The sequence below is a fragment of the Pongo abelii genome, chromosome 6 (genome assembly GCF_028885655.2).
Source record: "Pongo abelii isolate AG06213 chromosome 6, NHGRI_mPonAbe1-v2.0_pri, whole genome shotgun sequence".
In the NCBI taxonomy this organism is placed as follows: domain Eukaryota; kingdom Metazoa; phylum Chordata; class Mammalia; order Primates; family Hominidae; genus Pongo; species Pongo abelii.
The window spans coordinates 79,630,136-79,756,054 of NC_071991.2; the positions used below are offsets into that span (position 1 = coordinate 79,630,136).

The following is a 125,919-nucleotide window of genomic DNA, read 5'->3' on the forward strand; positions in this document are numbered from 1 at the left end:
CTTTTAGCTCTTTGTTACCTTAACAAGCTTGATGTTGGGAGACCTGTTACACAATAAAGATAATTCCCTTCTCTCGATTATCTTCTCCCCGTTTAGAGACGACTCCTGAGAAGCTGTCCTGGGCCTCTTAGGGCTGTGAAGCACTGTCATCCTTTTCCCAGTCTTCATTTTGATCTGCTAAAGTACCATTGCGCTGGCCCTCTGCTGAGTGCTGTTGACCTTGTTCCCTGATTGCTTTTAGTGATTCCCTTCGGTGATTGATGGAACTGACTGGACAGTAATAAAAACAGGGCTGATTTGCTTTATCTTAGCAGGATTAAAGCCTGAAAACAAATCTAATTTTCTTTTATGGGGAATGGAAGTAGGAACAAAAGATTTTGATCAGTGTCTTAAAGTAACATGAAAGGAAGACTGGAGGATTTAATATGGTAAAAGGAAACTCTGTAAAGGAAAAGAAGCATAACTGTTAGATTCCTAATGGAAGGTGTGGTGACTCTCTAATTTCCTTCTTAACAATAAATGCTGTTCACATGCTAGGCATGGTATATACTAGCCCATAGATCCTCTGTATAAATTTGTGATGTAAAATGAGAGAAAAAGATATGGGAAATGTAAAACAGTCGTGGGAAAATTGAAGAGGTTGGAATAGAACATTGTACAGCAAAATTTGTCATCTTTACCGTTCCATGATCTCTCGCAATAAAATTGGCAGAAATGTAGCTTGTAGGAAATTAATGGAAAGTTCTTGAGTCCTTTACTTGTTTTTCTGCCATTGTTAATGAATGTAAAGGGTTAACTATTAAAAACTGTAGCGTAGCACAGAGTATTAAATATTTATACATATATTTTACATTTAAATTTCAACCCTTTTAATAATTGTGGGTAAATAATAGGTAACAGACTGTGGTCATCCTTATCATAGGAGGATGAATTGTTGCAGGAACATTCCTTCTTTCACATTTTCCTGGCAGGAATAAAGAGGTTGTTCAATCATTCAACCTATATATAGGTAGAGAGAAAGGCAGCAGAAGAGCCCAGTGCAATGTCATTGCATTACTGTAATCATAAAAGTGTCAATGACTTAATCTCTAGGTCTTTATTTCACAACTGGAAAATGGGGATGTATGGGTCAAGGGCAGGGCCACTGCCAGCCTAAACAATGCCTCTATGTAAACAGGAAAATTTCACCCCTTCCTGCAGGATAATTTAGCCTCATGAATTTGGCAAATGGAGCTCAGGCTAGATTTCAGCCTCTGGTTTCTTTTGCTGGATTCTCTTGTATAGAGTACAACCTACATAGCTGTATATAACAGCCCTGGTGTGAGTTCTTGGTTGCCTGCAACAGAATCCACCCCTAAATATGTTATGCCAAATGAGAAGTTACTGGCAGAATATTGGAGTTCACAGATCAAGAGGAACCTGAGAAAGTAACAGAAGCTAGGACATCTCTGGCATCAGGACCTTAAAGTCGATTGAGGCTTTAACCCAGTAGCTGGACCCCAGGTGCTGCTGCAAAGGATTTGGCATCTGTCCATGTCCTCTTCCTTTGCATCACTCACTTAGGATTTACAGTCCCAAGAGTGATATTTGATTGCCTGGCCCCCTGGCTATAACAGGGAGCTGGTGGAGGAAGGAGCAGGCTCCTCAGCTTCTGAAGTAGGAAATGACAGTGAGAGCTGGCACTTAGTGTCCTCCCACTAAGACCAAACGCCATTTGAGTTATCCCCAAGGAGAGACTGGGGTGTTATTAGGAAGCTGTGTATGTGTGGAGAGAATTGGGTGCTGGATAACTATAAAATGGTAAATGTCTGTTATATACTTAGCTGTTAATATCACCTAAAGGTATCTAGTTGTAGCTGCCATGCAAAACTGCTCCAAAGATAGGGACATTAAGTGTTAGAACTAACAGCATTTAAGTGACCAGTTTCCTGACCCAGTGTTTTAGTGCATGTCCTTTTCTCTATACATAGAAGTGACGGCAGAAACTGATGGCCTGAAAAGGAAAGAATATCAAGTGACAGTTCATAGTGAAATACTCAAGATGCAATTCTATGAATTCATTATTCCTCTTGATTCTCTGTAGTTTGCCCCATACTGTGTGCAGAAGACAGTTTTCTCCAGAGAAAGGAGAAAAGGCCTCAAATTTTATCATCTTTTCTCTCCAAGATAGAAATGCAACTATATTTTCCACCTTTTCCTTTTTTGCTTTTTATTTATTTTTGGGGGCTGGGGTGGGGTTCAGGATGATGGCCATGTCCATGAATAACAGAGAAGTGGTCCTGACAATCAATGATACTGCCTGGTGGGTGGGCTGAGGTACTGTGTCCCCAGGCTCCTAAAAGATCCAAAGCCTTCCATGTCACCCATCCCTGTTCCTTCTTCCTCCATGGAGGACCCTGGTGCTTGTGCACAGCTTTCCAGGATGGAAGAGAGCATAACAGGGATTCCATTTGTTGGCTCTTGCTCAAGAGTCTGCTGATTTTTCTCTTAGATGTGATTTTTCAATGTCTATGAGTTTCCTCTGTGCACAAAATTTCTGGCCCAGCACAGGGTTCAGTGGAATTTATCCTTCCCCTGATTCATCATTCCTATTATGAAACCACAAATTTCCTGCCATTGTACGCATTGTATGTGTACTTTTATTTTTTTTATTTTGAGACAGGGTCTTGCTCTGTTGCCCAGGCCAGAGTACAGTGGCTCAATCATGGCTCATGGCTGTCTTGACCTCCCAAGCCCAAACCATCCTCCCACATCAGCTTCCCAACCAAGTATCTTCTGGGACCACAGGCATGCACCACCATGCTCAGCTAATTTTTTTTTTTTTTTTTTTTTTTTAGAGAAAGAGTCTCCTTATGTTTTCTGACTCCTAGGTTCAAGTGATCCCCCTCTTGCCTAGGCCTCTTAAAGCACTGGGATTACAGGTGTGAGCCACTGCACCCAGCCTGTATACTTCTTTTGATGGACCGATGTTCATTCATTAAAATATATGTATAAACACTGCTCTATAAGCCCTAGTAATATTCTAAGCCCTGGTTGATTTACCTATTTTGTTGGTAAGTAAAGCCTAGATGACCATAATTATAGATCTCTGGTGGATCTTAACAGTCTAGTGGTGGAGACAAGGAAGACAAGTGGACAAATGTGTAAATATGTAATTACAAATAATGAGGAAAATAATTTTAAAGAAAGAACAGGACTCTGTAATAGAGAATAGCAAGAGTGGGACCTACCTAGAAAGAATGACCATTAGGCCTATCTGAGGAACATATAAGTCATGATCTAAAAATTTGGCTAGCGGGAGTCAGGGAGAGGGGAGGTAGAGATGGGGATGGGACTGGGACTGGGGCATAAGGGGTATACATTTTCAGGATGGGCCAGGCTTATGCTGTGGTCAAGCAGCCCACAGATCACAGTGGCTTGATACTTAAAAATTTGCTTACACAAAGTCTGTTTTCCAGGGCAACCATACTCTTGATGATATTGGTCTGTGAAACCCCATATGGCTGCTATGTTCTCCACCAAAAAGGAAGGATGTGCAGTGCTTTCCTCTGCTGTTAACAGATCATCAACCTGTATGTGTTCATGGCCTCACCTAAATGTAAAGAGCTGGGATGCACAAGAGTGGAGAGCTATTATTGAGCACTAGTCATGTGGATATGTGCATGGAGTCAGTAAGGAGGGAGTGGAGTGGTGCTACAGCATTTCAGGCAAAGAGAGCAGCTTGGGTAAAGGTCCAGCCTGGGCAAGGTAGGATTATGGTTAGCATACTGCAGTATTGTTGGGTAGTAAGAGATTATGATACTTCCTGTAGCTACATAACAGGGGCTTACTTGAAGGGTGACCCTATTTATTGTTTCAGTCACCAGAGTTCAGTGGAAAGTCATGTCTTTCATATAAAAAGGAGGTCAGGCACAGTGGCTCATGCCTGTAATCCCAGCACATTGGGAGGCCAAGGCAGGTGGATCACCTGAGGTCAAGAGTTCAAGACCAGCCTGGCCAACAGGGTGAAACCTGTCTCTACTAAAAATATAAAAATTAGCCAGGCATGGTGGTACACGCCTGTAATCCCAGCTACTCGGGAGGCTGAGGCAGGAAAATTGCTTGAACCTGGGAGGTGGAGGTTGTCGTGAGCCGAGATTGCGCCACTGCATCCCAGCCTGGGTGACAGAACAAGACTCTGTCTCAAAGAAAATGAATAAAAATAAAAAATAAAAATAAAAATTAGAAGAAATGACATCCATGTTTTATTAGTTTATTAATTATCTGCCTCCTAAAAGACAGAAACTATTAATAATAATTAATTTTATATACTATGTGTGATAAATATAACATATGCATTTTTTCACTTAATTCTAAGCAGTATCATTATCCCCATTTTACAGATGATAAAATAGAGAAAAACAGACTAAGTGATTTGCTTAAGGTCACACCTCTGGTAAGTGATACCCAGGCAGCCTGACTCAGGTGGTTTTTGGCCACTATACTACTCCCATACAGCTGAAAAATGTTTTCTTTGTGTTGGCCAGGAAGGACCCTGGTGACCAGGTGCCTGACCCTGTAGAAGAGGAAGTGTTATTGCATCTTGCAGGGGCAGGACAGAGGACAGGGAAAAGGTATGCATATAGTATGCTAATGAGGTTATATTTCCTTTTGGAGTTAGTGTTTATCTTAAGAATCAGATTTGGGATGGTGAGAAACCACTATTTTGTTAGCTTAACTAGAGAGTGTCTTTCCAGTGGTGTTATTGTTGTTCTTTCATACTAAGTGTTTTTAGACACTTCAGACTGTTGCAGTTGGAGAACAAAAGGTACCCCTTCTCCAGTGCCCAAGTCATAGAGACAGCATCCAGGAAGTGATGGTACTCAAAATCAAAGCGTAAAAAACTAGAGTGAGGAAAAACTCAGCAGGGATGAAGCTGGAGTTGTTGGACGGCTGCCTTCTCCTACCTACAACGTCTTCCCTCAAGGCTAATACTTAGGTGGGCCTGCATTTATTGTAATAATGGAGGCTGTTTCCATCAAACTTTTGGGTAGCTACCTGCAACCTTCTACAGCTCAGTGGCCAGCAGTGACCTTGGGGCAGAACAGGCACAACTCTTGGTTTCCTGCCCACCACTGTTCATTCTTTCCTTGTAAAAGAAAAGGGATAGAAGTGCAAAGTACTACACAGAAGTCCTGGGAAGAATCACTGGGTGTGCAGAATGTTCAGTAAATAATTTTCAGGTGATTATACATGAGAGGCCATTGAGCTTCTCTTTGTCTTACTTGGAGTTACCACAGACTTTCACCCAATGAGGACACTGACCTAAGAGCAGGCACAGGCCGTGTCATCAGCCAGGGAGTACTATATTTGGTTTTCTAAAATTAAACCTATCTTTATAAGAGATATTTCTAGGATCAGATTTTCTATCCCGATATGGGCATTCTGTAATAACAACAGGTTTCCCCAATTACTGTTTACACCGTGAATCTAAAGCCCTTAATAATATTGTCCAGATACGTAGTTTTTCCATTTAGGAATAGCCATAAATTGGAGTTTTTTTACATGAGTAATTCTGCTGTCTGAGGAGCATCCTCTCCAGGCATGCTCCGCAATGTCTTATACCTCTCAACTTTGCTCATTTAGTTTCTCCAGTGTAGGATGCTTTTTCCTCCCTTCTCTTCAATTGGTTAAATGTTCATTACCTTTTTCATTTTTTGCATTATCCTCTTTTAGAAGCCTTTTTTGAACTCCCAGGTTGAGCTCTGTGCCTCTCTTTCAGTTTTCCATCATGCTCAATATCTTTATCTTGTTCTTTAGGCTCATTCAAATAAAATTATCTATTCTGAAGTTTCTTTTGTGGGTTTTTCCCCCTCATTAGATTCTAAAGTCCTCATGGGTTGGGATTGTCTTTACTCAGCATTTTTACCTCTAGATCTAGTAAAGTTCTTCATAAATGTAAGTTAAACCAAATTAAATGGGTAAAAGCTGGTTTTCAATAAGATGTAGTGAGAGTTCCATAAATCTATTGTAGCTTTGGAAGTAAGAATTGTTTCTGCTAAAGTATAACTGAAACAATGTCACCAAAAATTAAACCCCATAATGCAGCTGCCCCAGGAAAGGGATAGATTTAGTCTTATTGCTGATTTCTGATTCTAATTTGTTTTGAAACAGGTTGTTTTTTCAAGGTGTCTTAATTTGTCTAGCTGCAAAATAGCTGTGGACATTGTGTTCATTGAAATCTGTGGGGCTTGCTATTCTCACTGAGTCAGCATATTATGAATGCAGTTTATTATTTCCAAAATGTCGTGCATGCAGCTTAATCAGTGCAGAAGTGAAGACCAACAGCCTTGGAGCAGTTGTACTGATTTGACATTTTCCTGGAATCAACAAAGAGGATATATCTCCATGAGACAAGCTACTGGATTTCTCTCCCTCCCTATATTTCAAGTTATAAACACAGTTTCCCCATTGACATTTATTAGAAAGTAACACAAAGCAGATTGCTGGGTTTGTACTCTGCAGACATTTTTATATCAGGCACATTGCATGCTCTCTGTAAATCAGGCATGATGGCATCCTTGCAGGTTAAGCTCTCAAACCCTGTTCTACCATTTTAATAATTTCACTGACTTAACCTTTATGTGAATGAAGTATATAATTTCCTCAAACAATGCTTTGCTCCTCTGTGTTTGCCAAAAGAATGCTTCAGTTCAGAAATTTGGTCTGTGATCTGTCAGATGAGGATACAAAAAGTTTAACTTAAACACAAACACTAGGTCGCACAGGGACAGGATCCAGATGGTTTTGTATTTGATTACACCACCCTCCATCTCCCTGGCATCTATATCCTTTCTTCTATTTTCTGCCATCTGTCAATAAACCTGAGCGAAGAACTTAATCACATATGCTATCAACAGGTCAGTTTGATTTTTTTTTCTACCTTCTCTGTCACTGGGTGGTTAAAAAAGAGTATCTTATAAAGCAGTATCTAGTTTTACATCATAATTTATGTTTTTCCCAAGGCTAAGTAAGCCTTAAGATTAAGGCTGGGCCATTTGCTCATGTAATTCCAATATTTGAGACAAATCAAATGTTATATTTGATCTATTTTAATGAGTTAGAATGAAGTACGTTTTTCTTCCATTATTTGCTGTTAACATGAATAATAGATTTTGTTATTTATTAGTAATAAAATTGTAGATTTTATTATTACTTGATTAACATTGGAAATTTAGAATCAACCATAACAAGAAATTAACAATAGTATTTAAAGTGGTTTCAATGATATACCTTGAAGTCAGAATCACCTGATTTACTCCTGGCTCAGTTATGTACTAGTCATGTTGCCTCAGGCATGTTACTTAGCCTCATCTGTAAAGGAGGTAAAGGACTATGTAACTTGCAGGATTATTGTAGGATTAATGAGATAATTTTGTACAGCATTTAGCACAGTGCCAAATGAAGCCCTGTGTCAACAAATAGTGATCATTTTCATTATTAATATTTGTGCTACTATTAAAATATCTTTGAATACTAAAGAAAAGAGATAATGTAATAAAATGGAGTTTTAAAAAAACACTACATTATCATGCATTTTGAAATGTGATTCTCAGGTGGGTTCATAAAAATGTTTTTATTATAGACAGATATCACTCCATGAATACAATTCTCATTCACAAGTCAGGCCACTTATCTTATGTATCCTAAGTAAAAGAATGCATATTGCTTTTCTGTCATGCTTTTGACCAAGTGGGTCAAATTTATGTTATCAGCCTGGAACAAGGTTCAACAAGTTGCATCTGCAGACAAAATCTAACCTCCGCCCCCCGCCTGTTTTTGTGTGGCCTAAGAGCTAATAATCACGTGTGTATTTTTAAGTAGTGGGGAATTTTTTTCTATACCATTTTCTGATTCAGGAAAATTATATGAAATTCAAATTTCAGTGTCTATAAATAAAGTTTGATGGAACATAACCACACTCATTGATTTACATATTATCTATGGCAGCTTTTAATCAGCAGAATTGAGTATGACAGAGACTACATAACTTGCAAAGCCTGTCATCTGTCCCTTTACAGGAAAAGCTTACAGAAAAATTGACTCCTGACTTAGAAAAATAAAAATATATTTCTGGATGAGGCTTTCGGAGTTCAGCACTCTCAATTTAAAGATTAGCATTTTAGTTTCCTAGGGCTGCCATAACAAAGTACCACAGACTGGGTGACTCAAAGCAACAGAAATTTATTGCTGCATGCTTCTGGAGGCTAGAAGTCTGAAATCCTAGAAGTCTGAAATTAAGGTGTCAGCAGGGCCATGCTCCCTCTGAAACCTGTGAGAAAGAATCCTTCCTTGTCTCTTCCTAATTTCTGGTGGTTTGCATGTTCCCTGGCTTGCAGCTGTATAACTTCAGTCTCTGCCTTTCTTGTCCCATGGCATCCTCCCTGTGTGCCTCTGTCTTCAGGGGGCCATCTTCTTTTAGGGACACTAGTCTTATAGGATAATGGACCTGTCTACTCCAGTAGGACCATCTTATTCATTACATCTGCAAGAACCCTTTTCCAGGTAAGGTCACATTCTGAAGTACTAGAGGTTAAGATTTCAACATGTCTTTTTTTGGTAGAGGGGAAAGGAACACAAATGAACCTGTTACAATCAGGAAATTGGAGCCCTGACATATGAAGGAACTTATTCAAAGTCACAAAGAGAGTTAGTGGAAGAACCAAGACAAACCTGGGAAGCTGAATCTGTAGCTGATTGATGAATAATCTTTACACTACACCACATGCATCAAAGTGAATTAATCTGTTATATCTAATGTATATGCAATACTTAAGTTCATTGGGTCCTTTTTAGAATATATCTATTTAAGCATTAATAATGAAACACACTATTTAAAGTTGAGGACTGTAATTGGCTAAAATCCCCAGTACTATAATTTTTATTTATTTTATAGCAGAGAATAATAATTGTGATGAGGTGTATTTGTTCTATTTCAATTGTCAGCTAACCATTCTAAAAAACAGGGATGTGTTCATAATCTACATTATGTGGCAACAGTAATATTCTACTAAATTGTCAAAATTTATACTCTTATTCAGAAGTGACAGCCATACAAAACAATACTAAAGAGGAAAACCCAGCAATATAAATAGTAATTTAAGCACTTAAAAATAATATGATATACACCTACTATGTATGCACAAAAATTAAAATGTCTGATAACTCTACAATTTCATTTCTTTTCTCAATGGCTATCACTTTTATCAGCTATAGGAATTCAACTTTCAAGTTGTTTCTTTCTCAAAGTTGCTCTAAAAGTAGTATTCGTGGGTGGGTTTCCACCTCCACAGGTCTGTCACTGGTTGTATACAAGGAGGTAATAGAATTTTTCAGTGTTAAAATATGGATTGTGAAAAAGGATCCCTTCAAAACTAAAAGTGATAGAGACATGGCAGATAAAGAACGATATTGGTGTTACAGAAACAGGAAGAGGAGATGGGAAATTTTAACCAGGTCATATTTACTTGTAAATACCAAACTATATTCTTTACAGTATTTTTCAAGTGGTATTAGGTGTGTATATTATGGGGAAGCTCAGGCAGTTGGGACTAAAGAAAGCCACCCATGTGATTTAGCAATGTGGTTCTCTTCAGCTGAATCCAGGCTTTTTGGTTTAATGTTTTGGAAGATTCTTCTGCTTCCATCTGCCAGCACTAAGGCAATTGAGTATGTGGCTCAGTAACCCTAGAGAAAAAACATCCCTGAATGAACCTCCAGCAGTGACATTCATATATCCAAAAGCTAAAATAATCCCAAGATTCAGGGATCATGCTTTGAAGGAAAAAGCTGACAATAGCTTTGTTACTGCACAGAAAGTTCCAAGTTTACTGTGGCCAATAGGTAATTAATTGTCATAACCTACGCCTTTGAAGTAAATGAAGGAAGGAAAAATTACCCCATTTGACTGATAGAAAAACTGAGACAAGGGCAGCTAACTTGCTTGTGGTTACCCAGGGAATAGTTGGCTGAGACTCCAGGATTCTTGACTCCAAATTCATTGCCGTAACCACCAGACTGAAACCGGCCGCCAAAGGCTGTAATTTGGTCTTGAGGCTGTGGCTATAGTTTAGAACCACAATAGTGAGGGAAACACACTTTAAGGAGGACCTTGAAAATCTCTCAAAAGAATTATGCCTCTTTATCTATGTTTATGCAACGATTGGAATAAATGAGAGTTCCGTCCCAACCACATTTGTGGTTTTGGGTTAGGCTGGAATCCCTCTGAGGAAACTGGGAAGGTTTGTCTCATCCTTCAGCCCAAACTTTAAAACCAATGGTGTTGAATTTTTGATACACAAATCAATGCATTAACATCATGCTTTTACTTGGCAGAAGTCATATCATGGATTGCCATGGATATAGCAAGTTGGCCCAAAGAGGAGAGGACTGGAGACTTGGAAGCTAGGGGAGCATATTTTTTGGGGTCACATGGGTGATCTGGAACAGCTTGGAGGTGGGTGCTCTTCAGGGATCCGAACGAACATAGGCCTTGCATCAAGAACATCTTCAGTATCTCTAGGACACAGGCAGGAGAAGCATGGTAAGAGAGAGTGGTAGAAGTAGGGTCTGACTGTGGGTACCAGGTTGAAGTCCTACAGGGCAAGCCTCAGGCATCACAGAGATTGAGCTGTACATCTTTATGGTTGAGGCAAAAAAAAAATAAAAAAAAAATTGGATTCAGTAGCAGCATTCAAGCAATTCTTGGAAAGGTAAAGCAACAGTCTTACTCCATTGAAACAAGGGTACCAAGTAATAATCATTATATTTATTATAATATCATACTACAGCTACACTTTATTGAGTACCTGCTATGAGCTGGATGTTATACTATCTCTTTATATAGATCTCATTTACTCCTTACTACAATCCAACAATGTAGGTTTTAATTTTCACATTTTATAGATGTGGAAATTGAGACTCAGAGAAGTTGGCTGACTTACCTAAAGTCACAGTGATATATCAAATGGAGACACGATTTGAACCCAGGACTCTAGTTCTGTTGTCCATGCTTTATGCTTATCCTTCCTGGGCTAGGGGAGACCACAGGGCCTCGGTTCATAGGCATAAGACAAGAGCCCAGTTTCCAGATCTGGGGTACAAGGATGATGCATACACTGGGAAAACTTTTAAGATTTCTTTCAAGAACAAGGGTCCTAGAGATTCGGCCTTGGCTGTGTCTGTAAGTAAGAATGTAATGGCTCTAGAGTGGGAAATTAAAGTTGCTAAGCAGGTCCTTATCCACATTTAATTTCACCCTTCCTCACAATGACAGCTTTTTTCTCACTTGCTAGTGGTTAAGTGCATGGACCTGAAGTCATATGAACTTGGTTGGAAATGCTGTTTCATACCCTTACTAGCTGTGTGGTCATAGGTAAGTTACTTAACCTCTCTGAGCCCTAGCTTTCTCATTTGCAGGGCTGGTATCTCACAGGATTGTTGTGAAGAGTCAGTGAGGACCTGTGTTGACATGTTTATCCTAGGGACAGGTTGTCAGCTCAACCTTAGTTGTACATTGGAATCACTTGGAGACCTTAAAAACCCTTGCTGCCAGGCACATTCCAGATCAATTTATTCAGAATCCCTAGGAATGGGACCCAGACCTCAGTATTTGTTTAAAGTTCCCTTTGTCATCTGATGTACAGTCAAGGCTGGAGATCAACACTTAAGTGCTATGAATAATATTTTTCTCTTGTTTAGGTGAAAGGTAATTTTCTTCCTCAGTCCAGCAAAGAATTGGTGAAATTCCTGAGTAAAAATAACTATTGCCAAGCCTTAACCATAAAAAGAGTATTTTTCTATTTATAAATAGTGAACTAGCTTTTCATATTTACTCTCTCAGAAGTTTAGAGTTTCTACATTTCCTTTGCTTTTTAAGTTTTCAACTTAGCTGTTGAGTTCAACAGTGAACAGGAATGAGAAACCAAGGCCATATTTTTAGGCGGGGAATATACCTTCAAAATAGATCATCTTCTATCTCTTCCCTCCCCTGAAATCCCACTAACATGTAGGCATTTTCCCCCTTGGTGAGCTCCTGTGTTGCAGAGGGGTCTGTGACTGAGTGGTTTCTGATAGTACCTCTGGGATTTGGAAAGCTAGAGGGATGTCCAACCAGAGAGCTGGGTCAGGGGCTGGCTGGGAGTGGGAGGCTAGGATTGAGCTGCCTTTCTGGGGTAGAGGATTGTGGGGAAAGCTAGTAGGAAGATGAGAAACCAGTGCCTATGGGAGCCCTGAGAGTTCAGAACTGAGATCCCAGATGCCAATGCTGAGCCCAATGAACACGTGTGGGATTGTGAATCTGGGAGAACTAAAGGGGAAGTGGGTTGAATCTGGAGCTTGAAAACAAGTAAAGAGGATACAGAATGATTGTTTCAGAGACTGCTGTGTGTCCACCACTTAACTTTGTGAGTGTCAGCATTTTATTTCGTGTATCTGTGGTTTATTCATTATTTCACTATCGTATGGTTTTTCACTTTGTAAACATACCAGAATTTATTCAACCATCCTACCATTAATGAACACTTGGTTTGTTTCCAGTTTCTATTGTCTATGCACTATGTGGCTATGAACATTCCAAACCATGTATCCTGGTGTGTGTGTGAGTGTCTTTACAATGATGTGGTAGGCCAAATAATATCCTTCTAAAACCATTTAAGTCCTAACCCCCTGAGTCTGTGGACATATTGTTTTACATGGCCAAAAATGAATGTGCAGATGTGATTAAAGTTAAGGATCTTAAGAGAAGGAGGTTATCCTGGATTACCCAGGTGGGCCAAAACTAATCACCCAAGTACTTAAAAGCAGAAGATGGAGGCAAAAGAATTGATCAGAGAGATGCAATTCGAGAACTTCTCAACCTGTCCTTGCTGTCTTTGAAGATGGAAGAGGGGAGCCAAAAGCAGAAGAATCTGGAGGCCTCTGAAATCAAGAACAGCCCTCATGTTACGGTGAACAAACAGGGAACTCTGTCCTACAACCCCAAAGAACAGAATTGTGCCAGCAACGCAAAAGAACAGGGAACAGATTCTCTCCTAGAGCCTCCAGGAAGGAATGCAGTCTGCTAACACCTTCCTGTTGTTCCAGGGAGACCCATACAGACATATGGCCTGCAGAATTGTAAGATAATAAATTTGTGTTGTTTCAAGCCAGCAGGTTTGTGGTAATTTGTTATGGCAGCAATAGAAAGCAAACAGATATATAACTAAGAGTGGAATTACTGGGTTGTGAATTCTTGTTTTCAGCTTTATGAGCTAATGACACACTGATTTCCAAAGGCAATTAGTGCTCCCACAAGCATTCAATGGAGTGTTTCTTTTATTCCATAACTTCACAAACACTTGGTATATTCAACTCTAACATTTTTGCCAATCTTGTGGGTATGAGCTGGTTTTAATTTTTATCTTCCTTGTTACTGATGAAACTTTTCATATACCTTTGGACTATATATTTTGTTTTCAGTGAAACGCCTGCTTTGTCTTTTGCCTGTTTTTAATTCTATATTTGTTTGACTTTTATATTTTTTCTTGAAATTCTTTATAGGGTTTATAGTGTTCCAGTCTTCTGTTACTCCTTCAAGTCTGTGGTTGTTTTTTCACTTCCTTTCTGGTATGTGTGGTAACCATGGGAGTGCACTGTTCAGAGAGAACCTACTGTAAGGAAAGCAATTAGTTGACATCCTTCATTAGCCACACCTTTGGGTCACATGCTACTGGTCAAACCTGAGCATGGTGGAGGTACTGAAGCCTGCCCAGGGCTTTCTCAGTGTGGCACTGCAGGCTGAGGCTCTTCCTATCCAATCCTTCTTCTCGCCCTTCTCTTTTCCTAGGTGTCAGGCCTGAATCATATTCTCAGACTCTCCCCCACACTGCTGCTCCTTCTTGCCTTTGTTCTTTGCAGGTGCTGTCCCCAGCAAATCTCTTGCACCTTTAATTCCACCTTGTCATCTACCTCCTGGGGAACCCAGACTAGCAGAGTGTTTTTTGATAAATGTAATTCTACTCTTCCTCCTCTCTTACCTCCTCTTTCTCTCTTTATTTCTTCTTATGGAAATTTTAAAACATATACAAAAGAAAAGAGAGTTGTAAAATAACTTCCACATACTCATTGCCCAGTTTCAGTAGTTATCAACATGTTTTCCAATCTCATGTCATGTATTTCCCTCCACTTTTTTTTTTCCTGGAATATCTTAAAGCAAGTTCTGCATCATATTATTGCACTACGACATACTTCACTATGTATCTCTAATACAGTCTTTCTTAAAAAAAAACAAAATCACATAATACCATGATTTTATCTAATAAAATTAATGATTCCTTAATGTCATCTAATATTCAATATGTGTTCAAATTTCTGTGGTCGAACAGAAATGTTTTATTTTAATGTAGCTGGGAAATCAGCTTTTTCTTCTATGGCTTACACTTTCTACATCTTGTTCAGGAACATGTGTTCAACAAAATATTCTCCTATATTGCCTTCTAATTTTTTTACTCTTTTGCTTTTGCACAGTTAAGACTTGAATCATATTGAGTTAGTTTTTGTGTATGATATGAAGTAGGGTTCAGTCTTTTTCCATATGCCCAATTTTACCAGTTGTCCAAACACCATTTATTGAATAGTCACTTTTTAAAAAATTATTTTTATTTCACTTTAAGTTCTGGGATACATGTGCAGAATGTGCAGGTTTGTTATGTAGATATACATATGCCATGGTGGTTTGCTGCACCTATCAACCTGTCATCTAGGTTTTAAGACCCGCATGCATTAGGTATTTCTCCTAATGCTCTGCCTCCCCTTGCCTCCCTCCCCCTGACAGGCCCCAGTGTGTGATGTTCCCCCCCATGTGTCCATGTGATCTCATTGTTCAACTCCCACTTATGAGTGAGAGCATGCGGTGTTTGGTTTTCTGTTCCTGTATTAGTTTGCTAAGAATGATGGTTTCCAGCTTCATCCATGTCCCTACAAAAGACATGAACTCATTTTTTATGGCTCCATAGTGTTCCATGGTATATATGTCCCATGTTTTCTTTATCTAGTCTGTCATTGATGGTCATTTGGGTTGGTTCCAAGTCTTTGCTATTGTAAATAGTGCTGCAGTGAACATGTGTGTATATGTGTGTTTATAGTAGAATGATTTATAATCCTTTGGGTATATACCCAGTAATGGGATTGCTGGGTCAAATGGCATTACTGGTTCTAGATCCTTGAGGAATCGCCACAGCGTCTGCCACAATGGTTGAACTAATTTATACTCCCAGCAACAGTGTAAAAGCACTGTGATTGCTCCACAGCCTCGCCAGCATCTGTTGTTTGCTGACTTTTTTTTTTTTTTTTTTTTGAGATGGAGTTTTGCTCTTGTTGCCTAGGCTGGAGTGCAATGGCATGATCTTGGCTCACCGCAACCTCCACCTCCCGGATTCAAGCCATTCTCCTGCCTCAGCCTCCCGAGTAGCTGGGATTACAGGCATGCCCCACCACGCCCAACTAATTTTTGTATTTTTCGTAAAGATGGGGTTTCTCCATATTGGTCAGGGTAGTCTTGAACTCCCGACCTCAGGTGATCTGCCCACCTCGGCCTCCCAAAGTGCTGGGATTACAGGCATGAGGCACCGCGCCTGGCCCCCGACTTTTTAATAATCGCCATTGAATAGTCAGTTCTAGTCCCAAGATATACAATGTTACTTTTGCCATATAAAAGTCAATTGTTTTGTGGGTCTTTCTCTCTTCTCTATTTTATTCCTTTGGTCTAATTTATTTCTGGTTAGTACCACACTATCCTAGTCAATACAATGTATAACAAGTCCTTACATCTGGTAGGGCAAATCTTACCTTATCCTTTCTCTCAATTATGGTCTTATTTTTATTGAATATTTGTCATCTTATATAAAACTTAAAATCAATTTGTTGAATTCCTGGAAGCAATTTATTAATATTTTGATTGAAATTGCACTGAATTTAAGAACAACTTGGGAAAGCATTGATATCTTAACGATTTGGAGTCTTTCCAATCCTAAATATGATATAGCCATCTATTAGGTGCAAATGTCTTTCAATAAACCTTTATGGACTTCCCAGAGATCTTGCATGTCTTTTGAGAAGTAGGAAAGAATAGTGATGAGGAGTACAGGATCTGGCACCAGACTACCTGGGTGTGAATCCTGCTATTTACTGGGTGTGTAAACTTATGTAACCTCTCTGTGCCTCAATTTCTTCATCTTTAAAATGGAGATAATTATACTACTTTAAAGGGCTATTGTAAATAGTAAATAGTAAATTAATATATATGATATATTTTGAAAGAGGTCTGAGAAGTAGTTAAGAATCATGTAAATGTTTACAGCTAGTATTATTTCTTCCTAGCTTCCTTTCACTTGTTCTATTTCAAATAAGATAGGATTTTTTTTGTAATTACATTTTTCTATTTCTGATACATACATGTAACTAATTTTTATATATTGGTTTTAAACTTAATTCTGTTGTGGTCAGATTCCATTTGTTCAAAATTTCTTGAGAATTGCTGCATTTGGTCAGTTTTCATAAATATTCCATGAATTCTATTAAATAATGTGTATTCTTCAGGTATTGAATATGGATTTCCTTAGATGTTTATTAAATTGAGCTTATGAATTGTGTTGTTCAGCTCTTCTGTGGCACTATATTTAAACTGTGTGGGTTTCAGTAGATCATTGGATGAAATTGAGATAGTAAGATAGAAATCTCTAGACAATTTTAAAATTTCTAAATACACATTGGAAATTATATATACAATAACAATGTGTTTTCTTAGTTTAAATAAAGCATAAGGGGTTTTTGCTTTTTACTGGGATTGGATTAAGTTATTATATTCAGAGTGGTACTTACATACATTTTTATTTTTAAAATGCAATTATTGGACGATAACATGCCACTATATTTGTACTAATTTTTAAAAAATCTCTTTGACCTATCAAGAATTGAGAGAAATGTGTTGAAATCTCTCACTATGAGAAAGGATTTGACCATTTATGTCTGTATTCTATCAACTTTTGATTTATATCATTTGAAGCTATTTTATTAGTTATATGCAATTTTAGAATTGTTGGATCTTCCTGGGGAGTTGAAATCTTTGTCATTATGTTGGGACACACTCTAGCCACAAGAATGGATTTTGTCTCAAGGTCTATCTCATCTTCTGCTGTTATTATAGCCATCTCAGATCTATTTTTATTAGTATTTGCATGGTTAGTTTTTTTCTGTCCTTTTATTCTCAACTATCTCATGTCCTTAGATATATTTGAGGGGAACTGCTTATAATCAACAGTAGGTTTTACTTTTCATCCAGTCTGAAACTCTTATTTTTTAATTGGCAAGTTTAATATAGTCCCACTTACTGTGATGTCTGATATATTTGGCCTTTTTTTTTACCATCTTTCTTTCTTCTATTTGATTCACATTTCCTCTGATTCTTCTATGTATCATCTTGCCTTTTGGGGGGCTTGGTGGGTATTTTGTTTGTTTGTTTATTCCATTTTTCCCTCTATTAGTTTTTAAGTATTCATTTCATTTCTGTTTTAGTGATCACCCTTGAAATTTTGCAAGTGAGCTTAACAAAATTAGTAAGCAATACCAATAGTTTTTCACTGGGAAAATACACAGACCCTTAATATGCTTTAATTCTAATCACTCTTTCTTCCATCTTCAGTATTTTGTCTCTTCTAAGACATCAGGTTTGAGATTATCACTATTTTATGCAAATAATGTTGTTTAGATTTACCTCCAGTTTAGACATTTCTTTGCTCACTTTTCCTCTTGTGTCTCTCAGGTTGTCCTTCTGAAATAAGTTTCTCTCTCTCCTCTGAAAGTGCATTTAGTAAAGATCTTTTAGTTATGAACTCAACTTTTGTTTGCCAAAAATGTGTTTATATTGCCTTTGTTCTTGAAATACAGTTGTGCTGAGAGTATAAGTTGGCAGTGATTTTCTGTCAGCACTTTGACAATATTATTTCATTGTTTTCTAGTTTCCCTTATTGCTATGAAGAGCCTACCTGTGATTTATGGATCATTTTCTTTCCTGTTGCTTTCAAATTTTCCCTTTGTCTTGGGTGTTCTACGGTTTCACTAAAACCTATCCAGGTGTGGATTTCTTTTTTATTTTGCTTTTTATTTTAATGTGCTTCCTGTGTTTGTGAGTTCATGTTTTCTCAATTCTGGAAAATTCTGAGCCTTGATTTTGCACGCTGGCTTTCCCCATACTTCTGGGGTTTGCTGCGGTACACCTCTGCAGGTATGGACATCTGCCAAGTTTTCTGAGACATCCACAATAATGCAACTAATCACAACTGCAGGGCCTCTACTAGATCATATGGTACCTTTGTGCATTAGAAAAAAAGGTGCCCCCTTCAAGGATGGGAACATTTGGTTCAGTGGGCAGAAAGCATAGCTTAGAGAGCAGGGATCAGGGTTGGGTTTTAGTTTCCTGTTGCACCACTAACTGGATTCCTTTTTGGTGGGCACACCTAGCACAACCATTTGCCCCACCTCTGAAATGACAAAACCTGTGGTGGCTGTGGGACACTCAGCACTGTGTTAAGATCAGAGGCACAGGGAGTAGCCCCAAAGATTGCAGAAGTCTTCACGTTGTGCATTAGGGAAAGATCTCTTGATTACAGGCTGGTGTCTTCAACAATAGTTGTGCACAGACACTCTACCCATTATTGGGGCACCTTCCAACACTGAGACAAGTTATGGATACTGTCTCCTAGGAATTGCATGGCTCCTATGCACAGATTTAACATTTGTTTCCTTATACTTGCACTCTTTCTCAGAGAAGCTTATAGAAAAACAAATTAATTGGTCATTTTTAATATTGAAAAACACCAGTGTGACTTCAAAAATTCAGATCAGTAAAGAAATTAAAAGACCATACACCAGGGATGTTCAGCCTTTTTTCATGATATAAAATGCATTTTCCGAGCATTTCTCATCTTCCAAGTGAGTGCATAGATCAAACACAGAAAAAAGAGAGTATTGAGATTTAGTTTTAACTGAGCACTCACACTGTGCTCAGGACTGGGCTGGCACTGAGCACTCACACTGTGCTCAGGACTGGGCTGGCACTGAGTACTACACTTCAAAGGTACAAGAGGAATATTAGCAAAACACCACCCTGGCAGTCCCTGGGCCCTGCAGCCTGGAGAGTTGCAGGCCACTGAATCATGCATCCCATCCTCTAATTTCACTTGGGATTCATCGGCCTAAGTAACCTAATTGAGTGTCATAATTGATTTGGGAGACTCATTTCCTTCCCTGGAAATCATTAAAGGTGGCCGCGGCATGCTTAAAACAGCACTTTTTCTAATGGAATCCCCTGGACTCGTTCATGAGGAAGAAAGACCCTGTCAGCAGGTGGCTTCTCAGTCCTGCCGGTCCATGACCTGCCCAGACCTGCCCTCTGCACAAAGGTTGCTAGTGGCTCCTCAGGCCTCCCTACCAGGCGCCTTTCAGAGTACACAAAAAGGGCATACTGCCATTCCTAATGGAGGCAGCCACCCTGGGCAAAGGGCTGGCCACTGGCGTTGTCGTGGTCATCACCCCAATTAGCAAGACACACTCTGTGCCACTGAAGAATTTTTAGCAGGAAATTCTTTTGTGAGTGACTCAACTTCCCTGCATGAAATACCTAGATATTGTGACTTCTTTTTCGAAGCCAATGTTAAATTCCTAATTAAACTCTTACCTTTGAGGTTTTCCAACCGAGAAAACCCACTAGAGGTGGCCCTAAGGAATCTGCAATTCCTTCTGTTGGATTTCACCAGTGAGAGGTGAAACTGGGAACAGCCACACTGCTGAGAATACCTTTGGCGTCACAGGAGGTGGTTCTCTTTTCCCTTGATTTTAATCCCTCTTTTACTTAGGATGGAAATAGCCTAAACCCAAATCTGAAAGAGTGATATCAAGTGTGGATAAAAATGCTGAAGTGTAGGGTCACAAATGGAAAGCTGTCTGAGGTTTAATTTTGTGAAATTCATTGATCCCCGAAAGCACTTTATCCTTAAACATGCATCTGTGTCTACAATAGAAACTGCCACTTGAAATACACCTCCTACAAGTGTAAGCCACCCTCAATTTTGAATCATCTCCATAATCCTGAGATAGTCTCAAGTCTACAGATAGCATCTCAAAAATCATCTAACAAAAAACTGTTCTTGATGAGGTAGGAGATTCCTTTGCCTATTCCTTGGCTTAATTGTTCTCACTGTTTCAAAGTGTCCAACTTAAATTTTCTTACTGCCACTTAAATTTTTTGTCTCTATGGAAATGAATAATAGATGCTGCATATTTTAAAGGGCTTATGACAATATTTCTCAGGGTACATAATCACAATTTTATACTATAGACTGCACATTTTAACAGTCACAGTTACAGACAGATGTATAAATTGACCTAACCTATAAATAAGCCCAACTTATTTTGTATACATATATGTGTGTGTGTGTATATATATATATATATTTAACATTATATTTTTTAACATGCACTCTTCAACTGGGCTATATCAGCCCCAACAGTTGGAGAGTGTATATGCTAAAACTGCTAGCCTGTGGCATTCTTCTTCATTCTCATTTGCAGACATTTTGGGATTCAGAGATTATTTTTATCACTTCATCTTTTACCACTAAATAAATAAATGTAGATGATTTTGTTGTACCAAGACAGTTTTCCAAACACTGATTTTGAATTTAGATGGAAGAAGCCTGATATATTTTTTTTTTACTAGGTCCTAAACTGACTCTGGGGACTAAAGAAAAAAAGTATAACTTATCATGGAAGTTGCTTAAGTGCAAAATTAATTAGGTCAGGGGAGGATTGGATATGGAGATTAAACTGTCATGCTTGGATCTGGATGGTCAGTGACAAACCAGGTGGGCTGCCAAGGAGGCTGGGGTAGGGTGGGAGTTAATGTCTTCTGCATATCAGAGGCTGCAAGATGGAAGCCAGCTGAGGCAGTGATGTTCAGGCAAGGAAGTAAGCTCAAAGAGACAAGCAGTGAGGAGAGAATGCTCAGGCAGTAGGCATGAGGACTCCAACTAAGAATTTGGAGACTTGTGGGTGTGGCCAACCAAAAGCCAGAAACGGACACCAGAGAGATCAGGCAGCATCTTGTGTGTGCAGCAGATGCTGTCACCAACAGCAAAAAAACGGAATTTAATTTTGAGCTCGGAATTTGGGTGGAGGGAATCTTTACATTCCTCCTGCCCAGGGCAAGAGCCTGTTTCTGAGGTCAGACTGGACTGAGCCTATGGCGGCATGGGAACAAAAGGACATGCTCCCCATTCCTTACTGGATGATTCTATTAGATCCTGTGAAGAATCTGTTGTGGAAATCTGACCCAAAGTTTCTGTCATCAAGATTAATGGCTTCTTCCTACATAGCCAGTTCCATTTTCACTTTTCATTATTATAATAAAAGTTGTATCTCTAGTCTTTTGTTTTATAATCACTAATTATCAAAATATTCTAGTTTATAAGTTAGCTTTATATTCATTATGGAAATGACAAAATGGAAAAGAAGTAACTTGTTCAAAGCCACAGGCAACTAGTCATAAGACAAACAGGGTGAGAAAAATCAAATCAGGACCCTCAACACCTGCTGTAATAAAGGGGTATGGGGACAGTTTTGGGAGCGATGGGTTTGTTCATTATCATGATAATGGTGTGAGTTCACAAGTGTGGATAGATGTCAAAACTTTTTGGACTGTACAATTTAAGTATTTGCAATTGAGGCTGGGTGCAGTGGCTCACACGTGTAATGCCAGTACTTTGGGAGGCCGAGGCAGGCGGATCACAAGGTCAAGAGATCGAGACCTGGCCAACATGGTAAAACCCCATCTCTACTAAAAATACAAAAAAAAAAAAAAAGTATTTGCAATTGATTTTATGTCAAATATACTTTAGTAGAGCTGTTCAAAAAAAATGAAATAACTGATGGTTCCAATAGCTGATCAATGTAAGTGGAAATAAGTTGCAAAGTTTGCACAACCACACAACAATGACAATGGAAGTCTATGGTACTTGATGCCTTTCTATTTTCTCTGTCAAGACTCCTCTAACTTCTGCTTCCTTCACTACCTAGCCCAGACCCTGAGATGAAACATTTTAAACATTTTAGTCTCTGGTACCCTTAATCTCTGGTACCTCTGCTCTCACTGCGGCAGAAACTTGAATAAGCGGTAAGGGTTAACTTGTACAAAATTAACCCCCTGCTGGCTGGCCTCCCTGAAAAGAAGTTGGCTTCCTGCAAAGCTTCATGGAAACAGACTAGGCTCTAAGTGCTTAGAGCAATCAATCATTTCTGGTCAACTACTGGCCTGGAGCCTGGCCTCTCCCTATACTGCAAAGAGAGGGGACGGTGCTTCACAATAATGAACACTACTATGGTGAATGCTGCAGAGAGCTTGCAACATCGTACACCTGTGACTGCGAATTGTGGACCTCAAATCCAGATCACACTGGATTTGAAGCTGCTGACTCCCAGTCATGAGCCTTGAGTTTGCGGGAAAGTCTTGCATCGAGGTTCCATCACACTACAGATCTCAATTTATAATGGGCTTATGTCCCTACAAATATATAATAAGCTGAAAATACCTCAAATAAAAAATGCATTTAATACACCTTACCTACCAAACATCAAAGCTTAGCCTACCCTACCTTAAATGTGCACAGAACAGTTACATTAGCCTACAGATGGGCAAAAATTATCTGGTAACTCACTGGTAGAGTAGCATTGGCTCACCCTCATGATGGCATGGCTGACGGGTGCTGTGGCTCACTGCTGCTGCCCAGCATTGTAGAGAGTACTTGCTAGCTCTAGAAGAGATCAAAATTCAAAATTCAAAGTATGGTTTCTATGAATGCGTACAGCTTTCACACCATCGTAATGCTGGAAAACCCTAAGTTGAACCATAATAAGTTGGAGACCATCTGTATATGACATTTGTATCCTGGTCCTTGATTATACTAGGAGAGGGATGACACTTTCTATTGGAGAAGCTTCACAACTCCACAGCCCAAAGTTCAGCTCTTTCTACTCGAATCTGAAACTTGGCCTGGACAGGTCTCTCATGCTGTAGAATTAAGTGAAAGGTGGAGACCTATGTCTTCTGTCTCCATGAATTTTCCCTAGTGAACTCTAGTATGGGTACTTGCCCAAATGTCATCATTTGCACAACATTGAATAATTGTGAATGTGCGCTCCATTACAAATATAGGGCTTCCTTCCTTAAGTGCACTCTCATCATTGCTCAGCAAACCATTTAAACATACTCTTCTCTGTTCAGCTCCTAGCTGGATATGAATGTTTACAATTCTCTGTAAGTCTCCCCCTCAATAATATTCCCTCATTTGGGGCAGATGGCCTAGCTTCCAATTGCATAAAGAAATAGACACTATTAAGTATAATTCCCCGGCCCCCCAACAGACAAACATTTCTCTGTCGTTTGCCACTACTTCATTTTATCCTCTTTCAGAAGAAAAAGAGGGGACTGTGTTGTTAGGTGGAGGATGGCCTGCATTCCTGCCTTGTTCCAACGCTTGCTAGCAAGCTGACTTCGGGAAGATTAGGTAACTCATCTCAGTTTCCTCATCTGTAATGCAAAGGTAATAATGATATAGATTTCACAAGTTATTGGGAGGAATAAATGAGAAAGTTAATGCTTAGCATAGTACGTGGCATTGTTGGACTTAATGGACTTAATCTGTACAGGTTGTTATCAACTATCACAACTCTTCTCTAAAGTAAGTCCATTTGCCCTCCTGATGCCATTCCTGTTCCCATTGCTGAGTCCTGGCTACAACAATTACTTCTGTTCCACCTCTCTTACCACCCTTAGCTGAAATCACCGTAATTGCCTCCTGCCTGGAAAAGTAAATAATGTTTATTTGTTTATGTGTCTGGTTCCCTGTTAGAGTCTGAACTCAAGAGCTAGAAAATTATCTCTGTAGATCCCAATAAGTAGGTGAGCAATCTGTTAAATAAGTCAGATCTAGAAAACAGTCAGATTTCCTCCATTTTTTTTCTATTAGGAAACTACCTCCATTTTTTAAAAAAGCTGAATCTGATATCTGCCTTTGTTTGTTTTGTTCTGTGTTTTGACAGGCAGGGTACCACAGTTGTCTGCACATGGCTCCTGGAGCCAGTGAGGCCTGGGTGGGAATCATGGCCTTACCATTTACTATTGTGTGACTTTGGTCAAATGACTATTTACATCTCTGGTGCCTACATTTTGCACATATGTAAAATGGAGATCATAGTACCTGTCACCATAGAATTGTTGTATTAGGTCATGCATGAAAAGCATGTAGCTTAGTGCTTGGCACATTAACCCTGTCCATCATTATTGTTATTAGAATTGAGGAATCTCCAAAACCATGGTGCTGTAGCTACTAGAAAATCCAACAGATTGTGCTAGTGTGTCAACATTAATGGTTCTGTTAAAACTACAAAAAGAGTGGAAACAGAAAGAAAAGGGGGATCATTTTTATTCTGTTCACAGACTCTTCAATGCATGCTTGAGTGATTATCTGTATGAGTGTGTGTTTTAATTCACACAATTAACTTTTCATTTCACATTCAAATAATTTGAGTACAAATTGGGAAAAACTGTACTTCATTCTTTGGGAAACATAACTGAAGATGAAAAAGAAAGTTTTCCTAAAGTAGCTTAGATTTCTTTGGGATTTTAAATAGTATTATACCTAAAATCTATTATGCCTTCAAAGTTTTAAAAATTAATATTTGGTGACCATAAAAATTAAAATAATCCAAATAATGGATTGGATCATTTATGTAGCATATATCTTGATACTAGATAAATAAATTTTCCCTATTCTTTTTGTGTTGGTGATTATTTTTCTATGATTTCCCTCAATTTTTTACAAAGAAGATACTTTATCATATCCTAAATACGCCCAAACTAGTTTACCAAAATATATACAATATATATAGAATTCAAATAATTTGCATCCTTAATGTAGAATTAGCTAATAAAAATCAGTGGGAAAAACACACTCTCATTTAACAAATGGGCAACAGATATGAACAGGCAATATACAACAGAAGAAATACAAATAGCTAGTAAACACAAATAAAACAATAAAATAAAGCAATAAATATTATTTCAATATAAAATGTTCACTTGACTTGAGTGTGCATTTAATTTTATTAAATTCTTCATGATTCGATTGTATTTAAATGAATCCTGCAGATGAAGAGACATTTTTATCTTTTCAGACAACATTATTACCTCAATTTTACATGCTATCCAAAGCAATGGGAAATAAAAGTTCAAAGAAAACTTTTACACTGTTGGTGGGACTGTAAACTAGTTCAACAATTGTGGAAGTCAGTGTGGTGATTCCTCAGGGATCTAAAACTAGAAATACCGTTTGACCTAGCCATCCCATTACTGGGTATATACCCAAAGGACTATAAATCATGCTGCTATAAAGACACATGCACACGTATGTTTATAGCGGCACTATTCACAATAGCAAAGACTTGGAACCAACCTAAATGTCCAACAACGATAGACTGGATTAAGAAAATGTGGCACATATACACCATGGAATACTATGCAGCCATAAAAAAAATGATGAGTTCATGTCCTTGTAGGGACATGGATGAAACTGGAAACCATCATTCTCAGCAAACTATCGCAAGGACAAAAAACCAAACACCACATGTTCTCACTCATAGGTGGGAATTGAACAATGAGAACACATGGACACAGGAAGAGGAACATCACACACCGGGGACTGTTGTGGGGTTGGGGGAGGGGGGAGGGATAGCATTAGGAGATATACCTAATGCTAAATGACGAGTTACTGGGTGCAGCACACCAACATGGCACATGTATACATATGTAACAAACCTGCACGTTGTGCACATGTACCCTAAAACTTAAAGTATAATAATAATAAAATTAAAAAAAAAAGTTCAAAGAGATGGGAAGAGGTATGCATTGAAATGACAAGTGGCAACATGTTAAATATTCAAACTGAGGACCATCTGCTCTGCTCTAAAGCCTCTGAATAAAGTAATTTCCAGACTTGAGGCCAGTGTAATTTTTGACCCATGTTTTTTGCATCTTAAAACCGTTTTGCAGCCAGGTGTGGTGGCTCATGCCTGTGATCCCAGCACTTTGGGAGGGCAAGGCGGGCGGATCACTTGAGGTCAGGAGTTCAAGACCAGCCTGGCCAACATGGTGAATCCTCATCTCTACTAAAAAATATAAAAATTAGCTGAGCCTGGTGGTGCATGCATGTAATCCCAGCTACTTGGGAAGTTGAGGCAGGAGAATTGCTTGAACCCAGGAGGTGGAAGTTGCAGTAAGCTGAGATCATGCCACTGCACTCCAGCTTGGGTGACAGAGCAAGACTCTGTCTCAAAACAAACAAACAAACAAAATCCTTTTGCCATCTTGCTCTTTATCAGCCTTGTGGGTTGAAGCTTCTTCTTCAGTCCTGATGATCACACATGCCATTTACCCATGAATACAGATGCTTCCTTTGACTCTGTCCTGGTTCTTGACTCTGCCTTTGGATTTTTTTTTTTCTCCAGTCTACCTAACGTGAATTGCATTTGATAGTTTGGATATTCCAGAAAAACTTCCTCACATATTGTCTCCTAATTTATTTTAAGTATTAATAGTTATCTTTGAAAAATATCTTCTACAATTTTAATAAGATAAGGGAAATCATGATTTAAAAGAGTGTTTTTAATTGGAATCTTGAAGGAAGAGCCTAACACCTTTTCCAACGTGGAATTTTAAGCTCTCTTGATCCCTAATTTATTACCACTGGCCACAAGAGGTGACACTTCCTACAGAGTTTAGGGAATTTATGGCAATACTAATAAGAACCAATCCTTGACTTGCCACCCATGTGCAGTTCTTCTGGAGAACATGGAGTCTGTAGTGTCTTAGACTACTGACTTTGCTGTTATTCATCCTACCCACCCTTCATTTTTCTCCATGAGTAACTGCTTTCCTCTTAGTCCTAGTAACCCAGAGGCACAGATGTCCAAAGACAACAGTCAGATGGAAATGTAAATCACAGATCTCCACACCTGAAAACACCATTAGCAAACTGAAAACCAGACTAGCTCTGGGAAGCAATTGCTATCAAATTGCACAGATGAAATTAACCTGATACACATGAAAAAGTCACTGTCTAAAGATTAAAAATGAGAGAAATTTATATATTTTGTAAAGGATTGTTGCTGTCGGGCCACTTTTACATGGTGAGAGTTTTGGAGTTCTGAGTGTATGTGTGTGTGTGTGTGTGCGTCTGGTTTCTGTGTGTGTGTGTTTAAATTTGGAACTTGGGGGTTTTCATTTAAATTCTAAGTAATGTCTTTTAGGGACCTACAGTGTTGTTATTGTTATTTACAAATCTGTGTTTCTTCAGAATTTCTTATCTTTCTCTCCTTTCATGCTAAAGCTGTGAGAAAAAGCCTTCCGCTATCTCCCTAAATGGCTGTGTCTCCTGCAGTGGCTTGGTACCATCAAGTCAGATGAAGGACCCACTGGGTGAGGTGACTATCTACTGCCTGGAGAACATGCCCAGGGGGCTGGAACCTGTTCCCTTTCAGAGATGAAATCCTGTCTTCTCATCAACTCACAAGACAAAGAGGACTTTTCTGACATCTAGCTGAAGGAGGAGAATTGTTTCAAGTCTTGTGCAGCAGAATTTCCCATAGTTTGTTCTGTTGATCCTTAGTTTTTCAAGATGCCCATAGGAAAAAATATTTTTGTGGTCAAGTCAGTTATGGAAACCTCTGCCTTTGAGCTATTTATAGGTTCTTAAGGCATATTAGCATGAACATGTTCTGAGACTTCCTGTGTTGAAAAGAAACTCTGTTTAACTTTGTTTAGCTTAGTGATTTCCAAATTTGTTTGACCACAGAACCCTTTTTTGGGAAACATTACTAATATTTCATGGAACTAGTGGGCTACAGAAAACACATGGGATATACTGATGGACGGTGTTAGGATGATGGATCAGATGGAGAGTGGGAAGAACAATGGATTTAAAGTCACAGACCTATGTTCATGTCTAATCGGCTGTTTACCAAAAATGCAACATTTTTTAGGGAGATCTCTAAACCTCTCTCACTCTTGGTTTCCTCATCTAAAAATGGGAAATAATAATATTTATTACACAGGGTGTTTGTGGGGACGAAAGGACAAAATGTGGAAGAACATGGGACCAGGGCTTGGTTCAACTTCAATTAAATCAGACTCTCCTTGACAAATAAACACTGGGACCAGATGACAATGGGATACTGTCACAGAAGTGATCTGCAGAAGTCTTGTTGCTGTCTACATACACATATGTGTTCCATGACTTCATATATTGTTGGAAGTAGCAGCTTATTGATGGCTTGGGGTATAGTTGAAAAGGATATGGGCCCTTCTATAGCACCAAGTTGGCTGTCTTCAGTGTTGGCCAAGATTAGCTGTCTTAAAGTCCAAAGGATGGGACCGGCTAGATATTTTATTGTACCTCAGAAAAATTATCTTAATTTCCTAGATATTTTGTTGTACCTAAGAAAAATTACCTTAATTTTCTACTCTCTCCAAATTTTTTCACCACAGAATCTTTTTTTGGAGAAAAATTATCAATATGTTATGGAACTAGTGGGCTATAGAAAACACACAGGATGTACTGATAAAACACAGTAGTAAAACACATTGGTTTATGAATGATCTCTGTATTAAACCATCTGTACGTATTGGTTTAATAAAAGTTCATTGCTAGATCTATCTGCTGAATTTCCATTCACCTTCATTAATGGATGCTTTAATTTGCAGTTCTCAAAAAGCTTTACAAATGAATTAGGGTAGACACAAAGCTGTGCCACCCAGAGCATCTTCAGTGATGTGCTGCACCCAATAGCGAGAGGGACTTTTCAACAGAGTCCCCAGTCCTCAGCTCAGGGAGGCTCCATCTCTGTCGCAGAAAGCCACCTTATTGGACGTCACACCTTCTCAGGGTGGTTCACATCCAGTGACTGATCCAGGCAGGGGAAAAAAACATTGGGCCACTTTGGCCCAATGTGAGAAAGCTCAGACAGCCGATATATGCTTCAGCACCATGCCCCACCCCTAGGTGAGTGGCCGAGGCTTTGTCAGGCCTGCACTGCAGTTTGATGTGCAATCGTCTGCAAAAAAAACTGACTTGCAAAAAATTGCAGTTTGGTTTCTGCTCAGTCCTTCTTCTTTCACTTATTTTCACAAGTATCCATCCAAAATTCCTTCTGTAGAAGCCAACCTATACCCAGAGGTTGGTGCTTTGGCTCTATACCTCCTAAATACCTATTCGGTGTCTCTTGACTACAGTATTCTCTCTCTAACTTGACTGCAAGTTCCTTGTGGGCAAAAAAATATATAGCGATTTCTATATGCCACAGTTTCCATGATTGTGCCACAGATACAGAAGATAGCTGTTAAATACATTTTGAATGAAAGGATATTCCTTTTATAAGATGGATACTTCCATTTCTGTACATAGCAAGTGGTCAGAAATTAAAAGAGCCATGTTAGAACTCGGGAAATTCTGTCAGTTTTTTCAGCTTTGTTTAGTGGCTCTTTCTGTGTCCATTTACACTGTGGAAATTTCTGGTATGTATTATATTTCTCACTCCCTTCTTTTCCTCCTTTTCTTTCTATGTCCAGAACTAACATTTATGTCCAAAATTTCTCCACCTATATCCTGCTACTCCTTCTATGATAGTTGAAATGATATTTTTCTTTATGAATTGTTATTCACAGCAACCTTCTTGACTAATGTATTCAAAAATTGTGAATGACATTTTCCCCTTAAATAGGCCCCTTTAGACAAATAACTGCTAAGCATTTTTCCCTGTGAATATGTAAATAGGTTAAAAACGAAGATGCAGCCAGTGTTGTGTGAATATTATTCCAACATTACACTTAAGATCCTTTCAGCACCATTTGCTAACATTTTGTACTCCTAGCCAAAGTGCCAAAAATTGCTCTCTCCTCATGCAATTTTCAAAAATTTCACTGGCACAAAATGAAGTAAAATCTCTATCTGCAGGAGAGAGCAAACTTCATTTAGCGTGTTTTACAAAGTGCTAAATAGGTTTTCTATTTTGGGAGTGGAGTAGCAGAACGTGAGCTTCCTGCTCTCCTGATCAAACATTTGCAATTCTGTTTCTGCACAGATTGCACATTTCAGGTTGTCTTTGGCTATATTAACATAAGACTTGTTGTTTTATGCAAAATAAAAGAAATACAATTACAATGTGTTCATGGGATGTGATATCAGTACTGGAAGGTTATTTTTCCCTGTCTTTAATGTTTTTATTATTTAAGATAAAATAGTGATTAGAGTCCCTGCAAGAGGCTTTTGTATTCAACTGGTTTCAGAGTAAGAGCTCTTATTTGCTATCTTCTAGGGCACCATCCAAAAGAAAATGGCCATGTTCTTCCTGATGAGAAATGTAGGATACCGGATTGCTAGCATCCTTTCAAGTAGCCCATTATATCCATGTCTCAGAGAAACCATACATAACTATTTGCTGGATATATTTTCTAAGAGAAAAGTACTTGTCTCATAATATGATAAGAATAATAATTATAGCTAAGATTTATTGATTGCTTATATATTCCAAGCACTATATAACATGGATGATCTCATGGAATTGTTGCAACTGCCCTCTGAGTTAGCATCTATTTGATTTGACTCCAGACCCTGAGTCCTGTACCACTTGGCAATACCATCTTTCACGTAAAGAGAGCACGCAGTGCTATACCTCACCTCCCTAGTAGAATACCATTTAGTTCATAAGTAAACTTGACTGAGAGAACATGGAAACAGAGTTAGGGAGGTGGCTGCAGAGCACACCACAGACCGAAACATATTACTGCTTTGTAAAGTTTTCAATATTTGCACCATAAAACACATATGCTTAGAGTATTTACACACTTCTCCAGCTTTTCTCAATGCTTAATTTGTGGATATATTTAATATCTAACTGTAGTTTGAAAGGAGCAAACATTCCTTCAAAGCCAATGAAGGCTGGAGGATTGACCTAGGCAATTGATTTTTGAAGAGTAATGATACTGGTGAGCATTAGCCCTTTATAGATATCTGCTAATTCACCCTCTCAGAAGCTATTAACAAAGAAAGAAATAAACTCTATGACTCTTACATGGGGATCCAATTGTATCTTTATTCTCACATAGCTATCTCTCAAGTATATATCACCATTGTGTGCAAGTATCTTAAAGTTGTGTTGCACATATCACCTGGAGAGAGGATGGCAGTCGGGGATGGGAGTGGGAGTGGGCAAACAACTTCACTGAGGAATCCAGAGAACTATGCCTTGCATATTATAGACAGCCAGCATATCTGGTCCCTGTTTCCAAAAAATCTTACATGTATAGTTTGTATATTTAAAAATCTAAGCTTTTGGAAGGAAAAAAACTCAAGACAATATGTAGGATAACTAAAATAATATGTGACTCAAACAGTAATAACTACCAATTCAGAGGAAAGAGAAAGATCACTGTGGTCCCAGAACATAAGAGAAACTTTGAGCTGGACTTTTAGGAATGAGCAAGACTTGGATAAACTAAGTAGTTAAGAGGTCAGCAAAATTGTTCTGTAAATGACCAGATAGTAAATATTTCAAGCTTTGTGGGCTACATATGATCTCTTTTGAAACTACTCAACTCTACCATTGTAATAAAAAGCAGCCATAGACATATTAGGTAAGTGAATGGGCTGGGTTGTGTTCTAACAAAACCTTATTTACAAAAAAAAAAAAAAAGCCTTCAGGCTGGATTTGTCATGCAGGCTATAGTTTGCTGACCCCTGGTATAGACCATGGAGAAGTACATCTTAGGAAAGAGGTACTCTCAAAGGAATAGGGAGGGATATATATCTGGGACAATGGAGAATGGGAAAGACATGATGAATCAGTGAAACATAATGTATGAAAGAAACTATACATGACTAAATATTCACAGAATATATTTTCTTCTTGTGGAAGGTAGACACAGCATCATCTCTACCCATAAAAGGTGGCATTCTGCAAGACTGAGAAGATGCCCACCTCCATTCCCAGAGTCCAGGCCTTCATTAACTCACACGTGAACTACAGAAGCATCATCCCTAGTTCTCCTATTAGTCACTCCTCCTCACCTGCCTCTAATTCATCCATCCATCCAGCGTGGGTCATGTAAAGTTACAGCTGAGAAGGTACTCCCTCTCTTAAACTCATCAGGGCTCCATGTGGCTTCAAGACTGAAAATAAAATTTCTGTGTATGGTATATAAACTTAAGCTCTTAACAGTGTGCCCACTCCCTGTGCTCCAGTCATGGAAAATTATTTGCAGTTCTTTGAGCATGCTCCGGTCTCTCTTTCATGTTTTATATAAGCTGTCCTCTTTTATTGGAACATACTTCCTTCCCATCCTACCCCCAACACCCAACTTGTCTACCTGAGGAGCACTTAGTCATTGTTAAAGACCCAGTCCAAGATTTTCCTCCTTGGAAACACTTCCCTGACCTACTTTGTCTGGGGTTTGTGCCCGCTTTTCTGTTCCTAATGTTCCCTGAACCTACCTCTACAGTAGCAACCATATTCTATTATACAGTATTTACTTATTGACCCATCCCTCTTCCCTGCCAGACCTTGAACTCCCTGAGGGCAAAAACCTTCCCATTCTCAATCTCTGCCACCTAATGGTCTGGCAGTTTACGAACAAATGCTTAAATATTAACTTATTGATCATTGAATGAATGAATATCTAAATCCTGTTGTCTATTTTTTAAACACAGGGACAATTCTCATATAGTCTAACATTTGTATGATAAAAAGTATAAAGATGGCATTAAGAAAAACAGAAAGAATATGTACCAGAAAGGCTTAATAGTGGTTATTACATTTCTTAAAATATATTTTCTATGTTATAAATGTACTCATTTTATAATAAAAACATCAATATAAGATAAACAGTATATAAAAACTCTTGGAATCTGATTTTAAAAACTCTTGGAATCTGACTGGTGTGAAGCAGGTTCACCATGCACCTGTCACTCTACTTGAATGAGTCTGGTGAGACAGAATACTCACACAAGTTAATCAGTCTTCTTATCTATTACACACAGATGAGAAGATGGATAATAGAAACCTAGCATTAAGGTGGGCTGGTGCCCAACTTTCAGGAAAGTCGTCCAGGATGAACAGAGTCTTGTCTGTGAGTGCTCCACGTCACACTGCAACTGAGGGTCCCTGAAAGCATTCTGCCCTGGGTTTTATACCTTGGGGGAAACTGGGTGCACCGAGCTAAAGCTTTGCAGAAAATCCTGTTTAGAATAGATAGGAACAGAGCCCGGGCTGTTCTGAACAGTCCCTCCTTATTTCAGCATGTTATATTCCCAGCACATTTTACAGTTATCCTGAGCAGGAGGAGACCTGACCTCTTGCAGTTGACTGTCATGAGGTAGCCTCTTCCACCTTCCCCCTTTAATGCTATGAAGACAGAAAAATACATAAAAATAGCAAGACAGGAAACCAAACCTTACAGAAGATCTATTGCCAGAATCTGGGAGCACTCTTTGGAATCTACAAGGCTGATAGAACTTGGTCAAGATAATCCAAACTTCTGATTGTTGGCATTCCCAAACTTTGCTTCATGAAACAGCTCATAACCCAGAGAACCAGAACTTGCTCCAACAAAAAATTATGGAATCCCACCTCCACCACACTCTTGTTGCTTTTGGAGGCTTTCCGAGCATGTCTAAACTGCCTTTCATCCTCCCATGTCATTGAGAGGAGCAAATCCCAGAGAACAAGCCAGTAAAGCAAGTCCCAGAGAACAAGCCAGAACAAGCCAGTAAAGGGTTACGCCTAATGGCAAGTTACATCCTTGGAGGTAAAGTTGTTACAAAGTGATGGTGGGGACATAGACTGTGAGAAGTTGGGAATGGGCTTGGGGCAGGCTCCACTCAGGCTTCTAGATGGAGATTTAAATATTTGCAGTTAATAAGGAGAAGAAAGTGGGCAAAACAGAATCCTTTATTTTCAAATACAACCTCTTTATTATTCTTATCTTACTTAAAGATAACTACATTTAATGCTATCCCTCCCCTAGCCCCGTATCCCCTGACAGGCCCCAGTGTGTGATGTTCCTCTCCCTGTGTCCATGTGTTCTCATTGTTCAACTCCCATTTATGAGTGAGAACATGTGGTGTTTGGTTTTCTGTTCTTCTGTTAGTTTGCTGAGAATGATGGTTTCCAGCTTCATTCATGTCCCTGCAAAGGATATGAACTCATCTTTTTTTATGGCTGCATAGTATTCCATGGTGTATGTGTGTCACATTTTCTTTAGCCAGTCTATCATTAATGGACATTTGGGTTGGTTCCAAGTCTTTGCTATTGTGAATAGTGCCGCAATAAACATAAGTGTGCATGTGTCTTTATAGCATTAGGAGAAATACCTAATGTAGGTGACAGGTTGATGGGTGTAGCAAACCACCATGGCACGTATATACCTATGTAACAAAACTGCACGTTCTGTACATGTACCCCAGAACTTAAAGTATAATAAAAAATTAAAAATAAACAAAAATAAAGAATATATGGTACGTATACACCATGGAATACCATGCAGCCATACAAAAGAATGAGGTTGCGCCCTTTGCAGGAACATGGATGGAGCTGGAGGCCATTATCTTTAGCAAACTAAAGCAGCAACAGAAAACCAAATACTGCATGTTCTCACTTATAAACTGGAGTGAAATGATGAGAACACATGGACACATATGTGGGAACAACACACACTGGGGCCTATTGGAGGTTGGATGGTGGGAGGAGAGAGAGTATCAAGAAAAATAACTAATGGGTACTAGGCTTAATCCATGGATGATGAAATAATCTGTACAATAAACCCCTATGACACAAGTTTACCTATGTAACAAACCTGCACTTGTACCTCTGAACTTAAAATAAAAGTTAAATTTTAAAAAATGAAAAAAAGATAACTAAATTTAAAAGTCCAAATTAGGGCCCATAGAAACATAATGTAAAATTAGGGACAAGAAGTTGTCATGCTGAGGACTTGGAAGAAAGGAGACTGCTTATAACTGAAAATGACCAATTGTAGAATCCTGAGGAAAAAATTCAAAAAGTTGTTTAGAATTTCCAGTAAAAATGAAAAAAAAATGGCTTCTACAAAACAGTTAAAAGTAGTAAGGAGAAAAGAGAGAAAGAAAAAAAGTGACAGCAGGACCAGATATACAAGTAGATGAATCTGATGAGAAATAATTATTTAGTAGGATTAATATCCTACTATTATTACAGAAAAAAAATCATAGTTTGGTACCTAGGAAATAAACTCAAAGATGCAAAGGACTAATTTGATAACTTTTCCTGGAGAGTTTAAAAAAAGAGACAAAGGTGAAACTATGAGGAAAAAAAAGAGGGAGACAGAAAACAGAAACTCAAATCAAGATAGAAGCTACCGTACCTGGAGAAAAATAAAGCAATTTTTAAAGACGTAATTGAAGTAAGTTTTCCTGAGCTCAGAATATTTCCCATATGCAGACTGATATTCTAAACTAAAATCTACATAATTACAACCTGAAAATTCAAAATTCTATAAACTCTAGGTAGAAAATCTGGTTATTCTATGAAGGAATTTAAAACAGGTGTCTTCAACCTTCTTCTCTGTACTCTACAAGTCAATGGATCAATATGTAGACTAGGAACTACTGTTCAATAAAACTTTCTGCAATGATGAAAACGTTCTAGATGTGTGCTGTACCATATGGTAGCCACTACTCCTGTTGAGCTATGGAAGCCTTGAAATGTGACCAGTGGACTGAATTTTCATTTTACTTAATTTTAGTAATTTAAATTTAAATAGCTCCATGTGGTTAATGCCACCCATATTGGACAGTGAAAATTCAGCATTTTGAGGTTAAGCTATTGTGACTTAGATTATTATTCCCATCAAAGCTTTCTTTCTCATGTGAAGGAAATAGGACTTTTTTGAGTATTCAGGAGCTTAGAAAATATACCACCTATTAATTTTGTTTGGAAAAAAAATTTTCAAAGATCTGTTCAAACCTTAATAAACATAAAAAAAATTAAAAGCACAAGAATAGGGAAGTTTTCTTATAATAGGCTTGATGGGGACTACTGAAAATAGGAAATGTGTAACGTAAAACTTAAACATTAAAGACAATAGTCTGCCTAAATCTCCAAATTATGTTACCAAAACAGGCATGGCTAGGAAGTGGGGTAGGAGGCATGCTAAATTATTTGATTATTTGTTTGTTTAAAGAGACAATCTGCATTTCAGTTAGACAAGAAGAAAACTATGCAATGTGTTTGCATATGTACATGTTGAATTTAAAACAAAATGTGTCTTCTATAAAAACTGGAGAAGACAGATGTAAAGAAGGGTATATTCTTGTGCTCAGGGAAAAGCTCCTAGATTTCCATTTCCATGTTTTCATTATTAAAGAACAGAGAATTAAAATAATTTAAATAAGCACTAAACTCAAGAAGTTAAGTAAAATAAAGCAACTCTAAGAAAAGCATACACAAATATTAAAGCAAAAATAATTATATCAGAAAATAGAAAGATGGTAGGATTAAAATAAGCCTGAAAATTGTTTGAAGAAAAAAACTAATAAATAAATCTCTAGCTAGTCTTCTCAAAGAAAAGAGAGAATAAATACAGCTAAAACTATGAATGGGAAAGTAAATATAGTGTTTGATATAAAGTGGATTTATTTTTTTTTTTGGCTCCCTATTTTTAAGAAAAGAAAAAATACTGCCTAAAAATCTTGAAAAAATTGAAAAATTTTTAGGAAAGTATGTTATCAAAAATAACTTCTTAAGAAGTAGAACACTTGATAACTATAGAAAAACATAACATTTAAAAAAGTTTACTGGTAAGAAATGCTGGTCTTAGAAGTTCTGAGTGAGTCTTCTCAAACCTTCAAGTGTGAGATTACTCTAAGTTTTTTGTAAAAAAACCATATTTCTTAGAGCAGTTTTAGGTTAACAAAACTGAAATGAACACACAGAGAAACCCCACGGTAGGGGTCTCTCCTCCTCCCCCGACACATGCATAGCCTCCCTCATTTATAGCATCCCCCACAGAGTGGTACATTCGTTACAGCTAATGAACTTCCAGTAACACATCATCACCCAAAGCTCATAGTTTCCATTAGGGTTCACTCTTGGTGCCCTACATTCCATGAGTTTGGAGATGTATAATGACATGTGTCCACCATTATAGTATCTTACAGAGTATTTTCACTGCCCTAAAAATCCTCTGTTCTCCACCTATTCATCTCTCCCTCCCACTACCCCCTGCCAGCCACTAATGTTTTCACTGTCTCCATAGCTTTGGCTTTTCCAGAATGTCATATAGTTGGAATCATACAGTATGTGGCCTTTTCAGATGAGCTTCCTTCACTTGGTAATATGCACCTAAGTTTTCTCTTTGTCTTTTCATGGCTTGGTAGCTCATTTCTTTTTAGCACTGGAAAATAGTCCATTGTCTTTATGTAACATGGTTTATTTTTCATTCATCTACAGAAGGATGTCTTAGCTGTTTCCAAATATTTGCAAAATTATGAATAAGCCTGCAATAAACATGTGTGTGCAAGTTTTTGTGTGGACATAAGTTTTCAGTTCCTTTGAGTAAATATGAAGGCATATAATTTCTGGATCCCATGGTAAGAGTATGTTTAGTTTTGTAAGAATCCACCAAACTGTCTCCCAAAGTGGCTGTTCCATTTTGCATTTGTATTCATTACAGCAGTGAATGATAATTCCTGTTGCTCTACATCCTCACCAGCATTTAGTATTGTCAGTGTTCTGGATTTTGGCCATTATAATAGGTGTGTAGCAATATTGTATTGCTGTTTTAATTTGCATTTATTTGACGATACATGATGTGGAACATCTTTTTGTATGCTTATTTCCCACTGTATATCTTCTTTAGTGAGATGTCTGTTGAGGTCTTTGGCCCATTTTCAAATCAGGTTGTTTATTTTCTTATTGTTGAATAGGTGCCTCGTAGGATAACAGTCCTTTATCAAATACGTCTTTTGCAAATATTTTCTCCCAGTCTGTGGCTTGCCTTTTCATCTTCTTGACAGTATTTTACAGAGCAGAAATTTTTTTTATTTTAATGAAGTTCAGCTTATCAGTTATTTCTTTCATGGATCATGCCTTTGGTGCTGTATCTAAAAAGTCATTACCAAACCCAAAGTCATCTAGAGTTACTCCTATGTTATTTCTAGGGGATTTATACTTTTACATTTCACATTTAGGCCTGTGACCCATTTAAGTTGAGTTTTGTGAAGGTTGTAAGGTTTGTGTCTAGGTTCACTGCATTTGGATGTCCTGTTGTTTCAGCATGGTGTATTGAAAAGATTATCTTTTCTCCACTGTGTTGCCTTTGCTTCTTTGTCAAATATCAGGTGACTATATTTATGCGGGTCTATTTCTGGGTAATCTATTCGGTTTCGTTGATCTCTTTGTCTATTCTTTTGCCAATACCACATTGTTTTGATTACTATATCTTTACAGGAAGTCTTGAAGCTGGCTAGTGTTTGTCCTCTGACTTTGTTCTTCTCTAGTTCTTTTTCATTGTTCGAAAGCATAGGGAATAAAATGAAAAATTTAACTTCATTTTTAAAAGACCATATATTTTGATGCCAAATGTGAACAAAGTTGAATAATGAAAAAACTGGAGATCATTCCCAGTTCTAAGTAAAGATGAGATAACTCTGCAGTATATTAAGAGTACGTGACAAAGTGAAGTTACTTTCAGGATTGAGAAGCAATTACAAACACACTGTTTTGGTTTTTTGTCAGGTGGTATCCTAAGATCTGCTCATATATTCATTCAATTTTCACAAGAATAAATTATATGAGTCCCAGTATTGTGCCTCATTTACAGATGAGAAAGTTCAAGTGTTGGGATATTGAGTAAGTTGTTCAAAGTCACACAATTGGTAAGGGCAGAGGCAGGCTTGAATCCAGGAAGTCTGGCTATAGAGTGACACTCTTACCACTAGTGATATTGCTTTTTATGCCAGTAGATTACTGGAAGAAACCAGAGCACATATCTCAATAGTAATGAAAAAGATGTGTGATAACATTCAGAATCCACTCCTAAATTAAAAAGAAAGTGCTTACACTAGGAGAGAAGGTTATGTTATTCTTAATATTATAAAGAATATTTATTACTATGGGGAAATATTAATAATGGATTGTTGAGTGAAAAGGAGATACAGTGTATAAAATATGATTGTAATTATGTTACTATATAGAAAATATATTAGAAAGATATAAGTCAAAGTTAATAATAAATGGGGAGATTATAAGTGATTCTATGTCCCTTCACCGGACATTTTCTATATTTTCTGAGTTTATCACAAATGCATTTATTTTGTAATTTTAAAAATATGTATTGTTTAAAAAGCAAAGATTACCCAAATAAAGAGAAAAATATGGTAGATCAAATGTAAAGTATGAATTAGAAATCCCAAATAGACATTCATAGAGTATCCTTTGAGTTTCTCCAACAATAAGAGATTCTTTTGTGCCCTAGAAGGTGGGAGGGAATTTGTGTCACCATATGAAAATGACAGAGCAAAGTGAGTGTGGAAGCTATGAAGGCAAGTACCAGTTAAGTCTGAATTCTTAACTTTGGTCTTCTCCGAAAGGAGCTGAGAAAAGTCTTCATCACAAATCATCTTGAAACTGGTAGAATGGAGGAACGAGGTGAAGAAGGACTCATTAATAACTGAGTATAAAAACAATACCATGTAACATTATTTAAAAGTAGCAAACAATGGCTTGACCAAATCCAGCCATCAAGTGCAGGCATCATCTGCTAATTTGTTGTTCATTGGTAGCCATTAGCTCTGTGACAGGGTTGCTCTAGAAGTACACAAATGAGCTTGCCATTCTCCTTGGAAGCTCAGGGAAGGTGAGGGTGGGTAGAGAAGAGGAAGGCTGTTGAGTCAGTGAAAAAATTATGAATAAGTCCAACAAACAGAGACAGCCCAAGGTGCATATCAGGAATCAGAATAAGAATTAGCCAGGGTGATAAGAGGGAAGAAGATGATAGCTAGTGAAGGGGAGCGCTTGGTTCAAACAGAGGCCATCTGTCCATACCCAACTGATTTACAGGCAGCAGAACAGTCAGACTAAAGGGCAGCCATTGGATAGGTGTCTCTTTCATCTTATGCAGAAGTACATTATCTTAGCATTTAAACTGAGAGTGAACTGGGCCCCTCATTATGCTTTGCCAAGAGTCCAACATCCTAACATTAAATGGAAAATAGAATCAAGCACATCATCTGTTGGCATAAAAGTAAAGTTTAAAGAGAAATATAAGCATAAAAGCAGGACTTTCTAGCAATGAGAAGCATCTCAAGGGAAAACAATTTATATAATGAGAGTTGTAAGTACATACACATATTAAAAGCACCCAGACACCTTGCTTGTATTGGCTTCGGGTTATGAATTGAAGAAGACTGCAAAAGCTTGGGACACACCATTTGAGTGTTTCAGAGCTGAAATGAGAAGTACATTCTATTTTTGACCAGGAATATGGGAAACGTGTCAATCTCTGTGTGAGGGTGAAGAACGCACTGAGACAGCCAGAAGAGACGTGTGAGTAATGCCACTGACATTTAAAAATCTTTTTCTGGGTCTAAGTATACCCTGGCAACTTCATGGCTTCCTGATAGAAGCAACGCAGTCATATATACCCTCTCCACAACAGATCACTTCCTCTACACCACTAGCCTAAGGACTATGTGGGGAACCAGGGACAGTGGCTAACAATAGCCTTAAACTCACTGTTTCTGTGTCAGATACAAGTAGAATTCTGAATAATACTTTCTTTTTCCTTTTATTCCTCCTTCCACTCAGAGAATACTTGCCTCAATTTTAAGGAGGTATCTCCATCTTCCACTGAGTCAGATGCAGAAATTCAGATCCTTCTCATCTTCGCAACATGCTATACCAGGTGGACTTTACCATGAGTAACAGACCAATCCAATGAATCTCCAAAACTCACAGCAATAACAGGCACCATGTGAAACAGAGAAGAGCGGTATCTCCATTCTGAAGTCTTCATTTTGTGGCTTCTTTCACTAACCACATTTCTTTAAACTTAATCAGAGCTAACCCTTCCCTAATTGGACTCAGACAAGCTACTTGAGCACTGGACACAAGACCCAGAAAGAATTCAGGGCTGTGAACAGCTAATTATAATTTCCTGTGGTGATTGAGACATACACATGCAGACACACACACTTTAGAGATCCTGGTTATACATGTTACTTAGCTATTCTTTATTTAATTGATGAGTAGGCATTCCTGAGGGAAAAGGAAGGGGAGCTTCTTGGGTTTTTCTCCATTTCTAACTTCACTGAAGAGCTCTTGGTGGTAACCGTGGGTTGCTCACCATGTCCTGTGGATTTCTCCCACAGAGTGACTTAAGAAGGTACAGATTCTGCCTTACCACTCTAGTAACGTTGCTCATGATGACCCAGTCACCATGACCTTCCCTTTGTCAAGTTATTTTCTTTTTTTCAGAGTTTTACTCTGAAACTCTGACCAGGAACCAGGAGTTATAAGCCCTTCTTTTGACTTCTCATAGGTGCCTTGTGCTCTGATTGGAACACTCACCTTGCTTCACTTTGTGTTATATATCCTCCTTGACATTCTTATATTGCACACCTTTCCAGATGGTAGCAACCTGATGCAATGCCAATAGTCTGTTGCATTGAATTGATTTAATTTGGTTTTGAGCCTAGAGGTTTGCTAAAATTGTTTGGTTTTCTTAAAAAAGACATTGATTCTTTTAGTTAAACAAGAGTATACTATGGAAAAATTAGAAAAATGTATAACTACAAAATGAAAATACCCATTATACTACCAGTTAGAGACAGATTTGTTATCTTTTTGAAGTACTACTTTCTTTTTTTCCTAAAATTTTAATCAATTATTTAATTTTTCCAACAAATAATAAATTATACCAAGGTCATTTATAAAATGATCATTCTCCCTGCTGATTTGAACTGATTTTAGCAAATTGAAGTAATTTTTTTTGTATTACAATATTGGTTGAAATGTCACTTCAGTGACACTAAAAAGGTTGTCAAAAGTAGCTATCTCCACCTCCTTGCCTCTCATTCTAAAAGGTATCGCATACCCATCAGCTTCACCAAGGTTGCTCTTTTCAAGCTAGGTAGTGCTCTCTATTTTGTTTATATATTGCTTGAACTAGCCACAGGATTTAGCAGTTGACTACCCCTTCCGTGAACTACTTCCTTCTGTCTGCTTCAATACCTGTCTGGTTTTTCTCCAGCCACCCCAGCTATCTTTTTCCTGTTTCCCCTGCTGCCTTGCTCCTTTTCTGTGTGTCCTCCAAATGCCAGCATCCGGGCACCTTTTTAGGACTCCTTTGCCTCCCTGACATGCTCATTTGTGCCTTGGCTTTAAATATAATCATCGATTATTGCCCAACATGGATATCTCGAGCCCAATTTATCAGGACACCAGATTTCTATAGGTTACTGCCTGCTTGTTACTTCCTCAAAATCTCTGATAGACATCTAAAATTTACTATATTTGAAACTTTCCATTCCCCACACCTACCCCCATCCTGGTCTTTCTCTAGTCTTCTTAGTATCATGCAACCAGTTCTTTTAGACCATAACTAGGAATTATCCTTGATTCTTTTCTTCAGTGTCCCAATTCAATCTTTTTGACTTTTCCTCCAAAACATATCCCAAATTAATTCACTTCCTTCCAACTTCACTACCCCTACTTTATTCTAGTCACTTTCATCTTTCCCAGACTACTCTGATGGGCTCCTGTCTGGGTTGGCCGTTTCCATACTGGCTCTTTGTAGTTCATTCTACAAATAGAAACCAGAGTGATCTTTATAAATGACAAGTCAGACTGTCACTCCTCTGCTTTAAAACCTTCCAATATTTCTTTATTATACTTAAAAAATAAAATCCAAGTTCTTTATCTTGGGTACAAAGTCCTGCAAAATCTAACTCCTGTCAACCTCACATATTCTTGCCCCCTTGCCTACTCTGCTCCACCATACTTCTTTCCGTTTCTTGACTACACCAAGCCTGATACTTTCTTTGAAAGGTTCTTTCCCCTGCATTTGCATGGCTCACTTCTTCTAGCCATTCACTTATCAGATTAAATGTCACCTCCTCAAGTCAAAATTATACCACCCTACCTGAATTATCTTTATTTTTCTTATTTATTATATATATATTATATACATGTCTTATATATAATATATATATGCATGTATATGAGAGAGAGAAAAAGAGCATTGTCTGTCTCTCCAATCAGAATACAAAGAGAAACAGACTCTTGTCTACCATATTCACTGTTGTATCCTCAGTGACTAGAATAGTGCTTAGAGCATTATTTTTAAATAAATGAATGAATGTGACATAGGCTAGAATTTTATCTACACTTGCCTATGTTTTTGTTTCTTATTTTCTGTTCTAATGATCTACCTATTCTTTCATCAAACAAGTAAACAAGTAAAACAGAAATAGAAGACTCCATCTCAATTGCCATAGTTATCACATACATTTTAATATTTGATAGGGATAGCCAAAGTTCTCCCTTCTTACACTCATTATTCTAAACATTCCTGGCTAGTATTGCCTGTTTGTTCTCCAAGTGATCTAAAAACATACTATATATTTCTTTATTTGCTCAATTTTCATAGGTTCAGCATAAAGACTCTGTGTGTTTCTTGTTAAGTCAGCTAGTTTATATTTTTCTTGCTATTGTGAACAGCATATTGCCCACACAAGGAGAGGTCATGCATTTAGGTTACCTACCTAGCCTTTAAAGACATTTGAGTTTGCACCTCCTGATATATCGGAAAACTAATACTTGTCCATATTTATTTTCTAAATATTCACAGTGGACTTTTGCATTGGTTTTAGCAGATCTTCAACTAATTTTCTTTAATTTTCTAGGCAGTCTATTATATCATCTGCAAATAACAATCTTTTTTGCCCTTCCCAAGAGTTAAGCCCTTTACTCCTTTTCCTCCCTAGTCTGGTTGCATTCAGTAGAACTACCATAACAATATTCAATAATGATGAGTATCCTTGCCTCATAATGACTTTTATATAAATGCCTCTAGTCTCCCTATTAACTATGTTGTTAAATGCTGGTTTTAGGTAGATTACTATATTAAGAATGACATAACTTTCTCTCCTAGTTTAAAAGTGCAATATGAGTGTTTCTGGTTGCATAATATATAATGCTTTATATTATAATACATCCTCATTGCTGCCATATTTTTATTATTTCAGTATGGAAATCATCCCAGGAATGTTATAATATTGCCTTTATCTGATAGGACATTAAATATTGTCTGTGTATCCACTATGTTCAAAACATTGTGCTATTTTTAAACTCTGAAAATAAGTAGATTAAAAGACGGTTTAAATGTGGATGTGGTAATCCAACCCCATGTTTAATGCTGTTTCAGTCCCCACCATCATCTACCAAAATGTTAGATTTGTTATTACAAAATAAAAGCAAGCAGTTGCTACCATATATATATATATATATATATATATATATATATATATATATATATATATTTAGAACCATCATATTTTCTCCCTGTAAGCTATGTCTATTTTTCCTATGACAGTTAAGGGTGTTTTTCCAATTCCTTCTTGCAATATCTTAAATAATGAGTCCTAACCTGGATGCATATGAGAATTAGCTGAGGTTTGAAATATTCTGATGTTTGGGCCCTTCCCTAAACTAATTAAATCTGAACTACCAGGAGTGGGTCCCAGGCAATTTTATTATTGAAAAGCAACATTCAGCCAGTAGAGTCACTCAGTATTGAACCAAGCACTATGTGTCTGGCCCTCCAAGAATTCAAGAAAATAAAAAAACTCTACACCAGTTATTGTCAAACTTTGCTTAGAAATTAAGGGGCAATTAGAAATATCAGGGTGCATTTAAAAATTCAAGGTACAGGATTGGTAAGGGGCAGAAGTCTCCACTGATTGTCCCCCAACCCCTGCAAACACACTAATCTAACAACTGTCTGCAAAAAAAAAAAAAAAAAAAAAAAAAAAAAGCACCTTCATAAGAACAAAAAATCAGGTGAGCATTCACAGTACCTGTATTTTAAAAAATTATTATTATACTTTATGTTGTGGGATACATGTGCAGAATGTGCAGGTTTGTTCCATAGGTATACACGTGCCATGGTGGTTTGCTGCACCCATCAACCTGTCATCTACATTAGGTATTTCTCCTAATGCTATCCCTCCCCTAGTCCACCACCTCCTGACAGGCCCCAGTGTGTGATGTTCCCCTCCCTGTGTCCATGCGTTCTCATTGTTCAGCTCCCACTTATAAGTGGGAACATGCAGTGTTTGGTTTTCTGTTCTTGTGTTAGTTTGCTGAGAATGATGGTTTCCAGCTTCATCCATGTCCCTACAAAGGACATGAACTCATTCTTTTTATGGCTACATAGTATTCCATGGTGTATATGTGCCACATTTTCTTTATCCAGGCTATCACTGATGGGTATTTTGGTTGGTTCCAAGTCTGTACTATTGTGACCAGTGCCACAATAAACATACGTGTGCATGTGTCTTTATAGTAGAATGACTTACAATCCTTTGGGAATATACCCAGTAATGGGATTGCTGGGTCAAATGGTATTTCTGGTTCTAGATCCTTGAGGAATTGCCACACTATCTTCCACCATGGTTGAACTAATTTACACTCCCACCAACAGTGTAAAAGCATTCCTATTTCTCCACATCCTCTCCAGCATCTGTTGTTTCCTGACTTTTTAATAATCACCATTCTAACTGGCATGAGATGATATTTCCTCGTGGTTTTGATTTGCATTTCTCTAATGACCAGTAATGATGAGCACTTTTTCATATGTTCATTGGCTGTATAAATGTCTTCTTTTGAGAAGTGTCTGTTCATATCATTCACCCACTTTTGATGGCGTTGTTTGTTTTTGTCTTGTAAATTTGTTTAAGTTCTTTGTAGATTCTGGATATTAGCCCTTTGTCAGATGGATACATTGCAAAAATTTTCTCCCATTCTGTAGGTTGCCTGTTCACTCTGATGATAGTTTCTTTTTGCTGTGCAGAAGCTCTTTAGTTTAATTAGATCCCATTTGTCAATTTTGGCTTTTGTTCCCATTGCTTTTGGTGTTTTAGTCATGGAGTCTTTGCCCATGCCTATGTATTGCCCAGGTTTTCTTCTAGGGTTTTTATGATTTTAGGTCTTACGCTCTGGTTTTAACTTTATGTCACTGAAAGAGGCATTGAAGAGGTAGGTAAAACAGTCTTGAATCACCGACACTACCCCTCCCTCATCCTGTGACAGCAGTGGCATGGTACAGAGAGCTTTTCTGTGCACTGGGGAGAGAGAGAGTGCAGCAATTATGAGGCATTGAGCTCAGCGCTGTCCTATTATAAAAGAAAAAACCGGATGAAACCTAGCTGATGCTCACCCATGGAGGGAGTATTTAATCCAGCCCTAAACAGAGGGGAATCACTGACCCCCAGCAGTCTAAACTTGAGTTCCCGCAAGCCTTGCCACCATGGGCTACAGTGGCAGTCTAAGCCACCGGGACTACAACTCCTAGGCAAGCCCTAGTGCTGAAATGGGCCCAGAGATAGTGAGAGTGGGCTAAGCGGGGCACGTGACCTAATGACACATCAGTCAGGGGAAGCTAAGGGAGTGCTGGCATCACCCTTCCCCTAACCCTAGGCTGCACAGCTTGTGGCTCCAAAAGAGACCCTTTCCCTCCACTTGAGGAGAGGAGATGGAATAATGGGGAAAACTTTGTTTTGCATCTTGGATAAGTTCAGCCACAGCAGGATAGGACATCAGTCAGAGTCATGAGGTCCCCTCTCCAGGCTGTAGCTCCTGGACAACATATTCTATACATACCTGAGACCAGAAGAGAACCCACTGCCTTGAAAGGAAGGACCTACTCCTGGCAGGATTCATTATCTCCTAACTAAAGAGTCCTTGGGCCCTGAATAACCAGCAGCAATATCCAGGTATCATGGCGAGGGCCTTGGGTGAGCCTCTGAGACTTGCTGCCTTCAGGTGAGACTCAGCCTATTCCCAAATCTGGTGGCTAGGTGGCAAGATGCCTTTCACGTGAAAAACAGATGAGGGAAAAGTAAAGGGGACTTTGTCTTGCACCTTAGGTGCCACCTTGGCTACAGGGGGATAGAGGACCAAGAGGACTCTCAGGGTCCCCAATTCCAGGAGTTGGCTCTTGGATGGCATTTCTGGACCTGCCCTGGGCCAGAGGAGAGCCTGTTCCCCTGAAAAGTGAGTCCCAAACCAGGCAGCATTCACCACAAGCTGACTGAAGAGCTGTTAGGCCCTCAAGGAACATCAGAGGTAGTCTGGCAGTACTCCTCATGAGCCTATGGTAGTGGTGGCCACAGGGTGAGGCTCCTTTCTGTTTGGAAAGGGGTGGGAAGAGTGGGAAGGACTGTGCCTTGTGGCTTGAGTGCCAGCTCAGCTGCAGCACATTAGAATACCACGTAGAATTCTAAGGTTTTTGCTTTTAGTTCTTAGCTCCCAGATGGCACTTCTGGACCTGCGTGGGGAGTGGAGGAACTCACCACCCTGAAAGGAAGAACACAGGCCTGGCTGGCTTTACCACCTGCTAAGTGTAGAGCCCTAGGGCCTTAAGCGAACATAAGCTGCAGCCAAGGAGTGGTTATAGTAAGCCTTGGGCAACACCCAATGCTGTGGTGACTTCGGGTCTGACCCAGCACAGTGCTAGTGGTGGTGGCCACAAGGGTGCTTGGGTCACTCCACTGCCATCTCCAGGTGGCTCAGAACAGAGAGAGAGGCTCTGTTTGGGAGAAAGTAAGGAAACAGTCTCAGTCTGGTAATCCACAGAATTCTTCTAAATCTTATCCAAGACCATCAAGGCAGTACCTCTAAGAGTCTGGAGGAACCACTGCATTATTGGGCATGGGGTGGCCCCTAAAGCACATACAGCTTAGATCACAACTCCCAAGTCCTTCTGAATATATGGAAAGCCTTCCCAAGGAGGATGGGTACAAACAAGCCCAGACTGAGAAGACTACAATGAATACCTAACTCTTCAATGCACAAACACAGACAAATATCTACAAGTGTCATGACCATCCAGGAAAGCATGACCTCACCAAATGAACTAAAAATAAGGCACTAGGGACCAATCCTGGAGAAATGGATATGTGACCTTTCAGACAGAGAATTCAAAATAGCTGTTTTGAGGAGACTCAAAGAAAAATCAAGATAACACAAAGAAGGAATTCAGAATTCTATCAGACAAATTTAGTAGAGATTGAAATAACTAAAAAGAATAAAGCAGAAATTCTGGAATTTGGCATACTGAAGAATTCAGCAGTCTTTTAATAGGAGAATTGGTCAAGCAGAAGAAGCATTAGTGAGCTTGAAGATAGAGTATTTGAAAATACAAAGTTAGAGGAAACAACCACAAAAAAGAATAAAAAAGCAATGAAACATACCTACAGGATCTAGAAAATAGCCAAAAAAGGGCAAATCTAAGAGTTGTTGGCCTTAAAGAGAAGGTAGAGAAAAAGATAGGGGTAGAAAGTTTATTCAAAGGGATAATAACAGAGACCTTCCCAAACCTAGAGAAAGATATCCATATCAAATACAAGAAGGTTATAGAACACCAAGCAGATTTAACTCAAAAGACTGCCTCAAGGCATTTAATAATCAAACTCCCAAAGGTCAAGGATAAAGAAAGGACCCTAATAGCAGCAAAAGAAAAGAAACAAACAACATACAATGGAGCTCCCATATATCTGGCAGCACACTTTTCAGTGCAAACTTTACAGGCCAGAAGAGAGGGGCATGATGTAATTAAGTGCTAAAAGAAAAAGAAAACTAACCTAGATTAGTGTATCTGGTGAAAATATTCTTCAAACGTGAAGGAAAAGTAAAGACTTCCCCAGACAAACAAAAGTGGAGAGATTTCATCAACACCACACCTATCCTACTACAAATGCTAAAGGGAGTACTTCAGTCAGAAAGAAAAGAACATTAATGAGCAATATAAAATCATCTGAAGCTACAAAGCTCACTGGTAATAGTAAGCACAAAGAAAAACAAAGAATATTGTAACACTGTAATTATGGTGTGTAAACTACTCATGTCTTAAGTAGAAAGATGAAAAGATGAAACAATTGAAAAGAATAACTAGAACTTTTTAAGACATAGGCAGTATAGTAAGATATAAATAGAAACAACAAATAGTTAAAAAGTGGGAGGATAAAGCTGAAGTGTAGAACTTTTATTCATTTTCTTTGCTTGTTTATGCAATGAGTATTAAGTTGTCATCAGTTTTAAATAATGGGTTATAAAATACTATTTGCAAGCCTCATGGTAACAATACATAGTAACATATGATGGCTACAAAAAAATAAAAAGCAAGAAACTAAATTATATCACCAGAAGAAAAAACTTTCACTAAAAGAAAGACAGGAGGAAAATTAAAAAGGAAGAGAAGGCCACAAAACAACCAGAAAACAAATAACAAAATGGCAGGAGTAAGTACTTCTTTATCAATAATTACATTGAATGTAAATAGACTAAATGTACCCAATGAAAAGATCCATTGATCTGTCACCTACAAGAAACATAAATAAAGACAACTATAAAGACACACATAGACTGAAAATAAAGGGAAGAAAAAAGATATTCCATGCAAATAGAAACAAAAAAAGAGTAAGAATAGTTATAGCAGACAAAATAGATTTCAAGACAAAAACTATAGGAAGAGACAAAGAAGGTCACTGTATAATGATAAAGGGGTCAATTTAACAAGAGGATACAACATTTTAAATATATATGCACCCAACACTGGAGCACTCAGAGATATAAAGCAAATATTATTAGAGCTAAAGAGAAAGATAGGCTCCAATACAATCATAGTTAGAGACTTCAACACTCCATTTTCAGCATTGGACAGATCTTCCAGACAGAAAATCAACAAAGAAACACTGGACTTAATTTTTACTATAGACCAAATGGACCTAATAGATATTTATGAACATTTCATCCAATGGCTGCAGAATAAACATTGTTTTCCTCAGCACATGAATCATTCTCAAGGATAGGCCATATGTTAGGTCACAAAACAAGTCTTAAAATGTTTTAAAAAGTTGAAATCATATCAAGTATCTTCTCTGACCACAATGGAATAAAACTGAAAATCAATAACAACAGGAATTTTGGAAACCATACAAGTACATGGAAACTAAACAACATGCTCCTGAATGACCAGTGGGTAAATGAAGAAATTATAAGAAGGAAATTGAAAATCTTCTTGAAACAAATGATAAAGGAAACACAAAATACCAAAACCTATGGGATACAGCAAAAGCAGTACCAAGAGAGGTTACAGCTATACGTGCTGGCATCAAAGAAGAAAAACTTCAAATAAACAACCTAATGAATTAAATTAAATTAAAGAATTTGAAAAGCAAAAGCAAACCAAGCCCTAAATTAGTAGAAGAAAAGGAATAATAAATATCAGAGCAGAAATAAATGAAATAAAAAAGAAGGAAACAATACAAAAGATCAATGAAACAAAGATGGTTTTTTGAAAAGTTAAACAAAGATGACAAAACTTCTGCCAAAATAACTGAGAAAAAAGAGAAGATCCAAACAAATAAAATTGCAGATGAAGAGGAGACATTACAACTGATACTGCAGAAATTCACAGGATCATTAGATGCCAATAAAGTTGAAAACCTAGAAGAAATGGTTAAATTCCTAGATGCATAAAACCTACCAAGATTGAACCATGAAGAAATCCAAAACTGGAACAGACCAATAACAAGTAATGAATTCAAAGCCATAATAAAAACTCTCTCAGTAAAGAAAAGCCCAGGACCTAATGGCTTCATTACTGAATTCTATCAAGCATTTAAAGAAGAACTAATACTAATTCTACTCAAACTATTATGAAAAATAGAAGAGAAGGGAATACTTCCAAACTCATTCTGAGGTCAGTATTACTCTGATACCAAAATCAGACAGATACATCAATAAAAGAAAACTAACTACAGGCCAATATCTCTGATGAATATTGATGCAAAAACCCTCAACAAAATACTAGCAAATCGAATTCAACAAAACATTGGAAAGATCATTCATCATGACTGAGTAGAATTTATCCCTAGTATTCAAGGATGGTTCAACATATGCAAACCAATCAATGTAATACATCATATCAACAGAATAAAGGATTTAAAAATGATCATTTCAACATCCCTTCATAATAAAAATATTTAAAAAACTGGATACAGAAAGAACATACCTCAACATAATAAAAGCCATATATGGCAAAAGCAACCTAAATGTTCATTAACAGATGAATCAATAAAGAAAATGTAGTACTTACATATGATGTAATACTATTCAGCCATAAAAAGAATGAGATTCTATCATTTGCAACAACATAGATGGAACTGGAGGTCATTATGTTAAGTGAAATAAAACAAGCACAAAAAGACAAACTTTTCATATTCTCATTTATTTGTGGGATCTAAAAATCAAAGCAATTGCACTTATGGACATATAGAGTAGAAGGATGGTTACCAGAGGCTGAGAAGGTCAATGAGGGGTTGGAAGGGGAGGTGGGATGGTTAATGTGTACAAAAACAATAAAAAGAAAAAAAGAATAAGACCTAGTATTTGATAACATAACAGGGTGACTATAGGCAAAAATAATTTAATCATATATTTTAAAATAACCAAAAGAGTATAATTGGATTGTTTGTAACACAAAGGATAAATGCTTGAGGGGATAGATACCCCATTTTACATCATGTGATTATTACACATTTTATGCCTATATCAAAACATCTCATGTACTCCATAAACATATACACATATTATGTACCCATAAAAATTAAAAGTTAAAAAAATTATGATGACCAGGTCACACTTAAAGACAAATAAGAACCTCTGTGGCATCAGTTTTATTTTGCACACCACATGTAAACCCAAAGTGTAGCCAAATTTAAGAACTGCTGTTCTACACTCCTGCAAATCAAAGTATGGTCTGTGGTTCAGCAGCATTGTTATAACCTGGAAGCTTGTTAGAAAAACTGATCTCAGATTTATCATATATGCAGATGACTTTGTTACATTAAAGTTTTAGCAGCACTGCTTCCACAAGGGGTTTCAGCCTTGTAGCTTAGACACTAAACTTTGAGACTTGTTATTTTGCTTATGATTTTAATTCATGTAGTGGGGAGCAGTGACAACACTAGCGAGTAATTCCAAAGATTTGTTTCAAAAGAGCGACTGGACTTTTCAGGAAGCCACATGTCCCTGCAGGGATGTCATTTCATCCCTTTTGCTCTTGCTAACTTTAAGTTTTTGTTGTAGTTCTTTCATTTATTTTTTTCCTGGTCTTGCACATGTTTGGTGACTGCAACAGGTTGAGGGGAAATATGATGCTAAGTGAGACGTGAGGCAAGTGAAAGCCTTCATGCACTTAATGTAAAAATGAAATGACACCCTAAATATAAAGTGTGAATTGCTTGTAGATGCGCTGGCACCCTGAGGTGTGGGAGGAGAAGGAGGCAGTAGCCACACTACTCACCTGAGCAGGCTGGCTCAGCTCCCTGTTGGAACAATGGGATTCCCTAATGGCAAAATCACACCTGAGCCTCCTTTAACACTCCAAAAGCAGCAACCTCCTTATGAGCAGGGGGAGTTGTTCTTCAAGAAGCATAGAGTCCTGATAAATAACGTTTTCATTTAGGTTGAGTCAGTCACAGCATTGAAACAGCTTTCTAGATATGATAGGTATTTTTAGAATTTGCATTAATTCTATCAGCATTATGGCTAAGAAATGGGCTGAGCAATAGCTAGTAGAAGATTGGCTAAAAGTCTACAAGGGTTTCCCCTTGCTTTTAGAATCTCCCTATCACCTCATTGCAGCCCCAGGTTTGTCCTGTACCCATGTGACCTGTGTAAATACCTTACACCTTACATCCCTTCCTGCTCCCCACTCCCAAACACACGCACAAACAGGGAATCCCCTGTGCCCCCTTTCTAAGGGAGTTTCTCCCAGCTAATAGTGGAATGTTGGAAGGGGACATCCTGAAAGACTCAGCATAATTATTAATGTGGCTAATATTTATCAGGTCCTTTCAATGTGCCAAGCACTTAATGAGCATTATTTCATTTCATTCTCATAACAATTGTCTGAATTTAGTATTATTATTATTATCCCCATTTTGTAGAGGAAAAAAATAAGTAACTGACCTGAGATCCCACAGCTATTCAAAGTCAAGCCTGGTGAGATGCAAACTCAGGCATTCTGTCCCCAGAGCCCATGCTCCGACCCACTCAACCCACTACACTAAAAGAGCTCCCTAAATGAGACTCTCTTGACAAAATGAGGAACTTAAACTTGGCTTAGTGTGAAAATCCTAAGCACAAAATTTTAGACTAATACAATGTACTCCCATATATCTACCACCTAGATTTATCAACCATTAACTTTTTGTCTTATTTATTTCATCCATATTTATTTTTATTGAGTCATGTAAAAGTAAATTTTAGATCTTCTTATATGTCACCCCTTTAGTAGATAGAATGGTGGTTCCAAAAACATGTAGCCATGCCCTAATCTCCAGAACCTATCAATATTACCTTATATGTTAAAAGATGGAATGTTACCGTATTTGGAAAAGGGGTCTTTGCAAATGTAATTAACTTAAGAATCTTTAGATGAGGAGATCATCCTGGTGGGCCCCTTATCCCAGTGGGCCCTAAATCCAAGGGTAAGCATCCTTGTAAGAGAAAGCCAGAGGCAGATTTGACATGCAAGTTCCTTGGCAGCCCCAAGCCAAGGAATGCCAGGAGCTAACACAAGCTGGAAAAAGCAAAGATAGATTCTCCCCTAGAGCCATCAGAGGGAGCACAGTCCTGCCAACATCACTTCAGTCAAAATTCTGGTTTCTGGAACTTTGAGATAATAAATTTCTGTTATTTTAAGCCACCAAGTTTGTAGTGATTTGTTATGGCAGACCTAGGAACGAGTACAACCTTTCAATGATTGAGTATGCATCACCAACAAAATCAGGATATTCTTCCATATATAAACAATAAAATGATCATATCTAACAAAATTAACATGAATTCCATATATATTTATATAAACAAGTATATATTTATATATAATAAACAAGTACATATTTTTATATAAAATAATATATTTATATAAACAAGTATATATGAATATATTTATATATAAAATATATACATATAAATATATTTTATGTGTATATATTTATATATAAAATATATACATATAAATATATTTTATGTGTATATATTTATACAAATTTATATATTTAAATATATAAATTATTTATATATTTAATATTATATAAATTAATATAATTTAAATATATAGAGAGAGAAGAAGAAGAAAAAGAAGAAGATTCTATTCATTATTATAAAGAATTGGCTCATGCAGTCATGCAATTATGAAGGTGATGTTCTACAATCTGCTGTCTACAGTTGCAAACCCATGAAAGCTGGTGGTGTGGTTTAGCCTGAATCAGAAAGCCTGAGAAGAAGGAGAGTCAATGTTAAAGTTCCAGCCTGAATCTGAAGGCTTGAAAACCAGAGAAGTTGATGGTATAAATCCTAGTCCAAAGGCAGGAGAAGACTGATGATCCAGCTGAAGCAGGTGGACAAAAGAAAATTTTTCCCTTCCTTTGCTTTTTGTTTTATTCAGGCCCTCAGTGGATTGATGATGCCTACTCATATTGGGGAGGGCAGTCTGCTTTACTGAATCCAGCAATTCAAATGCTAATTCTATCCAGAAACACCCTCATAGACATACCTGGAAATGATGTTTAGCCAAATGCCTGGCACCCTGTGACTCAGGTGAATTGAAATAAAATTAACCATCACAGATGTCAAGACTGGCACTGACCCCAAAGCATTCGTATTCCATGCAGAGCTCACTGCGGCTAGAATTTCACCTTTTGAAATGTCTGTATTTATGTAAGTTTTCCGTGCTTCCTTTGAAAATGCCACATTTCTAGACAGGCGCATGCATTACGTGACTAGTACAGTGGTATTAAGTGATTTTATGATCTACATGGCTTTTCCACTGATCAGATGGTCAAACAGGATTTGAGGCTAATAGGTGTTTGACAAAGAAAACCTTCACCTACTTTCTAATTTTTCCAGGGCTAGATACAGTGAACTGGAGGAATAGAGGGGAGAATTGCCAATACTCAGGAGTCAGGCTTTACATTGATCATGCAGCTAATAAGAAAGAAGGCAAAGGTACCAAGCCCCTTGCCATATGAGAGCTTCCATCAACTTTGGCAGAAGATAGAAAGGAAAATACTACTACTATTTAGAAACTGCCACTGATATTTCTTGACTTCCCCTGAATTGACTACTGTTTTCCCCTCAGTGATTCAAATACAAGAGAAATTTTTCTCATCATTCTGTGTCTCAAAGCTCTGAAATAAGGCATCTTTTCCTGTCTTTTATTTGATTTAAGGCCAGCTTCAAGCATTTATTGAACTGATTAGCACATTAGTTTTATTTTTTTTCCATGTCCTTTTACATTCTGGTGAGTTTATTAGGTGAGGCCAGTTTCCTTCAGAGAATTTAATCCAAAGGCCTTTACTAGAAGGCTGGCATATTTCCTTTTCTCATAAAGATAAGGAAACATCAACAGGCATAACATAGCAGAATGTCTAGCCTAAGTTATGGAAAAGACTCCATGCCATACTCCCTGGTGAGGTTGACTTCACACTTACTGGCTTACTTCTCCCGATACTTGGTTTACAAGTGAGACAAGTAATCCCCTCTGAGGGTAACTGGTCATGTTTCTTTGTTTACTCTGGGAGTCATTTTGCCACTAACAGCTACACTGGCTCTATGCAGAACTTCAAACCTGAGGCTGTCTACCTGAGCTATAGGGAAGAAGAAGCTACAGAGTTCCCTTTAATAAGACATCAGCAATACATTTAGCTGTCAGGGAAGATGGGTCATATTTAGGAATACATGGAGAATCTGTTTTAAAAGAGAGAGAATCCAAATGTATTGTACTCTTAATTAGAGGTCCCTAAACTCCAAATTCATTTGCTAATATAATTTCTCATGCTTTTTATTTCAATAATGTATGTATTCAGTAATGTCTGATAAATACTTGCACTTCATTTTTTGTTGTCCACTCATTCATTAACTTCTGCAGCAGTGTCTTGGATGGAGGGTGAACTGGAGAAGCACTGAATAGAAAAGAGGGTGATATTACAAAATCCCTGAAGTTGGAGACACACAAGCAGCCTGAACACACTTCTGTCCTCACCAATGGAAAAAGCTCAGCTGCTCTTTCATTTTGCTTCTACATTCCTCAAACCCCAGGCTACCCTACAATCCTTTTTTATGTCTTTTAAGATAACATTTACATTGAGGAAAGATTGAACAAAGGTACTGAATTAGCCAGAACAAAATGGAAACTTCCAATTTTGGAATTGTGAAGCCTACCAAAGCTTCACAATTCAACTCATCAATTATGTGGATGCTGCAAAGACCAATTTTTAAAGAGTGTTTGATATTGCTTAATTATACTTATTTATTACTTATTTGCTTCTTGTGCTTATTATCATTAAAGAAAAAGAAAGCAACATTTCAAGCTTTCCTGGACAGATCTTCCAGGACAATCAATCTACTTCTATTCCATATTTTCTTAATTTTAACAATACATAATTATGTACAGTAGATTCTCATTGATGGCAACATAATGAATACAAATTTTATACTGGTCATACATAGTGTGTTCATGTAAGATGGGTCAGATCTGGAGCAGACCTCAGAGGGTGTCCTGGAAGATGATGACATGTGGAGTGACACCACCAAATCCAACTGCCCCAAAACACACAAAGCCCCAAACTATCAAAATCACTCAACAGGTAAATAAAAACATACAAATATAAACAGGTAAATAAATTGGTCTCTAAACAGGCATGCAAAAATATAAATAAAAAAAACATAACATAGAGGGAGGGGAGATATGTTATAATGGGAGGGGAGAGGGATCAAAAAGGCTGATTAGACACAAGGAGTACATGCACCCTCCATGGAGAGGAACCAGAATAGTAGGCAGATACTCCAAACAGATCATCAAGGAGAGAATTTACCAGAGAAGACATGGGAAGCACCAGAAGTAAGTAAGGAGAGAGTTTGGGACAGCTTGCTAGCAGGGGGCTGAGAGCCAGGAGAGGCTCCCGGGTGTGGAAAAACCTCAGGGTTCTGAAATGGGTTTTTACAATCTTGTCTACAAGAGAATCCCTCAACCCACTAGGGCCTCAGGCCTGACACACAGAGATGCCTAAAGACTGCTCAGAGACATTGCTCCGGAAAGGGAACCCCACATGCCTCCAAGCCAAAAGCAGCCTCAGCTGGGCACCATTCTGAGAGTCTAGATACTAGGGATCTACAGACAGGGCTGCTGCTGCTGCACTGATTCTAGGAGACAGAGGGAGAGGCTGGGTACTCCCATGCACCCCCTGGGAGGGTCCCTACTGCCCTGCCGCAGGCTGCTGTTGAGACTGAGATGTGAGTAGACTACACTTGCACTCCCCCTGGTATCTTGCCTACACTGCTTGCCTGGGAGGTGCTCCATCCTCCCTGGACCCTGGACACAGGCCCAAAGCACCATTTTGAGTCTAATGCTGGGTAATGTCCTGCCCTCAGGCTAAGTTCAGGCTGCCATGGCTGCAGCTGCTGCTAAGGAGGATCAGGGAAACTAGGCTCTCCTACGCATATCTAGAATAATACCACTGTTCTGGAATGAGTGGCATAAGACTGAGACACAAGTGGACCACACTCCCCACAGCTTCTTGCCCATGCTACCTGCTTGGGAGGGGCCTCACTGCCCTCACTGGTTGCAAGACCAAGGTGCCATTTTGAGAGTTTAATGCTAGGCTTCCCCCTGCCCTTGGGCAAAGTTCGAGTTGACATGGTTGCACCTGCCACCCATCTAGGGGAAGAACATGGGAGACCAATCTCTCCTGAGCACACTTAGGACAATACCCACTGCCCTGCTATGGGTGGCTGTGGGATTACGGACTAGGTTTCTCAGCCTGTTGCAGCTTCCAGCAATACCAACATAGACTGCTTGGGTCCTGGTGGTTGCTTTTCTACTGCTACTTTCATCACCCACACCACACCAGCTGCCCAGAAGTCTGAGAACACACCCACATAGCTGCCCCACTGCTCCCACTACTAGCTTCCAAGCAAGCCACCTGGAGGCTAAGAAGAAGCCCTCTAGAATCCAGTAACATGGTGCCAGTGTCAACTGCTCTGGGGCCTAAAACAGGCACACTCACCCCGCTGCTGCCACCACTGGAGCCCAAAGACCGGCTCATGTGCCATCCAAGTCCCCAGATAAACTTCACCACAACCTCAGCTAATAGCTATGCCTTAAGTCACTAAGGAAATTAGGTACCACTGATCCTGTGTACCGCTGAAGAAGTTATACAAAGATCACACTACTGCTGGCACCCAAAGCCAAAACCAAAGTATCTTAATCAACAAAATACATACACACTCAGGAAAAAATTTTTTCCTACAAAAACAATTTCAAAAAATTAGAACAGACAACTGCTACATTAGATGTGCAGATGTCAATGGAAAAACACAGGAAATATGAAAAAGCAGGGAAATATGATGCCACCAAAGGACCACAACAATTGTCTAGCAACAGTTTCCAATCAAGAATTCCTTGAAATGCAAGATAAATAATTAAAACTATTGATTTCGAAGAAGCTTAATTAGATGAAAAATAAATCTGAAAACCAATACAGAGAAATCAAAAATCAATTCAGTATATGAATGAAAAATTTACAAGAAGATAGATAGTTTGTTTTTTTAAGACATGGTCTTTCTCTGTTGCCCAGGCCAAAGTGCAGTGGCGTAATCATGGCTTACTGCAGCCTTGAACACCTGGGCTCAAGCGATCCTCCCACTTCAGCCTCCTGGGTGGGTAGGACTACATGTGCATGCCAGCCACACCTGGCTAATTTTTAAATTTTTTGTAGATAGGGTCTCACCCAACCTAAGATAGATATCTTAAAAAAACTGAGCAGAAATTCTAGAAATAAAAGATTAATTGAAGGAAATACAAAATAAGTGTAAAAGCTTCAATAACAGACTGGACCAAGCAGAAGAAAGAATGTCAGAAGCTGAAGACTGGTCTTCCGAAATAATCCATTCAGACAAAAATAAGGAATAAAGAATAAAAAAGAATGGACAAAGTCTTTGAGACACTGGGACTACATAAAGTTACGGAACTTATGAGTTATTGGTTTTCCTGAAGGGGAAAAGGGATAAAAAAGTTTATAAAATCTATTTCAAAAAATAATTGATGAAAACTTCCCAAGCCTGTCAGAGAGTTAGACAGCTAGATACAGGAGGCTCAGCAATCCCCAGGCAAGTATAAAAAGTACTTCCCCACAGCATGTTGTATTCAGAATATCTAATGTCAAAGTGAAAAAAGGAATTTTAAGAGAAAAGCACCAAGCCACCTGTAAAGGAAATGGATAAATTCTGGAAACATGCAACCTCCTGAGATTGAAGCAGGAAGAAATAGAAACTTCTGAACAGATCAACAATAAATAGCGAGATTGAATCAGTAATAAAAAAAATCTCCCAATAACAACAAAAAAGCCCAAGATCAGATGGATTCACAGCTGAATTCTATCAAACATGCAAAGAAGAAATAATACCAATCCTTCTGAAACTATTTTTAAAAAATGAGGAGGGGGGAACTCTTTGTAACTCATTCTGTGAGGCCAATATCACCCTGATACCAAAACCAGACAAAGATACAACAAAAAAGAAAACAAGAAACCAATATCCCTGATGAACACAGGCACAAAAATCCTCAAAATAACACTAGCAATTCGAATCCAACAGCATACTACACTATGATCAGGTGGGATTTATCCCAGGGATACAAGGATGGTTCAACATATGCAAATCAATTAATGGGACACTCACATAAACAGAACTAAGGACAAAAAATATATGATAATCTCAATATATGCAAAAAAAGTATTTGATAAAATCTGGCATTCCTTTATGATAAAAGTACTCAACAAACTAGGCATAGAAGAAACATACCTCAACATAATAAAGGCTGTATATGACAAACCCATACCCAACATCATACTCAATGGTAAAAAGTTGAAAGCATTCTCTCTAAGAATTGGAACAAGGCAAGGATGCCCACTTTCACCACTCTTATCCAACACAGTACTGGAAGTCCTCACCAGAGCAATCAGGCAAGAAAAGGAAATAAAAACAGCCAAATAGGAAAAAAGGAAGTCAAATTATCCCTGTTTACAGATTCTGTGTTATCGTATCTAGAAACCCCTAAAGACTCTACCAGAAAATTATTAGATTTGATAAATAAATTCAGTAGTTTCTGTCCAACATTAATGTACAGAAATCAGCAGTGTTTCTACACAACAATGATCTAGCTAAGAACCAAATCAAGAAGGTGAGTCCACTTATAACAGCTAAAAAAAGAGGAAATACCTAGGAATAGATTTAACCAGGGAGGTGAAAGAGCTCTGTCAGAAGAATTATAAAACACTGACAAAAGAAGTTGTAGATTATATAAACAAATGAAAAAACCACCCCATGCTCATGGATTGGAATAATCACCATCATTAAAATACTTTACTGTCCAAAGCATTCTACAGATCCTATGCAATTCCTATCAAATTACCAATGACATTTTTTCAGAGAATTAGAAAAAAAATCCTGAAATTCTTAAGAAACCACAAAAAAGAGCCTGAATAACCAAAGCAATCCTGAACAAAAAGAACTAAGCTGGAGGCATTACATTACCTGACTTCGAATTCTACTACAAGGCTATAGTAACAAAAGCAGCATAATACTGGTGTAAAAATAGACACATAGATCAATGGAACAGAATAGAGAACCAGTAATAAAGACATATGATTACAACAAACTGATCTTTGACAAGTCAATAAAAATAAGCAGTGGTGATATGACATACTATCCAATAAATGGTGCTGGGAAAGTTGGATAGCCATATGTAGAATAATGAAAATAGACCCATACCTCTGACCACATACAAAAATTAAGTCAAGATGGATTACATACCTAAACATAAGACCCAAAAATATAAAAATTCTAAAAGAAAACCTAGGAAAAACTATTCTAGACATTGCCTAGGTAAAGAATGTATGACTAAGTCCCCAGAAGCAAATGTAACAACAACAACAAAAAAAATAGACAAACAGGACTTAACTAAACTAAAAAGCTTCTTCACAGCAAAAGAAACAATCAACATTGCAAACAGGTAACCTACAGAATAGGGAAAAAGTATTTGCAAACTATGAATCTAACAAAGGGCTAATATCTAGAATCTTCAGGGAACTCAAACAACTCAACAAAAAAACAAACACTGAAAAAAAAAACCATTGTAAAGTGGGCAAAGGAAATAAACAGACATTTTTCAAAAGAAGACATACAAGTGGCCAAGAAACATGAAAATATGTTCAGCATCACTAATCATCAAAGAGATGCAAATTAAAACCACAATGAGATACCATCACACACCAGTTAGAATGGCTGTTATTAAAAAGTCTAAAACCAACAAATGTTGGCAAGGATGTGAAGAAAAGAGAATGCTTATGTACTCTTGGTGGCAATGTAAGTTAGTACAATCTCTATGGAAAATAGTATGGAGGTTTCTCAAAGAGCTGAAAATAGAAGTACCATTCGATCCAACAGTCTCACTACTAGGTATATACTCAATGGGAAAGAAATTATATCAAAAAGATACCTGCACTTGTATGTCTATCACAGTACTATTTTCGATAGTAAAGATATGAAATCAACCTAAGTGTCCATCAGTGGAGGATTATATGAAGAAAATGTACATATTTATTACTCAGCCATAGAAAATAATGAAGACATTTTTGGGCTGGAGACCATTATCCTAAGTGAAATAACTTAGAAACTTAACACTTATAAGTGGGAGCTAAACAATGTGTACACAAAGGCATACAGCATGGAGTAATAGACACCTGGAGACTACAAAAGGTGGGAGCGAGTTGAGGATTGAAAAATTACCTATTGGATACAATATTTACTATGTGGGTTATGGGTATATTAAAATCCAAGGCTTCTCTACTATGCAATATACACATTTAAGATAGCTGCACTTGCACCTCCTAAATACATAAAAATTTAAATAAAAAATTGATGATGGACTCTTAAAAAAATCATATGAGTTGGGCTGGGTGTGGTGGCTCATGCCTGTAATCCCAGCACTTTGGGAGGCCGAGGCGGGCAGATCACCTGACATCAGGAGTTTGAGAACAGCCTGGCCAACATGGTAAAACCTTGTCTCTACTAAAAATACAAAAATTGGCCAGGCATGGTGGTAGGTGCCTGTAATCCCAGGATTACTCAGGAGGCTGAGGAATAAGAATTGCTTGAACTTGGGAGGTGGAGGTTGCAGTCAGCCGAGATCGCACCACTGCACTCCAGCCAGCCTGGGGAATAGAGCGACACTCTGTCTCCAAAAAAAAAAAAAAAAAAAGATGACGCAAAAAATAACCCAACAGTCCACAGAAAAGGATGATGAAAAGTGATGGAAACTGGTAAATGCAATCAAATCCCTTGTGAAATCACCTGTTGAAATCTTTTCATTTTATGAGGTTCAGGAAGGCAATGGGATTTGTCCAAAGTCTTAGTTAATACTCAATTCTGCATTTGTCACATGGAAGTAGTCATATGCAATATGTAAAAATGGATATGGCTGTGTTGCCACAATGCTTTACTTACAAAAACAGCCAACAAGTCAGATTTTGTCCTTGGGCTGTATTTTGTTGACTATTGATAGAGGCTCATAAGAAAAAACAATAAGAATTGTGACCTTATACTATAAACTCTCTTCCTCTCCAAACAAAGCAATTGTCTGTGTGTGTGTATTTGTGTGTGCACGTGTGTGCACATGACATATATTTGTGCAAAAGGCAATATGAACACTTCTATGGACCAGAAATGGAATAGAAACCCAGAGCTATCAGTTGGGTTGAAGCATATGCACTAGGTATCACGTGCAGAAGGAGACGAAGACAGATAATAGAGAAACCAAAGCTTTCCACACCATGGTGAGAGACCTGAACTGGACTCATTGTGTTACATCAGGAGCTAAGGAGTGCTTCTCTGTTCAAGAAATGAAGGCTGAATAAACTGATACTACCGTTTTCGGCTATAGCTTGCATAAAATATAAGCTGTAGCAAGAAGCAGCAGCAAAAGTCAATCAGAACATTCAGGTCTGGAAAGAGCTTCTTGCTTGCTGAGTGCATAGATCTTTACATTCATAGTTCATCTTGAAGCTGGAGCTAATTTAGGACCTGGTGCTACTTCTGGGCTGAGGAACTTTATCTAGAAAACTGCTTAGAGCAGAGTGAGACTAAAGAACAAAACCACAAAACAATAAACACTTTCTATTCAAGGTGAAACTACAAACTGAAATTTAAGAGCATATTAGGAAATTTAATGTTAAGAATGAAACTAAGAAAACAAAGTATAAGGAGATAAATAGATAAATTCACACATGGCAAAATGTAAACAATGGAACAATCTCTATGTGACTTTAAAATAAGAATATTTAAGATCCTCAAGTAGATACAGATAAGAATGTTACCCAGCAAGAGAATTTTGAAAATACAGTAGATGGATATGAATAAAAAACCAAGCAATCTCACTTCTGCACATATATCCAAAGGAATTGAAATTTGTATGTTGAAGAGATGTCTGCACTCCCATGTTCACTGCAGCTCTATTCACAATAGCCAAGATATAGAAACTATGGAAGTGCCCATTGATGGACAAATGGATTTTTAAAACGTGGTATAGATACAAAATGGAGTACTATTCATCCTTTAAAAAGCAGGAAAGTCTGTCATTTGTGGCAACATGGATAAACCTAGAGGACATTATGCTAAGTGAAATAAGCGAGGCATAGTGAGACAAATACTGTATGACATCACTTATATGTCAAATCTATAAATGTCAAACTCAAAGAAGTAGATAATAGAACAGTGGTTACCAGAGGCTGGGTGGGAGTGGAGTAGGCAGAGAAAGGAGAGACATTGGTTAAATGGTACAAAGTTTCAGCTGGACAGGTCTTCCTATTCTGGTGATTTATTGCAGAACATGGTGACTATAGTTAATAATAATGTATTGTATATTTTAAAATAGCTAAAAGCAAGGATTTTAAATAGTATTACCACAAAGAAATGATAAATATTTGAGGTGATATGCTAATTAGCCTGATTTGATTATTTTACAATGTTTACACAATTATATGTCAACTAAAAATAAAATTTCAAAAAAACCTAAGAGAATTTTCAAAAAATGAATTCCTGACTCTCAAATACATATAAAATAAACGTGTTATAGATTTTCTTTAATGTAATAAGAAAACTAGGCAGATGTTACAATGAGCTCAAAAGAGAATCCATGAACCAATACATTTATAGATCAAGAATATTAAAATGTGTGCAAACTTTTTCTCTGGGATAAAAGAGACAGAATTTTTATGTATATGGACAAGAATTATTTTGCATAGCTATCAGTTATCTACAATATACAGAGTTATAAAATATCTCCATAGAATCAGAATTGAATAACCCCAAGAGGTCTCCTCTAGATCTAGACAATGCATGGTTTTCCATTAAAACACAACTTTTGCTCTCTACAACCATGATCAAATGTTAACATTAGCTCACTTTAGTTTGCAGGTACAGATGACTTTCAAAAAAATACTTTCTTTTGTACTTTTCTTCATTTAAAAAACAGTTTTAATTTTTTAAATTAAAAACAACTATATTTGGCTGGGCTCAGTGGCTCACCCCTGTAATCCCAGCACTTTGGGAGGCCGAGGCGGGCGGATCACGAGGTCAGGAGATCGAGACCATCCTGGCTAACACAGTGAAACCCTGTTTCTACTAAAAATACCAAAAATTAGCCAGGTGTGGTGGTGGGCGCCTGTAGTCCCAGCTACTGGGGAGGCTGAGGCAGGAGAATGGCGTGAACCCAGGAGGCAGAGCTTGCAGTGAGCCGAGATCACGCCACTGCACTCCAGCCTGGGCGACAGAGCGAGACTCCGTATAAAAAAAAAACAGAAACAAAAAAACAACAACAACAACATCAAAAACAACTATATTCTCACCACCTCTCAACTCGAGATTCTGATTCTGTAGGTTTGGAGATGGGTCTAAGGTTCGCAATTTTTCAATTACAAGGTTATTCTGATGTGCAGCTGGTTTGGGAACCTTTTACTAGATGGTAACTAACATTCCTCCCAACTCTGAGATTCACAGCAAATGCCCTTGTTTCCCAGTTTGGTGGCAAGGGTGGGATCAAGGCCTAGGTTAGCTAAGGGCTAATGAAAGGCTAGAGGCTTAACCCAGAGAAGAAAGGCACAGCAGCCCATTCTATGTCTAGGTTGGCAGGATGCAAATATCAGGTGCCAGACATTTTTTACAGATGAACTTACCATTTCCCTGGAGCAGAATTAGGATAACAGTCATCCAGTGCAATGTCTGGGCAGGCCTATTAATTGCTCTGAGCCTCATTATGTGTGCCCTGTCTACATCACAGGCTACTATGAGAATGTATTTGGAGCTGCTTTATAAACTGTGAAGCACCTATTCAATGATAAAATGTTGCAATAATGCTTATTAGTACTGGTCATTATTTTGGCAAACCAATTATACATAGCAAATTAGAGATATGCTAGAAATTATACTATGCTTTTTTTTATTTGAGGGGGTAAGGAAGAGAAAGGAAAAAATGAGGCTCTTTCCTAGCAGCATAAAAATATGTTTGGATAAAAACCTAGCCAAACCTAAGAGTCATGAATTGACTTTTAGATAGTACATCCGATCAGCTTAGGGACCCAGTCATGTAAACAAGATAATAATTTATATTAAAATACAGTTGGGCCAGCTAGCACTGGATGGAAAAGCTCCACACTGTTAGGAGTTGTTCATGAGTATAATGGGATCCAATTGCTTTAAAGGGGATTCTGTGATTGCTTGGTATGTTAGGCTGACCCAAAAGTTCCTATGAAAATAAACAAGTGAAATTCTGAAAAACACATGGTACTCATCAAACTCATCTCTATGACTTTTCATTGTCGTCCTCTATGGCTATCTGAATCCTACTCATTTTCCAGATCCGCTTTCTTCTTCCATGGATCTTTATTTTATTGCCCATCACAAGTCACAACTGTTTCTCCTTCCTCTTAACTCTAAGCAAAACTTCTGGTCTTCATCACTCATGTAACTTTTGCTCATATTCCATGGCATGACTGTCATGGAGGACTTGCCAGCCCTTTTTAACAACTTTGTCTCTTCCTTCCTAGGTGATGTAGGAGAGGAGAGACTTTCCCTCTACCTTCCTAAATTTGATAGCTGGGTTTATCCAATAAACTGTCAACAGGCAGATCAATAGGAGAAAAGGTACACAAATTTATTCATTTTTAACATTACATGCACAGGGGCATCATGGGGAAAAACACGTGAATCTCTGAAAGAGTGATGAGATTTGAGAGCTTCTACACCATCTTAATGGAGAAAAGGGAGGGAGGCATGTAGGAGAGAGTAATTGTAGGAGTCATTTAGGAGAGAGTAAATGATTTTTAGAAAAAATGAGAGTCCTTAGAAGAATATATGGGAGATATGATGGTTTGTAACAAAGCTTGTCTGGGTGCTGTGTCGACTTCTAATTTCCTCTCCTGTGATGAGTCAGTCTTCCCTAGGTGATGAAACTCCTGGGGGTCGGGGGAATTAAGACAATTGATTTCCTTTTAGAGGAGTTGGACCTACCCTTAGGCAAATAAGGGATGTTTAGAGAAAGTCTCTCCCAGCATTTGCTACTTTTCAAGGGCCTTCAGCTCAAAATAACCAATATACCAAAGCAGCATATTTCAGGATGATATGTCCTGAACTCCTTCAATGATAAGCAGTCTAGGGCCAACAGCAACGCTGTGAACATTTTTGAATCTCCTACTGCCCCCAGGCTCAGTATTTTATGCAAAAGATTGTAGACTCTGGTAACCTTTCTGAACCACTTAAGCCATTGACCAAGACTGTAGAAACTTCCAATTCTATATTGGAAGAGAATGAGTCTTACTTTTTTGCAAGGTCTATGGCATTGATTAATTTTATAAATTCATTTTATCTGTCATATTTAAGATATATTGTCATTGACACAAGTAGCTGAATCTGAAGAACAATTAAAGCCAGATATTTGAGCACAGTGGGACTTTGCCTACCTCTCTTATCTCTTACCTAGAGTATCTTTGGTGTCTACATTATTCACCTCCATAGCAGATAATTCTCCCCCTCAGGATAGGAAAACTGATTATCAAAAGCTGCTGGAGGCCGGGCGTGGTGGCTCACGCCTGTAATCCCAGCACTTTGGGAGATCCAGGCAGGCGGATCACCTGAGGTCGGGAGTTCGAGACCAACCTCACCAACATGGAGAAACCACATCTCTACTAAAAATACAAAATTAGCTGGGCGTGGTGGCATGCGCCTGTAATCCCAGGTACTTGAGAGGCTGAGGCAGGAGAATCACTTGAACCCAGGAAGCGGAGGTTGTGGTGAGCTGAGATCGTGCCATTGCACTCCAGCCTGTGAGAGGTGACAGCTTGCTGGCAGTCCTCACAGCCCTCGCTTGCTCTCGGCACCTCCTCTGCCTGGGCTACCACTTTGGCGGCACTTGAGGAGCCCTTCAGCCCACTGCTGCACTGTGGGAGCCCCTTTCTGGGCTGGCCAAGGCCGGAGCCCACTCCCTCAGCTTGCAGGGAGGTGTGGAGGGAGAGGCACGAGCGGGAACCAGGGTTGCATGCGGTGCTTGCGGGCCAGCTGGAGTTCCGGGTGGGTGTGAGCTTGGCGGGCCCCACACTCGGAGCAGCCAGCCGGCCCTGCCGGTCCCGGGCAATGAGGGACTTAGCACCCGGGCCAGCAGCTGCAGAGGGTGTACTGGGTCCCCCAACAGTGCCCAGTGCCAGCCCACCGGCGCTGCGCTCAATTTCTCGCCAGGCCTTAGCTGCCTTCCTGCGGGGCAGGCCTCAGGACTGCAGCCCACCATGCCTGAGCCTTCCCCCACCTCCATGGGTTCCTGTGCAGCCCGAGCCTCCCCGACGAGCGCCGCCCTCTGCTCCACGGCGCCCAGTCCCATCAACCACCCAAGGGCTGAGGAGTGGGAGCGCAGGGTGCGGGACTGGCAGGCAGCTCCACCTGCAGCCCTGGTGCGGGATCCACTAGGTGAAGCCAGCTGGGCTCCTGAGTCTGGTGAGGACGTGGAGAGTCTTTATATCTAGCTCAGGGATTGTAAACACACCTATCGGCACTCTGTATTTAGCTCAAGGTCTGTGAGTGCACCAATCGACACTCTGTATCTAGCTGCTCTGGTGGGGCCTGGGAGAACCTTTATGTCTAGCTCAGGGATTGTAAATACACCAATCGGCACTCTGTATCTAGCTCAAGGTTTGTAAACACACCAATCAGCACCCTGTGTTTAGCTCAAGGTTTGTGAGTGCACCAATCGATACTCTGTATCTAGCTGCTCTGGTGGGGCCTTAGAGAACCTGCGTGTCGAAACTCTGTATCTAACTAATCTGATGGGGACATGGAGAACCTTTGTATCTAGCTCAGGGATTGTAAACGCACCAATTAGCACCCTGTCAAAACAGGCCACTTGGCTCTACCAATCAGCAGGATGTGGGTGGGGCCAGACAAGAGAATAAAAGCAGGCTGCCCGAGCCAGCATTGGCAACCCGCTTGGGTCCCCTTCCACACTGTGGAAGCTTTGTTCTTTCGCTCTTTGCAATAAACCTTGCTACTGCTCACTCTTTGGGTCCACGCTGCTTTTATGAGCTGTAACACTCACCGCAAAGATCTGCAGCTTCACTCCTGAACCCAGCAAGACCACGAGCCCACCAGGAGGAACGAACAACTTCAGACGCGCTGCCTTAAGAGCTGTAACACTCACTGCAAAGGTCTGCAGCTTCACTCCTGAGCCAGCGAGACTATGAACCCACCAGAAGGAAGAAACTCCGAACACATCCAAACATCAGAAGGAACAAACTGCAGACGCGCCACCTTAAGAGCTGTAACACTCACCGCGAGGGTCCGTGGCTTCATTCTTGAAGTCAGTGAGACCAAGAACCCACAAATTCCGGACACACCTGGGCAACAAGAGCAAAACTCTGTCTCAAAAAACAAAAAACCACCTGCTGGAATTTATAACTTATGGTTTCCCTCAGTGGGGAGAGACTAACATGCTTTTTTCTTTCTCAGTTTCACAATTACTGGGAAAGCTCTCTTAACTGGTCCAGCCTGGATCAGGTGATCATATCTGGACCAATCATCTTTAGTCAGGAATGCAGGTGAGGTTACATTAAAACACAGACTCTTCCATCTGAACCATGTGGTTGGAATGGGAGGAGAAACAAGACAAAACAACAGGTATCAATCATACTTGCATATCTCATCTTTCACCATTCCCAATTAAAATCCATTCTCCTTATTATTTCCTTACACATCTTGCTTCTTTTTGTCTCTCTCCCCTTCCTCATAGGCTACCCTCCTGATTTATTTATAAGGCTTTGAGGCTTCTCTTCCAAGAAGGGTCCCCTGCCTCCAATCCTCAGGTACCAATTACTTTTGTACAAATATTTACATTCCCCTTACCATTTTTGGTCAAATGCTGTATCATAATGGCATGCATAGTATTGTAGTTAAATTAAGAAGACTCACATTCAGGTTCTTATCCTAAGATTTGCTAGCTGTATGACTCTCTGCAAATTCTCTAACTTCTCTGGGCCTCAGTTTTCTCTTAAATCTTGATAAAATGATTATAATGTCTACCTCACATATACATTTTAACATCCAAGTGAAGTAATGCATTAGAAATTACTTTGTAAATTACCATAAAGATAAAAAGGTATTTTCATATCTCAGTGCATGGTATGGGGAGGGGCTTTGACCTTACACTGGAACATTGATGAACTATGCTTGCCCTTAATGCTAGGCTGGGCCCACAGAACACCACTACCATCTATGTCATAGTTCAGATAATGTTTGCATCGCTGGATTAAGAAGCAATAGCACACTAATGCTCAATAGTCACAGGCAGATGCTCAATATCATGAGTCTTTAAGGAAAGGTCAACAGAAACTACAATGAGACACTACTTTATATCCACTTGGATGGCTATAATAAAAAGATAATAGGTGCTGACAAGGATGTGAAAAAGCAGGAACCCTCATATATTGCTTATAGGAATGACAAATGCAGTCACTTTGGCAAATACTTCATCAGCTACCCAAAAAGTTAAATATGATTGGGTATTTATACAATTTCTGTTTACCATGTGAACCAGCAATTTCACTCTTAGGTATATACCCAAGATAAATGAAAACATTTGTACACACAAAAATGTGTACACAAATGTTCATAATAGCATTATTCACAATAGCTAAAAAGTAGAAACAACTATATCTATATGTCCATCAATTGATGAAGGGATGAACAAAATGTGGTATATACATACTATGGAATATTATTCTGTCATAAAGAGGAAGGAAGTATTATACATGCTACAACATGGATGAACCTTGTAAACATTAAGTAAAAAAGCCAGTCAGAAAAGACTACATATTGTATGATTCTATTTACGTAATATGTCCAAATATTTGGGGACAGAAAGTAGACTAGTGGTTGCCTAGGGCTGTATGTGAGGGAGGGAAAATAGAGACTGGACTCCGAGTGGGTACAAGGCTTCTTTATGGGATTATGGAAAGGCTTTAAAATTAGATTATGGCAATGGTTACACAACCTTGTAAATATTCTAGAAAACATTGAACTGTACACTTTAAACAGGTGAATTATGGTATGTAAATTATCTCAATAAAATGACTTTTTAAATACAAAAGGATCATTCTTAAAAAGAAATAAAAATGGAAGTAGTGCCTTGTGCCAACAGGTGGGAAGAGCACTGATGCTCGGAAGTAGGGTTCTAACCAACACACTCAAATTCAGAGTTAGAACCTCCAGTCTCCCTGGTGGGGTACTAACAAAAACTCTTTCACAAATCTCCATTCCTCTGCTTATATACTTCCCAGGGCTCAACATGTCCTTTCCTTCGTGCCTACCAAGTAACTTCTTATTCTTCCTTTGAGAATCATCTCGGGTATCCACTTCTTGGGAGTTATTTCCTATGCTCTCTTCTCTTTCAGACGATGCTAAGGGCTTTCTCCTCTTCAGTTCCAAAAGCACCCCACACATACCATCATCAGAGTGTTTATATCTGGCTCATCAATACTTTTATAAGTACACCTCCTTCTCAGCCTCTGAGTCCCTCAAGGGGAGAGGCAATTTCTCTATCATTTTAATATCTCCAGCACTTGACAAGATGTCTGATCCAGGCAGACACTCAACCAATGCTTGCTGAATGGATAAAAAGGGAAGGTGCCCCAGAAGTAGACTGGAACACTACCTAGAGATTAAGATCAGGGGACTCAGAAACTAAGTCCAAAGTCAAAATCCCATTGGAAAGGAAAGCTGTGTGGAAGTCGCCTCCCAAGGCAGGGTCTACATAGGGAATGGGCAAAAGTGATCAAGGAAGAGGGTATCTTCATGACCAGCTGCTGGAAGTTCAGTGGGCCCAATTGTGGGCAGCTGGGGATGGCACAGTCAATGTATATGAGGTGGGGGTGGCCGGCTACTATTATTACCTAGTTGTTTGTCTACTTTATTCAATTGAATTACAAAGTCCTTAAGGTTAAGCACTAGAATTTCTTCTTTTATGTGTTCCATAGATACTCCGCAAAATGTTTGTTAAATGAGATAATTTTACCCTAAACATATCTTCCTCAAAAAGAGTGAACAGTCTATTTCCTTTTTGCTGATTCAATATATTCTAAACTCTCAAAATGAAATGTAAAACACAGGAAAGTTGTTCCCTTCCAATTTGAGATAAATCCTGTGGGTTTGAGAGAAAATATGTTATCACTGAAGAACTAACTCAAATCATGAAACTAAATGAAGACAAAACTGCCTATCATGATAGCAATATGACATATTAAACATCTATTTGTTTATTTGTTATTGACTATCTTTCCCTGTAAGATGCAAACTCCATGAGAGCTGAGAATTTTATCTGTTTGTTTCACCAAGGTATCCTCAGCACCTAGCGCAGTTTCTGTCACATAATAGGTACTTAATAAATACCTGCTGATAAAGAGAGGCAAGGAAAGAAGAAAGGAAGGATGGAGGGAGAGAAAACTTTTAGGTATGGAAATGTATAAACACCAGAAATTAGTCCCCAGATCAATCTTACTTAACATTGTTATAAGTGATACAAAGAAAATGCCTGCTAGAATAAAATTTTCCACAAAGCTCTTCTGTACAGTGACATAGCAAGGCAATAAGAATAAACTGTAAAAGAAAATAACATGGACATGTGAGTAGGCAGAAAAATAGCAAATAAGCTCCATGCAGACTGATGTAAGATGATATAATAACACATTACAGGAAAATGGTACAAATGTGCCTACAAGATAATGGTTCCTGACAATCAGATCAGAACCAGGAGAGAATCTGAAGGAGTTGTTGAATGTAGCCTACTTTATGCCCAAGAGTTATGCTTCAACCTCAATGCAGTGAAAGAAATAAGTCCAATGTTATTTTAATTATGCAGTTCTGGACTTGGATGAAAAATATCTCTGAAAAATAAATAGATTTTTTTTTCTAATAGTTGTGCCACAATTTTGTTTACTCTCATTCTATGTCCTCCATTCAAGCCTGTTGTGTATGGATATGGGCCCATCTTCTTGCCAAAAATGTAGGCATAGCCTCAGTTTAGGTGACACCGTTAGGGTGTCCTCTCTGTGGGAAGAGCTTCTGCAACTCTTGTTATGGTAGGCTCAGCTGCTCTGAATAAGACAGACCCAATGCCCTTCTGGTTATAGCTAAATAGAATCTGAGCAGTATTTACTATCCATATTTTTTGCCCTTGTTCTCTGTATAAATCTGGTTTACTTAAAGTTGGCTTGAGTAGGCTTCTATTCAGAGTAGTCCTCCCTTATCCATTACCCCCAGTGGATGCCTGCAAATGCAGACAGTTTTGAACCCTATGTATACCATGTTTTTTCCTATGCATACATACCTATGATAAAGTTTAATTTGTAAATTAGGCATAGTAAGAGATTAACAACAATAACTAATAATAAAATAGAACAAGTATAACAATATGCCAACATTGTTACATTTGCACTGTTGGTCCTTTATTAAGTAAAATAAGGGTGACTTGAACACAAGCCCTGCAATACTGCAGCAGTTGATCTGATCACCAAGATGGCTACTAAGTGACTAGCGGAAGGGTAGCATGTATAATGTGGATACCCTTGACAAAGAGATGATTCTCATCCCAGGCAGGATGGAGCAGGATAGTGTGAGATTGCCTCACACTACTCAGAAGAGCATGCAATTTAAAACTTATGAATTGTTTATTTCTGGAATTTTCTATTTAATATTTTTGGGTGGTGGTTGACCATGGGTAACTAAAACTGCAAAAAGTGAAAGCACGAATAATGGGGGACTACTGTATTGCAATCAAAGAAACCCCAAGTATCAGCAGGAACTCTATTTCAAGAGAAAAACAAATTCCCCTATCCCATCCTGCATAAAAATAGATGCAAATCAATTCAACTGGTAAAAGGACTTGAAAGCAGATTCTGGGAACAGATGAATAGTTTACCCAAAGTTGGAAGCAGTCCCAATCTAAATGTACCTTGGCCTATATCTGGAGAGCCTTTGTTTAAAATTCAACTTAGACAGAGTGAGGTCAGAGGGTAACTCCTGACCAGCTATTGCTAACCCCAAGTATTGCTATCTAACACCCAGTGCCAAAAATAGAGTTACTTTTGTGTCAGTAGGCTATGATCTGAAAATCTATGCTTGTATATGATTTTCCTATTGTTTTTCATTGTTGGCTTTCCCAAGAAATATTTATTTTGGGGGAAAAATTCAAGACACCATAGTTCGTTGGATTTAGTTTTGGCCTCTTTACCTCATGAATGCCAATATAGGGCCAAAGGCTGAAGAGCAACTAGGATGACTGAAGGAACTGATGACCTTCCTCACTAGGTTAATTGTCTTTTAAATTAGGATTGTAACATGGAAAAGCAAGAGTTTAGAAGGGTTATTAAAACGAATGAATTCATGAATTATATGTAATTTTTATGTTAACTTATTTAATCCACATAACAATTCTATAAGAAAAGTGCAATTATTATCCCCATTTCACATGGGGATGTTGAGTAAATTGCTTAAGCCTCACAGTGGCGAATCTTGGATTTGATTCTAGCTATTCTTTCTGCTTGGTTGGTTGGTTGGTTGGGGTTTTTGTTTGTTTATTTTTTGAGATGGAGTCTTGCTCTGTCGCCCAGGCTGGAGTGCAGTGGCATAATCTCGGCTCGCTGCAACCTCTGCCTACTGGGTTCAAGAGACTCTCGAGCCTCAGCCTCCTGAGTAGCTAGGATTAGAGGCACGCACCACCATGCCTAGCTAATTTTTGTATTTTTAGTGGAGACGGGGTTTCACCATGTTGGCCAGGCTGGTCTCGAACTCTGGACCTCAAGTGATTCTCCCGCCTCAGCCTCCAAAAGTGCTGGGATTACAGGCATGAGCCACCGCACCCAGCCCTGATTCTAGCTATTCTGGCACCAGAGTTCTTGATATTCACCATACACTAGATGACCCCCAATGTATTAAACTCAGCTTGGAATGTAAGTTGGAGCATCTTATAATTTGGAATACTTACAAATCATGTAAAAGTCTTTACATGAAGGTGTGGCTACAAATATAAATAGGCATGACTGCCAAATTCATGAATGTTAAATTCATATTACATGAAATGACACTAGGGACATCAGAGGTTATCAACCTATTGATGTTGATGAAAGGGGGCAACCATAATGTCTTCCTAAACTCTGCTTTAGAGACCCTGTTCCAGACAAACCAGAGACATGTGGAAGCCAGCTTCATTCCATACAAAAAGTCTCATGTCCCTATCATATGTCATAATAGTTACAGAGGTAATATTTTAATGATCATTAATAGGTCTTCACAGCTCGTGGCTCCTACTGCTGGTGATGGAAAGTGCAGAATGGTCAACAGATTCTGGTCCCACTGGCCTTCTCATGCATGTATTCATGCTTGGCTGTCTCCATTGCATTACTTCTTTGCTCGTGTCTTGATTTTTTACACCCCATCTGTCCTCTAATGAATATTTTGAAATCAAAATTTAAAATGGTAAAATAAAATAACTTTTCTTTAATATTTTTATTCTGTTATGAAGTGTTATCTTACAATTTTACATGCAGCCACAAATACAAAATTTATGGTAGCTGGGCCTGAAGCTTCTCTGTATTAAAAAAAAAACTATCCTGTAACTTTCAATGTTCATTAAATGTGGGAAAGGTAAGTTTAGTGAATGAGTTTTGAAATCTCTCTGCGGGAGATTTTACCTAAACACATTTATGTAAACTACTGAAAAGATAAAAAATGTTGAGGTGGGGTTGGAGGGACGGAGGAGCACTGTTGGGAGAGATTTCACTTGGTGACTGTTGCTATAGGAACCATTTACCAATTGCTCAAGATATCAGTTCCCAAGAAGGACAGGAATAGCAAACAAAATAAAAACAACAAATGGAGAAAACAATGGGATCTGGCACCAGAAAAAAACTACCTTTTTTATGTGCATACACTTGAGAAGATGATATTTTCTCAGGGAGGAGGTTGGGTGGGGAATAGGGAGGTAGATTCCCAAAATGTGGTGACCGTTCTCTCTCAATGAGCAGGTGGCCATGTGTTAAACAAGAGGGAGGTCCTGACTAACAGCCACATCTTCCTCCATAGCTCACTGCCACTCCATGAGTCAATCTTGAGAATGATCATAAACCTTGACTGCAATTCCTTTTTTCTTTTCAACTAGCCTAAAGAACCACATAGTAGGTATACTCAGTGTGTTTGGTGACTGGCCAACCATTCTCCCACTTAGAAGTTTTTTATCATTGCCTTTAAAACCAATGAGAACAAAATCTCAGTGCAGGAGGGTATATGTGAAATCCCAAATGAGAAAAATACGCCTTGCTCAAAGCCAGGCAGCCCAGCATATTGCTTTAAAGTTATGGCTCATTTGCAAGTTCTAGTCACTCAACGCATAGAGCTACCTTCCAAGTGAACTGTCAGATTAAAAACTAAACTTATTATTTTTTATGTTCCAATTAATACACATTTTTATGCTGCCATGACGGCACAGTAATCATGATTGATGCCTGGGACCTCAGTCCTTCCAGATTTAGCTGAGTACTTTATCCTGATTGTTTCTCCATCCTTTTCACCTTGATTTATTTGTCTTCTCTCCGGCTGTACGTCACCTTCTATTTGATCATTCATAAAATGTTTGCTACTATTTCAAAGCTGAGCAAGATTGAGGAAGTTTCCATTAATTTCTTAAATGGAAGAAAATGTTGAAATAATCACGAGTCAATTTTTTAAAATTTCTTTGTCATTCTCAGTACCATCTGTCCCCTTATTTCTCTAGGTGAGAAAGTCAGATTCAGATTTACCAATGAACCTGATATCATCTCATGAAAATGCTGGCTGAATTTCCCAAATACAATTAGGGGAAAAACTAGATTTGTTCAAGGCAGGGGTTACTACCCATCAGTGGGAGGTAGAAATATTGGTAATATCTGTATGCATGGGCATATACCATGACTGGCAAACTTGAATGCCTTTGGAGTATAAGCAGGTGATATGAATGAGTAAAACCAGTCCGACAGAGATATTGGTGAGCTGAAGCATGCAGAGCCTGTCTAAATGGATCAGGTTAGGGAGGGTGGAGGTAGTACAGGGAGGAGAATACAAATCAATTATTCAGCCCCAGCTGCTGATGCCATGCAGAAATGTGGGGTCATATTTTCCACATTGTCCCATTTTCAACAGAGGACAGAAATCTGGATATTCTGACACATTTCTTATTTTCCAAATTTCTTAACATTAAAGTCTGGTCCTCTGTTATCCCCACTCATTCTTTTGAACTGTTATTCAGCCTCATGTCATTAAACACCTCTTCTTACCAACGGCTCCCAAATTTATATCTTCAACCAAGAAGCTTTCCTAAACTCTGACTTGCATATCCACTATCCTGTTTGACATCTCCACTGAGATGTCCAACAGACATTGTTAATGTAACATGGTGAAACGGAACTCCTGATCTTTCCTGCAAAAGTTTCTCTACCCACAGCTTTCCCCATCTCCCTGATGGCAGTATCATTCTCAGGCCAGAAATTCCAGAAACTCCGCAGTCATTTTTCACTTCTTTCCGCATCCAATGTAATAGACCTTTTTGTGTTTACCTTTTGAAACACTCACACTCCCACAATTTTTCATAACCTTCACTCGTACCTCCCTAACCAGCATCATTTTTCATTTTGCAGTACTTCAAAAGATTTCTATTTGGTCTTCCTGAGTCTATCCTTATCTCTTTCCCTACAGCCTATTTTCAACAAAGAAACCAGAGTAATTATATTTAAATATAAGTTAAATCAGGTCATCTGCTATATATCTTGCAGGGTTCCCAATCTCAGTGACAGTAAAAGTTGGCCCTTAGAAAAGCTCATAAGGCCCTACACCATCCAGTCCCTCATCAATTAACTCACCTGACTTTTTACTACCTTTTCAGTTGCTTATACCACTCCAGCCCCAGGGTCTCCTTGTTATTCCCCAAACAAGCACCCGTACTCCCACCTTAGAGACTGGGCACTGGCCATTCCCTCAGCCTGGAACATCCTCACTGCTCATGTTTACACAGCTGACACCCTCACCTCCTGCAAGAGTTTGTTCAAATTCTTCCTCCTCAACAAGGCATCCCATAGCCCATCCCGTCCTCCTTCTAAACCCCTATTACCCCAATTGACTTTTTTTCTTAGCACTCACTTCCTCAGATACTATATGTTAATCATTTAGTATGTCTGTTATTTATTGTTTTTCTCTCCCTGCTAGAATATAAGTTCCATGAATGCAGCCTTGTCTGGTTCCTTAATGAACTCCAAGTTCCTGAAACAGTACTTGGCACATGCCCAAAAGATAATTGTTGAATGGATTTTTAAAACTTGGGAATTATTTAAACAAACAAATACAAAGTGTGTGGGCCAAACAAAAGAAACCACAGGTCAAGCCTATGGACAACCTACTGGTGATCTCTGGTTATGAGAAGCAGAGCAGCCCCTTCATCCTTCCTCCTCCAATATCCCTGGTCTACCCAATCTGTACAAGCATCTCTTCTTCTATTCCAGATTTCAAAAGCAAATAGTATACGAAATTAGTGTGTGTGGAGTGTTGGGTCTAGACATATACCTGACTTCCTCTCTGCCTCCTATTTGTTTCACTACTCTCTCCAAACTTGCTCCATCCAGAAAACAACATTGCAGACTCCATCCTGGAGACAGGGCTGAGGGAGAAATCCAGGAAAAATGCAATGTGCCCACTGTAATACTTGCCTACCTACCTCCTCTGTTGTTGAAGCTAGAACTGAGCATCAGTAGCCAGAGCACTCACCTGTCAGGATGTCGTTACCATTGATTTTAATCATGCTTTACATTCGACATTGAAAACCAAGGTGACATGGCATGGTGAATTCCAGAGCAAACAGACCCAGTTGAAATTCTGCCTCTGCCCATCACCGTGGACACCTTACTCACATTTGCTGAGTTGTAGATTCCTCGTCTGTTTGAGAGGAGTCATCACAGATGAGGATTAAATGGGATAATAAATGCCAAATGCTTGGCATATAGTAGATGCTTGATATTTTCTTTTCTTTCCACCAAACCAAATGTTTGCTAACTCATTCTAGAAAGTTTGGTTCCTCCCCTTCTGCTAAATCACTTTCAGAAAAATTATAGCTTTCTTTGAATCTACTGCCTATATCATAAATATTTCCTAAATTCTGGAGTCTATTCTCAAACATTTCTCTCCAAAACATTCTTTAAAATTCTGTCTTTCTCGCCCTCACTTAAAAATACTGCTGTTGCTACATAAGAGTTAAACTTTTCAGAGACTTTCATGGCTTCTGTATATTTGCTACCTAAGACTTCAGCACAAAGACCAAATATATAGACTGATTAAAATAAAGGCAAATCAGAAATGGCATTTAAAAGTATGTAAATTCACATTTTTAAAGTTCCAGACTAATTTTTAAAGCACTCTCTGTCCCACCCCAAAAGGTTCGGTTGCTGGTTTTTGTCTAAATTAATCCAGTAGCAACAGACTCGCGTGTTCCTGTGTGACCTGGAAATTCCCAAGTAATCACTTTTGAGTAGCAGATGTTTAGATAAGCTAACATGTTCTTAGGGAAATAAATCCTTTTATGATGATTTCAGAATGGATCTGTATATTTGGCTCAATACTTTAGGGGAACTGCATTCTCCAACAGGTGAAAATAAATACATGCAGAGACAGGGTTTAAGTCAAAAGAAGAGAATCTGGCACCTATTTTCTAGTGACTATATAAAGACAGGCCAGGGCGCTGACCCCAGGATGGGTGTGGGTCAGAAGGGCAGGAAGGGAATCTGCTAGTCCTCTTGTTCTCTTTTAAAGTCTTGTAAGAGCTAAATTCATGTCATTTTTAAAAGAGGGCTTGAGAAAGGAAGCATTGTCAGAAAGATAACTTAATACTTACAATACTTATAAAGATGAAACATTATCATGTTGTGTGTAGAAGCAAGTGGGTACGTAATACAACCTGATAACAGTCTCATCAGCAAATATTTGTTAGGTATCCTTGGGAATGAGGCAAGCAGCCGATAGGCAGATGGACACATAGAGGAGTGTTGGAGTGAGCCCAGACATTTAGGTAAATATGTTGGCAGGGAACTATTTATTATTACTCTGGGTTTTGTTTTGCTGTTTGTTGTTTTGGTTTCGTTTTTACTAGTCCTCTGTCCCTTCAGTTTCTGCAAGAAAAGGCTTTCAGTCACCAATACCTTTGTAGAAAGAGAGAGAGAGAGAGAAAGAGAGAGAGAGAGAGAGAAAGGCAAAAAATAATTGTTCATTAGCTTTTTCCTTCAGGCAAAACCAAGTGCTATGCTTTAGCACTCCACACCTGATAAAGCCCTAAACCTTCCATTTTGACAGGCCGCAAAGAGAAAGGCAAGCGATCTCAGCTCTAAGACAGTCTCTTCCTTTCCTTCTTCCTTCCTTCCTCCCTCCCTCTGCCCCTCTAGTTTTCTCATTTCTTTTCTGTTTTTCTCCCCTTTTGTTGGCATAGCTTCACTCTTGGTTGTATCTCTCTTTGCTTGAACTTTTCTAATACTTTATGTTTATCCACAAACCTCATGCAATTTTCTCAACAAGAGAGATTATGGGGGTACTGCACATACCTACACAATTTTGCTCACATCAGGATGAAAGCTTAAAAAAAAATGTTAATCTAATTTTATTTAACAGGCAAACAACAACTTCAGTCAAGATCATAGACCCAACGTTTTCCACAAAGTGAGCATATAAACTCAGTGGTCTGGGGCCTGTGGTCAAAAAGACATCGTAGTTCTACACTCTTCAGATCTTTCCAATTAGAACTTGAAAGCCCATTTTCCTCCCAGAGAAATGCCAGATGCATTCTTCTTTAATGAGCTTAGGACCAAAACTGCAATATGATCTCCTGCTTCAGGTGGAACATGGATAACAACTTAGAAAGAAAAGAGAATGGGGTCTGCAAGAGGATGTAGATTGAAGGATTACCTTAATTAAATGTAAAAGTAGGATCAGAGAGGTTGGAAGACCTTAAAGAAACATTAGTTCTGTGGTCTTAGAGACAAAGCCATGTAGAGCAGCTGTTCCTCTATTTGGGAAAAAAAAAAAATCCAAGTCTGAATCTTTATACAATATTTAAAAAAAAAATAAGGTAGCCATGACAAACACCCCATATAATGTTTAGTTCTCAGTTGGCTTTTGCCTCTTCTAATTCTATGCATTCTATCCAGCTCAAACTCATAAATTAGATTTTACTTTCTAATAATCCCTGACTCTACTGGTTCATTATTTTTTTTTTTTAGTTTTAAAATTCAGGGTGCAGGTAGATAAAAATTTAAAGTTTAATTCAAATGAAAGTATTTATAGTTTGGCTCAGCATATTTTGTATGGTGTTTCTAAGAGTGACCAGGACTTTAAAATGTTGCGATTTGGATTAAATAAATTATAATTCATTCAAACAACAAGAAATTATGCAGCTATGAAAATAACTGAGGAAACCATGTACTGAGATAAATTTAAGTCAAAGATATGTTTAGTGACAAAGTAAGATGCAGAACAGTATGCAGAGTATATTGACTTTTGCATTAAAATAGGTGAGAACTATATATATGTGTTTGTTTACTTGGATGTACAAAAAGAAATATAAGAAAAACACACACGAAACCAATAACAATATTTAGGGCATGAACAATGGGCAGAAGATAACTAGGTGGATTGGCTACAAAAGCGAGGAGGCATTTTACTGTATACAGTTTTAGATCCTTTAACCATGTGACTACGTGTGTGTGTATGTGTATGTGGTGTGTGTGTGTGTGTATATATATTCATATATACTATATGAGAAATTTATATATAATTGTAAAGTTCTTCACTAAACCAAAACATAAATAAAGTGCAGGAGTCCAAAAAAATTGCAAGCTGATGAATCTATGGGAAGAATATATAATACTGACCTGTATTTTATTTGCAGACCCTGTCATCTTGTGTCTTGCTAATATCTCAAGGGTAAGCTACCAAATGCCTACAGTTTGACTCCTAGGTAAAAGGAGAGATCAGGAAACTTCAGAAAACACAACTGCCTGATAATCTTCTTAAGGGCATTTGGAATGCTCAGTGATCTAAGAATGTCAAGGCAAACTTCTGATATGCCTCTTCCAAGTTCCATATAAATCTCTTTATCTAAGGTAAACTTTGGGTCAGTAAGAAATACCAGGGACCTTTGTTTTATGCTCCTGAGTGTTTTAGATGCATTATTTCACATATACTCCTAATAGTTCAAGAAATATACAGCATTTCTAATATCTTTTCATAAGCAGAGATGTTAAGGCATTGAATAATCCGGCCCTGACTATGACAGTATGCTCAGTGGCAAAGGAGAAAACACTTTAGTTTGATTCCTAGCCATAGCATTACAAAGATTCAAAGCCTTTCACCTCCTGTCCATTTCTATATTAGTTTCCCCTCAAAACACTCCCCATTCTCCTGTTACAATACCAGCTTCAGTGTAATTTTATAGCTCATGTCTTATGTACCTAGATTCCTTTCTTTTTTCAGATGGCATATTTGCCTCTGATATCTGGGGAATGCTTATCATTGGAATTATTAAATGTACAAGCTGACACAACAAACCACCAATTTGTTATTTTGATGAAAATATTTTTGTATTTTCAGCAGATGGCTAAAAAATGTTGCCTTTGTTATACAGTCTTTGTTTTGACAAAGACAAAAAAGAGAGAGAAAGAAAGCTCTGGATCATTTTTCCAGTGAAACTTAATCTAAAACCAAACAATTTAGCACGTGACTTCTGAGTGTGTTCCATGTGTTTCTAGAGCCCATTTCCCTGGCAACCTCCACACTCTCCCAGCTGTAGAGGTCAACACAATAGACTTGTCACAGGTTTTAAGTCGGGTAACCACTTTTAATTTGGAGAAATTATTACCCGGGGAGAAAATAGGCTGGTCCTGTACTTCAAAGAAAAAAAATAGAAATCAAGATGCACACGGCCTCCTGAATTGGACTGACTTAATGGTGCTGTGTGCCTCATAAGCAGCTGTTCAAATAAGTAGCTGCCTGGAGGAAATGTATATTCAAATGCTTCTTGTCATTTGCTTCTCCTTGCTTCACACCTAAAAGCCAGATGCAAGCTCTTCCAGGGCTAACAAATAGATGCCTTCTGGTGGCTCATTATGGTAATTACTGGCCATATATTACTGCCATGTGAAAAGGGTTGTAAGGCAGGCCAGCCCAGGGGCATTTACAAGTGGTTTATTTGTGTTGAGCTATTAAGAATCAGCCAGTTATCAGATCAACCACTGCTCTTTGGGTTTTACAAGCAAGTTGTTCCCTAACAATCTGATCCTTCATCTGCTACCTTTGTGATATGTTTAAGCACCACTTAGAGACCTAACATACTGCTTAGGAAACTTACTTTACCTGTTTGCAAAGGCTGCATAGCTTGCTCTATTCTTTGATCAAAGAGGTGTGTAACAGGGCTACACACCTCTTTGTTGGCCACAAGCACCTTCTTGGTGTAAATGAACATGGATGCAACCGAGTTTTATGAGTTTGGACAACCTCAGCGTTGACTTCAGGTTATGATGAGTCTGAAGCTCATTACAAATTAGGGGGAAAGTCTTCTTTAACAAAAAGAATAGAACACTTATGAATATAAAATTAGGCACCGAAATGAATATTTGGAATAAGAAACAATTTTTTAAAAGCTGAAAATCTATATACATCTGTCCCTAAAAAAAATCTAAAAACAAAACAAAGAAGAATAACATGACTTTTAGAAATTAACTTCCCGACTTTCCTATAATGCTGTTGTTCTTACCTTGGGGACAACAGAGTCTTTGATTGCCTTTTCATATGACAATGGTTTGTTTGTTTGTTTTGTGTTTTTGTGAGACGGGGTCTCACTCTGTCTGGAGTGCAGTGAGGCAGTCATGGCTCACCACAGCCTTGACCTCCTGGGCTCAAGTCATCCTCCCACCTCAGCCTCCCAATTAGCTGGGACTACAGGTGCACACCACCATACCGGACAGTTTTTTAAGTTTTTGTAGAGATGGGGTTTTGCCATGTTGCCCACACTGGTCTCAAATGCATGGGCTCAAGTGATCCTTCCACTTTGGCCTCCCAAAGTGCTGGGATTACAGGTGTGAGCCACTGTGCCCAGCCTAACTATTTTTATATAGAGAAAAGAAAGATGATTCAGACTTTATTTAGCAGCATTGATTAAAAAAAATTATTACCTAGTTTGAGAAAAGTTCCTTTCAGCTTCATGATATAGAAGCTTCATGTAAATTCTAAAAATTTTTAGAATTCTGTTAAATTTGGGGAAATGTTCATTAAATTTTGTATACATGAGCTATAATATTTCAGGGCATTTTAAGTTTTATTTTGCAGTAACTAATCTTAAGTACACTTTGAATTGAAATATATTCATTTTTATAGATGACACCAGTGAAATATATCTTTCTTAATAAACTACTCCTTTTGTTTTAATCTGAAAATTCTTTTGTTTATGTTGCTGCTCTGTATCACAGTAATTTCTATTGATTTCATCACTCATTTTTAGTGCTTTTAGTTTCATATTCCATTATTTTTTCTGAATTTTCTTTTAGTTTTGTAATACATTAATAGATGATAAAAATGGTACCCTTCGAAAACATTCAAATCAGGAGAATACTGAAAAGAAATTCTCACTTGTTTTATTAAAGCATTTCAAAACATCTTACCAACTTTGTTTCTCAATGTTAGAATAATTTTACCAATTAACAAAAAACACTTAATATTTGGAAGGTGCCCTTGCAAGCCAGAGACCATGAAGCTTAAGCTTCGTTAGAGTTATATATATAAAAAAAAAAATCTGCTTTTGGGCCTTTAAGAGATAAGCTGATAGACAGGACTCACTTACCTGTGCATCCCTGCTCCATACAGTCTACTGCGAAAGACATAGTCATTCAATTTAAATTTGGAAACAGGAGCTTCAAGCTAATTTTTTTAATGGTGGGGGGTTTTCATATTCCCAGAATCCTCAGAGGATGTGGGATAGGGAATAGAGTGGGAAGGAGCTCTTGGTGTGGGAAGTGGGTGGCAGAGAAATGAGAAGAAATGGCTCTTGGAGACTGTCCACTTTTCAGCCTGGTGTCAGGACCTACAAGCTTATTTACACTCTACTTCTAATGGCAGGCATTTGGTTGTTGCAACTGCATAAATCTGCTTCTCACAGGAGACAGAATATTCAGCACATTTTTGGGGGCTGACATTATCTCACTAATTATAACAGCAAAATTAGAAATAATCTAAATATAAAAAAGCCAAGTGTTGGTTAGATGCCTTATTACATATCCACATAATGGATGCCTGCAACATCTTAAAATGTTCCCTAATACTATATCTATTGATTTGAAAATTGTTAATAACATATTTTTCATGAAACAAAATAGATACAAAACAATATGAGGGGTAAAAATTCCAGTTTTGCTTTTTTTAAAAAAAAAAACCCAACTCTTTATCTACATAGTCGATATAGATAAGTACCAAAGTGTTGAGAGTAGTTGTCTCTGGGCAAGTAGAATTGTAAGATTTGAAACTTCTCTTTAAAAAAAAAAAATGCTTATTCATATCAGTCATTCTTTTTCCTAACGACCATCTTTCATTTTGGTAATGGGAAAATATTTTTAATGCAAATGAGGAAAATATCACTTTGATATTGGATTTCTTTAGTCTTTGCCAATAAAATAATTATCTGAAATTTAAATTTGTATATGCAGTTTGATATTCACGTTAAAGCCCCATTTTCTAGAGGTCTTAATCTATTTCTAAGAAGAATTACTCTCCAGCATTTACTATAGCAAGAGGAGGGAGGTCAACTTCACATATGGAACACTGGGTTCTGCAAATTTCATCTGATTGGGGAATAGGCCAACATACCAAAAAATTAGTTCCAGGTGGCTGTAAGAGAAATGTTTTATGTTTAATTGAATTTTTCTAGGAGGTATGTATATGTAAAGTATTCTCTGGAAAAGGTTATATTTAGTCATTCACACTTATATGTATAGTTAAGAAAATATAGTACCCCCTAAGAAATGTGGGGTATGTGTAGATATTCTGCAGTGATTTGAGTTGCTATCAAGCAATATTTGTTGTTGTGAATGCAACATAAACCAGCACTTAGAATCTGGGAAGCCTAGAATGCGCTCTTTTACATAACCCTACTGTATCCTTGGAAGAAAATGCAAAAGAAACATTGAGGAAACTTCTTAAAATGCACATTCCAAGGTCTCTCACAGATATTCAGATTCAGTAAATCTATGATGTGGCCCAGGAATGGACAATGTGAATGGGGGCCCCTACTTGGAGAAATGACATTTTAAGAAAGTGTGCCCCTTTTTTTAAAAAAAATATAGGGAGAATTACAGCAGAGAGCAGGGAAGAGCCTTCTCTAGAGCTTCAAGGATGGTAATATGTGGAAAAGAGACAAGAAGGGTTGCTTTTGGTCCTAAACTTTCTCCAACCCTTCTTTACCAGCTGACAAACATGCCCCCTGAGTTGTATAATGTGAACCCTTCGACCAAATTAATCAATGCCTCAAAACTGGTCCTCTGGCAGTTACTGAAATCCTGCTGTGTGGAAAAACAATCCTTTTCTCCTCAGAGGAGCTTGAAACCCTGTTAAGAAAATGACTTAGGCCATACTTAAAAACCTGCCACCTTCAACCTTCTAAATCTCTGCTCCTACAGATTGCTGCCCTGAATACGTGTGCTTTGTCTCTGCTTGTGCTAATGGTTTTCTGTATTCCGTTGGAGACACGTGACAGCCGGTGTCATGGTGCTGCTGAAAAATGCATTCTCCGTGCCCAGGAAGAACCTGTATAAATATTCTCAATAAATAAATAACAGTCGTCATTTTCAGAATATGACAATCTCCAGCTGCCTGTGCTTAAAGTGAGTGATGTGTCATTTATCCTAATAGATGTGAATGCATGTATTGTACATACCAGTGAGTCACCTAATTCTTATTCACTTCAGTCTTGGTCTCAGTCGGGGGCAAGTGCCTCTAACAGGGTTTGGCTGGATCAAATCACAAGCTGAAAAATCTTGGTCAATTATCGAAGCCCGAGGCTAAGGAGGGAGTTGTCTTTTCATACCTCCTCACAGACCCCTCCTCTTCCTGGGCTTACCTAAGACGCCAGTCAACCTCCCATTGACTGCCGTCTTAGGTAAGCCAGTCATCCCATCTGTGGAATTTCTGGGACTCTTTCTCCCCCCTGTAATTTAATGTGACTCAGTTGTTCTCTGTCCTGATAATACAAGTGGTGAGAAAGTCGCTTAATCCTACTGGCATCCCCTCTTGTCAGCACCTCTTTATTTCCCTCTTTAAAGGCTCAACATATTTTGATTTACAATACTCACCAAGGTAACTGCAGGTGCCCTCTCTAAAAAGCAAGGTTAACTCACCTGAGATGAATTCTTTTATTGTAAACAAAGCAACACATGAGCAGGAAATACAATTAATACAGGTGCTTCTCTGAAATTTAGCAAATGTCTGTTGTTTTGAAAGGAAAAAAAAAAAAAAAAACCTCCATTGCCTGGAGGTTTGTTTCATGCCATTTCAGTGAAGAAGGGATTTGAATTAGAATACATTTGAAGGAAAAAGGAATAGCCCTCTATGTTCAGGAAAGGCCCCAACAAAGACCCCATGTAAGGAACTATAAATTGTTTAAGGACTCAGGTTATTCAGGGGTAAGCAAAGTGTTGACCCAAACTGACACTAATGTCTGAATTTCTGGGTAGAAGCTATCCAATGAAATCATCAGTTTTATATGGAGTGCATGTGTAGAGCTAGCTATATTCTTGCTAAGTAACTTTTTAAAGTACTCCAGTTAAGGCAGCCTTTGTAGAACCTGTCATTTGACTCTCCTTGGAAATATATAATGAATATATTAATTCAAGGAAAGTGTTCTTAACTGTGTTAGAGGGAGGCAGATGTGCTAACTTTCTCTTCAGTTTGCTTGAGGTTCAGAGTTCGCTATTCTGGTGGTTGACAGTTCATTGTTTTAAAACCTCAGAAGTTAACCGAAAGTCTTTTATTGTGAAGTGTAGGTAAATCTTTTCAGGTGGTGCTGAAGAGATTTGCTGTTCGTGTAAAGAAATGATCAAAAAAGGAAATCAAGCAAAATAAATACTGCAGTCCTACCAAACAGCTTAATTTTGTGAATCTTGTGTAGTTAGAGAAAATTAAGATGAAAAGCCATGAAAAACAAAAGGGGGAAATTGTAGACTTAACAGGAACACCTGACAAGCAGTTACAATTAAATTGCCAAGTATATTACATCTATTTTTAAAAACCTTGATCACTTCTCTAAACAAGTAATGTTTCTTCTGCCTTTTAACTCTTGGTCCTGATATTCGTTTACTTTAGATAGTTTCATCAAGAAAAGTGTTACTTTTCACCACTGGCTGGGGTCCTTTTTCATATATGCATTCACCTAGGGAACCACATTCCTATGTTTGTAACCCCGACCCTCCGTCTGACAACCTTCTTCCTCCACAGAGCACACACATAAAATAAGGTTTCTACAAATGATTTTGGCATAGCCACACTTCCTCAATGGTGAATCTGCCTGCTCTTGGAATGACAAGATGACAAGGCTGCATGCTCAATTACACCTGCTCCTCTTTTTAAGTAATTGCCTTAGATCTTGCCAAATTATGTTGCTAGTTTTCTCAGGCACTCTAATTTAAATTAGAATGAAGCTGCTAAACTTTTATCAATTACTACACCCTAAGCAATGTCTTTGTTTTCAAGAATTCTATCTTTCATGACCCAATTACAAATGGCTAAAGAATCCCGCAGTTTCAGACCCCAGTATATATAATCATTACGTTTCCTTAAGCATGGTCTGTATATATAACTGTTTTTTCTGTATCTGTATTTTTATATAACAAAAAAGAGTGCTTGTTCATGGAGTTTCCTGTGACTTGTAGAAGTAAAAACGACAAAGGAGTTAAGTTGCCAGATCTAGCAAATAAAAATACAACATGCCTAGCTGAATCTGAATTTCTAATAAAAATGAACTATTTGTTAGTATAAGTGTGTACCCTGTAATGTTTGGGACGTAATTATACTAACAAAAATTTCTTATTTATCTGAAACTCAAATTTAAGTAGGCACTCTGTATTTTATCTGGGAACCCTAAAGTTGAGTAAAGCCAAAAGTGATTTATATTTATGTGTTTCTATGAGTAATATTTTACTGGGAAATGAATAAGTTATTTTTCAATTTTGATATTGGGGAACTATGAGATGATTAATTTAAATAATTGGTAAAAAATAAATATAATTGGCAAGAAATATTAGCCTGAATGGGGGTTTCATGCCTTTTTTTGCATTCTAGTAAAATATAAATTTTCTCTGTATGCGTAAATGTGAAAACTCCATTGTTTTCTGCCTGAATTAGCATTTGTTATTTTTGTGCATGACCCTCTAAAACACTTTCCATTACTCAAGTCATCTGCAGTCACTCAAAACTGGTGAAGCCTTATGAGAATAGCAAATGGAGAAATAGTAGTCTGAGTAAAATTAGCTCAGTTTGAGGAAGAAGGGACTCTGCTTTAAATTGGGACTGTCATAGGAAAAATATTAGGAAACAAATACCTCAGGTAATTTTCAGAGTCCAAGATAATTTCTTTCAAAATCGTAATTTCAGTACAGAATGTTCTAATTTTTGCCTTTTTTAGTGGATGGGAATTTCATACCTGTAAACATTATAAATTATAAATGTAGGTTGTAAATGACCTCATGTCACTGGAGATGGGAGAAGGAACCAGGGTTGGATGTCTCAGCAGTGGCAGCAGGTGGGGGACACACAATGGAGTTACACACGGGGAGTGCCAGATGCTTTGAAAATGGTTCATCCTGTGGTCTCACTTCACCCTCGGGAGTATCCCTAAAAGGTAGTTACTTATGTGGTCTTACTCTTGAGATCAGCTCAGCAAGAAGCACACACAGTGACCAAACAGCACAGCCTGGATTCAAACCCAAGCCTCAATGTGCACTCTAACCTGGGGATTGGCCATTTCCACTCCCAGTGGGTTGAGTACCAGAACCATCTGGGGGGCCTGGTAGCAGGCGCCACTCTGTCCAGTCATGGAGGCAGCCAAGCAGAATGAGTCACCCCACCCTAAACGCAGGGGAGGGACAATGGGAAGGCAGAAGAAGGAAGGTGGAAGGAGCTGAGAGAACAGGTCAACGGGCCTCCCAGCCACAAGCCCTAAGCAGTGCAGTTCCCACACCTGGGTGCAGCCTTCAGGCAGGCAACAGCCATCATCAGAGCAACAGCCATCATCAGAAAACTTTTACTTTTATGGTTCATGATCATTAGAAGAATACTGTAGTTACAAAACCAGTTGAATGCATTTTCTCCTTATGATTTCTTTCCTCACAAATTTTATGCTATAAGCCAATTTTAAAAAATGGTTTACATATAGTTATGTGCTGCAAATTATTTTGATTATTAGAATTTTACACATTTCCAGTTTTATAATCTGTGTGCTAATATTTATTCTATGTATGAATTGGAATGTTTCTTATTTATTTTTCTTTCTTTCTTTACTATTACTTTTTGAGACAGGGTCTTGCTCTGTCACCCAAGTGTAATCACGGCTCACTGCAGTCTCCACCTCCTGGGCTTGAGCAATCCTCCTGCCTCAGCCTCCTGAGCTACCACATCTGTCCTATTTTTTCTTTATATTTAACGTCTGTCTCTTAATAATCCTCACTCTTTTTTCTTCCTTATTATTTAAATACATAGAGTTCAAAATGGAAAGAAAAGAGAGTACTGATACTTCTATTATTATGATGAAATGAGCTTTTATTATCAAATAATATACCTATCATGTCAAACCTAATGTTGTCACTATAATTTTGAAGTTCCCAAAATGATATACCTTTCTTCTCTCTCTCTCTGTCTCTCTCTCGTGTATGTGTGTGTGTGTGTGTGTGTGTGTGTATGTGTTTTTGTTTTTAGACATGATCTTGCTCTGTTGCACGGGCTGGAGTTCAGTGGTGTGATCATGGCTCATTGCAGTGTCAACTTCCTGGGCTCAGCTACTATAGCCTCCCAAGTAGCTGAGACTACAGGCATGCACGACGACACCTGGCTAATTTTTAAATTTTTTGTCCCACTATGTTGCTCAGGCTGATCTCAAAGTCCTGGGCTCAAGCGATCCTTCCACCTCGGCCTCCAAAAGTTCTGGGATTATAGGCCTGAGCCATCTGACCCAGCCACCTTTCTTCTTAGTTGGCTTGATGAGGTGTAAGGCAATGAAAACTATTCCTTTTAGGTACTCTAAGGGGTGAACAACGGGCCTATAACATATAATACTTTGTTGTTAACATGACAAAGTATAGGTACCAGGTCTATTGGTACAGTTTTTCTCAACTCATTTTATCTAGCTTCCTACAGTGTTCAATAGTATGTGTTAAATATCTCTTCAGTGTCTGTGGGAAGATGTCAAATTTATTGAAGAAGGTCATAATATAAGTGAGTATATTACATCTATGTATGTATGTATGTGTACACGTGTATTCTAATATTTAAAAATATGTTATTTCACCATAAACTATCCTACTCTCTAATGTTATCAGCATCAGTAAAATCACCTACCAGTTGTTTTAGAAGAGTTCAGAATGTCCATTTTCCTGGGGGAAAAAAAAAACCAAGAAAGTCTTAATCATAATGCAATAGGAAAAAATAGGCAAAAAAGTTCAAGATGCCCTGTGAGAACAGATCTGTCACCTGGCTGTGCACCAACCAGAAGTAAGGCACACACTCACTGCTTGCTGAGGTTGTCTGAAGTGGAGAACTGGGGAAATATTCCCAACATGGGGGAAAGAGAGAGCAAGAAATGAAAAGAAAGAACAGCTCAAAGCAGATAGTGGAATGCAGGGGTGGTAATGGGTCAGAAGAACTGACAGCGCAAAATCAAGACTGCTCCAAAGAAGAGAACAGAAGCCTTTTTCAGAATAGAGGGAGAAAGTTATTTTTCTGAGATCTATGGAAATTAGTGCCTAAAATATGAAAGATGCCATCGGGAAAAAGGTTCTGTGATCAAATATACTTGAGAAATACAAATACTCTCATCTTGGAGATTTACAATGCACACCTAAACATTACAATTTCTGAGAGCTCCAATTTAAAAAAAACTCTTTAATCTTGTTGATAAATGTATTCATGTTTAATATTGGTGTTCTCACACTTACTTGACTATGGTATTGTTTTTCTAAGGCCACCTGGTAACATTCCCAATTGTATGAGTGGATGAGGCTGTGGACTCTTGTGTTTTGTGGTTAGTGGTTGTTTGGAAACCTGAATATGGATAATATCAACACCTCAATGGTACCCGAAGACATCCATAATGCAGTTGTAATGGGCAGAATAGCAAAGTGATTAAAAACAGGAGCTTTGAATTGGGTAATCCCTGGGTTCAAATCTCAGGTATTCTACCTGCCTTGCCAAAGTCCCTGACTTCTTTATGCCTCTATTTCCTCATCTGTCAAAAAGGGGGAAAAAAAATAAAGATAACAGGACCTATTTCATTAGTTTTTGGGAGGTATCAGATGAGATATTTCCTGTAAAACACATAACATTCTGCCCAGCACATGGGAAACAAAAACCCTAAAGAATCCAGCCTCAAATCTCCTCTTCTGTGAATTCTCTAGGAAGAGTTTTTATCTAGCTACTAAAGTGGTTTTTGGAGAATAGAGATTAAATGAATACCACATCTCTGACCAAGGCAACATGATGTCTGGAACTATGGTCAAATGTAAGTATGATCTTACCAGACCCAGGGTGAGTTGAGAGGATTCTGTGAGATTACATGTGTAAAGAACTTTGTGGTCTAATGGCTAGTAGCAGTTACAGCTATTTCATTGTAGGAGGGAATGAACTGACAGGTAATATAAATAGGGTGAGTTGGGACTCTTACCCATTTTCACACATTTTCAATATCTTCTTTGCTGGGACGTGTACAGGCTCTGGGATTTGTGTCTGTGAGCTCAGGCAGGAAGAATCCTTCTTACCACTGGCAGCTGGAATTCTGTAGGAAAGAAGGAAAAATCTCAGAGAGGTGGTAAGCTCTTATAATGGAGACCAGAAAGCCAAGCATACACTGTATTTTTCCTTGAGTCAGTGAAAAATTCCCATCTTCATCATTTTAAAATTGAGAATTGGCCAGATGTGGTGGCTCATTCCTGTAATCCCAGCACTTCGGGAGGCCAAGGCGAGAGGATCACTTGAGCCCAGGAGTTCAAGACTAGCCTGGGCAATATAGCGAGACCTCATCTCTACAAATAATTTTTTAAAACCGAAATAATTTTAAAAATTGAAAGGTGATGAAATAGGTTTTAAATTTTTTAAAATTTAGTAATAATTATAGATCCACAAGAAGTTGCAGAGATAATAGAGAGGTCCTATGCACCCTTCACCAATTTCCCCTATTGCTTACATCTTAGGTGGCTATAGCTCAATATCAAAATCATATTGGTATAAAGGATGTATACAGTTCTAAGTTATTTAATCACATGTGTGGTTGTACCACCAAAATTAAGATATAAAATGAAACACTTTATTTTACCTGTTTTACTCTTTTCAAGAGTCAGTCTTATAAAAAGAGTTCACATTACTATGAATATTAGTTTTAGTAATTATACTTCAATTTTCACAACTGGATGCAGGGTTTTGACATCATAATTCAGGATTTTTATAAGATTCTGAACATCTCTTCTATGGCTGCAATGTGCTTCTCCTTTCCTCCTTGTAAATCTGGTCATCATATGTAAATACTTTAGGAAGTAGCTTTACATTCTAATTCAGTTCTTCTCCTCTGTCATCATTTATGATTGCATTGGAGGAAATGTATGTGTTTTACAAAAGGCAAAATGTGCTGAAGAAAGAACCAAATGGTGAAACAGATCCCATTTAAAAAGCCATAAACAAGCTTACAGCAATAAGTGGTGACATGAATAAATTGCTTTTGCAGGAAAATTCAGACTTAATATCATTACTGAGCCACAGCTGAAAGGCATAACTATATTTCAAATGGTAGTAATGACTGGCACCATTGGATTAGAAATGATTTCATGATGGCATCATAATGATTTATTTTTTTTTTAAAGAGAGAAACTTGGAATCTCATCATGGTAGTTAGAAAAATAAAAATTCAATGATGATATAACTGTACTGTATTCTTTGCCAGGTTTTCCTCTGGTCCTTAATACAAATATGTCAAGATTTAAGAGACCAATTCTCACAGTTTTAGTGTGGTTACAGTTCCTAGTTTCTTATAAGGCATAATTGTGACATTCATAGTTCAACAAAGTGTTGAACTTATTAGATCTGCACGCTGGTGACTGCTATTATAACCAATAATTGTATCCACAAAATGAATTCTTCACAATAAATAGAGAACAAAGCTTTGTTGAAATTGAGAGGCTGAGTGGGCATCTGTACTCACTAACTATACTAGCAAAGGTTCTAGCTCTGGCACTTAGTCTAGCATTAATTAGCAGCATTTTGCTGAGTGTGTTTCATAAAATAGGATTTTCTCAGAAGATGCTTTCTATGAAAAGAATTCTGTTTTTAACACTACAACCAAGACATTATTGCTGTTAATACAGATTTTCCCATATCTTTACCAATGTCTTGTCTTAGCATTCTCCCTTACATCTCAGTTCTTTTAGGGATCATTTTTTCTTTGCTTTGACATTCTTCTCTTAGAATTTTTTTTTTTTTTTTTTTTTAGAAAATAGATCTTTTAGTTTGTTAGAAATGTGCTAATTTCACATTGGGAGATGTTTCACTGGCTATACAACTCTAGGTTGACAGTTATTTTCTCTTAGCATTTTGAGGATATTATCCTATCTTCTGAGGGTCTCAATCAAATTGTCATTTGTCTTAAGTTATCTAGTGTTTTTGTTTTTTTTCTCTATCCCCATTTAAGAACCTCTCTTTTCTTTGGCAATCTGCAGTTTCATTGTGTATCTAAATGTCTTTTTCTTTTTTCCCTTATTTTATTTGTTTCTTATCATGATATTGAATCTAAGGGTTTGTGTTTTTATTTTTTCTGCAAAATTCTCAATGTCATTTTGAATTGTGTCTTTCCCCAATTCTATTATCCCCCTCAGGAAATTTGATTAGAGATTTGTTAGACTTACCCTCCATGTTCACTGATTTTATTCTGTCCAATCAGCTGTTTAAGTCTAATCTCCTGTTTAGTCCATTGAGTTTCTAATTATTTTTACAAGTTCTTTGGTTCATTTTTTATTTAGCCTGGTCATTTTTCATAGTCTTTTACTTCTTAATAATACTTAAAGAGTCTCTTATTTCTTTAAGCATATTAAACATACCTATTTTATATCCTGCATATAGTAATTTCTACTCCTATAATCTGAGTGGGTCTAACATGTATTGGTGGTGTTTTTTTTTTTCCTTCCATTCTATTGACTCTTGCTCATGGTGGTTTATTTCCTCGCTTAATATGATAGTTTAAATTTTGATCTCACATTCCTTGGAATTTGGGCTGTGGAATTTTTTTGAAGCTTAAGTTTAAAGTGTTTTTCCTTAGATATGATTTATTTTTGCTTCTATCAGTCACCTAGGAGCACTACATAACCAGAACCAGTTCAAATTAAATCCTGAGCTCTGGGTATTCCAAGGGCATTGAATTCTTTGAAATCCATCCCCAAACCCATGTAAAGGCTTCTTTGTGGTTTTGAATTCTCAGGGAAACATTTTCCCAAACCCATCTACCAAGAGCCAAGTTTAAGATAGCAAACATCTGTTTTATATTTCTCTCTGCTGGGTGTTTTGTTATTTAATCAATACATTATGAATTATAAATAATTTTATAACAAATAATTTTATAATTAATTGTAACATTTTCACCTTTTCATCCAAAGAGTCACTTTGAGAGGTTTTGGGTTCATACAGGAATCTCTGATCCAAACCTTCTTCTTTGAGCAGGCTTAGCCTTCTTTGATCCTCTAAACAGATATGGTCCATTAAGGCCCAAGCTCTAGGCCACCAGCAGATGTTGGATGCTCTCAAAGCAGCTTCCAGTGACAGTACTTTGTTTACTCTATGTGGCCATACCTTCTCATGGTTAGGGCTCCATTTCTTGCCAGCTCAGTTATTTACTTAAAGATCAAATATTGTATCCATTTTTTTTTTTTTGACAGAGTTTCACTCTTGTTGCCCAGGTTGGAGTGCAGTGGTGCGATCGCAGCTCACTGCAACCTCTGACTCCTGGGTTCAATAGATTCTCCTGCCTCAGCCTCCTGAGTAGCTGGGATTACAGGCACATTGCCACCCCGCCTAGCTAATTTTGTATTTTTAGTAGAAACGGGGTTTCACCATGTTGGTCAGGCTGGTCTCAAACTCCTGACCTCTGGTGATCCACCCGCCTCGGCCTCCCAAAGTGCTAGGACTACAGGCATAAGTGACCATGCCCAGCCTGTATCCATCATTTCTAATTGTTCTTTATTAGGAAGGTTTTTATGATGGCTTCTTTGCCATATTACCTAGAACAGAATTCAGAATTGCATTTAAACATAGAAAGAAAACTACCTCAGGAACAAAGGACAATAAAATAGCCAAGTAAATTGAACACTGGAATTGAAGAAAGAGAGGTAGAGGCAAGTATATGTATTTATTGTTCATAGTAGAAGGCCAGATGATATGTATTTAAAATGAAATTAAACATATGTGAAATTATAAAAGTAAGCACTGTAAACCATAAAAAAGATGATAAACCTTTCAAATTATTAGGAGGAAAATGCATGCACAAAAGCAAAGTAAAGCGAACACAGACAGAGCCTAAAAGACAAAAGAATACATAAGTTTAAGAAAATACTTGCAAATAGACAAAGCACAGTAAACCAGACAATGTAATAAAACATAAAAGTCAAGGGTAACTAAATGTCAGAATTAAGATATGATGGCAGAATGAAAATACACAAAAAAAATAAATCTTATGGACTCACCTAGGAAAATACTTTCAGAATAAGTCACAGATAAAAATTCAACTTTCTGTAGAACTGAAGAAATGCTTCTAAAACAGTGTGTCTCAGATGGTTGAAAGGAAAAAGATAAATACACTGTAGCATGCCTATGAAAACACAAAATTATGTAGGGGCTATAATATCAGACAAGATTGAATTCACAGCAAAGAAATATTACATAAAACTTAAGAAGGCATTGTATAATGACAAATGCTATAATTCACTGGAAGGTGAAATAATCATAAATACTTATCTACTAAATAGCATAGCATAAAGATTCCTAAGGTAAAACTTTAACATATACAAAGATAAATGGATACACAGAATATAATAATAGATGTACATGTGTCATCTTCTTCAAGTAGATCAAAATGAGTAAAAAGAGTTATTTCCTTTTTTGGTGAGTTATTTGAGTTCCTTGTAGATTCTAGATATTAACCATTTGTCAGATGCATAGTTTGCAAATATTTTTTTCTCATTCTATAGGTTGTCTGTTTACTCTGTTGACTGTTACAGATGGCTATTATTAAAAAGTCAAAGTGGGCAGAGCCCACCGCAGTGCCACAAAGCCGCTGTAGCCAGACTGCTTCTCTAGATTCCTCCTCTCTGGGCAGGGCATCTCTGAAAGAAAGGCAGCACCCCCCGTCAGGGGCTTATAGGTAAAACTCCCATCTCCCTGGGACGGAGCACCTGGGGGAAAGTGTGGCTGTGGGAGCCTTTTCAGCAGACTTGAATGTTCCTGCCTGCTGTCTATGAACAGAGCAGTGGATCTCCCAGCACGGCACTTGAGCTCTGCTAGGGGACAGACTGCCTCCTCAAGTGGGTCCCTGACCCCAGTGTCTCCTGTCTGGGAGACACCTCCCAGCAGGGGTCAACAGACACCTCATAGAGGAGAGCTCTGGCTGGCATCTGGCAGGTGCCCCTCTGGGACAAAGCCTCCAGAGGAAGGAACAGGGAGCAATCTTTGCTGTTCTGCAGCCTCCACTGGTGATACCCAGGAAAACAGGGTCTGGAGTGGACCTCCAGCAAACTTCAGCAGGCCTGCAGCAGAGGGGCCTAACTGTTAGAAGGAAAACTAACAAACAGAAAGCAATAGCATTAACATCAACAAAGAGGACATCCACACAGAAACCTCACTTGAAGGTCACCAACATCAAAGACCAAAGATAGATAAATCCATAAAGATGAGGAAAAACCAGTGCAAAAAGGCTGAAAATTCCAAAAACCATAACAACTCTTCTCCTCCAAAGGATCACAAGTCCTCGCCAGCGAGGGAACAAAACTGGAGGGAGAATGAGTTTGCTGAATTGACAGAAATAGGCTTCAGAAAGTACGTAACAACAAACTCCTCCAAGCTAAAGAAGCACGTTCTAACCCAATGCAAAGAAGCTAAGAATCTTGAAAAAAGGTTAGAGGAATTGCTAACTAGAATAACCAGTTTAGAGAAGACTATAAATGGCCTGATGGAACTGCAAAACACAGCACGAGAACTTCATGAAGCATACACAAATATAAATAGCCGAATCAATCAAGAGGAACAAAGGATATCAGAGATTGAAGATCAACTCAATGAAATAAAGCGTGAAGACAAGATTAGAGAAAAAAGAATGAAAAGGAATGAATAAAGCCTCCAAGAAATATGGGACTATGTGTGATCATTAAAAAGTCAGGAAACAACAGGTGCTGGAGAGGATGTGGAGATATAGGAACACTTTTACACTGTTGGTGGGACTGTAAACTATTTCAACCATTGTCGAAGACAGTGTGGCGATTCCTCAGGGATCTAGAACTAGAAATACCATTTGACTCAGCCATCCCATTACTGGGTATATACCCAAAGGATTATAAATCATGCTGCTATAAAGACACATGCACACATATGTTTATTGTGGCATTATTCACAATAGCAAAGTCTTGGAACCAACCCAAATGTCCATCAATGATAGACTGGATTAAGAAAATGTGGCACATATACACCATCGAATACTATGAAGCCATAAAAAAGGATGAGTTCATGTCCTTTTTAGGGACATGGATGAAGCTGGAAACCATCATTCTCAGCAAACTTGTGATAGCAAACTATCACAAGGACAAAAAACCAAACACCGCATGTTCTCACTCATAGGTGGGAATTGAACAATGAGAACACTTGGACACAGGAAGGGGAACATCACACACTGAGGCCTGTTGTGGGGTGGGAGGAGGGGGGAGGGATATCATTAGGAGATTTACCTAATGTAAATGGTGAGTTAATGGGTGCAGCACACCAACACGGCACATGTATACATATGTAACAAACCTGCACATTGTGCACATGTACTCTAGAACTTAAAGTATAATAAAAAAAATTAAAAAAAAATGGGACCATGTGAAAAGACCAAACCTACATTTGATTGGTGTACTTGAAAGTGACGGGGAGAATGGAACTAAGTTGGAAAACACTCTTCAGGATATTATCCAAGAGAATTTAGCAAGACAGGCCAACATTCAAATTCAGGAAATACAGAGAACGCCACAAAGATACTCGAGAAGAGCAACCCCAAGGCACATAATCATCAGATTCACCAAGGTTGAAATGAAGGAAAAAATGTTAAGGGCAGCCAGAGAGAAAGGTCGGATTACCCACAAAGGGAAGCCCATCAGACTAACAGCAGATCTCCCCACAGAAACCATAAAAGGTAGAAGAGAGTGGGGGCCAATCTTCAACATTCTTAAAGAAAAGAATTTTCAACCCAGAATCTCAAATCCAGCCAAACTAAGCTTCATAAGTAAAGGAGAAATAAAATCCTTTACAGACAAGCAAATGCTGAGAGATTTTGTCACCACTAGGCCTGCCTTACAAGAACTCCTGAAGGAAGTACTAAATATGGAAAGGAACAACCGGTACCAGCCACTGCAAAAACGTAACCACTATGAAGAAACTGCATCAAGTAATGGGCAAAATAACCAGCTTGCATCATAATGACAGGATCAAATTCACACTTAACAGTATTAACCTTAAATGTAAATGGGCTAAATGCCTCAATTAAAAGACACAGACTGGCAAATGGGATAAAGAGTCAAGACCCATCAGTGTGCTGTATTCAGGAGACCCATCTCATGTGCAAAGGCACATATAGGCTCAAAATAAAGGGATAGAGGAATATTTACCAAGCAAATGGAAAGAAAAAAAACAGGGGTTGCAATCCTAGTCTCTGATGCGACAGACTTTAAACCAACAAAGATCAAAAAAGACAAAGACAGGCATTACATAATGGTAAAGGGATCAATGCAACAAGAAGAGCTAACTATCCTAAATATATATGCACCCTATACAGGAGCACCCAGATTCATAAAGCATGTTCTTAGAGACCTACAAAGAGACTTAGACTCTCACAAAATAATAGTGGGAGACTTTAACACCCCACTGTCAATATTAGACAGATCAATGAGACAGAAAATTAACAATGATATTCAGGACTTGAACTCAGCTCTGGACCAAGCAAACCTAATAGACATCTACAGAACTCTCCAACCCAAATCAACAGAATATACATTCTTCTAAGCACCATATCGCACTTATTCTAAAATTGACCACATAATTGGAAGTAAAATACTTCTCAGCAAATGCAAAATAATGGAAATCATAACAAACAGTCTCTCAGACCACAGTGCAATCAAATTAGAACTCAGATTAAGAAACTCACTCAAAACCGCACAACTACATGAAAACTGAACAACTTGCTCCTGAATGACTACTGGGTAAATAATGAAATGAAGGCAGAAATAAATAAGTTCTTTGAAACCAATGAGAACAAAGGCACAACGTACCAGAATCTCTGGGACACAGCTAAAGCAGTGTTTAGGGGGAAATTTATAGCGCTAAATGCCAACAGGAGAAAGCAGGAAAGATCTAAAAATTGACACCCTAACATCACGATTAAAGGAACTAGAGAAGCAAGAGCAAACACATTCAAAAGCTAGCAGAAGACAAGAAATAACTAAGATCAGAGCGGAACTGAAGGAGATAGAGACACGAAAAGCCCTTCAAAAAATCAATGAATCCAGAAGCTGTTTTTTCGAAAAGATTAACAAAACAGATAGATGGTTAGCCAGACTAATGAAGAAAAGAGAGAAGAATCAAACAGACACAATAAAAAATGATAAAGAGGATATCACCACCGATCCCACAGAAATACAAACCACCATCAGAGAATACTATAAACACTTCTATGCAAATAAACTAGAAAATTGAGAAGAGATGGATAAATTCCTGTACATGTACACTCTCCCAAGACTAAACCAGGAAGAAGCCAAATCCCTCAATAGACCAATAACAAGTTCTGAAATTGAGGCAGTAATTAATAGCCTACCAACCAAAAAAAGCCCAGGACCAGACGGATTCACAGCCCAGTTCTAAAAGAGAAGCTGATACCATTCCTTCTGAAACTATTCCCAACAATAGAAAAAGAGGGACTCCTGCCTAAGTCATTTTATGAGGCCAGCATAATCCTGACACCAAAACCTGGCAAAGACACAACAAAAAAAGAAAATTTCAGGCCAATATCCCTGATGAACATTGATTTCAAAATCCTCAACAAAATATTGGCAAACCGAATCCAGCAGCACATCAAAAAGCTTATCCACCATGATTAGGTTGGCTTCATCCTTGAGATGCAAGCTGGTTCAATATATGCAAATCAATAAATGTAATTTATCACATAAACAGAACCAGTGACAAAAACCACATGATTATCTCAATAGATGCAGAAAGGCCTTCAATAAAATCTAACTCACAATAAACTAGGTATTGATGGAACATGTCTCTAAATAATAGGAGCTATTTATGACAAACCCACAGCCAATATCATGCTGAATGGGCAAAAGCTGGAAGCACTCCTTTTGAAAACCAGCACAACACCACACATATTCCACATAGTATTGGAGGTTCTGGCCAGGGTAATCAGGCAAGAGAAAGAAATAAAGGGTATTCAAATAGGAAGAGAGGAAGTCACATTGTCTCTGTTTGCAAATGACATGATTGTATATTTAGAAAACCCCATCATCTCAGCCCAAAGCCTCCTTAAGCTGATAAGCAACTTCAGCTAAGTCTCAGGATACAAAATCAATGTGCAAAAATCACAAGCTTTCCTGTACACCAATAATAGACAAATAGAGAGCCAAATCATAAGTAAACTCCCATTCACAATTGCTACAAAGAGAATGAAATACCTAGGAATACAACTTACAAGGGATGTGAAGGACCTCTCCAAGGAGAACCAGAAACCGTTGCTCAAGGAGATAAGAGAGGACACAAACAAATAGAAAAACATTCCATGCTCATGGATAGGAAGAATCAATATCGTGAAAATGGCCATACTGCCCAAAGTAATTTACAGATTCAATGCTATTCCCATCATGCTACTATTGACTTTCTTCACAGAATTAGAAAAAAACTACGTTAAATTTCATATGGAACCAAAAAAGAGCCCACGTAGCCAAGACAATCTTAAGTAAAAAGAACAAAGCTGGAGGCATCACGCTACCTGACTTCAAACTATACAACAAGGCTACAGTAACCTAAACGGCAAGGTACTGATACCAAAACATATACATATATACACATATACAAAACATATACATATATATACATATATACACATATGTACATATGTACACATATATACATATATACACATATGTACATATGTACACACATATACACATATGTACACATACGTACACATATGCACATGTACACACATATACACATATATACATATATGTACACATGTACAAATATACATATATACATATATGTACACATGTACACATACACATATGTACACATGTACACACATACATATGTACACATGTACACACATATACATATATGTACACATGTACACACATATACATATATACACATGTACACACATACATATATGTACACATGTACACACATACATATATGGACACATGTACACACACATACATGTATGTACACATGTACACACATACATATATGTACGTATGTACACATACGTACATACATGTATGCTTATATATGTATATATGTATATGTGTGTATATATGTATATATGTACATATATATACACACACAGAACAGATGCCTCAGAAATCATGCCACACATCTACAACCATCTGATTTTTGACAAACCTGACAAAAACAGTGGGAAAAGGATTCCATATTTAATAAATGGCATTATGAAAACTGGCTAGCCATCTGCAGAAAACTGAAACTGAGACCCTTCCTTACATATTATACAAAAATTAACTCACGATGGATTAAAGACTTAAATGTATGACCTAAAACTATAAAAACCCTAGAAGAAAACCTAGGCAATACCATTCAGGACATAGGCATCGGCAAAGACTTCATGACTAAAACACCAAAAGCATGGCAACAAAAGCCAAAATTGACAAATGGGATCTAATTAAACTAAAGAGTTTCTGTACAGCAGAAGAAACTATCATCATAGTGAAAAGGCAGCCTACAGAATGGGAGAAAATTTTTGCAATCTATCCACCTGACAAAGGGCTAATATCCAAAATCTACAAGGAACTTAAATTTACAAGAAAATAACAGCCCCATCAAAAAGTGGGCAAATGATATGAACAGTCACTTCTCAGAAGAAGACATTTATACAGCCAACAAACATATAAAAAAAGAAAGCTCATCATCACTGGTCATTAGAGAAATGCAAATCAAAACCACAGTAAGTTACCATCTCATGCCAGTTAGAATGATGATCATTAAAAAGTCAGGAAACAACAGATGCCAGAGAGGATGTGGAGAAATGGGAACACTTTTACACTGTTGGGGGAGTGTAAATTAGTTCAACCATTGTGGAAGACAGTGTGGTGATTCCTCAAGGATCTAGAACCAGAAATATCATTCGACCCAACCATCCCATTACTGGCTATATACCCAAAGGATTATAAATCATTCTACTATAAAGACACATGCAAACATATGTTTACTGTGGCACTGTTCACCATAGCAAAGACTTGGAACCAACCCAAATGCCCATCAACGATAGACTGAATAAAGAAAATGTGGCACATATATACCATGGAATACTATGCAGCCATAAAAAGGATGAGTTTGTGTCCTTTGCAGGGACATGGATGAAGCTGGAAGCCATCATTCTCAGCAAACTAGCACAGTAACAGAAAACCAAACACCACGTGTCTGACTCATAAGTGAGAGTTGAACAATAAGAACACATGAACACAGGGAGGGGAACATCATACACCGTGGCCTGTCAGGAGGTGGGAGGCTAGGGGAGAGATAGCATTAGGAGGAATACCTAATGTAGAGGATGGGTTGATGGGTGCAGCAGACCACCATGGCACATGTATACCTATGTAACAAACCTGCACGTTCTACACATGTATCCCAGAACTTAAAAGTATTTTTAAAAAAAAGTCAAAAAATGCAGATGCTGGCAAGTATGCAGAGAAAAGGAAATGCTTGGTGGGAATGCAGATTAGTACAGTCTTCATGGAAAATAGTATGAAGATTTCTCAAAGAACTAAACATAGAACTACTATTCAATCTATTCAATTCAGCAATCCCACTACTGGGTATATACCCAAAAGGAAGTAAATCATTATATCAAATAGGTACCTGCACTCGTATTTCTAGCACAGCACTATTTATAATAGCAAAGAATCAGCCTAAGTTTCCATCAACGATAATTAGATAAAGGAAATGTGGCATACATATACCATGAAATACTACTGAGCCATAAAAAAAGAATCATGTCTTTTGCAGCAACATGAATGGAACTACAGGCCATTATCTTAAGCGAAATAACTCAGAAACAAAGTCAAAACCTCATGTTCTCACTTGTAAGTAGAAGTTAAACAAAGATAAACATGGACATCTAGAGTGGAATAATGGGCACTGGAGACTAAAAAAAGATGCAGAGGGTGAAGGTTGAAAAATTACCTATTGGTCATAATGTCCACTGTTCAGGTGATGAGTATGCTAAAAACAGACTTTGCCATTAGGCAATACATACATGTAAGAAATCTGCACTTGTATCCCCTGTATCTATAAGAATAAAAATATATTTTAAAAAAGGAAAGTGAAAATATAAAATATTTAAATATTAATAGAGTAGATATTATTGATATAAATTACACACCATACAGGGATTATGCCTTGTTTTTAAACACACATAGACTTTTTTGGGGAAAGTATTTTACTTCAGAATGAAAAATCAACAGCTTCCACACCGTTCACTGCAAAGTACACAGTATTCACAAATACAATGCTGGTTATTTGAGGAAATGTAGTCACACCTCAATTTCTCCTTCACGGTTGTTCTTTTCAAAAGATCTGTTTGCCAAGAAGAAACAGTACAGGAAAAATTATTTTTCCAATAAACTTACAAAAATCTAAAATTTCCAGAGGAATCAAGATTGACTTCCCACTACCACCATCTTAATATCATCACATCCTTATTGGGACGCTAATATTCACATCCAAAGCATACATTTACTTTCAACAATGAGGTCACATCTTAAAAAAACTAGATCTCTTCAAGTATTCACTGTCTGAAATAGACAGCTAATACTGGATTTAATATTATTTTATAAAAATAGTCTCCTTAGCAGTAAATGTAAGTCTGCACATTCACAATAGTCCTAGAAAATAAATACTGTAATTACGTACAATATGTTATGACAAACTAGTTTCAAGAAACAAAAGTTTAACATCTTGCTAAAAATTCTGATCAGAATTAAAATGAATACACATAGAACTTTTTAAGGAATGAACATTTATTAGGCCATAAAAATCGTAATGTACTTCAAAACACAAGTTTTGTTTTATGTATTTTATCCACAGTAAAATAAAATTAGTAGTAAATACCTATATTATAAAAAATTTTAAAATGTTAGGAGCTAAATTAAAATTTTAATCTCTTTTACAACACTTTCAGGTGAGAGAAGAAATCCAAACAACATACTAAAAACAATACATACTGAAACCTGTAGGAGGCAAAAAAGGTGATCAGAGGAAAAATCAAATTTCAAAGAAAAACTGTCAAATAAGAAGGAATAAGAACAAATTAAACATTCAAAATAAGAAATTGTCATCACCAATAAAATAAACTTGAGGAAATCAGAATTAAGAAACTAGTAAATAAAGTGTGAAATTCCTGAATAGCTACAAAAAAGAGTGAAATGAATGAATTTTAAAAATTGTCCTTTTTAAAAGGTTAATTAGATAGGTAAACCATTAACATAAGTTTTTAAATGGCAAGAGATGGAGAAAGCAAAAATATTTAAAATGAGAAAATAAGTTGAGAACCTTAGTGCAGATATTGAGGGGGAACTAAAATTTAAAATGTGTCTTTACTTAACTTCATGCATATGGATTTTAAAAATCTAAAAAAAATGGTTGACATTTCTAGAAACTTAAATCACCAAAAGTGACTTCAAAAGGGATAGAAAATCTAGGGCATTTCAGAGAAATTATAAAAGTTGTTCAAAAGTTGCAGGCATCAGGCCCAGATTATATTGCACCTGAAGCCTACCCAAAATGTCAACGCAATGTTCAGAAAATTTTAATGCTATTGAAATGATTCTAGCAGAGATCGAAGAAAAACTTTTACTTTTTGTATGTACCCATCAAAATAATTACATCAAAACTTGGCAGGATACTAAATGTGTGTGTGTGTGAGTGTATGTGTGTGTGTATGTGTGTGTATCAGTCATTTTGTGAATATTGATCCAAAATAATTTATTAGCCAACAGAATCCAATATTGCTTTAAAAGAATACATCATAACCAAGACAAAAAATTAAGATTATTAGAAAAATTACTAATATAATTTATGTTTCTATTATATCAGAAGAGAAAATTTATATTATTATGCCCAGAAAGGGTATGAAGATATTTAAGTTCAAAATCCATTGTTGATTTTAAAAGACTCTTGATAAAACAATAATAAATAGATATTTTTAATATCCATCTAATTGACAGCCAAAACCTGCATTGTGCTAAGTGGTGAAACTACTCAAAATATTTTCAACAGGAGAAAGACAATGATGTCCACCATTACAATGATTACTTATCATTGCTTTAGAGGTTATAAATGTGGAATTGGAAAGGAAAAATAATTAAATACAAAGGTTTGAAGAGATGACACAGAATTATCATTATTTACATATACGATTAAATTGTACAGCTGGAAAACACCACAAACAATAAAATAACATTAATGCAAACCAATTATTTTCCTATGTATAAGTGAAAGCTACATTAAAATATAAAGGGATAAAGGTAGTATTTGTCATAGGAACAAAATGATAAAATGTAATACGAGTAAATTTAAGAAATGTTCAAGACATATATAAAGGGACTTTAAAAGAATGAGGGATAAAACAAGAATTGAAGAAATATAATGATATACCTTTTATTGGATAAGAAGACTCAATATTTTAAAGGCAGCAAATCTCTCTGTATTTACCTATACATTAATTTTATTCCAATGAAATTACTTCACAGGTAATTTTTAGAGTAGGGAGCAATTTAGAAACATAAATTTCTGGCATGACATTAGTTCTACAAGGTACTAAATGCTATATTAATTAAAACAAACTTTTACTGGCACATAGAAACAAAACACAATAGACCAAATGAAGAGTTGAGATGTACACCAAAATCCTCATGGTAATGTGGCTTGTTATAAAAGAAGTATTTCAAATCCATGCCTAAACAAATTTACTGAATAACTAGTCATGAGCAATTGCCTAGTCTTCTGGAAAAATAATGAATTAATTCTTACTCCAGATGGATTTATACCAAGATGAAATCCAATATCAGAGATTTAATCACTACAAAAGGAAATTCTAAAAGTACTGGAAGAAATTATGTGAGAATTTAAACATTAATCTTGCAATGAGAGAAGCCTTTCTAAGCATGGCACAAAGCTTAGAAGCCATAAAAGGTGATAAATTTGCCTACATAAAAATTAAACATTTTCTGCATAGCAATAGAATACTATAAATTCAATGGCACTGACAAAGCAGGAAGAATATTTGTAATATGCTGTATATAATAAAGGGCTATCTTTCTTATTATATGAAGAGTTCTTAGGAATCAATTAGAAAAAATATTTTAAAACCAGTAAGGAAATGGGAGGATGACATGAGCAGGCAGTTTACAGAAAAATAAATTCAAACAACTTTTAATGAATTAAAGTTGAATAAAATGAAACGAAGACATTTTCAGCCTTGTCAACCATTAAAGAAATGTTTATTAAAATAACATAATATATAATTTAAATCTATCAGATTGACATACTAAAACATGCATGCCTATATGATTGTATTTGCATATTATCTCTCCAGGGTGAATAATCTCAGATGTTAACAGTATTTGCCTCTCTGTAAGGTAACCAGGGAACACGGATGAGAGGAGCATGTACTTTTTACAGCATACTATATTGTATGTTTAATTTTTAAACTATGTGTGTATCACTTTTATAGAATAAAATAATATTTTAAAATATAAATTGAAGCCAGAAAAATTAAATAGATTAATTAATGTCACACAACAAACTGCAGATGTTTCATTAAAGCCTAGGACTGTATGATTTGGACTAAAGTGCTATATGATTTGGACAAAAAGTATATTGTTGACATTAATTTGCATTATTCTTTCTAAGCTTTTGTCAGAGAATCCAACATGACAAGGATAATGTGTACATGAGCTATCTTGTGAAGAAGATCTGTGGGAACACTTGTTGAGAGGTTGATATTTTTATTCTCTGCACTGTTTTCTATTTTTGTATTTTACTAATAGAGATAGGAAGCAACTTGTGACACCTTTGTTTTTAACAAGCATCTCTGACAGAGCTAGGGTTTCAAAAAGTCTTCTTTTTAAAGCTTTTTAAAGCCTTTTTTCATCAGTAAAATTAATGCTGTGTGTGTGAATAAGTGTGTGTAATCATTACTCAAGCTTCAGACTATTAAATCACAAAACCTAAATTGAGGGTAAGAGTATATCTTGTTCTATTTGGTTGCAGTGAACTAAGGGACTCAAGGAATTTATCTCTGGAACATAAAAAGCACCTCTGTTGAAGCTGAACCAGAGAATTTAGTTTTTTCTTCTTTTTCTTCTTTCTTCTTCTTTTTTCAAATCACAGAATCCACTTACTAAAATTATGCCTCACAGAGCATTGACCTTTAGACTATAATGGCTTCCTCCGGGCCATTAGAACTTATAGGGCAATACCTTCTAATCTTCCAACCTACAAGTAAAGGTTATGAAGTTTTAGAGCACAAAGTACCTAACTCTTTGCTTGTAAATTTCCTTTCTCCACCAAAATTCAAAACCATTAGCCTATTTTGGGGACTTTTAGTATATGGAATGACATTTTTTAAAAACCAAATTTATCTTTGAGTAGAAAAGGAGATTTTAAAAAGGTATAATATTCTAGGATAATGGTTTGACTGAAACCCTAAAGGCCACCAGATAAGACCTCCTGCTCTGATGAGGATTCCTGGATTGTTCTCTGAGTTTGTAGGGAAAGGACTGGAGGACTAGGTTTTGTTTGGTGTAATCTATCTTTCTCTGTGAAAATGTACATCAAAATTTAGGTAATTAAGTAGTGAGAATATCACTAATTGTTTTTCTTCTGCTTATATTTTCTAAAGTTTAAGTCAACAAACATATGTTAATTATATTTAAAGTTTAAATGCAACTTTTTGTAAAATTTGGAAAATACAAACACAATAAGGATGAAAAACAGACTTACCATATAAATTTTCGTGGTTTTCTATCAATATTTTCTGTATAACATATATAAGTGCCTAAGTACTTTAAAAACTCCCAATAGCAGAGCCATCAAAAGGGTATAAGATTTTTCTCTCACGTTAAAATCCAGACATAGGGTGTCCAAGACTAGATAGTGGATCTGTTACATAAAGTACTTAGGAAATTGGGTCCCTTCCACCTTTTGGTTCCTCTATGCATGATCCATTCTCACTTAATGATCCAAGAAAGAAGTCCCAGCCATCACATTCACTTTCTAGCCGGCGGGGTCAAGGAAAGGGAAAAAAGAACGTGGCTCTTCCTTTTAACAAGTAAACATACCACTTCCACTTACTTGCTAATCTCCAGAACATGGTCACATGACTACACATCCTTTTGCAATGAGAACTGGGAAATAATTTTTTTTTTTTTTTGGATGGCATCGCCAACTAAAAATCCCATCTTAAATTTTCAGCTTGCTAAATCCCATTGTTCCTATTAGTGGTGCACATTCTCATACTACTGTTAACATGGGAGGTGTATTTTTGAGATTTTCTCTGTTCTACCCTGATTTATAAAATCGTAAGATGAAGATCAGCCTTAAGATAAGAACTTAGAAATAATGAGAAAAATTTTTAGAGAATGTAAATCATCAAAATCGACTCAAAATGAAATAGAATATAATAAATAACTTCTAATAAGTTTAATTTATCATTGTCTATTTATCACCAACTTTCCTACGTTCAAGAAAACACATTCAGCTCAAACAGGTAAACTCTCTGATTTTAAATAATCTCTATTTTATATACACTGTCTCAGACACTAGCAAAAGAGACTGTCACTCCACTCACTGCATGAGGCTAATAAAACCTGTATGCCAGAACTTGTGAAAGAGCATAACAAAGTAAAATCAGATTTGGAAAGCAGTTATGAATCTAACTGAAGCTTATAAAATGTCAGAAAAAATGTGAATTTTTTACTGAATTTATAGGCTAATCTGGGTGGATTTCTCTTTATATACAAGAAGGTGAGTATTAAAGTTTGAATTTTTGTTTGAAGTTTTTTCTCTTTCCATTTTTCCTTCTCCATTGTTTTGGGAGTTAACCATTCTGTATCTATTCATTTAATGGTTACACGTGCTGTTCTAACACAGATGCCTAACAAACCTTAATGTTAATGAGTCCTGTCGCCTATCTTCGCCCAATATTCCATGGTCCATCATTAAAATCGCTGACTAGCATAAATCCTGAACCCTATTGTCCCTCTCTGGTTTTAACAAACATCAACCCTGATAAATTCCAAATTTTTTTGTATTCCTCATGTACATCTGTATAGTTGAATTTGGCTGGAGAAAAACATAGTCATATTGACTGGTCTCATTTTATATTTATGATTGTTAGCTTTAAGAATGTTGTTTGTGCTGCCTGGCAGTCATGATACTTGCCATGACCATTTTCCTAGGTTACTATTTTATATTGTCTCCTTTTTTTCCCCAAACCTCCAGCACATCCCTCCCCATCCTCACTCTCAATAATGACCTTGCTTCCTATTTCACTGAAAAAATAGAAGCAATCAGAATATACCTTCCCAACCCTCCTAATGCCACTCTAACCCACCTCCTTGTATCTAGATTAACCTGTTTTTCTTCCTGTCATGAATGAATAGTTTGTTCTAAGGCCATCCTTTTGCACATCACCTCTTGTCTACTCAGGAACATTTCTCCAACAAATTTTCTCTCTCCCCATCATCATCATTTCCCCCACCCATGACTGCATCATTTGAATCCTGACCCTCTTAATCAATTCTCTCTTTAGCAATCAGCATGCTGTCTATTAAATCAAAACATTTTACTCACACCTTATCATCTTCCAGTGGCGTTCCTTCATACTTGGGATAGCATTCAAACTCCTTAACCTAGCTTGCAAAGTCCTCTAGTTTGGATGTACGTAGGAAAGCTATTGGAGGATGATTTGCACTAAGTTTAGAAAAATCTACATCTATGGTAAATAAAACAACAGAGCCACGCATGGTGGCACTCACCTGGTCTGGCTCCTACCTAGCTATTGAAACTCATCTTGCACCACACTCCCTCTGTTCACTATATTCTGGCACAGTGGCCTCCTGAAACTTACTAAACTTCTCCCCACCCTATGGCTTTATTCCAGTTTTTGTATCCACTTGTAAGGTTCTTTCTGTGATATTCATATGAGTGTCTCCCTTGTATATGGAAATTCATATATTGGCTCAAGGCCAAGTTGAGAGAGAAGTTTCCATTTGACCATCCAATCCAAAGGAGGAAATCTGTATCATGTCGCATTATTTTTTAATTTTTAGCATAGCACTTATCATACAGTGGGTGATATCATTTTTACATATTATTTGTCAATTTTTATCTCTCCGTGCTAAACTTTTACTCCATTATAGCATAAATTTTCCCCTGCTATATATCCATAGCACTGTATCCTTCATATATAGAACAGTACTTTATATTAGACAGTCACAAAATATTAATGAATTAACAAATGATGAATGAATGACTGAATGGGAAGCCTTCTAATCTACTTCTAACAAATTCCAATAAAGGTTAGTCAACCTTCTCATTAAGACACATGTTCCATTGCCTTGTTTTAACAAATTAATATGATTTTTTAATGTACACTGTATGTATTTTAAAGTCATTAAGGCAAGAGAAAGATGGCTTTCCATTTAACTGTCTCTAAATTTTAACTCGACAAAATGAATTACATGTGGTCATTGGAATTATAATTAGTGGAATAATTAGATCCACATTTGATCATTACCAGACCTAGAATGTGTGTTCACTAAACAGTGAATAACCAGGCCTTCCTTATTCTGTGCTATAGTTGTAAAAAGAAACCAAAGGTAAGTGTTCTATCCCTTTTAGTGCATAATAATAATAATACAACAAATACTCTAGATATATAATAGTTAGAAGGGTGGATTCCTGACTTTTCCACCTAGGTGTTAAGGACAAAAAAGTTAACTTGAGATATTGGGGCCACCACAGAGCTTTCTCCTTTTACCCAGGGAAAGTAAGTCTCCACATATTTGTCACCTCTCCATCTATAACACATCTTTAATGGGTCACATTTTATATTTCCTTCAGCTGAGTATAGAAATGAGTAGTTATTTAAATCATTCCAAAGCTACTGTTAAGTGAAAATATTTAAATATGGAACAGATGTTCAAGTACTGAGGCAATGAAGATATTATTTAGGGCAGCTGAAAAGCAGATACAAGGGTAGGGGCGATCAATTCATGATGCTCAGCACCTGCAGCCAAAGTGACTACAATGAGAAGCAGCAGCAGGTTATAGGCGTCGAAGGTTTGGGAGCCTCTGCCATTTTGTGAGGGGCCAGGGCATCAGTCTAGAAAAATGACCATAAGCCTCTGTTTCTTTGTTGATGGGACAGGATGTCCATTAGAGCAGGAGGAACTTCTGGAGCAGCAGTTCCCTGAATTGTTCCTGACAAGTGGTCCCAGAGATCCAGCTGGTGGAGAAGTAGGTGGGATTTCAACCCTCACACCCTTTTCCATTGCTTCAACTGCAGTAGTTCTGCAGATTTCATTTGAAACAATAAATATTTTGTCATGTGGAACATTGCAAAATTATTCTAATTATCTTGAATTAATATAAAAATATAGCTATGAAAGTTCTAATTTTCTTACAAAAAGAGTAATGGTAAGAGGGGTTTGCAGTAAGTTTAATAAAATCGACACCTACAGTAAATAAACCAGCAGAGCCAGGCACAGTGGCACGCACATGAAGTCTCAGCTACTGGGGAGACTGAGGTAGAAGGATGGCTTGAGCCCAGAAGTTTGAGGCTATCCTTGGCAATATAGCAAGACCTTGTCTCTAAAAAAATAAAATTAAATTAAACAGCATCTACTGGCTTAGGAACATCAGCTAGATCAACTGAATAAGGAGTGCACAAATACTAAATATATATATGGGAATTTATTATATGATAGGGTGTTATTTAAAATCAAATGGAAAATGATAAATTATTCAACATATTTGATATAGGAGCCCTATCACACAACTGCCATAGGAGTTAATAATTTAAATATAAAAAGCAAAATCCTATAAGCACATGATTAAAATACAATTAAAAAAAAAACTTGAGACAGAAAATATTAGAAAGCTGATATGAACACCAAAACCAGAAACTATAAAAGAAACCCTTAATTTTAACTATATAAAAAGTGGTTATCATATAACAAAAATATTAAAAGTGAGATTGAAAGACAACATGTAAAAAACGTATTTGGAATATATAGGCCAACAAAGGGTTGATATTCTTATCCTATCGAGTACTGTTAGTACTATAAAACAAAAAGGCAAACAGAAAAGTATACTAAAAGACATTAATTGTACTTTACTAAAGAAATTTAAATGGCCAATAAATTTATGAAAAAAGCTAAACTCATTAGCATTTAAGGTATATTTATTTTTAAAAATTTGGTTGATTAAAATGTACCATTTTGTCAAACACGTATAATAAATGGTACTCTAATATACTCTGGGTGACTTTGCAATTTGAGTGCAAACTCTGAGATGGAGCAATTAATCAATATGTATCAGAAGTTAAAGTGTGCATACCTTTTGACCCAGATGTTCTGTTTCCGGGAACTTATTCGAAGGAAATAAATAATCAGATATATTTGAAAAAAATAAAGATGTTCATTGCAGAACTATTTATAATAGGAATCTGAAGCAACCTATGTGGCACATGTGGATTATTGTCCAGTGTATTATTCAGAATAAGCTAGATTATGCTGTAACATACAAATTCTGAAGTCATGGAGGTTTTACATCTAAAAGTTTTTTGGGTTTTTCTATTGAGTGTCTGGTGACCTCCTCAGGGCAGCACCTTCTTCAAGGTGTTTCTATCCCATAGCTCCAGCATTTCTGTATAATGCCACTGTAGCAGGACTTGCAAAGGCTTGTCACTGCCTCCATTTATAAGTGACATGCTTGTCACTGCCTCCACTTATAAGTGACATTTTCATTTAGAGCTAATTGGCCAGAGCTAGTTATTTGGCCCTGCCTAACTTAAGGGAACTAGGTTGTGTATCCTTCTCTGTGCCCAGGAAGAAGATAACAAGATATGGGTGAGCTCTAGTACTCTCTACAACATGTAGCCTTTAAATGTGGTATAGATCTTTGTTTACTAACAAAAGATTGTCCACAATACACTATGTAGAGAGAAAAACAAAACATGTTTTAATAATTTATTTGGGCCAGGTGCAGTGACTGACACCTATAATTCTAGCACTTTGGGTGGGTGGGTTGCTTGATCTCTGGATTTCAAGACCAGCTTGGGCAACATGGTGAAACCCCATCTCTACTAAAAATACAAAAAATTAGCCAGGTGTGGTGGTGCATGCCTGTATTCCCAGCTACCTGGGAGGCTGAGTGGGAGGATCAACCGAGCCTGGGAGATTGAGGTTGGAATAGCCGAGATTGTGCCACTGCACTCCAGCCTGGGCCACACAGTGAGGTCTTGTCTCAAAAAATAATTCAGTTGTTTATGGGGTGGGAGTAAAAGCACAGACAGGAAAAATATGCAAATATATATCTCTAGATAGAAATGGAAAAAATATGAAAGAATTTATATACTAAAAGGTTATAGTAATTGTTTTTGAGTGATGGGATTATGGATACCTAAGTCTGTTGAACTCAAATTTAGATGTTAACGTGTGTATCCCTAAAGCATAGTAACTAGCACTGTGGATTACATCCCTAAAGCATAGTAGCTAGCTCTGTGGATCACATTAGAATTTACACTGCCCATTAACTATTCTGACTCATTTAATTCTCTTAATAACTCTGACATAAAGATTTTATTATATCCATTTAACATATGAAAATCTAACTCAGAATTTAAGTGACTTACCCAACATTAGTCCATAAGCAGGTCTGCAAGGGTCTACCAACTCCAAATACCATGCTCCTTTTTTATTCTTTAATAAATGCAATAATTTATTGGATCCTGATGAAATGTTTTTCATTCCAGCAGACTAAGGCTTCCTGGATTCTTGCCATGCAGATCATGGGCTGAGTCTGAAGTTACTCAGATGTCTTTTTTAAACAAAATAAACAAATGTGCAGTTTACGAAGACCTTCTTGCCTCTTTCATGTTTCTACCCACTTTTCACTTCATATTTATCCTCTGCCTTGTGAACTCCCTCTCTCCTTGCTTCTTTTCTGTCTTCATAGACAGCTCTTTAAGAAACAACTAGGCCATGCTCTTCATTCTCTTCTTTAACTTTACTGCAGCTCCTCCCCTGTATGCCTGTACCCATTCCATTTGTTCCACCTTCTGTGCACTGATCTAAGTTTACTACTTTGCTCAGCTGATTAAACTCATCCCAGGTTGACCTTTTGATGGTTTTGGACTCCCTCAGAATCTTTGCATATCGTAATCTGGCACCATCACATGCATGCTTGTATTCTCACATGTGTAACACTCATTGGTTTACCCAACTAAACTTCTGAAAGGCAAAGACTGTATTCTCTGCCCTTTGCTTCTTTTCTGTTTCATAATGTGGCAGCCATGGACATGAATCAGCTGGTCTCCTTCAAGAGAAACTCCTGTAGGAAGTGTAGTTAAATGGTAGCCCCAGCTCCCACCCCTCTGAATGTACTACCGCCTTCATGGTGAGGCCACGCTTCCCCTGGGGTACTCCCCACTAATGACAAACATGACAGAGTGCTGGTGCTGGACCATTCCTGTGGGATGTGGGACTCCTGCGAGGGGCAACCTCAACTCCGTGTACTAACTTCTTGTGACTGCCATAACAAATTACTGCATATTAGGTGGTGTAAAACAACAGAAATATAGTCTATCACACAGCTTTGGGGCCAGAAGTCTGAAATAAAGGTGTTGGCAGGGCTTGTTCCTTCCAGAGGCTCTGGGGGAGAATCCATGTTATGCTTCTTTCCTAGTTTCTGGTGGCTGCGAGCAGTCCTTGTTGATCCTTAGCTTATAACTGCAACATCTACCTCTGTCTTCACATGACCTCTGTGTGTCTGTAATTCTTTTTTTTCTTTCTTTCTTTCTTTCTTTTTTTTTTTTGAGACAGAGTCTCACTCCTCTTGCTCAGGCTAGAGTGCAGTGGCGCTATCTTGGCTCACTGCAACCTCCACCTCCCAGGTTCAAGCAATTCTCATGCCTCAGCCTCCCGAATGGCTGGGACTCCAGGTGCACACCACCATGCCTGGCTAATTTTTGTATTTTTTAGTAGAGATAGGGTTTCACCATGTTGGCCAGGCTGGTCTTGAACGCCTGACCTCAAGTGATCCACCAGCCTTGGCCTCCCAAAGTGCTGGGGTTACAAGTATGAGCCACTAAACCCGGCCTCTGTGTCTTCTTATAAAGACACTTATCATTTGATTTAGGGCCCACCTGGATAATACAGAATTATCTTGTCTTGAGAACCTTAATTATATCTGCCAAGCCCTTTTCCAAATAAGGTCACATTCAAGGTCTCCGGTGAACATATCTTTAGGGGAATGGGTGGGAGGGTGCACCATTCAACCTATTATGCTCAAGGAATTTTGGCAAACATGGCCAAAACTTCCTCAAAACTGTACTGTCGTCAAAGTCTTTCCTATCTAACCCTCTTCCCTCTCTCCTTTCATGTGTGTCAGACCTGCATTGTCTTAAGTGCTCTACTGTATATTCCTACTTCCTTTCCTTTTATTCTTCATGAGCATTTCCTCAAATAAATCTCTTACATGTCTATCTCTTCTTGGTGAGTGTTTCTCAGAGGACCTGAACAGATGCACGTAGTATCTGTTGAATGCTTAATACCTGTTTCTGAATGAACATTAGTACAAGGGTTTCTTCTTTCCATTACACTTCAAAACAGGAATGAACTGAATTTTGTAGACAATATCCTAATTTTCCTGCATCCTGATTCTTCCTTTTTGATCGCATAGGCCAATCATTCTTAATATTTTTCTACTTTCCCATGTGTCACACTCCTCAGACTGCTGTACAAAAGCAGAGAAGGCAGGGCATAGCTGATCCTGCCCTACTAACACAAACCCTTTCCTTTTTCCTCTCACTCAAGGAAGCGCAGCATAATAAAAAGACTTGGATAATCTGGAGCTACTCTAATTTATTTTTAAAAGCAAATAATTTGTAAATTTTGGACTATTTTCTTATTGCTAGTTATAACTTCTTTCAACACACTTCATAATTGATTCTGACATACCAGTACATTGCAATATCACAGCTAAGAATATTGCTGTAAATACAAGAAAACACAGCCTACAAGAGTGTCCAACAGATGAGTGCAAATAATAAAATCATGCTTTATGAATGGAATCATAAACGATTTTGCAATCAAAATAATAAATGCAGTTCAGAAAATATTAATGCACTTCAGTTGGTAATTGCATTTGCCATTATCAAGTGCTCAGTAATATAGTACTTGGCTATTCTAAAGTCACTCAGGTATGTTAAACAATTAAACATGAGTCTGGGGAATAGCTTTGTTTAGCCTTTTTCAATTATAACCATGTATCATATTCAGTGTTTTCTATATTAACTCTATGAGACAATAGTATTTTAAAGAATTGTATTACAACAGTTGTAATAGAACAGTTGTGCTAAATGACTTTCCTTCACTATTTCTCAAACTTTCTATACTATCTTGCTGAACTTATTTTAATGAATAAATTAAAATATTTAAACCCTAGACATTTTTATTAATAAAAACCTGATTTTTAATTCAAGAAAGTCCAGCTTCCAACAATCCCGTGTTCTTTAAATAGTGACCACTGACCACCATGACAGTAACTTCATGGCAAAAGTGTGAAACTCACTGTTTATAGATTAAACCATTAAGTAATACCATTTAGTTACATAGCTCAAATACTATTGTGCATAGGTAAAAGCATTCTCATCAAACTAAAGCACTTTACAATGTAACAATCTGGACCTGGTTTTATAATGCCACAATCCCACCCCACCCTGTCCACTTTTTTATTTGTTTTTAGGAAGAAAAAAGAACTAAATAAGAACATTTGGAAATGGCAGTCAAATTATATCTGGAAATACTTAAGGCAATAACCCATGTGGCTCTAATGTGTAAAAGCATGTCTGACAAGGTATGGCTCGGGTCCTAGAGCAGTGTACCTCCAAGACAATTCAAATATTAGCACCTTTAGAGTACAAAACTAAGATTTGTAAGATGGTGCTTTTAAGTAAACCATCCTTTTGTGTGGAAAAAGTCTGTCCCTGCTCATATTAATCTAAAGACAAAATTAAAGAACGCTTTTATGAAATTAGTGGGATTTAAGTCACTGGATGAACATAAGAGATCTGCCTCAAGGTAAGTTTCTGTTATTGGACATTCTTGATTGGATCACGAAAGTGCCCTAAAAATCTAAATGTCTGTCAAAGGCCGCAAGTCCTCCGCCTTTTTGGCAGGGGCTCTCAGCAGACATGGTGCTATGGCAAACACTCAAGTAGGGAAACCACTTCAGTTTGCCTGGGACTGAGGTGCTTCTTGAGATGTGAGACTACCAGTCCTAAAATTCAGACAGTCCCAGGCAAACTAGAAAGATTTGGTCACTCTACCAACCCTCATGTTCCTGGATCCATCTTACTGCTTTTCCAGCAGTATATGTGGGATAGTATTCTCAAGGAAGATTTTGATTCAACTGGAGTGGATTACATCTTGCCAGCAAGACTCATAACTCTGCCACTTGCAAATATCAGGGGAAAAAATTTCAGAGCTGCCACTTCTTCCCTAGACAGCCCAGGTGTCCTCTGTGACTATCAATACAGTACGAGCTCTGAACTCCTGCACTCCCTGTCTCAATTTCTGCCTCACCTCTTGCCCCAGCACTGATGTGCTAAGGTTCTGAGTAAACCCCATGGGATTATGGAATTTGATCTGCTTCTGTTGCTGAGCACACATTTTATTTATAATGAGTCATTTGTTCACTTGTTCAGCTCAATAAATATTTGTTGATTGCTAAATATGCGGTAGGCACTCTTCTACTTGCTACAGATACTTTAGTGGGCAAAACGGGGAAAGTACCTGTGCTCAAAGAGCTTATATTTTAAAAAGGGAGAAGTGGACAGTTAAAAAAAAAATAAAAGAACCAGATAGTTCAGTTGATCATAAGTTCTCCAAATTCAGTAAAATTCAGTGATTTTCATTAACAATCACTAATAAGTAGCAGTCAGGTTCTCAGACATAGCTGTCGCTTTGGAAGCAAATAATACAGTTCTAAAGTAGAGTTTCTCAGACTTCAGTATACGTATAGATTTCCTGGGGATTTTGTTAAAATACAGATTCCGATTCAGTAGGCCTGGGGTGGGGTCATAGATTCTGTTTCCTAACAGACTTGCAGATGATGTGTTACTCCAAGTCTGGGGACCATACTTTGAGTAGCAATGTTCTAAAGATATTAATAGGGAATTCTGCTTGTAAGGGAAAGCTCAAACTATTGGCTCCTCTTAGGAAAGATGGGCTCAGAATGGTCATTGCTCTAGGTCTCCTGGAGAATTCTGGATGTCAGAAGAGACTTGGGATTAAGAATAAAAAATCATGGAAACTCCTGTGAAAATAGGATGTTCTTTCAGAAAGCAGGAAAATCCAAAGCATATTATAACACCCCAACTAACTACAAACATTATGTTCAAATTTTATTGTTCATATACTGGCATTTGCTGCATTGAGGCTTCATTTGGAATCTTAAATATCATACCTCATGTTTGAAAGTGAACCAAACACAACAATCCTTTTTATTTTGCCCAGTGTACCTCCCCATCTCAACTTTAACCTAATACATCATTTTCAAATAGAATTTTTATAAACAACAGGATTCCAGTGGTACAAATGGCCTGGTCACCAATCTTTACAGGACATGTCTTGCAAGTGGCAACTTAATTTGTGACCCTCTTTTTAACTGAGATGGGAGAAACAGCAGTAGAGTAGCAGTGAGTAAGCAAGAATCCTGTGTACAGGGAAGACCTGGGCCCAGTGCAGCTCATCTAGGTACCACTTTACAACTCCCATCATCACATCAGCAGAACCACAACAAGCTCTGTGCAAGCCAAAGGGGAAAGTGCCATTGTAAAACTGAAGACAGCTGCTTTCATAATAGAACTAATTGCACACTGCATCACAGAACCAAATTAGTGGTGAAAACAGTTTTAAAAAACGACAGACAGTGAAACATGACTCACTTAGGAACTGCTGCCAGTCAGGCACATTGTCATTGGACACTGTTCAAAAACCCACACCTGCATTTTTTGAATAGTAAACATATAAGATGTAATTACCAGGAAAACATATGCCACTTTTCAAATGTGACACCACTACATTTTTGCCTTTGGACCGTGAATGGCATGGGACTAAACTGACCACAATACTTATTCATTCCCAGGATTCTTCGCAGATAAAGCAAAGCATAATCAAAGCTTACAACCCCCTATTCATACTTAAGAGACTATCTTTAGCCTAAGAAATTTTAAAGGATCTGTTTTGCTGACAGAGATTCCTAAATGTCCTCTAGACCATCAATCAAGGAAACATCAACACTGGAGATATAAGAAGCATCAATTCTAAAATGCATATGCTTATATAGGCTCAGCTTAAAAATTCAAGCTGCAGTGGGTTGGGTGCCTTCCCTGGTTTCCCTCTCAACTATACAGTAATTGCTGTCTCAATAACAAACAGGTGTTCAGAGAAGACTTCATCTGTTCTTGTAGCCTAAGCTCACATTTCTGCATTCTCAGCTGTAATCTGCATTAGAGAATTTGCAGGTTCCCCCATGTGATACATATATATCCTCATGCCAGCTACAACCAAAAGGATGATGCTTTTTCCCTCGTGATGGGTAGGTGGCTACCAGTGATGACAAACTCCCTGGCTTCTAACCAACTAGGTGTAGAATAATGACCACTGAGAAAATGTGCTTTAGGCTGAAGCATGACAGTTTATCCTTAAACAACAGCTCACACCCTCAATGCTGTTTTTAAATATTTAAATTGTGTTGAACAGCATTCATTCACAAAGAAGGGTGAGTAGAATTTCATTCCAAAACAAATCACAGAATAAAACCTGTTCAATATCCTCATGAAGATCGTGCCTGTGGAATGTTCCAGTGTTGGCTAATGGAGCCCTGAAATTGCTGATGAATTGTAAAACCATATAGTGACTAATCCTTCTTTCTCCTGCTCAATTAATTAGTCAAACCTAAACATAAATCCAGAAATACTTGTGAGAACTCTGCTGGTTTTTGTCAACACATAAGAGGTAGGTACTGAAAATGATCAGCATTTTCTTCATGTGAAAGATGTGGAGGATTATATAAATATTTTTCAAAGACTGTATTACTTCACAAGTTCTAGAGATGCTTGTGTAAGCAAAAGAAGGTATGTGACAATTGGTTTGAGAGTATGAGGAGCGTGTATTCAGTTCAAGATGAGGAACTGTGTGTAGCATTTTTAAATTTTACTGTAATTCTTTACATATTTGCTTCCCCTCCGATGGGGAGTTCCTTAAAGACAGGAATCATCTTATTCATCTTTGAATCTCCAACATTTAGCAGTAGGTGTCCAATCAGTCTTGGCAGTTGTTGGGTTCTCTTTATTTGAATTTGCCTCATTGATTGCTTCAAGATTCAACATGATTGGCAGGTTTGGCTAAGAAGAAACTCCCTCCCCAAGAAATCAGAGCAAGATTCTTCTCTGAGAAACAGAGAAGCCTGAAGAGCAGCTGCTTAGCTTACAGGCTGATTCAAAGGATGGGGTACAAATATGCAAGCAAATTAGGTTCTTAGGTCTCATTCTTCAGCACCATTTCTGAAGGAGGGAGGAAGAGAATCTTTTAGGCTCTTCAGACTCCTCAGCTGATAGCATTGCTATATCAGCTATGGGAAAGTAAGCTAGACAATCTGGATCCAAATCTTTTTTCAGCTATATCTATTGTCCAGACTCAAAATGTTAAGCTGGAGGATTTACAGCTCAGGATAGAAACATCCATCCTATTGTTTACATTTATCTGTATGGGCCAAATATGGATAGTCTTTGGAATGTGTATTAAACAGTGAAAATTCAGGGCTCTATGCATAATGCTAAAATAACTGGGATATATGTTTAAGAAACCTAGATTTTTCTGAAAATGTTGAGTATAAAACACTAAGGAATAAATGTATTTGCCAAGCATTGAAAATCTTTCAGAAACCATGTTATCAGCATCTTGTTAGCAATACATAAAACTCAGTGCTAGCCAAGTGCTAACAAATAGTCTCTATGCTGGCAGCACACTAATTCCTTGGTCCTAAATTTTTTTTTCCCCTCATATGGAATGTTTTAGCAAGTTGTTGAGTTTTACTGCTTCAGCTTTAAGAACTGCTTCTCTCAATTCCTTTGGCGTTCTGAGCAGCTTGTGATTTCCTTCATTTACTCTTTCTGTGTCCCCCTCAAAAACTATGAACCATTACTGCTTTTTAAATAAAATTAGTAAGAAAGTTAGAATACATGGGACAAAGTTTTTGAAATATCAGTTCAAAGAAAGAATAGCACCCGTACAACTCCACAACCCCAGGACCTGGGAGTCAGATTTTCTTTGGGATCATAACGAAAGCCTCAAATACCATGAGTGGAAGAACCTAAAAAGGGGTGCATCCACTTCCTGATTCTCCTCAAATCCAGAGGTTTCCATGGGGTCAGGTAAGTTCCATGGAGCCAATGGTAAGTTATGAAGTTATGAAGAAGTGGTTACGAGTAAGGGATCATAAATAAGCCTTTAAAAGACAGCTGACCCTTGAATAACATGGGTTTTGAACTGCATGGGTTTACTTAAACTTGAATTTTCTTCTGCTTCTGCCGCCCCTGAGACAGTAAGACCAAGGTCTCCTCTTTCTCTTCAGCCTACTCAATGTGAAGACAATGAGAATGAAGACCTTTGTGATGATTCACTCCCACTTAATGAATAGTAAATATATTTTCTCATCTTTGTGATTTTCTTAATATCATTTTTTCTCTAGCTTAGTTTATTCTAAGAATATAGTATATTATACATATATAAAATATGCATTAATCAAGTGTTTATGTTATTGATAAGGCTTCTGATCAATAATAGGCTATTAGTAGTTAAGTTTTGGAAGGGTCAAAAGTTATGTGTGGATTTTCAACTGCAAGGCAGGTCAGTGCTCCTAACCCCCATGTTGTTTAAGTGTCAATTGTATGCTAATATTCACTAACATTAAACATTAAATATAGTTTATAAGTAAGAGAGTACTCAATATTATTTTTAAAGAATTTATTAAGCATCTATAATGAGAAAACAAAGATATATTATTTAAACAATAGCTTATTTCTCTATAGCACTTCATAATTATATTATGTTCATCTGATCCTTATAAAAATCCTATCTTAAAAAGCAGGGTAGATATTAACAAATTTTACAGAGGTAGAAACATAGTAGGTGCTCAGTGCTACAACTGATGTGTCATAATTCTCTGTTATTGGAGATGAAAACTTTAAAAAATTAAGTTTATTTGGAACTGAGATGTTTATGTTAAACATATGCAGAATTTATAATACTAGAAATTATGAAATAAAGGACAGGCTAGCAAAAGTGGTTGTGGAATTGTATTTTCCTAGAGGCCTTTAAAAACATTAAGAGATTTTCATTTCTCTGTGATGGTTTAATGCTGATGGGCTGATGAATCCACCTTAGCTAGGGATTGGCTCTCCATTGGCCCCTTCCAGAATTTAAACTAATTTGTAAAACTCAGAACTGGCTATGTAATTTGTGAGAATTAAGAATTTCAAGATGGTGATCATAGAGCACTAAGCCAAGCATGGGTCCCAGTGTGAATGCACAGGTTGTGCCAGCTGGCCCTGGTAGCTTCTTAGCTAAATGAAGGGTTATGATCACAAATGCAAATCCAAAACAATGAAATGTTACTGCTACCACCAAGCAAGTGGATTTTCTGACTCATTGATTATATTCTGTTTCTAATCACAAGTCTGCATGTATTTGGTAGTCAATGCAACAAGGTTACTAAGAAATTCTAAAAAACAGAACAGAAACCTTATGAATCCAGAATATGGGAGCTAGGAGTAAATTATTTCCTTAGGTTAATGCTATGATGCATAAACCACTATATTTAGAAAAAAGTGATAATAGAAAATTAAGAAAATTTTCAAATTCACATTGACAGAAAACAAGAAATGATGTAACTTGAATTTGAAGATTGTTAAAATATATATTTTATAGACATTTTAAACATTGGACTAAACAGTAAACAGTTTCATATATATATATTTATTTATCTGTTAGTATGTGCTTGTGAATATATAGTTGTCTCTCAGTACACGTGGGGGATTGGTTCTAGGAACCCCTGCAAATACCAAAATTCAGGATATACAAGTGCCTTATATCAAACAGTGTAGTATTTCCATATAACCTATTCATATCCTCCTGTATGTGTTAAATCATCTTTAGATTACTTATACTCCCAATAAAATATAAATGTAAATGGTTGTTATACTGTTTTGTTTAGGGAATATGACACAAAAAGTCTGTACATGTCCATAATTTGTTTTTGCAAATATTTTTGATCTGATTGCTTGAATACACACATGTGGCACCCACATATGTGGAGGGGTAACTGTACACACCCAAAAAAATGCATTTCCCATCCTCCACTCCCACCTCTCCACCTCATCTTAACATTGTATTGTAAGCATTTTTATGTCATCATTGAAAATGTAATTTTCAAAAGCTATGTAACATCCCAACATAAAAATTAAATAAAAATGCAATCCTTTCCATATTCTTGAAAATTTACATTGTAGGGTAATTTTGCCATTGTTTTATTTGTTTGTTTTGCTCTCATAACAGTGGCATACAGATCTTTGTCCATATGAATTGACCTAGCTTA

General features: G+C 37.7%; 1 long non-coding RNA gene across 2 annotated transcripts; it reads right to left on the reverse strand.

Annotated features, from left to right (window-relative positions):
• Positions 1-22,806: 22,806 nt before the first annotated feature.
• Positions 22,807-97,299, reverse strand: LOC129060399 (uncharacterized). 2 transcript variants are annotated; one of them, XR_008527086.2, is made up of 4 exons: positions 97,179-97,299; positions 93,125-93,235; positions 91,804-91,838; positions 22,807-22,880 (listed from the first exon to the last, which is right to left on the reverse strand). It is a non-coding gene; the product is annotated as an uncharacterized LOC129060399 (long non-coding RNA). The 2 variants fall into 2 exon arrangements; XR_008527085.2 differs by lacking the exon at positions 22,807-22,880 and having other exon boundaries at positions 91,060-91,838.
• Positions 97,300-125,919: the final 28,620 nt, after the last annotated feature.